Source organism: Panthera pardus, unplaced genomic scaffold, assembly GCF_024362965.1.
Source record: "Panthera pardus isolate Hobbes unplaced genomic scaffold, ASM2436296v1 HiC_scaffold_189, whole genome shotgun sequence".
In the NCBI taxonomy this organism is placed as follows: Eukaryota; Metazoa; Chordata; class Mammalia; order Carnivora; family Felidae; genus Panthera; species Panthera pardus.
This window is the reverse complement of record NW_026526753.1, coordinates 596-144,774: the sequence shown is the minus strand read 5'-3', so window position 1 is coordinate 144,774 and position 144,179 is coordinate 596. Positions and strand designations below refer to the sequence as shown.

Here is a 144,179-nt window from a genome sequence, read left to right as displayed (position 1 = left end):
GTCACAGCTCTACATTACCTTCCATCGCATTATTGATTTCGATTATAGCAGGAGGGAAGAACCGAAGATCAAAGGTTTTGTTTTACCTGGAGCTTTAAATGCATCGGAGAGTGTATCTATCTATAGGACCATTGTATTTGGATACCCATGGGATCCTTTGTGCTCTTGTCCTACCCAAGGGCCAGGTGAACCTGGAGAGTTGCGGGATGTGGTCCCTGGGGTTGTACTACCTTAGCCAATGTATTTACCTGGAGCTATGGAGAGCAGTACTAGAAGGAGATCCAGATGGGAAACTGGGGCTCTTAGGTGGAAATACAGCACTAGGTGTAGGCCTGAAGGCAAAGCAAATCCATAAAGAGGAAAGGAGTCTAAAGCAAGGAAGATGGGGGTACTTGGGTGGCTTAGTCAGTTGAGCATCTGACTTTGGCCCAGGTCATGATCTCATGGTTCCTAAGTTCAAGCCTGGAATCGGCTGGCTGATGGCAGCACAGAGCCTGTTTCGTATCCCCTGTCCCCCTCTCTTTCTGCCCTTCCCTGCTCATGTTCTCTCTCTTAAAAATAAATAAACATTAAAAAAAAATAACAAAGCAAGGAAGATGAGGGACAGAGTGGAAGACAGAATATGAGGTGGGTTAGGGAAGGAAACTGTGAGGCAGATGCCCATTTTTAAGTATTGCCCCAGTTAACTAGTCATGGGCCTTAAGTGGGACTGCCCACTCTTCCTTCTACTCCTGACTTGCCAACCTCTTAGCCTTAGAAGGGGAAGAAGAGATGCCCTTTCCTTTTGCTGGGCGATGGGGCACAGCTTTCTAGTTGTGCAACTTTTATAGAGTACAGTGGCTCAGCACACGGACGTGGCGAGATAGCCACTTCCTAACCACATCATCTGGGACAAGTTGCTTAATTCCTTTGAACTTCAGCTTCTTCCGCTGTAAGATAAGGATCATACATTTAATAAAAATCAAAGAGGGGAGGATAGTAACCTTCACTATGGGGTGGTGATGAGTATTAAATTAATGAATAGAAGGAAGGCACTTAGCACCTGGCACACAACAGTTAAATGTTAGAGCTGCTATAATTACCTCCTGCTCCTTGTAGCTCCGCCTACGTCCAGCTATCCTGAGTAGCTCCCAGGATACAAGCTCCAGGAGGGCGCAGATCATGCCTTTCAGGTTCACACCTGCATTGCCAGCCCAACAGCGTGCCTGGCACACAGGAGCCCTTTATGAATATTTGTTGAGTGGGTAAATGATCAAACAAATAAGAAGAACTTCTGATAAGCACTCCCGGGCAGCCTGGCTCAGTCTCTGTGAGGGAGGTTTGGGCAGCCACCAAGCACTAGGACACTCCAAGGTGAAGGGTCTTGACCCTGCCTGGTTTGGCCGGGGACACTGACACATGCTTGTACGTTCACTTTCTATGGCTCTCGTTAGGCAGGTACACATCTTTGCTATTTGTTACTGTCTCTAGCACCTCAGTTCAAGTCTTTTTTATATGTGTGTAGGAGTGTAGCATGTATCCAGTTTTGGTATTCTCACAGAAACATTTTTAAACTCATGGTGCTGGGTCAATAGAGTAGTAATGTTACTTTGTCCCACCTCCCATGTCATTCCCCAAAGAGAGCAATTACAGCTGGTATTTTACTTCATCCGCTTTTCTATAATAGATAGTATATGTACACAGACAACTCATTATCCCGACACACATTTTTCCATCCTGAGAGTCAGCCTCTCAAAATCTGTTTTAAAGCCCTTCCCATGGAATGACTGACACATTTTAATAGATCTCTTGTGGGGTATCACTTGGTATGCAAGGAAAAGAGGGAGTAAGTGGGTGGATAAAAGGAGGCCTGTCGGTGGTGATGCACACAGCAGGCTCAGGAGCTGGAGACTGTGTTGGGGGAGAATGATGTACAGGATCAGAGGAGTCACAGCAATGAAGGAGATGGGAAGCAAGGCGGCTAGTCGCCAGCCCGCTTTCACAACATGCTGTTTCTACTTCTTATTATAGCATACACCACATTTTATGCGATTTTCTTTTTTTAGAAGTTGTTCTCCACCACTATATTGTAGACTTGATGATGTAGACCCTGTCTTATTCCAAGAGTCTAGCAGTCTTTGGGGCATAGTAATTCTTAAAAATTTTGAATGGGCGATTGGCTAAGTGGATGGATGGTTGGATGGGTCTTAAGAAGAGATTATGAGAGGGAGAAGTTATGAAAGAGGGAGAAGAGCAAAGGAAGTTATTAAGCAGGAGTCCTCAAAGTATCGAGTACATCTAGCACTTCCTAGGGCTGAGTCTCCCTGTGATAGGACCGAGAGAACCTCTCCCCTGAGACGCAGAGGTTGGAGGGAGACATAACCTTCCATCGGAAGGCTGAAATCAGTAGGATAGAGAGAATAGGCCAAATATATCACTGCTTGGGAACCAGAATCAGCATCTAAACCTGGAATTGGAGGCTGTGGCCTAAAATAAAAGCGGGAAGCAGTTCAGGGTCCTTACTGGAAACAGATATTGTTGTCTCCTTAGATCTGATGTGTCTGTCTTAGAGCTTATCTTAGGGCTCTTTTTTATAGTCAGGTATGAGGGAGATGCTCTCATTCCCAGAAGCATCTTTCAGATTCATCCCAGGCATCGGGGATGGGAGGTACCAAATTTCAGAGCACATGTCCCATCCCATACATTCTCATGTCTAATTTCTGAGGCTGAACATGATTTTGGCAAGAGTCCAGAGGGTCTTTGACAACATATTCAGGTCACTCATATTAGATTCTGGGATCTAGGAGATGTACAAAACAGAGTCTTGACTAGGCAAATGGACCAGAAAGTGGTAAGAATGGGTGGACAAAAATAATAAGGGAGGGTGGCTAGAGTTGCAAACTGTAAAAACATACGGTTGACCTCGAAAGACTCAAGGTCACAGGCCTCCAAGATTTAACAGGTCCAAGGGCTTCTTGTGTACCATCTCCCATCCTAGATTCTTTCCTGACACATTCTTTGTTCTGTTGTGCAAAGGAGACTATCTTTTACATCCTCTTAAGACTCTCAGGCTACTCTAGGAAATAGCTACTGAAGAGGTGGTCGTCTGGGCATAGGGAGTTTGGGGGAAGAATCAGTACTTAGTTTCAAAACAGGTAGTCTGTCTAGAGGAGGCCAAGCATGCACGGTCTGGATTGATTGGCCCGTCCCATTATCTGCAATGTTCTAGGGCCCTATTGACCATTCCAAGTTGTTGTTAGCCTAGGAGAGGTATGCGATGGACAGGTTAGTATGAATGCACAAGTCTAAGCATGAAGGACACTTTCCAAACCAAGAATTTAAACTGAGGGACAGTGTCGGAGATCAGATAGCTAAGCAGTCTGTGAACATAGATCGTTTTGCTATGTCTTTTTGATATAGATGGGTAAGGATAGGGTTTAATACCTACAAAATATGCCACGTTGATGAGAGCATTTAACATTATTAGGAAGGTTTCTTGGCCATTAGGAAGCAGAGTATCTGAAATGTATCTTTTCGACAGGGTCCTAGGATGTTTGAGATGAGGAGAAATGCAGGTCTTCAGGCCTCCCATTCCATCTCTGATTCAAGAGAAACTATTTCAAATACTTGTGTGTTCCTGAAGCACGCTGATAACAAGCTACCAAAAGAACTCAAGATCATATTTATAGCCTTTAATGGATTTTGATGGCCTGACTGGTTAGTACAGTGTCACAGCTTCTAGGTGGGGATATCTCTTATTGCCAGTCTCTCCTGAACCCCATCCTCTGGAGTTGCCTTTAGCGGCTATGCATTTACATCAAATACTGCAATACATATGTACAGTGGTTGTCTACTTTGGATGGTCTTGCTTTTTAGAACTGTCATGGGCTAGATGACTACAGAGTATTCTAGAAAAAAATAATTTCTCTAGGTGTGGCAGTCTCAGTCATCTTCCAGTTTGAGAGTTTTTGTAATGGGGTTTCTGTATAACAGGTTTGCTTGGAACAAAGACAATGGAGAATTTGAATCAAAGAACATGGACTGCTTAGGATAGGTGATTTCCATGGTCAATGCCTTATAGTCAAAGACCACCAGAAGCCTAACTGTAGTTGAACAAGTTGGGTTTATCACTTGAAGTGAGGAGGGCTGCCTACCATAAGGAACTGTGGGATGTCTCAGTAAGAGGGTGTCAGAGGGAACTCATAGGATTTGGGCTTTGGTGAGGCAATTTTGGAAAGAGTTTAAGGAAATGTGGGTTTGCTCTGGATTGTGTGTTGTCAGAGGTGGGCACAATTCTGTTTTTCTCTTTCTCACCAGGCTTGTCACAATGTTGCCACAATGTTGCAGGTTATAAGGGTCTTGTTTGAGTCAGGGAGCATAATTCACTCTGATATTTCCAATGAAGAGACTTTAATGAAGGTTCTTCCAGACATATGGGCCAAGTTAAGGAAAAAATCAAGTGAGGCACCTGAAGACCAGCAACAATGGCAATCCATTACCACCACCACCACTGCCTTCCTCTCCAGAGTTGACAGATACAGGGAGTAATTACTTTCACTGAAACTCCATGAGAACTGGGACCCCAGGAGAGGGACTGACCTCTAGAAAGTAGAGTTTGGGAGACATAAAACAACAGTAAGTAATGCTTTAGTGAAGCAGGAGGGCTGAGGGAAGAAGTATCCAAACTTTTTTCTCTCCAGCAAGTGCCAACCAGTACACCAACGATGCCCATCTGTGGAGGAGCTTAGATTATGAAGCCAGAGCTTCTTAGAGCATGTAGTAGGGCATTAAAAAAGCAGACAATCGCTATGGGGGTGGAAATGGATAGTAGAAAACCAGAAGAGCTTCCATACCAAGAGATAGCAAGGTGGTGGATTGGGGTGGGCAAGGAATGATCAAGACATAAGTCAGTTTATAAACCATGGGTGTAGATACTGTGGAAGGACAACAGCAGGTATCCTCAGTTGTCGTAAAGGGATAAAGAGATACAAAGAATTGATGAAGGTCAATTATTCAGGTTCGAATGTATGACCAACACTGCCTTGCCAACCCAATGGAATTTTTAAAACATAAACTTTGGGGTGAGGATCAAGTCTGAATATCATCTCCACAAAGTTCTTTCTTATAGAAAAGCTAGGCCATCGGAAGAGCCAGTTGATTATATTTGAAAGGTGCAGGGGATCGAGGGTTCAATATGGCTTCAAGATCGAATAGGAGTATGGTTAGGCCTCAGAGGGTAACTCTTCTTAGAGAAAGAGAAGCACGAAGTGGATGGTTTTGCCCTCATATTTGGGGTATCACATACCACTGGATTGTTAGTTAAAAATATGAGTCTCAAGGGCAAGAACTAGCACATCAGGGAAAGGGGTAAAAGGTGTTAACCTGTGATAGAAATGACAAGGATTTTTGATTCCAGATCTGAAATGGTTTTCGAGGAACAAAACTTTCACTGTAGGAAAAATACCAGAGCATCTTATTTAGGGATATTTTAGGGACACTTGGGATTTGTTTTAATCAGATATGGTAAGAAACACATGGTACAGCTATCACAAAAGAGATTTATTGTATTCTTAGATCCCTAGCACAGAATGGTTAGGATGCCATGCAGGAGGACCACATGGAGAAGCATCAGGGTCAGTCAAGAGGCAGAGGGAGTGAAGGAAAAATGCAGACAAGAGATTTTAGTGTGATTTCTGTAAGAAGAAACAGGTGAATGAGGGTCAGCAGGCTTAGGCTTGGCTAGTTTGAATTTCAGTGAGCTCTGGGATTTAGGGGATGTTTAGTTACCTGGCTGTGATAGTTAATTTCATGTGTCAACTTGGCTGAGTCTTTGTGCCTAAATAGTTGATCAGACATTATTCTGGATGTTTCTTATGGAGGGTTTTTTTTCCCCTTTCCTTTCCTTCCTTCCTTCTTTCCTTTTTGGTGAGATTAACTTTTACATCACTGGGTCTTGAGTACAGCAAATTTTTCTCCATAATGTGGGTGGACCTCATCTATCCAGTTGAAGGCTTGAAAGATTGACCCCCCCTGAATAATAAGGAATTTGCCCACACACTGCTTTTGGACTCAAACTGCAGCTCATCCTTAAGGGTTCAGCTTCCCAGCCTGGCCTACAGATTTGGATTACCAAGCCTCCATAATCAAATGAGGCAATACCTTAAAATAAAACAAGTCTCTCCCCCTCCCCTCTCTAATACACACATACATCCTTTGGTTCTCTTTCTAGAGAAGTCTAATTCCCTGGACCTTGGGTAATTAGGGCAGATGGGCAGTGGCCAGGAGTGAGAGAGCTTGATAAAGGAGGAGGTGGGGGATATGAGCTCTGGGTTGGTTGGTTTGCATTTGAAGTTATGGGTGTGAGAGGAAATTGGCTAACCTTGGGAACAGCAGTCCCTTGAGGATCAGCAAGGTCCCAGATGTCACAAAATACCAAAATACGAAGAATAAAGACATACGGTTAATATAAGTGAGAAAGGGGGAAGTTATGGGAAACTGGTAGAATAGATTGGGGACTGTACATATCTCTAAACAAAAATGCCTCCATAGTGGGGACGGAGAAATCTCTACCATGGGCAAGACAGGCAAGGCTCCTGCTCTCAGTGTCCTTACATTAGAACGAAATGAATGCCTGGAGACCAGCAGTGGGCATTTTCAAACGTACGAAGTCTACTAAAAGGGTGGCAGAGAAATAAAATGCCTGATCATGGACTGAGGCTGATAATTAAAGTAGAAGGAGGCTTGGCCAGAGGGATCTAAGCACTCAAGAACTCTGAGCTTAGACCATTTATTTAGAACAGACCCTTTCGGGGCAGGTGGGACAGAGCACTCTTGAGTGACTCCCTCAGCACCATGCTTATCCAGACCAAGACGGACTTCCTCCAAATAAGCAGAGGAACAGAACACAAAAGAGTCCCTTGAGATAATGCTACCAGCACAGGGACCAGGTTGTGACCCTAGGAGGAGTGAGCCAAGTGGGTTGGGGGGTTGCACCACTGACTGGACACTTTAAAAATGCACTGCCTTTTAATGAATTTATCAACAGCTTCTATTATTTCATCGTGCTTTGTCTAATCTCTGGTACAGGTGGCTGTTTACCAAATTAATTTCCTCTAGCAATTAATATTCCTGGGCAGAGTGGGGCCACATTTTTCAGACTGTTGCAGGTACGTGTACCCATATGACTGAATCAATGGAACGTGAGCACAAGAAATTGGTCTTGTTTCTAGGCAAAGGCTTTTAAGAAACAGGAGTTTTCCTCCATGTTATTTTCCCATTTTATGGCTAACTGGGATGGCACCCGCCAGAGTCATCCTGTAAACCATAACTTGCAGATGGCGAATGCATTGTCAGCATGGGTCCTTGTATGATTGTGTGGAGGACAGCTGATCTGCAGAACAGGAGCACCTACTCTGGACTATTATGTGAACCAGAAACAAACGTCCACTGTTTTAGAGCTGCTGTTTACATTAGGTCCATTTATTATCATGACCCTAACTGATGTAAGGGTAAATGAAAATTATTTTCTCCATTTATAAAGGGCAGAGAAACCATTTCCCTCTTTCTCTCTTTTCTTAGTATTTCCTCGGAGACATGATAATCTGAGTTTTTGCTCTAACCTTTGGAATAAAGATAAATCTCAGTAGGGATTAAGCCCAGTCTCCAGATTTTATACTACAGAGATATTTCTAAGGTCAGGAGCCAAATAACCTCTACTTATGTAAAACCGTACCTTCAGAATTAGCTCAGAGGGGAGTTCCAGAAGATGACGGCATAGGAGGACGCTGGGCTCACCGCGCGTCCTGCTGATCACTTAGATTCCACCTACACTTGCCTAAAGAACCCAGAAAACCGCCAGAGGATTAGCAGAACGGAGTCTCCAGAGCCAAGCGCAGACAAGAGGCCCACGGAAGAGGGTAGGAAGGGCGGCGAGGCGGTGCGCGCTCCACGGACTGGCGGGAGGGAGCCGGGGCGGAGGGGCGGCTCGCCGGCCAAGCAGAGCCCCCGAGTCTGGCTGGCAAAAGCGGAGGGGCCGGACGGACTGTGTTCCGACAGCAAGCGCAACTTAGCGTCTGGGAGGTCATAAGTTAACAGCTCTGCTCAGAAAGCGGGAAGGCTGGAGGACAAAGGGAGGGAGAGCTGCTGAGCCCCCTGACGGCAGAGCTCAGCTTGGCGGGGAACAAAGGCGCTCGCCAGCGCCATCTCCCCCGCCCATCCCCCAGCCAAAATCCCAAATTGAACCAGTTCCTGCCAGGGAACGTGTTCGCTCCGCGCAAACACCCAACTCTGTGCTTCTGCGGAGCCAAACCTCCGGCAGCGGATCTGACTCCCTCCCGCTGCCACAGGGCCCCTCCTGAAGTGGATCACCTAAGGAGAAGCGAGCTAAGCCTGCCCCTCCTGCCCCCGTGCACCTTGCCTACCCACCCCAGCTAATATGCCAGATCCCCAGCACCACAAGCCTGGCAGTGTGCAAGTAGCCCAGACGGGCCACGCCACCCCACAGTGAATCCCGCCCCTAGGAGAGGGGAAGAGAAGGCACACACCAGTCTGACTGTGGCCCCAGCGGTGGGCTGGGGGCAGACAGGTCGGACTGCAGCCCCGCCCACCAACTCCAGTTATACACCACAGCACGGGGGAAGTGCCCTGCAGGTCCTCACCACTCCAGGGACTATCCAAAATGACCAAACAGAAGAATTCCCCTCAGAAGAATCTCCAGGAAATAACAACAGTTAATGAACTGATCTAAAAGGATTTAAATAATATAACAGAAAGTGAATTTAGAATAATAGTCATAAAATTAATCGCTGGGCTTGAAAACAGTATACAGGACAGCAGAGAATCTCTTGCCACAGAGATCAAGGGACTAAGGAACAGTCACGAGGAGCTGAAAAACGCTTTAAACGAATTGCAAAACAAAATGGAAACCACGACGGCTCGGATTGAAGAGGCAGAGGAGAGAATAGGTGAACTGAACTAGAAGATAAAGTTATGGACAAAGAGGAAGCTGAAAGAAAGAGAGATAAAAAAATCCAGGAGTATGAGGGGAAAATTAGAGAACTAAGTGATACACTAAAAAGAAGTAATATACGCATAACTGGTATCCCAGAGGAGGAAGAGAGAGGGAAAGGTGCCGAAGGGGTACTTGTAGAAATAATAGCTGAGAACTTCCCTGAACTGGGGAAGGAAAAAGGCATTGAAATCCAAGAGGCACAGAGAACTCCCTTCAGACGTAACTTGAATCGATCTTCTGCACGACATATCATAGCGAAACTGGCAAAATACAAGGATAAAGAGAAAATTCTGAAAGCAGCAAGGGATAAACGTGCCCTCACCTATAAAGGGAGACCTATAAGACTCGTGACTGATCTCTCTTTTGAAACTTGGCAGGCCAGAAAGGATTGGCACGAGATCTTCAGTGTGCTAAACAGAAAAAATATGCAGCCGAGAATCCTTTATCCAGCAAGTCTGTCATTTAGAATAGAAGGAGAGATAAAGGTCTTCCCAAACAAACAAAAACTGAAGGAATTTGTCACCACGAAACCAGCCCTACAAGAGATCCTAAGGGGGATCCTGTGAGACAAAGTACCAGAGACATCACTACAAGCATAAAACATACAGACATCACAAAGACTCTAAACCCGTATCTTTCTATAATAACACTGAATGTAAATGGATTAAATGCGCCAACCAAAAGACATAGGGTATCAGAATGGATAAAAAAACAAGACCCATCTATTTGCTGTCTACAAGAGACTCATTTTAGATCTGAGGACACCTTTAGATTGAGAGTGAGGGGATGGAGAACTATTTATCATGCTACTGGAAGCCAAAAGAAAGCTGGAGTAGCCATACTTATATCAGACAAACTAGACTTTAAATTAAAGGCTGTAACAAGAGATGAAGAAGGGCATTATATAATAATTACAGGGTCTATCCATCAGGAAGAGCTAACAATTATAAATGTCTAGGCGCCGAATACCGGAGCCCCCAAATATATAAAACAATTACTCATAAACATAAGCAACCTTATTGATAAGAATGTGGTCATTGCAGGGGACTTTAACACCCCACTTACAGAAATGGATAGATCATCTAGACACACGATCAATAAAGAAAGAAGGGCCCTGAATGATACATTGGATCAGATGGACTTGACAGATCTATTTAGAACTCTGCATCCCAAAGCAACAGAATATACTTTCTTCTCGAGTGCACATGGAACATTCTCCAAGATAGATCATATACTGGGTCACAAAACAGCCCTTCATAAGTTAACAAGAATTGAAATTATACCATGCATACTTTCAGACCACAATGCTATGAAGCTTGAAATCAACCACAGGAGAAAGTCTGGAAAACCTCCAAAAGCATGGAGGTTAAAGAACACCCTACTAACGAATGGGTGGGTCAACCAGGCAATTAGAGAAGAAATTAAAAAATATATGGAAACAAACGAAAATGAAAATACAACCATCCAAACGCTTTGGGACGCAGCGAAGGCAGTCCTGAGAGGAAAATACATTGCAATCCAGGCCTATCTCAAGAAACAAGAAAAATCCCAAATACAAAATCTAACAGCACACCTAAAGGAAATAGAAGCAGAACAGCAAAGGCAGCCTAAACCCAGCAGAAGAAGAGAAATAATAAAGATCAGAGCAGAAATAAACAATATAGAATCTAAAAAAACGGTAGAGCAGATCAACGAAACCAAGAGTTGGTTTTTTGAAAAAATAAACAAAATTGACAAACCTCTAGCCAGGCTTCTCAAAAAGAAAAGGGAGATGACCCAAATAGATAAAATCATGAATGAAAATGGAATGATTACAACCAATCCCTCAGAGATACAAACAATTATCAGGGAATACTATGAAAAATTACATGCCAACAAATTGGACAACCTGGAAGAAATGGACAAATTCCTAAACACCCACACTCTTCCAAAACTCAATCAGGAGGAAATAGAAAGCTTGAACAGACCCATAACCAGCGAAGAAATTGAATCATTTATCAAAAATCTCCCAACAAATAAGAGTCCAGGACCAGATGGCTTCCCAGGGGAGTTCTACCAGACGTTTAAAGCAGAGATAATACCTATCCTTCTCAAGGTATTCCAATAAATAGAAAGGGAAGGAAAACTTCCAGACTCATTCTATGAAGCCAGTATTACTTTGATTCCTAAACCAGACAGAGACCCAGTAAAAAAAGAGAACTACAGGCCAATATCCCTGATGAATATGGATGCAAAAATTCTCAATAAGATACTAGCAAATCGAATTCAACAGCATATAAAAAGAATTATTCACCATGATCAAGTGGGATTCATTCCTGGGATGCAGGGCTGGTTCAACATTCGCAAATCGATCAACGTGATACATCACATTAACAAAAAAAAAGAGAAGAACCATATGATCCTGTCAATCGATGCAGAAAAGGCTTTTGACAAAATCCAGCACCCTTTCTTAATAAAAACCCTTGAGAAAGTCGGGATAGAAGGAACATACTTAAAGATCATAAAGGCCATTTATGAAAAGCCCACAGCTAACATCATCCTCAACGGGGAAAAACTGAGAGCTTTTTCCCTGAGATCAGGAACACGACAGGGATGCCCACTCTCACCGCTGTTGTTTAACATAGTGCTGGAAGTTCTAGCATCAGCAATCAGACAACAAAAGGAAATCAAAGGCATCAAAATTGGCAAAGATGAAGTCAAGCTTTCGCTTTTTGCAGATGACATGATATTATACATGGAAAATCCGATAGACTCCACCAAAAGTCTGCTAGAACTGATACATGAATTCAGCAAAGTTGCAGGATACAAAATCAATGTACAGAAATCAGTTGCATTCTTATACACTAACAATGAAGCAACAGAAAGACAAGTAAAGAAACTGATCCCATTCACAATTGCACCAAGAAGCATAAAATACCTAGGAATAAATCTAACCAAAGATGTAAAAGATCTGTATGCTGAAAACTATAGAAAGCTTATGAAGGTAATTGAAGAAGATATAAAGAAATGGAAAGACATTCCCTGCTCATGGATTGGAAGAATAAATATTGTCAAAATGTCAATACTACCCAAAGCTATCTACACATTCAATGCAATCCCAATCAAAATTGCACCAGCATTCTTCTCGAAACTAGAACAAGCAATCCTAAAATTCATATGGAACCACAAAAGGCCCCGAATAGCCAAAGTAATTTTGAAGAAGAAGACCAAAGCAGGAGGCATCACAATCCCAGACTTTAGCCTCTACTACAAAGCTGTAATCATCAAGACAGCATGGTATTGGCATAAAAACAGACACATAGACCAATGGAATAGAATAGAAACCCCAGAACTAGACCCACAAACGTATGGCCAACTCATCTTTGACAAAGCAGGAAAGAACATCCAATGGAAAAAAGACAGTCTCTTTAACAAATGGTGCTGGGAGAACTGGACAGCAACATGCAGAAGGTTGAAACTAGACCACTTTCTCACACCATTCACAAAAATAAACTCAAAATGGATAAAGGACCTGAATGTGAGACAGGAAACCATCAAAACCTTAGAGGAGAAAGCAGGAAAAGACCTCTCTGACCTCAGCCGTAGAAATCTCTTACTCGACACATCCCCAAAGGCAAGGGAATTAAAAGCAAAAGTGAATTACTGGGACCTTATGAAGATAAAAAGCTTCTGCACAGCAAAGGAAACAACCAACAAAACTAAAAGGCAACCAACGGAATGGGAAAAGATATTTGCAAATGACACATCGGACAAAGGGCTAGTATCCAAAATCTATAAAGAGCTCATCAAACTCCACACCCGAAAAACAAATAACCCAGTGAAGAAATGGGCAGAAAACATGAATAGACACTTCTCTAAAGAAGACATCCGGATGGCCAATAGGCACATGGAAAGATGTTCAACGTCGCTCCTTATCAGGGAAATACAAATCAAAACCACACTCAGATATCACCTCACGCCAGTCAGAGTGGCCAAACTGAAGAAATCAGGAGACTATAGATGCTGGACAGGATGTGGAGAAATAGGAACCCTCTTGCACTGTTGGTGGGAATGCAAATTGGTGCAGCCGCTCTGGAAAACAGTGTGGAGGTTCCTCAGAAAATTAAAAATAGACCTACCCTATGACCCAGCAATAGCACTGCTAGGAATTTATCCAAGGGATACAGGAGTACTGATGCATAGGGGAACTTGTACCCCAATGTTTCTAGCAGCACTCTCAACAATAGCCAAATTATGGAAAGAGCCTAAATGTCCATCAACTGATGAATGGATAAAGAAATTGTGGTTTATATACACAATGGAATACTACGTGGCAATGAGAAAAAATGAAATATGGCCTTTTGTAGCAACGTGGATGGAACTGGAGAGTGTGATGCTAAGTGAAATAAGCCATACAGAGAAAGACAGATACCATATGGTTTCACTCTTATGTGGATCCTGAGAAACGTAACAGAAACCCATGGGGGAGGGGAAGAAAAAAAAAAAAAAAAAGGTTAGAGTGGGAGAGAGCCAAAGCATAAGAGACTGTTAAAAACTGAGAACAAACTGAGGGTTGATGGGGGGTGGGAGGGAGGGCAGGGTGGGTGATGGGTATTGAGGAGGGCACCTTTTGGGATGAGCACTGGGTGTTGTATGGAAACCAATTTGACAGTAAATTTCATATATTAAAAAATAAAAAATAAAAAAAAATATTTTATTAGGAAAAAAAAAAAAAAGAATTAGCTCAGAGGCCTCACACAAGATGAACAGAGACTGTCACAAGCTTCAGCCCCCTTGTCTCTCAAGGAGATAAAATAAGTCTTCAGTTCTCTTTCTACCACTTTACTGTATAATTTGAGTTAAGTGCTGTGCATATTTGGTGGTCACTTTTCTCTACCATGTGTGCATATAAATCTATTCATGGTTCCTAGGTAATAAATTATGTTTTCCCCCTCTATTCTATATTGGTATAAAAGGGTCTGTTGTTGGCAGGTTGAATTATTTCTCTATCACTAACTAGAAATTGATTCTAGAAGTGGGACTTTGCCATAACAAAGGCCTAAAATATTTAGATTTGATTTAGTGGTCAAACATCTGCAGGGGAGGAAACAGCAGAGGCTAGAAAGACAAAAACCCATGTTACACAACGATGAAACTTTGGTAATATTGTTGCCTTCAGTAACTTGGAAGCCAGAACAAGAGTCTTCTAAATCCGCAGGTTAGAAAAAGCCAGAATGTCTGCACATGCATTGTATGCGTTAGTGCATTTAGCAAGGTATTATAAAGAAGACATAAACATGCAAGGATTGGCTAGGTTGAAAGTACAAATAACAGTGATAGGAATCTAGAAATTTGGGTCTGAAAAGCCCACTGCTTCTGGACTTTAAACAGCAAGAAATATGGGGGCATTTGGGTGGCCCAGTTGGTTAAGCATCTGACTCTTGATTTCAGCTGAGGTTGTGATCTCATGGTTTGTGAGATCAAGCCCCGCATTGGTCTCTGCGTTGACAGTGCACAGAGTCTGTCTGGGATTCTCTCTCTCTCCATCTCTCTCTCTCTCTCTCTCTCACTATACCCCTCACCCCATTTGCACACTCTCTCTCTTAAAATAAATAAATAAACTTTAAAAAAACAGGAAGAAATAAAAAGGCTTTTAGCGAAAAAGCTCTATAAAAATTCTGGCTAATCAAATGAAGAATTTCAGTCCTGTAGCACAGATCATATTAAAGATGTTCCTTTCTTGCCAATGCCTATTGTTTTAGAATGCTATTCTAACTTGAACAAATTCAGCAACATTCTTAGGAAGTAAAGAAACACAGCCAACTGGAAGGAAGAATTTTGGGTTTGGTCCTTGGCATATAGAATTGACAGGCAACAAACAGATCAAAAAGAAACTTATTGTTTGTGAGGAAAATGCTTTGCTAAAAAGAAATAACCCCAGGGGCACCTGGCTGGCTCAGTCAGTTGAGCGTTTGACTCTTGATTTTGGCTCAGGTCATGATCTTATGGGTTCATGAGATCGAGCCCCACATCAGACTCCTTGCTGACAGCATGGAACCTGCTTGGGATTCTCTCTCTCCCTCTTTATCTGCCCCTCCCCTGTTCAGTTGCACACACACTCCCTCTCAAAATAAATAACTAAACATCACAAAAAAGAGAGAGAGAGAGAGAGAGAGAGAGAGAGAAATAAGCTTAGCTTTAAAAACTCTTTGGCTAGAACTTTTTGAGCCTCTAACTTCCCAGACAGCAAAGCCAGGGGCATGGAAAACAATATGTTAGGGAGTTCTTCCCAGAAAGCAGGTCCAAGGTTTATTAAGAATTTCCTCCACGAGAGAACAAGAGTTCTTTATAAGACCCATTCAATCAGTATCTCATCCCGGCCACAGACCACTGCCTCTGGAGTCGGCCATATTTCTTCATCCCAAAGGGGAACTTGTATTTGGATGTCCTGTCCAAGCCTATATGGTGGTAGGAATTCGTCACCCAACCACAAGGTGCCATATCCAGAATGGCTGGAGAGCACCATGTATCACTAAGGGATCCTGACCTTGGAGATGGTAAGATGGGACTTTGGATTGTCTCCCTTGGGAAGAAGGCAAGTGGAACTTTGAGGAACAGATGGGTCAAGAAAATTTTAGCAAGTTTTGCTCTATGTGTCCCATTCAATCCTATTTTTTTCCTTCTTCAAGTTTTCACCAAATACTTAGAATATTTTTCAAAACTTGCAGAGATGGCTTTGCTTTTATTTTTATTTTCTTCCCCAAACACAAGTACATTTTAAGGTGAGAACACAAGTTTGGGATAAACTGAGATCAACACATCACATTTGGGCAACTAAGCACAGCATAGGAAAGACACCACTAGTAAAGCACTCTTTTTAAGTGAGCATCATGCTTTAATTTCTTACAATTGGGATTTGACTCTGAGTCCTGATAGTAACTGATCTATTTTCCCCATTTTCTTCTTCCATGAAGGAATCCAGTTTACTCAGTATATACGTAGACTGTTATTTATTTTCAACTCCAGTGTATTTATGCAATGAGCTACAGAGCAAAAGAAAGCCACCGTGTCCTCGCGGAAAATGCATTCTGTTCTTCTTCCACTGTGGGGATGGGGCGATCCACAGTTGTGCTGGCTTAAGCATGCCTGCACCTGGCAATCAATCACTCTTCTGGAGACTGCATCCCATCAGGCATCGGCACAAAAAGGACTCTTGCCAGGTAGAATCAGGGGCAGAAAATGCAATTCCAGTCTCTGACAGTGATTGAACATAGATATGCCAGGGCTTTGCCTGGTATCCCTGAACCCGAAACATGCACAGAAAAGTTGCCAAATGCATGGCTCATACTTCCTTCCGAATAAGACTGCCATGCTATTTTAAAGTTCTTACTACACAATTTATCCACAGCTAATACATGGCAAACAAAACTAGAGTTATATGTTCTCTGGGGGAGGTATATTACGAGAAGTGGACTGCAAGTAGACAGTTCAGTGACAAAGAATTGGGCCCTGAATGCCCCACCCAGTGCAAGAGTTTTCTAAGAGGAGAAAAATTTTCACAAATTTAAGCCTCTCCTCCTGTATGTACATCATCCCTCAACTGCCCACCTCATTTTGTCCTCTCCCCAAAAGAATTCATGGAAACCTTGGTCCAATCTAAATAGATCCTTCCTGGCTCACAAAATCACAGGACTTTGGCATAGGAAAGCTCCATGAGCAATTTTACTTCATCCTCTTGTTGTAGGACTGGAAAACTAAGCACAAGAATGGTGAAACTATTTATCCAGGTTCAAACAGCTAGTAAGTATGGGATTCGGGATTAGAACCCCCACCTCCCATCTCCTGGTCCAGGGCCTTTCCCTTGTTTAAAAACACTTTTCCAGTCACATTCAGATTCCTGAATGTTGGTAGACATTTTATCAACTGAATCCATTAGGTATTAACTACAATTCTAAATTTTAACACTGCTGAAAAGACACGTAAGAGGCAACCTCAGTGCTCTGTTTGAAGAGAAGCAAAGAGTGCTCCTTAATTCTGTTATGAATTGCATCCTTTATACTTGCAGATCTTCCCCAAGCAAAGATTTGTTGGCTGATAATCTGGAATGAGAAGTATTGCCTTGTCAAAAGAAGGAATTTATCATGGAGAGAGGGATATAGTAATTACAGAGCTACACATAAATGACAGTTGTGTGAAGACTGTTAAGGTTGATAATTATTCACCCAGTTATTTCATTCTTCATTCATTTTTATGTATATACCTGTGATGTTTGCAAGATATTGTGCTAAGGTTTATAGGGAACACAAAAGCAAATAAGGCCATGTCTCCCCTCAATGAGCTAGCTTCTGGTCTGCTAAGAAGAATCAAGTAAAGGATATTAAAACATGGTTTTGATTCTGTAGGAGGAGAGAAAACTCCGATGTTTCTGTAGGAAAAGGTTAGCTGGCATGTTTTCCCTATGTATCCCTTTAAAAAATAGCTTTATATATTTTTACAGGAAACAATTTGATACATTTTCACGTGTGTAGGCATCCATGAAAACATCACCATATTCAAGAGGAAGAACATATTCATAACTTCGTAAACTCGCTAATGCCTTTTTTAATATCTCCCTCTTGTCACTCCCCATTCCCCAAACCCAGGAAAACCTTGACTGCTTCCTGTCACAGCTATAGTTTAAGGTGAATTTTCTATGATTTTATAGATAGATTCCATTTAAAATGGAATCATCAGATTATTTTTTTCTTTGGCTATTGTCACTCAGCATAATTTTTTTTGAGATCCACCTATATTGTGTGTATCAACTAAGTAATATCACTAAGTAATATTCTACTGAATATGTATATTTATATTATTATATGTAATATTATATAATTATTCAATGCAATGATTCTATATCTACATATCTGCATATCTATCTATATCTATATCTATATCTATATCTATATCTACCACAATTCGTTTATGCATTCATCTGTTGTTAGAAAATTGGGTAGTTTCCAGTTTGGGGCTATTAAAAATAAAACTGTGACCATTCATGTGTAAGTCTTTATTTATGTGGACATACGCTTTCATTTATATGAAGAAGTGAAATGACTGGGTCATAATGTAGGTGGATGTTTAATTGTTTAAGAAACTGCCAAACCATTTTCCAGAATGTCTCTGCCATTTTGCATTTTCACCAGCAATGTATGAGAGTTCCAGTTGCTCCACATCCTTGTCAATACTTGGTATGGTGAGTCTTTTTAATTTCAGCTTTTCTAAAAGTACCCATTTATATCCACTGATTTACAGAAAGGCTGATAGCTTCTTTGGGAAAAAAACTTGAACCCCATCTACCATTTGTGTTCAGAAATATATGCCTGACACTGCATAGTAGAGAAACAAGATGCACCATTGGGGGGAAAATAAACTTAACATAAAGGAAAAAAGATTGTATCACAGGAAAGCAGACTTAGCAACAGAGTCCAAAGAGACTGGCATTCCTGAGGACTATGCGTTGGTGTGAACAGAACTGATCTTATTCTAGTTTTGCATATGCACAGGGGAAAGAGTCACTGCTTCCCTGAAGTCTGCAGTACCTGAGGCATGCAAGCCACCTTGTTAAGTGTCTCTCCTGTGCCCAAAAATCACAGAAAAGTGTCCTTTTCCCTTCCTAAAAGTGATAACAGGGATCTCTATGGCTGAGCTCTTCCCATTCCACCATCTTGGATATGGTAGTTTCCCAACTCTGCCAGGTCCCATGTGATGGCAGTGGTGTGGGTAGGAGCAGCGTTCCAACTCCAAGTGACACCACTGAAGAACTATTGGGCTCAGGCTGGTTAAGGGGATGATTTCTAATCAAGACCTGATTATGGAAACATGACAACAGCCTTGAGGGCAATTGACTGTGATTTTCCTGTTGTGTTTCTAAACAAAGGAGAGGGTCAGAGTCATTGACATTTGGTAGAATAAATGAGACTACCTTGATACTTACTGGATGTTGAGCCTAAGACACTCAAGTAACACACACAAGTAGCCGTAAAGCCAGGGAAAATTAAAAAGATCCATAAGAGATAGATAATGATAGCAGACACTTTGTGAGAACTTAATGATGTGTCAGGTAACATTCAGAGTGCTTTAAGTAGATGAACTCATTTGGTTTCATAACACAGGGCCTTTATATTATGGGTGGCAAAAGCCAAAAAAAGAAGACAAAGTGTCTTCACAGAAAATCTGTGTTCTTCTTCCGAAACTTTGGGGATGTACTAACACAGAGATGTATTCACTTTATCATGACTGTAATTGTGAGTTGTTGTCAAGATTATCACCATTTTACTGGTGAAGAATCTGAGGCTGACCAGCTTAAGTGAATCGCCTAAGGTTATATAGCTAAGAAGTGGCAGAGCCAAGATTAGGATCAGGGCAGTCTGGCTCCAGAGCCCCTGCTCTTCAGCACTCTGCCATATTGATTCTAGAAAGAAATGCAAAATTCTCCTCTCACTTCAGAGAAACATAACGTTATTTTTTACAGAATAAAAATGGCTTCATGCAAGGTACAGTATTCTAAATTATCTCTTTGAAGAAGTATGAAAGTAGAGAATTGGAAGTTTGTAAGAATTAGAACAGGATGGAGAGCATTTCTGTCTGACATTTCAATTGTGCCAATGATTTTGTATACATCTTGTTCACTCTGAATTTGATCATAATCACAATGGAAGCAACCTGTACATACAAAGCTGGATTGACTTATTAAGGATACATATGTATTTTATGAACTCTCATATAACACATATTTGAGTTGTATCCTTCTCTCATTTGGGCCAGCCATTTCTTTACTACAGCATGGTGGGAGAAAGCACATACTAGGGAGTAGAACTCCCCGGGCGGGACCCCTTTCTGGCTCCCCTACTTTTTAGCTGAGAGGCCTTGGATACGCTGTTAATCTCTTATTAGAATTATGAGGAGCCTGAGAATTTACCTACTTGGAAGCTAACAAGTTAGCCTGGGACCATTTCTTGGATTCTAGTAGAACACATGAGACTCATGAGTCAGAGACAAAGGACTTCATTACTCTCAGCAATAGCAGTAGCCAGAGCCTCAGCTTTTGTGCCAGGTCCTGAGACCCAGTCCTTATGGGGTGATGCAGAGTATAAGAGATGCATGCATGTGCTATGGGTTGTTAGAGGAGAGCAAGCTTGAGTGTAGAAAACCCAAATGTTTTATAAGGGGCAATAAGCCTGCCTAGCCTTTGCCCTGAAAGGGGAGTTACCTATGTTATACTGGGCGAAAACAAACCTGCCTTTGCACTTGAGGGAGACACTATCCCTATTTTCCAAGCCTGTTTGCTATACAAACGTCCTTTAAAAGACATCTGGAAAAATGGCAGCCACTTCCTCTGTTCACAAGATGTACAGGAACACGAGAGACCCATGGAGAGTTGTCTCCCCATACATCTATGTGCACAATTTATTCCTCTGTAAAAGGGGATAATTACCAATCTTCACAGGGTTGCTGAATAATATAATCAGATTATATTTGAAAAGAATTTAGAAGGGTATCTGCCATATTTCAAGCACTCAGTCATTGTAGCTCTTGTTGCTATCCATTAGTATTATTCATTAGTATTCACTAGTATTATTAGTGTTATTCATTAGTATTCATTAGTGTTATTTTCTCCTCATCCCTTCAAAAAAAAAAAAAAAAAGTTGGCACAATCTCATGTGATTGCAAGAAGTCCTGCAAAGGATTCCTGGGGCTTGTCTGTTATCCACCACTCTAAACTCTTGCTCCTGTTCGATTTTCTATACCTTAAGTGTTTCCTTCCATATTCTCCAGCCCTCTGTGGCTTCCTTTGTTCCCAAAACATGACCTAGTCCCATCTCATTTGCTCCCCAAAGAACAACTAATGGAATATTCTCCCCATAACCAACTTCCATTGAAGGTTTGGCTAGAATAAATCCTGCCTAAATTTGACTATTGGTCATTGTCATTCTAAAATTCTTCAGCTGTGCCTTTCATCAGGGGATTACTTTCCTCCAGTACCAGCCCCACCCTATTCTACCACCACCAGTGGAAAACCCTTGCTTTTACTTTATTATGCAGGGTAATTTACTGCCTTTTTGTCCCAAGTCTAGCCTGGGGCCTCCTTTTGTAACTAAAGATCCATTAATGTGTTTCCATATGAAAAAATGATTTATTCCTCTCAGTTAAATTCTGCAATTTCCCTAGGACATAGAAGTGGTTAAGGTCAAATTAAAAAAAAACAACATTATTTTTCCTTCTAACTCAAAAAGAAGTCATTTAGAATTGCTGCAACATTTTAAAAACAATTCGGAGAGTTTGTTCAACATGTTTAGTCTCAGTCTTTCAAATAAAAATCCAGGGTTCCAAACATTTAATTGATTTGTTCAAGAAAAGTAGCAAATCATAATGAAACAACACCTGAATGATTCATAGTACATACAGCACTTTAACTTTTAAAGTTAAACAAAGGTACATAACTTCTAGTTCATATTTCTTTTTTCTCTTCCTTTCTTTAATTTTTTTTTTTTAACATTTATTTTTGAGAGAGAGAGAGAGAGACAGAGCACGAGTGGCAGAGGGTCAGAGAGAGAGGGAGACACAGAATCCGAAGCAGGCTCCAGGCTCTGAGCTGTCAGGACAGAGCCCTACATGGGATTCAAATTCACTAACCTCCTGATCATGACCTGAGCTGAAGTTAGCCACTCAACCCACTGAGCCACTCAGGTGCCCCTCTAGCTTCATATTTCTAAATATGACATATGAAATAGAATATGAAAATATTCTATTCTATTCATATGAAATATGAAAATACGTTCTATCCTAAATCTAGGATAGAACAAAGTCTTCTCTATTTCTTCTTACAATATAATTGAAAGTAAAAATATTACTATTTGGGAATCAAAGAAGTAAAAACTACTTTTTTTATGTAAGGTACTTCTTTGTTATTATTCTTCAGTTACAACTAACAGAATAATAGTGTCAATTATTACTCATTAGTACACTATTTTAGTTTAGTAAAATGCAACATCCATTACTCTTTAAAACGGAATGCTTTCCTTTTTAACCTTCCTATAAAAGATACTGATATTTATTAAGTAGAGGCATTTATTTTGGCGTATTAAGGTTGGTTGAGTTTCTTCATGAAAATGTTCATGCCACCTACTCTTTTGAGTATTTAATGAATAAATTTAATTTTTCCTACTGTTCAAAAGCAATAAAAAAAAAACATTTTTTACATCACCATTTTAATGAGCTTTGCTTTAATGATTAGTTCAATGTGAAATTAGTCATACTTAACTGAGTTATGAAAATAGAAAATATTCAGATACCTAAGTTAGGGGTTCACTGGTATTCAGGTACAGCAAGATCCTGTTTAAAAAACTAATCTAATGGTAACTTTCAATTATTTGGGAATCAAAGTATTCATTATATTTTTTTGTTTTGGAAAATAAGGGGAAGGAAGGAGGGACTATTATCAGGTGACTAGAATAAAACAGTTTTAACCTTTATCCTTTGTCCTAAGAAATTCTAGGCCTTCTTTAACTAGTGGCATATATATATATACACACATACACGGAATATATATATATGGAATATATATATATATGGAATATATATATATATGGAATATATATATATATGGAATATATATATATATGGAATATATATATGGAATATATATGTGGAGCATATATATGGAATATATATGTGGAGCATATATATGGAATATATATGTGGAGCATATATATGGAATATATATGGAGCATATATATATGGAGTATATATATGGAGCATATATATATGGAATATATATATGGAGCATATATATATGGAATATATATAGAGAATATATATAAGGAATATATATAATATATATATAAGGAATATATATTATATATATTTATATATTATATATAATATATAAATAATTATATATCTATATAATTTATAATATAATTTATATAATATAATATAATATATATTAATATAATATATTACATATATTAATATATATTATATATAACATATATATAAATTTATATATTTATTTATATAAATACTTATTATATACATTTATTTATATAAATAAATAAATATATATATATGTATATATAAAAGCTGCTAGGTAAGGAAGGCCCAGAATATACAGACACATACACATACACATACACATACACATACACATACACATACACCTGCATATGTACTTTGATAATTTACGTAGACCAGGACTGGTCTCTTTGGTGCCATATTCCAAAGTGGACAATCCTAACTCACCTAAATTTCACATATCTAATAAGGGGCAAATTAATTGTCTACTTTTCTCCTTTTTTATCTTATTTTTTTTTTAATTCCAGTTGGTTAACATACAGTTTTATATTAGTTTCATTTGAACAATATGGTGATTGAACACTTCCATGCATTACCTGGGCTCATCCCAGCAAGTGCACTCCTTAATCCCCATCACCTATTTTCATTCATTTTTCTACCCACCTCCCCTCTGGTTACCATCAGTTTGTTCTCTGTAGTTAGTCTGTTTCTTGATTTCTCTCTCTCTCTTTTTCTTTCTCTTCCCTTTGCTTGTTCTGTTTATTAAATTTCACATGAGTGAAATCATATAGTATTTTCCTCTCCCTGAATACTTGTTCACTTAGCATTATACTCTCAAGTTCCATCTATGTCGTTGAAAATGGCAAGTAATATTTTTTGTGGCTGAGTAATATTCCACTGTATATACACACCACATCTAATTTACCCATTCACCAGTCAATGGACACTTGGGCTCCTTCCATATCTTGGCTATTGTAAATAACACTGCTATAAACTTAGGGGTGCATGTATCCCTTTGAATTTGTGTTTTCGTATTATTTGTGTAAGTACCTAGTAGTGCGATTGCTAGAGCCTAGAGTAATTCTATTTTTAACTTTTTGAGTAAATTCCATACTGTTTTTCACAGTGGTTGTGTCAGTTTGCATTGCCATCAACAGTGCATGAGGGTTCCTTTTTCCTCCACATCTTTGCCAACACCTGTTGTTTTTTGTGTTGTTGATTAGCCATATTGATAGGTATGTGAGGTGGTATCTCATTGTAGTTTTGATTTGCATTTCCCTGATGATGAGTGATGAGCATCTTTACATGTGTCTGTTGGCCATCTTTATGTCTTCTGCATAGAAATGTCTATTCATGCCTTCTGTCCGTTTTTAATTGGATGATTTGTTTTTTTGGTGTGGAGTTGTATAAGTCTTTATATATTTTGGATACTAAGTCTTTATCAGATGTGTCATTGGCAAATATCTTCTCTCATTCTGCAGATTGTGTTTTAGCTTTGTTGATTGTTTCCTTCACTGTGCAGAAGTTTTTTATTTTGATGTAGTCCCAAATAGTTCATTTTTGCTTTTGTTTCCCTTGCCTCAGGAGATGTATCTAGAAAGAAGTTGCTATGGCCTATGTCAAAGAAATTACTTCTTGTGTTTTCTTTTGGATTTTTTATGGTTTTAGGTCTCACATTTAGGTCCTTGATCCATTTTGAAATTATTTTGGTGTAAGAAAGTGGTCCAGGTTCTTTCTTTTCCATGTAGCCATCAAATTTTCCCTACATCATTGGTTAAAGAGATTGCCTTTTTCCATTGGATACATTTCCCTGCTTTCTTGAAGATTAATTGACTGTATTGTTGTGGGTTTATTTCTGAGTTTTCTGTTCTGTTCCATTGATATATGTGTTTTTTGTTTTTTTGTTTTTTGTTTTTGTTTTTGTTTTTGTTTTTGCCAGTATCAACTTCTTTTGATTACTACAGCTTTGTAATATAACTTAAAGTCCGGAATTGTGATGCCTCCAACTTCGCTTTTCTTTTTCAAGATTGCTTTGGCTATTTGGGGTCTTTGTGATTCCATACAAACTTTAGAATTGTTTGTTCTAGTTCTGTGAAAAAATGATGTTGGCATTTTGATAGGGATTGCATTAAATGTGTAGATTGCTTTGGGTAGTATACACATTTTAACAATATCTGTTCTTCTAATCCATAAGCATTAAATGTCTTTCCATTTCTTTGTGCCATGTTCAATTTATTTCATCAGTGTTTTATAGTTTTTAGAGTATAGATCTTTTATCTCTTTGGTTAGGTTTATTCCCACGTATCTTATTTTGGGCACATTGTAAATGGGATTGTTTTCTTAATTTCTCTTTCTGCTGCTTCATTATCAGTGTATAAACATGCAACGTATTTCCATACATTGATTTTGCATCCCATGACTTTAGTGAATTTGTTGATCATCTCTAGCAGTTTTTTGGTGGAGTCTTTTGGGTTTTCCATATATAGTATCAAGTCATCTGTAAATAGTAAAGTTTTTCTTCTTCCTTACTGATTTTGATGCCTTTTATTTCTTTTTGTTGTCTGATTGCTGTGGCTAGAACTTCCAGTGCTATGTTGAATAAAAGTGGTGAGAGTGCACATCTTGTTGCACTTGTTGAGAGGAACATCTTGTTCCTTACCTTAGGGGAAAAGCTCTCAGTTTTTCCCCATTAATGATGATGTGAGCTGTGGGTTTTTCATATATGGCCTTTATTATATTCAGGTATGTTCCCTCGAAACCTACTTTGTTGAGGGTTTTTATCATGAATGGATGTTGTACTTTATCAAACGCTTTTTCTGCATGTATTGAAATGATCATATGGTTCTTATCCTTTCTCTTATTGATGTGATGTATCACATTGATTGTTTGCAAATATTGAACCACTCTTGCAGCCCAGGTATAAATCCCGTGAGATCGTGATAAATGATTTTTTTAATGTATCGTTGGATCCAGTTTGCTAGTATTTTGTTGAAGATTTTTGCATCTATGCTCATCAAGGATGTTGGCCTACAGATCTCTCTTTTGGTGGTCTTTATCTGGTCTTTATGCTGGCCTCATAGAATGAATTTGGAAGTTTACTTTTCTATTTTCTTTTTTTTTTTTTTTTTTTTTTGGAATAGCTGGAGAAGAATAGATATTAACTCTTCTTTAAATGTCTGGTAGAATTTGTATGTGAATCCATCTGGCCCTGGAATTTTGTTTGTTGGGAGTTTTTTTTTTTTAATGTTGTTTCAGTTCCTTTGCTGGTTATCAGTCTCTTCAAATTTTCTATTTCTTCCTGTTTCAGTTTTGGTAGTTTATATGTCTCTAGGAATTTATCCATTTCTTCTGGGTGTCCAATTTGTTGGCATATAGTTTTTCATAATATTCTCCTATACTTGTTTGTATTTCTGTAGTATTGGTTGTTTGTCCCCTCTCATTTGTGATTTATTTATTTGAGTGCTTTTTTTCTTGATAAGTTTGGCTAAAGGTTTATCAATTTTATAGATTTTTTTCAAAAAGCCAGTTCCTAGTTTCATTGATTTCTTCTATTGTTTATTTAGTTTCTGTATCATTTATTTCTGCTCCAATCTTTATTATTTCCTTCCTTCTGCTGGCTTTAGGCTTCATTTGTTCTTTTTCTAGCTCCTTTTAGTGTAAGATTAGGTTTTTGAGCCTTTTTCTTGCTTTTTTGAGGTAAGCCTGTATGGCTATAAACTTTCCTCTTATCTACTTTTCTCCTTTTAACAGGAAATTGGAAATCACTCCAAGGCCTAATAGATACACCTAACACAATCATCTGGGAATAAAAGGAACAGAAAGGGGGATATTTGCAGCTATTACACTTGACAGCTATAAGGGGTAAGAACACATGTGAGCTCCTTAGTAAAGTTATTATAACTTTTGGTAATTAATCACAGGCCTCTGTAGTATTCCACAGTGATGTTATTTAACCATATTTAACTACTTCTTTAAAGGATTTAGGAAGCTTTCAGTTTACACACACACACAGAAAGATAAACATAAGCACTCACATGGATGAATATGCACACACAAATACCATGGAGCAGCTAAAAATAAATTCAGATTAAAATACCAGAAAGTACTAGATATAAGAAGGAAAAGATGAGGCGTCAAGAACGTGAGTGGTGGTGGAGGTGACAATGATGATGTACTGATGGGGATGATGGTTGTTACTGTTTAGTTGCCTACCACAGTTGGTCATGATACTCAGAAGTTTACCTCAAAGGGGCTTACTACATTTGAACATTACATTTATTAAGCTCTAAGATTCTTGTATCCAAGTCAAAGGAAGGAAATGAAATAGGCCAAAGGTGAATAGGATTTAGAAATTTAAAAACAGAATTGGAATTTGTGGCAAGAAGCAATCTGCCTAAATGTGATTCAAATACCACAGACTCTCACCTTTGTTACTGAATTTTCATAGATATTCTTGAAAAGATAGTTCTTCATTTCTTGTTTTTCCTTACAATCACTTACAGAAGCTTTAGTTTTTTTGTTTTTTAATAATGTTTACAAATTTCACTGGGAAGTGTATCGCTATAGCTACTCATGCTGTCACACCAGAAGTCCACCTTCTCAGAGCACTTTTTAATGAATATACGGTTGATCCTTAAACAATTAGGGGGTAGGGCCACCAACCTCCCATGCATATAACTTTTGACGCCCTCAGAATTTAACTACTAATAGCCTACTGTTGACTAGAAGTTGACTGATAACATAAGCAGTCAATTAATGAATATTTTGTATGTTATATGTATTAGATACTATATTCTTACAATAAAGTAAACCAGAGAAAAGAAAATGTTGTAAGAAAATCATAAAGAAGACAAAATACATTTATAGTACTATATTTATAAAAAAAAACTCCATATATATGTGCACCCAAGCAGTTCAAAGGTCAACTATATTTTGCAATGTTCTATAACATACAAAAGTTGAAGGTGTTTAAGAAATATACTGGGGTTTTAGAAATGTATTGATTTATTCCAAGCCCAGACAAATTCCATTTGGACTTTTTGGTTTCAGTAATCAATCTACACAATCAGGCTCGGCAAGGGTGATTCAGGTAATTTATTACAATAACACAAATCTCCCACCATGTGCCTATCTTGGAGAGCAATAAAGATGAAAAAAAAGGTTGCTTCCCTTTCTTTTTGTTCAATTCAAATCCAAATGCTCTTGGCTAGTTTATTTTAATTAAAGCTAGAAAAAAACTCTGAAATCTCCAGATTTCATTTTAATCAATAAACTCAACACTTTTTCTACTTAAAATTTATTTTTCTGAGTTTTATTAAAAATAAAACAAAGTGAATGTAATTAATGACACAACTTTCTGTAGTTGGGACACTAATCTAGAGTGACATGTCTGTGAAACAGAGATGAAACCAAAAAAAAATTTCAAGTAATCTTCATGTCAGTTAGGATTAGTTTTGGCTGCTTATGAGAGGAAAACCAAAATAATATCTACTTAAACACTTGGGATTTGTTTTTTTTCTAATGCAAAAGAAGGTGGAGGAGGTTGTCCAGTGTTGACATGAATGCTCCAAAAATAATTAGGATCTCAGATACCTTCTCTCTCTGAGGATGAGGCTCTCATCCTCAAAGCCATTGGTGATCCAATCCAACTACTGGAGCTCCAACCTTGTCCAAAACACACATAAAAGAAAGAAAAAAAGCAAAATGAAAGAAAGGTGCACCTACCAGTGGTGTTAACTCCCTTTTCTGGAAATGCCACAAAATTATAATAGGGTAATGCTTCCATTATCATCATATTGCTCAAAACATAGTTACATAGCTACACATAGCATCAGGGGATGCTGGGAAATGTAAGTTTCAGATGGACATATTTCCAGTTCAAATAAGAGTGGGATTCTTTTACTGAGAAAGAAGTAAAGGTTTTTGGATAGGCAATTAACCATTGTACGACAATCTGAAAAATAGATAATCATCCATACAGAATAAATGTACAGCTGAGGTTTCTTTTACCCAAATAACTCTGTCAATAAACCTCTGGGAATTTTAGCTGCTGGTAGACCTCACACAGGCCAGGGCCCAACTGAGAGTTAAGCAAGCACTCAGGCTGTCGAGTCAGGCAGAGTTGGGTTCGCATTCTCTGTCTATGCTCGGTAGATGTGGGAGTTAATTTTCCTCAACTGTAAAATAGGGCTATCAAGGGAACTTGCCTCAAAGGACTGTTGTGGGTGAAGAGAATGTAGGACAATCCCTGAGGACTGTGCCTAGTACAGGGTGAGCCCTCTAGGTATGTTAGCCACTGTTATTCTCTACTACAGCTTTCTTTGTCATTTAACCCATGTGGCTTTTAATGACTTGAGTCAAAATAGATGTCTAGTCCTAATCTAAGCAGAATAAGACTATGTGTCCTATTCTATGTCTGACATAGAGCCATTGCATTGCTCAAGGGATAGAACCAGAAGTGTCCATGCAGGTTAGTTACTCACCTCTCTGAGAGGTGCACAGACATTTCTAGAACATGGTTTCTATTTGGCCTATAGTCAATGCTCAGTAATCCTCATGTGGATAAACAGAGTCCAGACATGTGGTCTCACTTATAAATGGTACCAATGGTAGCAACTGGTCAATACAATTTGGGGACTAGCTTCGAAATGTCCCCGGTTACTGGCGGTAGAGGTTGGTCTTTCATCTGGAAAACAGACTATGTCTGAAGCATTGCATTTAGTTTGATCTTCCTGAAGAGATTCCTCTACTTTAGACATTGTATTTAATTTTAATTTCCGGAAGAAAACACAGTTGTAGAAAACCTGAGACAGCCAGGATTAAGGAATAAATAATGCTGTATTACTACCCTCTATCCTCCCCAGTGAATTTTCTATTTTGGAAAGTGATTTCAAATTCTTTACAGCCTCTGAGCTTCATAAGAATCCAGCAAGTTCGGCAGGGCTGGGGAAAGGATCATTTTCCTTGTTTTGCACACGAGGAAACAGACTCAGCTCTAAGTGGCCTACATTAAGTCATATGGATTTCAAGGTGCAGAGCCAAGACCAGAATTCAGGCCTTCTGACTGCAAGCCAGTGCCTTTTCAGCTCTGCCAGAAAGCAAATCAGCGGGGAGGCTGCTGAACAGCTTCTGAGTTGTCAGAAAGCAGAGTTTGCAAGTGGCTTCTGAAGCAGTACAGGTGACAGCAGGTGAGATGGGGCAGCTGTTTTTATCAGATTATAATTTTGTGTTAGAAGCAGCCATAGAACATCCTTCATTTGCCCTCGAGGAGTTAGCGAGGTGCACCTTCCTTTCATTCCTATCTGAGGTCTTACAGGGACATGGTATCAGAGCAGTGTGAATTGGCACTTGTGATTAGCAAAATGACTCCCAGGTGCGAAGTGTCAAGTGATCGTAGGAAGACAGAGAATAAAGCAACGGCGAGCTTGTTCCCTTTTTCATTCCTGCAACAATGAATCCCATATGATTAAATATAACCACCCGATACCTGTAATCCTGAGTCAGCCATTAGGGACAGGAATGTGAATAATAGGCCACAGAAGTATCAACCGTTTCGATACTGAGGAGGCCACAGAAGAGAGAGAAGCACTATGACAAGCATTGTTCTAGAAATTTACCGATAAAGTGGAATGAAAGGAGAGAGAAATGCTGTTCGTTTTCAGAACGGTAATATTCGAACTGGGCCTTGAAATATGAGGAGCTTTTTCCATTGAAACAGGAGGCAAAAGGGCATAATGGACATGGAGACAAGATGACATCTGTCATGGTCAGGGAATTTTAAGTAGTTCAAAGGAGCCTAGAACATATGGTGTAGGACTGGAGGTGGCAGGGGAGGAGACGGGGGAAGAGAGCTGGAAATGGGAGGTGAAGTCTGAAAGCTGTAATGGGATCTAATAGCAAGGCCAAAGTGAAGGGCTGGGGAATTTACACTTTATCTCGCAGGTGGTAGAGAAGTGTTTAATCAGGGGAGGGACGTGATCATATCTGCGTTAGAAACAATTCTAAAAAATGGATGCTTCTTTGGTAGCAAAGCTCTTTTTGTATTTCCTTTCCCTTAAATTTGCTTCTACTTGTTTATGTATTTTTTTCAGTAGTTTCCAGGCATTCTGGAGATACCAGTGCTCTTTCAAACCAGTCAGTGAGTTATCTACAATGGTTAACCTGGATATTCATGACAGACCATTAAATATCAGTGCAAAGAGCACTGGGCCATGCACTAAGCAGTCACTCAAGTGCACATGGAGGGGACTGCTTTGCAGCTGCCATGCCACAAGCCAGAGCACTCTCAGTTATGTCCATGTCCCTGGGCCCTCATGGGCCAATTTACTGCAAATAACCTCGCTGTGCTTTATATGCAAAATCCTAGGCTCTGGCCTCCAAGCTGACAGTATTAGCTGGGTAAGACAGATATTGAGAATCAGTAGCAGAAGGATCCTTAAGACTTCTTATAGCAATAAGCTGCAGAGAATCCCTACTCGAAGTTTAACATTAAGAAGCTGTGCTTCAGATGGCCCTGGGAAGAGTAAAGGTTAGTTACTTGTTAGGAGGGCGAGGAGGTGGAGGAGAAAAGAAAAAAGGGCTGCTTTAAGCAGCCTAGAAGATAGAAGATACCTGTTCAACTGGTTCCATGGTCCAATTGAATCAATCAGTTTGGGCAGAGAAAGAAATAAGATCAGCTGAGTTAAAATCTTGGTTTCAATGATTTAGTGTCCTGGATTGAATGACTGATTTCTGGCTAAATTTTCCGGCCAGTTTAGTGATGAGTTGAGTTTTATGTACAGTCCAAACAAGACAGAAATGGGCATCTGTGATCTGTTTTATGCAAGGCAATGTCTGATTTTTTTTTATGTTTACTTAATTTTGAGAAACAGAGAGAGAGAGAAAGAGAGAGAGAGAGAGTGCTCATATGTGAGTGGGAGAGGGGCAGAGAGAGAGGGAGACACAGAATTGGAAGCAGGCTCCAGGCTCTGAGCTGTTAGCACAGAACCTGATGTGGTGCTTGAACTCATGAACTGTGAGATCATGACCTGAGCCAAAGTCGGACACTTAACTGACTGAGCCACCCAGGTGCCCCGTAAGGCAATGACTTTTATATATTTTGAGATAAATCGCATTCTACAATGTCTTACTGACGGGGTTTCCTATCCTCTTTTACTTAGAAAGAAAATATCTACATGTTTTCTATGTCCTCAAATCGACATTGTCAAAGTTTTGTTTCCACGGTGTTCATTCAAGTGTCCACTCACTGACCACTTAATCTACTTTGGGCAACAACAACAATAACTAAATCTATATAGCATTTGCCAAGCATTACTCTAAGTATTTATTATTTACTAATTTGTTTAATCCTCCCATTAACCTAAAGGATATGTTTTCATAGCAAATAGGAAAATTGGGGTACAGGGAGGTGAAGGAACCTGCCCCAGTCACAGTGCTATGCACGGCAGCACTGCAGTATGAAGCCAGGCATCTGGTCCTTCCAACTTCTCACAGCACATCCTGGTCAAAGGTCAGTACATGACAAGCACTAGAAATTGGTGGAGAATCAATTATCTCAAGGGCAACGTGTTCACCTTTATTGTCCAATCTCTTTTGATTTTCTTTTTTTGATAACTCAACTGAAAGCCCTTTTTTAACAGATTGGAGAAAGTGCCAATTTGATGTTAAGATGCACTATGTGTGAACAAAGGGCAACCAGCCTGTGTCCTTATCCCAGATGTCACACGTGACAAAAGATTTCACAGCCAGGGGTGATTTTCATTAATTCTATTTTACCTGTTTCTCATCCACGCTTTGTTGCAAAAGATATCTAAGTGGCTAAGCATTTAAATGTCATTTATTTTAAAATGTCTGCCTCACATGTCATCCTAAATGTCATGACAAAGAATGTGAAAAACTCTTCCTCCTTGAAAGGCTACAGAAGGAAACAGCAGGATCACACACTGTCTGAGTGATCACATCAGGCGGGGTTTACATGTGAGTCTGCTAGTGCTGGAATCTTCTATGCTTTCAGACATTCCGATTTTAGGGCTCTGGGACTCTGAGCCATTATTCTCTTCTGTGCCAGAGAACTGGAATCCCGTGGCACAGAATGATTGAGATTAAAAGGTAGGGAGGCTCTCCTGATCTCCTCTCTCCTGACCTGGAGTCCTGTACATGTGGCTTTCTCATCTACTGCCCCAGAATTCAAACCTACACTTCTTCACTCTGTGGTTGAGATATTAAGCCACTAATACCTCATGAAAGATGTGAAGAGGGGAGTTTATTCAAGTATGGCAATCTTAGTGTCTCTTCCACATTCCCTTCAAACTAGGAGTACACTGTCCCGGGCCACAGCATCAACTTCCCAGAACCAGGCTTTGGTAAGCTATTTGAGAAGAAAAATAAATTCCTATGGAACATTCTGAATGTACGATTTACAACGTTATGCAAAAAGCCAGTCTTGGTTCTTTTGCAAAGCATGGATCAAGGGAAGTGAAATCGAGTAGGAAATTATCCCCTCTGGCTCCTGTGCTCACCCCAGAAAATCCCGCCCTCCAGCCTCATTAGCAAACAGCTGTGTCAGTCCCTCAGCACAACGACTTTTTCTCAGCTTTTCTTCTTTCGTCCTGTTCTGAGGTATGCATGCCTTTGACCATTTTCCTTCATCTGTCTACCCAGTTCTCTCCTTGGTGTACTCACCCATCATTACATAAGTATTTTTCCCAGTAGAATTACATAAGTGTTTTTCCCCATAATGATTTATAAATGTTGTTGTTAATGAAACAGTGATTAAAATGGAAAGATAAGTCTTATAAATGGCTACACTTTCAAGATGTGAAAGGTGGGGAAAGCAGGAGCATGACATGGTGAAATTACTCTATTGATTGCCTCTGGATCTCATGGTTTATCAGTCAACCATGCGATATGACCAGGATGTACTAAGCATGCCATTTTATTGGCCTGGTGATTTTATTAATCACACTGTTCTCCCTTGCCTGTCTCTCTCTCTCTCTCTCTCTGAAGGCTAAAAATGCCAAATAGTTTCTCAGTATTTCTCAAGTACTGTAGATTGTGGTGCCCTTGACCCAATTCTAGTCAGTAAAAGGTGAAGGTAGTCTACTGGAAGATTCTAGAGGAGATACTTGTCTCCATGTTAAGAAAGAAGTACAGAAAGAAAAAGGTACTGTCCCTACTTCTACCTACTTCTCAAGGTGGTTGTGTGATGACATGATGGTTGGAGCAGCTGCAGCCATCTTGCAGCAAGGAGGAGAACACCAAGGGGATTTCAAGATCACTGACAGAGGGACTTAATATCATTCAGTTGCTGAAGTATTCCTTCAACCACCATTTATTGGATGCTTGTGTGTGTATGTGTGTGTGTGTGTGTGTGTGTGTGTGTGTGTGTCAGGCACTGTACTAGTGCTGGGATTCATTTGTTCACATATATGAAATAAACAAAATCCCTGTTTACAGGGAACTTACATTTTAGTAGGAGGAAAGGCAGCCAATATTAAACACATGTCAGCTGAAGTTAAGAGCTGTAAAATGTTAAGAAGAATAAGGGATCTGGAGAGTGATGGGGGTGAAATTTTAGACAGGTTGATAAAGGAAGGTCTGATAAAGTGACATTTGAGAGACCCAAAGGAAGCAAGGGAGGTAGTTATGCAGATATTTGGGGCATAGGAAGGAGTGCTTCAGGAAGAGGGAATAGCCTATGCAAAGGCCCTGAGCAGCAGGAAGACCAGAGAGGCCAGAACTGAGTGAGCAACAGAGAAAATGGAGGAATGAGGTAAGAGATGGCTGGCATCTAGATCATTTAGAGGCTAGGAAACTAAGGTAAGGATTTTAGATTTCATTCTGAAGGACATAAATCTTGGGAAGGTTTTGTGCAGGAAAGCAACATAGTACTTATATTTAAGCCACTTTTTAATATGGTGTTCTCTTACTCACAGCTGAAACTCTTTGAAAGTATTCCTGATGTAGCTGGAAGCAAAACTACTATTTCTTCATATGTTCTTTTCTTCCCAGTTTTACAAGTTCAAACCGAGTCATTACAGTCCTGAACCACTGTAAACTCTTAGACAAGGATTTATCTATAAAATTTGCCTAATTATTGAAGTCCATTACAAATAGAATAGACTGAAAGAAAACTGAAGCCCAGAGAGCTTAGATAATTTGACAAAAGTCACACAGCCAGTTGAGTATCGATATTGTAACTCAGGTTGTAATCTGAGTTCAGTTTACAGCAAAAGAAGAAGATAGTAATACAAAATGGCTTCAGCTATTTTTCCATTATAGTTGGAAGTGGCAAAGCCAATTCCTAGATACTTAACAGGCTTTGTCTCGAATCCAGTGTTCTTTCCCTGGCAAACTGTGTATCCTGCATGGTTTACCGGGTCTCACAGCACGGGTGCTCTGCCTCATTGCCTCTCTGGAAGCCAAGATAAAGAACGGGGTCAATTTACTTACTGGGATTTTGCCATGGATTTGGATTGGAGAAAAGGATAGAAATCTGGCCTGGAAAAAGAAGGATAATGTAAAGCATTTTTTTTTTTTTTAGGAAAGAATCAGTGCTGTTAATTTCTTTATTCTGGTGAAAAGTATGGCGGGCCAATTGTAAGACTGAGCCAATATGGTGTACAGGAAATGATGAGAAACAGATCCCTTGTGGAGACTGTGGATAGCTTCATTAGAGCAGGGCCATCCAGTAGTAATATAACGCTAGCCACATAAGTAATTTTAAATATTTTTGTAAGCATATTAAAAAAGTACAAAGAAACAGGTGAATTAAAGTCATATACTTAGTTTAACTGAATATATTCAAATATTATCATTTAAAAGTGAGACAAACCACATTATAAATGCCCAGCGGTTGCATGTGGCTGAAAGCTACCACACTGGACAGCACATTTTCAGAGAGCTAAACATGAAAATATTTTAAAGGAGAAAACTTCCGTGATGAAACACAAAGGATAAAACACAAAGTCTTTTTAAGAAATCAGTAATGCGGGGTACCTTGGTGGCTCAGTTGGTTGAGGGTCCGACTTTGGCTCAGGCCATGTTCTCGCGGGTTCATGAGTTTGAACCCCACATCAGGCTTGCTGCTGTTAGCCTGTCAGCAGAGAGCCAGCTTTGGATCTTCTGTTCCCCTCTCTCTGCTCCTCCCCTACTTGTGCTCTCTCAAAAATAAATAAACATTAAAAAAAACCCTCAATAATGTTACCTGTTTCAATGCATTTCAACAAAAACACAGACCATTTCTAAGTCATTAAAATCTAGAATACTATTCGAGAAAGAATCCAGGACTTGGCAGTAAAGAGGAAACAGGGGCTAATAATAAGCCATCAAGGTTGATGTAAGGACCAAATGAGATGATATGGATGTTTTCAAAAATAGAACACTGTAAATATGCCTCTATAAATAGCAAAACTTGCTTTTATTTTATTAGAATATTGGTCTTTGTTTATGTAAACACTTCAAATATCTTTAGATGATTCTTCCCTTCTGATATTTTTATGCTCTTTGCTTTTGAAGCACTTATACATTTGGAAGCATTGACCAGGAACACATTCAAATTCCCAGGAATAGTCAGTCTGATAAAAGCTTGTAACATTTTCTCCCACCAATCAAGAACTATCTGAATGTGCACACATGGAAAATCTAGAGACTTTCTGAATGTAGCCAAAAATGTGGAGTGGGGGAGGGAAATGCTAATGGTTTCTCAAGTCTTTTCTGGTCAAATATCTGATTTAAGGACACTGTATTCTGAGAGACAGAAATATAAATATATATGTTTATACATATATAAACATGTTTTTTGTCCATAATGTCTGAGATTCTGCATTTTACTGTAATTACGTTTAGCAAGAGAAAAACATCCACGCATGTTCTGAGCGGCTCCCAGCAATCTGTCAGCTTTTCACAGCGTAGTAACCTACTGATCGCTTCCTCAGCCCTTCAATAAATACGTAGGCTGCGTGCGTGTGTGCTTACAGAACTTCACAGGTTTCCATGGATACAGGAATTTTAGTGCTAAGGCGCATTTACTATCGCTTTTCTTGTCACCAAGAGTCCTGTAAACACTTGTGTTCTAAGATTTTGTGCAGAAATTTAGCATTTTATAGAGGACCAAGTCAGAATTACCTTTTCCCAAATGCATTGTCTGATTTCCCCTTAGGGCAAAGTCCCTGAAATCCTTTATATTTGTGGCCTCTTTTTAGTGATGTGCTTTCATTTATTAGACTAATAAAAGGCAGTAAAGGCTTAACTGCATTGTCAGTATCACTTTTAAGTGGCAGATATTTATACTATGTGAATGTTACAATTAATAAATAAGACAACTGGCTCTGAATTGAAAATGGAAGAGGAAAATAGGGAAAGCAGAAATAGGAATATTATGTATATATTAAGCCATTTCTCTGGCTGAATATGGTGAAATTTAAGTGTCATTTCCAAGGATACCCTGGTATATCTATTCACCAAGCATAGTTTGAATTTACTGTTATTTATATTGTTTTTGTATATTTTAAGACCTTTCCACAGATCTGATGATGGCAAGCTATGTGTTATTTTTCCTGTTTTGCACATGTATAGCTCAGGCTTAGAAGGTTTCAGGAACCTTCTGTGTGTACTATGTCACACAGCTAGCAAGTGGCAGAACTGAGATTAGAACCCAAGACTCTTGTCTTGACTCACCGTCCAGGGCTTTTCCATTGTCTCTTTTCTTGGGTGGAATGCAGGCAGCTTCTTCTAGAAGGCATGCCCATTTACTTCCTTCCTTGACACATGCTGATAGGTTTCTGTGCCTCTGACCTGGTCCCCGTTAAACCATTCTTTTCTCTACCCATCGTCTTGATGTCCCCAGCGACTCAGTTCAGCCTAATTTACCAAGCTTAGTCATTTCAAATGCACACTACCACTCAGAAGCAGTAATCACAGACAGATCACATAGCCTGGATGTGCACTACATGAGGAGTCTTTAGGGAAACAAATCTCTAGATCCATTCATACTGACCAAGAATGTACAAGGCCAACTGGATGAGAGGCTTGGGCAATTTGTGTAAAAATCTAGTCTGAGTAGACACGAGCCTGGATATTCCAGTCAAGAAAAAAGTTTTTACTTTAATAGCATGGGTTTCGGGGCACAGGGTCGAAACTATTTGAGTGACTGTCTCAGCTCTCACTTGCCATGCTCATGTAGCCAACAGCCTCCAATATCATCATCTTAGGAAGTATCTCAGGCAAGGCCACAAGATCTTTTTAAGACCATCTTTTTTGCACCAGGCCTCATTCACCTCATATTTGTACAGGCCTTTTGGTTTTGTGCGGTTTGGCATGTGGGTTTCTTTCTAATTTTATTTTATTTTTTTTATCTAAAAGGAAAACTCTGCTTTTGCTGTCTAATAAAGAGAAAGTCTGGGTAGAGGAAGACCTCTCCACAAACAGGCCTGATCTTGGTCCAATCCTCACAGACACTGAATAAGGAACTTCATGGCTTAGGTCTCAGGGCAACTGCCAGGACCTGAGTAGTCACGGATTTGTTATGAGGATCAAATGATACAAAGGATATGAAAGTACTTTGCTGATTGTGTGTGTGTGTGTGTGTGTGTGTGTGTGTGTGTAAAATATCCACACAGAAAAAAGTTGTCTCAAGCATTCTGTCTGACATCACACAATGCCAATCGGTTTTAGCCTTTATGTATTACAAACGCAAATAATGATTCGCTTTGTCACAGCGCTTTCCCTGGAATGTGAACTTTATTCAACAACCAACATGACTAAATCATCTTCTTTGTAGTTATTTCAACGTTTTTCAACTCTTCCAACCCAGTTAGGCAACAACTGGGGTGCCGTGCACGTGGTGCCTCACTTAATATAACAGCCAAAATAATGGCAAATGGTCCTTTGGTTGTAATCTGACATCTGTTCCCATCGTATGCCACGTGCAGCCCGTGAGATCCCAGGATTACAACCCTAGATTCAGGTAAACTTTGGCTATAACTGCCCACGGTTCATTCCTCATTCTTTCTGACTGGAAATTTGAATTCTGGGCTGCTCATCCATAGAGTACCATTGAGTGATTAACCATCACTCCAATCTGTAGAAATGAAGAGAGAACTCCGGGTTCTCCTGAGCTACAACGCTTTCTCTGTTTTTCCTACAAATCTCATTCAGACGTCAAATTGAATTTACCCTTAACCAAATGCATTTTCTCTATACCTGGCAGGGATCTGGAAGTAAAATCATAAGATTTATTTCATTTTAATTCTATTATGATGCATTTAATCACAAATACCCCCAAAATGAAATGATAATTTATCATTTTGCCCTGACTGGAGCAATCTTCTTTGGTTCACACTCATGAATCCATAATACAGAGAGGAGACTGGATGATTAAGTGTCCGATTAGAGAAAACAGATTAACCTGGCAAACATAATAAATTTAACTCATAAGCAGGATGGCTTTATAAATGCTCACAATAACTCTCCTGTAGAAAATCATGAACCACTTCCTTCAGTGATGACTCAATTGAAATAGTTGAGGAACATAAAGTAAATGCATGTTTATGGCTTTCTCTCCGAGACCTTAAACGAGGATTGAAAGGCATATCTGATTCAGTTTAGGACTCTAAAAATATATTAAATAGGGAACATGTAATAAAAATATAAGCTTGAAAAAAACCCACGAAGCCACAACCTCTCAAGTGTTCTAGTTTCCACTTTGCCAGTAATTGTACCCAGATCCCTGATGCTTTCGATGTCTTTTTTACCTTCTCTATGTCTCCAAAGTTGCCAAACCCAGACTCACTTTCAAACCATGCAGATTCACCCTTAATCTTGACAGAACCTGATTCCTTTATAAAGGCAGCTGCATCTTTACATAATTCTTATCCCACTGTGGCAACACACACAAAATTAGCAAGTTATTTCAGCCTCTGAATCCTGCCTTTCAGCTAAGATTCCATTTAATTCAGAGTAAAAATCTAGGTTCTGACTTGTTTGCAGTAAAGTCCTGTGCAGAGCTCGGAAAAGTTCATTTAGCAGTCCGCCTGGCTTTCCTTACTTAGCTGGCTAGTATTCCTGGCCTCCCTTTTCTTAGCAGTGAGAAAGAGGATACTCTTCATGCCCAGCTTTATTTTTAAACTCACACGGTTTTATTTCTGGAAGCCTCTGCTGGCCTTCCAGGCCTGAAAGAGAGTCAGTTAGGCCCTGCTCTGTCACGTGCACCTAAGTCACGCTGAATAAGGGACTTGCAGAACCAGACCTTTGGTAGGGGAAGGGCAGAAGAGGTGAGGGGGAATGAATGGGCTGCCTGAGAGAGAGAGACTTCTGTCTTTAAGGAAGGCCCCACCCCATCAGGATCCAGGTAAATTTGCCCCTGGGAGAAACTAATACCTGGCTGTAGCGGGAGGGCACACTCTTCTTTCTTTTCTCCTTTCTCTCCCCTTCCCACTCCGAAGTTGATCCTAGGCTAGAGGGTGGTAACAGAGAGGGGTCCAAAGGGAACGGGGTCCATGTGTGTCCTCACAGCCTTTGGTCTCTGGATCAGGCTCACAAGCGCTCACCGTGTGGGTAGGTGTGTGTGTGTGTGTGTGTGTGTGTGTGCGGCGCGAAGCCGGGAGGGAGGGTTTCTAAGGCCACTCCCTTTCCCCACCTTTGCTGAGTTCAAGACCCAGCTGCTTTCTTGGGGCGCAGGGACTATGGGTCCTTTCCTGGGTAAAGGAATTTGTGCCGCGCTAGAAGGGTGTGTACAGCTAGCGGTGAGTGTGCATTCATGACGAGTGTCTCCACAAGACAAGTTCGCAACTGCAGCCCCTAGCACAGCCCTTGGGACCATCAAAGTTTGATGTAAGAGTGTCCTAGGGGCTGGGAGCGGAGGGCTGCAGTCATTGGTCGGATTCCATGCTGGGGCTGCGCTTTGACCGCTGTGTGCCTGTGAGTTACCGCGCGCGCGCGCGCGCGCGCGTACGTACAGATCAGGTGTTCTGTCGGGCTCCTCCAGGTGAGGGTGGGGACCCAGGCGGTGGCGCGGGCGGGTGCGGAAGACTTGAGCGTGCGCAGCAGTGTCCGAGGCGCCAGGACAGCTCCTCGCGTTGGGGTTGGCGTTGGCGCTGGAGGGCTGGCGCTGAGTGGGGGGGGGGGGGGGGGGGGTGAGCTGCTGTGGCCTTGACCTTCCCAGGGAGCAGATGGAGTGGGCCCGTGGCCAGTAGCCGGAGAGGCAGCAGCTGCGAGGCCAGGGAGACCCCAGGACCCCAGCAGCTGCCGCCGGTGGGAAAGACGACCCGGACCCCAAGCAAGGTGTGCTGGGGGTGGTGGGGAGGACCTCTAGGCTTCCAGACAACCTTGTTTGCACCACCTGTCAAATACCCCTCTTTGTTACAAATTGGAGAACTGAGTCCACAGGGAGAGACTCAGTCTCCAAGTCACACAGTTATGAAGTGTCCGAATCATGACTAGAAAACTGGTCCTGCCCAAAAAGGCTTTTTAATTTATTTTTTATTTTTTTATATGAAATTTATTGTCAAATTGGTTTCCATCCAAAAGGCTTTTTTAAACCCACCGTCCTCACTGGATGAATGTGGATTATAATACAAGTAATTGGCATTATAAGATATTAGGTGATATTACTTTGGCTTTCAAGACTATTAATATGATTTATGTGCTGGAAAAACCCAGCCACTCTGTCCTCCCTGGGCTTGGGCTTCTCATTCCTTCATTCATTAGACATTTACTCAGCAGTTATTTGTGCCAGGCGCTCTGCTAGCAACTGAAGGTATAGAGACAAACGAGAACCAGCAGAAGAAATTATTCCCGGGACACCAGTAACTGACGCAGGTGTGGGAAACACAATGGGTGTCAGATAAAACGCACGGAGAAACTCCCAAGGTGATGTCATTTCTGGCCGACTGCAAGAAGATCTTGGAGAGGAGGTGGCATCTGACCTGGATCCCCAAGAGTGGGGCTTTGGGGGGCATTTTTGGAAATGGGCACTGCACTCCAGGTAGAAGGTGCAGTGTTAGCAACGAAATTCCAGGGAAGTGTGAGGAATAATGAATAGTTTGGTTTTCCTGGGATGCAGTGATGAAAATATGGAGGCAAGGTGGGGAGTCAGTAGTGGGGAGCCTTGGAAGGATTCCAGGCAGTGGCTGAGGCTAGTTCATCTGGTTGGGAGGATGGTTCACTTGGCAGTGAGGTGGAACCCTCAGCTGCAGAGTGAGGATGTCTGACCAAAGATCCTTAGAGCTCTGAGGGGCTGTGAAGTAGTCATTCTGAGACTGCAGAGCTTCATGGAGCCATTTCAGTGTAGGAGGACCAAGGATGGAAAAATGCAGCTGAAAGGGTTCAAATCACATTGGGAGACTGTTGGACTAGGGATGATCTGTGGTAGTATTTCAGACTTCCACAGCATTCTTGGGAGTAGTTTGTGAAAAAGTGCTCTTAGTATTCCTGTAACACAGGTGGCCTCATGGACACGAGCAGAAGTTAATCAGCCTGTCCCTATCTGTTCAGGGGGGCAGTTATATCTTTTGGGACCAACAGGGAGCTATGAACAGGGTAGCCTGTTTCTTGTACAAAGATTACAGACTTACCTTCATGCCCCTCTTGATGATAAACTAGATAAACAAATCTGGGCAGATGAACTGTTAAAGTATTTTTTTATCTTAAAGGTGACACACACAGATCATAGTAGAGGACTTCATAAATGTATCTTTAATGGGTTCTTGTTAACTCATGTTTATGAAGCACAATATTATCTCGTGCCCAAATGAAATGGGTAGACGTGGTCCCTGCCTATCGACTTACCCAACCAGACGGGTTACAGCCATTTCCCTAACGTCTGAGTCTAGGTACCTTCTAGATGCTTCTAGCCCCACCTTGACACCTCTCCTGCAGGACAAGAGCAGGGATTCCCCAAGGTCCTTTTCCCATCACTCACTAGTTCTGCATATAAATGTTTAAACACTTCCTGTATTGTTACATGAAATGTTTATTCTTTGTGCTTTTGCAACTTCTCTACACAATGGGTTTTTGAGAAGAGGGAAAAATGAAATGTCGTTTAGTAATAATTCCTTTGGTTAGTGATGTAAATCAGTGGTATAAAGCAGGAACATGCAGTCTAGAATAAGAAGACAGACCTGGGATTGAGCTCTATCTCTGTCACTTACTACCTTTGTGACTTTAGGCCTGATGATTAACTCATCGGAGTCTCAGTTTCCTTATCTATAAAATGGTGATCATAATAATTAGCTCACAGTTGTTACCTGGTCCAACAGTGTTCAAAAAAGGGCCACAGATGTGTCAGCAATGGAGGCAATGCAGTAAGAATGGGATTAGGAACCTCGTCTTGGAGGTAGGCTTATCTGAGTCCTGGCCCTTTTCCCCTGTGTGACTTTGGGTAAGTTCCTGAGCTGCTGTAAACATCATATGCCTCATCTGTAAAATGGGGGAAATAATTATCTCTACTTCATGGTGTTGATTTGAGGATCACACCTTGCACAGTTCCTGGGAAATAGAATGAGAGAACATTAGAGCTTATAAGGGACCTTACAAGGCCTTCTTACTCTAACTATTGTCCCTCCCACCACCACCATGGAAATGTTATTTTCATCAACCCTTACTGTATTTAAACATTCCCAGTGACAGCCTACTATCTGCACAAGGTACTCTATTCCATTGTTGGATCACTTTCAAAGAAGTTTTCCTTATGCACAGCTAAAATCTGCCTCAGTATAACTTCCACATATTTATCCTCTTCTATGTTCTATATTAAAAAAAGCATTGGTCTGTTTTTTTAACTAATGTGTATGTTTTTAGGCAATTGTAGATTTACATGCAATTGTAAGAAATACGATAGAGAGCCCTTGTATCTTTAGCCAGTTTCCCCCAATAGTAACAGCGTGCAAAACTATAGTATAATATCACAGGCAGGTTATTGAAATTGGCATGATCCAGATGAAAACATTTCCATGATCTCTAGAATCTCTCAGGTTGTCCTTTTATAGCCACACCTACTTCTGTCTCACCACTTTTTTTAACCCCTAGCAACAACTATTTGTTCTCTATTTCTATAATTTTGTCATCTCGAGAATGTTCTATAAAAAGAATCGTAGAGTATGAAACGTTTTGGCATTGGCGTTTTTCACTCAGCCTAATTATCTGGGATTCCTTCAGGTTGCTGAATGTATCAATAGTTTGTTGCTTTTTATTCCCTAGTAGTATTCCACGGTATGGCTATACCACAATTTATTTACACATTGAAGGTCACCTGGGCTATTTCCAGTTTTTGAATATTGTGAATAAGCTGCTCTAAATTCTCACGTACAGGTTTTTGTGTAAATATAAGTCTTTATTGTCTTCAGTCTCTGGGGTACGTGTCTGGGAGTACAATCGCTGGATTGTATGGTAGTTAACAAGTTTTTAAAGAAATCGCTGCATTGCTTCAAGAGTGGCTATACCATTTTATATTCTCACCAGCAAATGGGTGATACACTTAGTGTGCATCCTTGCCAGCATTTTCTGTTGTCACTATTTTTTATTTTAGCGCTTGTGATAAGTGTGGGGTTCTATCCCATTGTGGTTTTAATCTGTACTTCCCAAGTGGTTAATGGTGTTTAACATGGCTTACTTGACATCTGTGTCATTTCTTTGGTGAAACGTCTTTGTGTCTTTTGAACATGTTCTAATTGTATTCTTTGCTCTTTTAATCTTCAGTTTTGAGAGTTCTTTATGTGTTCTCAATACTAGTCCTTTCTCAGATATGTGTTTTGCAAATCTTTTCTCCCATTTTATAGCTTGTCTTTTTGAGCTTTTAACAGGATATTTTGCAGTGCAAAAGTTTTAAACTTTGAGGATGTCAATTTGTCAGTTTTTTTTTTCTTTTATGGGTAGTACTTTTTGTATCAAGACTAAGAACTCTTTGTCTCCTCTAGATCCTGGGGAGTTTTTCCTATGTGCTCCCCCCACCTCTGTGTTTTATAGATTTACATTTAATTCCATGATCTGTTTTGAAATATTTTTTGTATAAGATGTGAGACTTATGTGGAGGTTTTAGTTTAGTTTTTTTTTTTTTTTTGCAATGAATATTCAATTGCTCTGGCAATTATTATTTTTTAATTTTTTAAAATGTTTTATTTGTTTTTGAGACAGAGAGAGACAGAGCATGAGCAGGGGAGGGGCAGAGAGAGAGCAAGACACAGAATCCGAAGCAGCTCCAGGCTCTGAGCTGTCAGCACAGAGCCCGATGTGGGCTCACAAACCGTGAGATCATGACCTGAGCCGAAGTGAGACACTCAACTGACTGAGCCACGCAGGAACCCCTGCTCTGGCAACTATTGAAAATCTTTTGTAAAATAGTATATGACCTTTGACAAGTCAAATTACCTGCCTGTTTCTATTTCTTCTGTCTTGAAAATGAGGGGCTTCTGCTAGAACTAGATGGGTGTTATTCAAGCTCCATTCCTAGAATTTCTGGGGCCCCAGACAACCTCAGAAGCAGCCACAGTGAGGAGCAGATGGGGCTCTCATGCTCTTTCCTGACTTCATCAAGGGCAGAGCTACTTTTATGTTTTATATTTTTGTGGGCCCATCTGATATTTGGTTTAATTCAGGGCTCTGATGCTAAAAACAAATTTGGAGAGCAGTGGATTAGGTAATGTCTAAAGTACTTTTCTGCAGTAAATTGCTGCGATTCTAAGCACTTGGTGTGGGCACTCACTTTCCCCGTACATCTTAGCCTCCAGTCTCTTCCCTTAGTTTCTTGAGTGGTAACTACAAGAACTAGTTTCCTTGTTATCTTGTCATCCTTCATTATAAATAGGATAGGCTTCAGGAAATCAATTAGCTTACATTTATAAATCAGTTTGCAAACCATATGCCGGAATGGAAAATGTGTTAAATATATTAAAAGTGGGCAGTGGAATTACCCATTCCACAAAGGCTGAAAGGCTAAGGAACCAAAATCACACAAAAGCCATGAACCACTGTGGCAACATGTACAAAGAGCCACTGCTGTTTTACCGTCCACCTGTCTAGCTCTGGCCAGTTCACAAAGCACTTGTGACAGCTTTTAGCCCGTCCATTTGGGATTACTTGCCACAACCTTTTGAGATAAACTGATATTCTTATACGTGCCTGCAAGGTGGGGAAACTGATGCAAAATATGTCAGTCAGAGAAAGACAAATAGCGTATGATTTCACTCGTATGTGGAATTGAAGAAAGAAAACAAATGGTCATGGGGGGAGAAAGAGAGAGACAAACCAAGAAACAGACTCAACTATAGGGAAAAAGTTGACTGTTACCACAGGGGGATGAGTGAACTAGGTGATGGGGATTAAGGAGACACTTGTCGTGATGAGCAACGGGTGAGGTATGGAAGTGTTGAATCACTAAACTGTGCACCTGAAACTAATACTACTTTGGATGTTAACTAACTGGAATTTAAATTTTTTTAATGTTTATTTCCGAGACAGAGAGAGACAGAGCATGAGTGGGGGAGGGGCAGAGAGAGGGAGACACAGAATCCGAAGCAGCCTCCAGGCTCTGAGCTGTCAGCAGCTCCAGGCTCTGAGCTGTCAGCCCAACGCGGGACTCAAACTCACGGACCGTGAGATCATGACCTGAGCCGAAGTCGGATGCCCAACCGACTGAGCCACGCAGGCGCCCCTAACTGGAATTAAAAAAAAAAAAAAAAAAACAGGAAACTGTGACACAGACATTTTGCCCAACTATTGCTATTTTTTAATAGCAAATAGACGACCTTGAGACAAGAACTCACATCTTTAACACCCATTTCCATTATTCCCCCTCTGTAGTTATAATATAAATGGTCCCTGACTCAGCGATGGTTTGGTTTATGATTTTTTTTTTTTACTTAAAATGGTGCAAAACTAATATGCATTCAGTAGAAACCATACTTTGAATTTTGACTTTGGATCTTTTCCCGGGCTAGTGATACATCCAATCCTGTCTCTGGCTGCTGGGGCAGTGGTGCCGAGCTGTAGCAACTACAACTGATATGCTTAGAACCATTTTGTACCCTTATAGCCATACAACCACATTTTTCATTTTCAGTACAGTTCTCCATACATTACATGAGATGTTCAATACTTTATTATAAAACAGGCTTTGTGATGATTTTGCCAACTGTAGGCTAACATAAGTGCTCTGAGCATGTATAAGGTAGGTTAAGCTAAGCTAAGCTGTTTGGTAGGTTAGGTGAATTAAATGCATTTTGACCTATGATATTTTCAACTAACGATGGGTTTATTGTGATGTAACCCCAACATAAGTGATCTGTATGAAGCTTTCAATGGGTATTTTCCAAAAGTTGGCATTAGCTACTATATCCTTTTTTCTATACAATGGAACGATAACATAAGTAGTGGTAGGTTTTAAAGAAGTTAAATAGGGTTAATTGCAATAGTGCATTTGAAAAAAAAAGTTATACTACAAAGTGCTCTCTGTTCAAAGGGTGATTATTATTGTAAGCTTGGCTAGGTCGCTGAATTCTAGTAGGCAGCTGTGTGTGCTTGCTGAATCCCATTCATGGGAAATGTGTTTGTTTATTTCATAGTATATTATCTATTTTTCCTTTTGGTGCCCATGTGGCCAAATTCTGAACCCCATATTAATAAGACTCAAACATATTTGAGAGAGTGGTTAGACTTAATGGTTCCTATAAAGTTGTTTTAATAGTTATTTTTCAACAGATGGACAGCGTACATTTGGCCAGATTCCTGTGACAGTGTGGTGATTGAAGTTTTCAACAGATGGCATACAAATACTTGGGAAAACACCCTTCCAATATTAAGTGTTGTAAAAAAAAGACTTTTAGGGTGCCAGCAAAATGATAGTCAGTATTCCCAAGTCCTTAGTCTGTGCTATTATGAATATAATTTAGATGGTTTGGAAATTTCCCTTTCTGGCACTTGGATTTATTTTGTAATTGAGCGTACATATCTACATTAGAGTGAGAGATGATGAAAAACTCTGCTGTCAATTAGAGATTCAACATGGATATAGCACTAAATCTCCTTTTGAATACTGATGAATGTCTGTAACTTCTGCCTGCTGAGTCATTCTACTCCCATGCCATACATATGTAGAAAATGTAACCTTTCATAAAAATCGACCATCAGAGACTTATATGTTCTTTCTGAAAAATAGTGACTTAAAAGGAAAAAAAAACTCACCAAGCTTAGAATTTTCAGACATATTCATCAACATGACGAACTCCCCAACCTTCCAAGTTGTCTCACTTCTACGGTGGCCACCTTAACACTGTTTCTGGAATCAGTAAGTCAGGAATCAGGCAGTAAATGGGGCAGTAGGGGAGGGGTGGAAATCTGTGTGGATATTTGTGGTTGTCACATGACAAAGAGCATTTACTGATATTTAGTGGGTAGAGACTGAAGTACCTAGATTGCACAGCAGTTTGGCACAAGGAATAAATGTCCCGTGTATTACAGTATGACTGAATATGTGACTGGCCACTCCTCTGAGTCTGGAACTTCTTTCTGCTTAAGTTAAATGAGAGAGTAAGTTTTGCAATACAAGGTATTTTTTCCACATAATATCAGTGTCAGTCCTCCCATACCCTGTTCTTTGATTTTACTTATTTGAGAGGCTGAAAGGCTTCTCATCTTCTGCCACTGACTGTTGACTCTTTCATGCTAAGTAAGTGCACACTTATGGACACTTTATTGTATCTTTTTGTATAGTCATGGACCGACTATTTACATAAGTAAAATACGTACTATTGTATATTTACTTCCCCTTTCTGTTCCAATAGGGCACCATATTACTATTTTTGAAATTTTGTGTATGGGTAAATCATATTATCTATGAATATCTGGATTTAAAGAGAGAACTATAAGATGCTGATTATCGTAAAGGAGCCCTGGGGTTGATCAGGATGAGAAGCATTACTATAGAAAATTAAACAATTAGCAGAAAAATTCTTTCCCACTTGTTTTTTCACTTTTGCACACATAATTCAGTGTTGGAATCATACAAAGAATGATCATACAAAGGACAGTGGTGTGAGTTTAAGTCTTTAATAAGGAATGCAATCCCAATAAACTCTGTATCCTTATACTTCTGTGGAAGTCTTAAACTGATTTTCTTTTAGCAAGTCATGTCAGCTAGATCGTCTTTGTGTCTGTCATTGCAGATGGCGTTTAATGATTGCTTTAGTTTGAGCTATCCTGGTAACCCCCAGCCAGGGGACTTGATTGAAGTGTTTCGTTCTGGCTATCAGCACTGGGCACTGTACCTGGGTGATGGTTATGTTATCAACATAGCACCTCTAGGTAAGTTTTGTTTCCCACAACTCCTGGAGGTTTTGAATTCTCTTGTTATAAGAAGGAATCATGAATGAAATCATAAAAAAAAAGAAATAAAATGTAGAAAGTAGATAAATCTATCTGAAATAGGTTTAATGAAGGACATAGTAAGACCAAAGTGGCTTTGGCTAAATCACAAAGACCAATCAACATTAAAATGTTAACCAATTAACATTAGAATCCAGTAAAATCTCTGGATTAAAAAAAACATAATTAAAAAGGAAATAATCCACTGGGGAGAATATTGCTCACAAACATAAGCGTCAGTGTCTTTACCTATCACACAAATCATTTCAATTTGTTCAACATCTATTTATAGATTACCCAGTATGTGCCAAAGGCTATTCTAGATGCTGGGGATACATAAACAGCAAAATCCCAACAAACATATGGGTAAAGAACTATGAACAGTATGTAGAAGAAGAAAAGAAGTCAATACCCATCTTTAAAGGGACTGATCTAGGAATTGTACAACAGAATAACACATTTTATGCCTATCACATTAGCAAACATTTAAAAGTGATAAGTCAGTGTTGATAAGGGTATAATGAAACCAAAGCAAGGATATTGTTGAAGGAAATGAAAGTTGATAACATCATTCATGAAAACAATTTAATATGGCACAAAAACAGACACATAGACCAATGGAACAGAATAGAAACCCCAGAACTAGACCCACAAATGTATGGCCAACTAATCTTTGACAAAGCAGGAAAGAATATCCAATGGAAGAAGGACAGTCTCTTTAACAAATGGTGCTGGGAGAACTGGACAGCAACATGCAGAAGATTGAAACTGGACCACTTTCTCACACCATTCACAAAAATAAACTCAAAATGGATAAAGGACCTGAATGTGAGGCAGGAAACCATCAAAACCCTAGAGGAGAAAGCAGGAAAAGACCTCTCTGACCTCAGCCATAGCAATTTCTTACTTGACACATCCCCAAAGGCAAGGGAATTAAAAGCAAAAATGAACTACTGGGACCTTGTGGAGATAAAAAGCTTCTGCACAGCAAAGGAAACAACCAACAAAACTAAAAGGCAACCAACGGAATGGGAAAAGAAATTTGCAAATGACATATCGGACAAAGGGCTAGTATCCAAAATCTATAAAGAGCTCACCAAACTCCACACCCGAAAAACAAATAACCCAGTGAAGAAATGGGCAGAAAACATGAATAGACATTTCTCTAAAGAAGACATCCGGATGGCCAACAGGCACATGAAAAGATGCTCAACGTCGCTCCTCATCAGGGAAATACAAATCAAAACCACACTCAGATATCACCTCACGCCAGTCAGAGTGGCCAAAATGAACAAATCAGGACACTATAGATGCTGGAGAGGATGTGGAGAAACGGGAACCCTCTTGCACTGTTGGTGGGAATGCAAATTGGTGCAGCCGCTCTGGAAAACAGTGTGGAGGTTCCTCAGAAAATTAAAAATAGACCTACCCTATGACCCAGCAGTAGCACTGCTAGGAATTTACCCAAGGGATACAGGAGTACTGATGCATAGGGGCACTTGTACCCCAATGTTTCTAGCAGCACTCTCAACAATAGCCAAATTATGGAAAGAGCCTAAATGTCCATCAACTGATGAATGGATAAAGAAATTGTGGTTTATATACACAATGGAATACTACGTGGCAATGAGAAAGAATGAAATATGGCCCTTTGTAGCAACATGGATGGAACTGGAGAGTGTGATGCTAAGTGAAATAAGCCATACAGAGAAAGACAGATACCATATGGCTTCACTCTTCTGTGGATCCTGAGAAACTTAACAGAAACCCATGGGGGAGGGGAAGGAAAAAAAAAAAAGAGGTTAGAGTGGAAGAGAGCCAAAGCATGAGACTCTTAAAAACTGAGAACAAACTGAGGGTTGATAGGGGGTGAGAGGGAGGGGAGGGTGGGTGATGGGTATCGAGGAGGGCACCTTCGATGAGCACTGGGTGTTGTATGGAAACCAATTTGGCAATAAACTTCATATATTGAAAACAAAAGAAAGCAATTTAATAGTGTGTATGAAGAGTCTTAAAAGAGTTCCTATGCTCTGACCCTGTAATTTTACTTCTCTGAGTCTATTCTTCAGAAGTATTTATAAAGATGTAGAATAACATTCAGCATAAAGGTATTCACTTCTATCTCATAAAAGTTTAAAAAACAGGCAATGGCAGAATAACAAATGATGGTGAGGATGTGGAGAAAAGAGAATATTCCTGCACTGTCAGTGGGAATATAAATTGGTGTAGCCATTGTGGAAAACAGTATGATATTTCCACAGAAAATTAAAATTTCCTCAAAAATACCAATGATCCAATAATTCCACTATTGGATATTTACCCAAAGAAAGTGAAAACACTAATTCGAAAAGATGTATGTACCCCTATGTTTATTGCAGCATTATTTACAAGGGCCAAGATAAGGAAGCAACCTAGGTGTCCACTGAGAGATGAATGGATAAAGAAGATGTAATATATATACTCGCTCACACACACACATGCACACACACAAATATATATATATATACACAAGAAGTTATGTATATGTATATACACATACATATATACATAATATGTAATATATATATAATGGAATGTTAGCCATAAAAAAGAATGAGATCTTTGCATTTGCCTTAACATAGATGGATCTAAATGGTATTATGCTGTGTGAAATAAGATAAAGACAAATACCATGTGATTTCACTTCTATGTGGAATCTAAAAAAAAAACCACTCACCCACAAAAAAAACAAAACCCACAAAATCACAAATGAACAAACAAACCAGAAACAGACTCACAAATACAGAGAGCAAATGGGTGGTTGCCAAAGGGGAGGGATAGGGGGATAGGTGAAATATGTGAAATGGGGGCGCCTGGGTGGCGCAGTCGGTTAAGCGTCCGACTTCAGCCAGGTCACGATCTCGCGGTCTGTGAGTTCGAGCCCCGCGTCAGGCTCTGGGCTGATGGCTCGGAGCCTGGAGCCTGTTTCCGATTCTGTGTCTCCCTCTCTCTCTCTGCCCCTCCCCCGTTCATGCTCTGTCTCTCTCTGTCCCAAAAATAAATAAAAAACGTTGAAAAAAAAAAAAAAAAAAAAGAAATATGTGAAGGGGATGAAGAGGTTAAAAAAAAAAAAAGAAGCCAACAATGGCTTAGATTCAATAGTGGACTAGTTAAGTGAATTATGACTTTGTCACAGAATATTGACAGAATTCTTTAGTTGCAAGTAACGGAAACAAACAAAAGTTAGCATAAGCAAAAAGGCAAATTCATTGCTTCACTGAGGAAAACTACAAAAAAGGATAAAGATGGTTGGTGCTGGCTTCAAGGATGCCTGGATGTAGGGGCATAAACATGAGTATCAAGACTCACATCTGCATTTCCTTTCCAAGTATTGTCTTAATTCTCCCAGACTATGCCTCTCTAGGAGACTGAACTGATAGTCATCAACATCCTTAGGCTCTTATTCTTACAGTCTTGTGATCTAATAAGAGAGGGCCAATCCCTGCCTGTTGCAGTTAGAAATAGCATGGAGAACAATCTGATTTGGGCGAGTGTGGATCCCATGCCCATCACTGCACCATCGTTGTGCCCTGGAGAAGGAGATACTGTGATTAGCCCGCACAAAATCATTTCCAGAAAGAAAGAGGCAGAGGTGGGATGGGGTGCTAGATAAGCCAAAACAATAGCTATTTAACGGCCATTAAAAATCATATTTCTGGACATGCTTAATTGCTTGAGAAATAATCTTGCATGATATTTACTTGAAAAAAAATCTAGATTAAAAATGCAGTGTGTCATATTATACCTACTTTGCAAAGAAATAATATATACCCATGTGAATGCACACATAGGCATGCTTCAATATACATGTGTTAATAAAAGACATAATAGAAGGATATGATAATATTATTATCAAAATAATAACATGATTATGGTTGGGCAGATAATGGGTGATTTAAATTTACACATTTATGTTGTTTTTTTATATATTTCCTAAATATTTAGAAATAAGCACAAATTAATTCATTTTTTAAGAAAAAAACTGTATGCAAATAACAAGTAGCCTGGAGATTTTTTTTTCTTCAAGTTACATTTAGAAAGAAGTTTTAATAACCTTGGTCTTACTATCTTGGAGATGTCTGAGAATTTTTAATGTAGTGACTTTTGCAACATCTTGAGATATTTGCCTCTTGTTCTAGAATATTGGAAATGGAAATGGCAAATAAAGTGACATTTACGATACACACCCATTAGTTTCTGCAGAGTCTAGTGATTAACAGTAAGCAATGCTGCAATATCTCTGCAGTTTTCACGTCTGGAATACAATAAGAGATTTTTCTGCTCTTCCCTTATTTTCATGTGTTAAGCTCCATTTTAATATGGTTCTAGTACTGAGCTCTGATCCTGTAGACTGAAACGCAGTTTTCTGGTTCTATTGTTAACTACTCAGGTGGTATTTTGCAAGCCAGTTTACCTCTCTAAGCTTCAGTGTCCTCCTCTATAAATTGATAGCATCAGACTAGTGTAAATAAAACTTTAGTAATTCTAACTAGGAGATCTCTGCTCTAAGAACTTGTACAAGAACTTCCAATGTGTAAGATATTAACTGGAAATGCTGCTTGAAGGAAAAGGAACTTGGAAGGTAGGAAAAAAAAGGGAGTGGAAAAGAAAGTTAGCTTTTAGTTATTACAAAAAGGAAGACTCTCTTCACACCGGTTACATGGAGACTCTCTCATGATTGACTTGAACACATAGCCAAACATAGCAGTCTTGGGCAGATGGAGAGGGACCAGGGCCAGGTGTTAGAGCTGAACACTGAGCAATCATCTGTCCAACCTCAGATACTGGCAGTAGCAGGCCAGGAGACAAAGGTATCTAGACAAAGGTAACTGTTTGCCAACTGAGGCAGTTAAAAGGGAGTTGCAGGGGTGGGACATGTAACAGGTGGGTATGGCATTGCATGGGGCTGCATCTGGTGGACAGGGCCTACTAGGTTAGATTCAGTTTCAGGACTTAGTTTCTTGGCCTAAAGGAACTGGCAAGATAAAAGCAGGGCCCCAGCTTGACCCCAGCTGACCCCTTGGAGGGGTTTCAAATTGGAACCAAATTGAAGCCAAGTTGAAAGAACAAGTGTAAAAAGCAGAGAAAGGGGTAAGGAGCACACTTAGACAACTAGGACGAGCTTATCAATCACAATGCACACAGCTGAGGCCCAAAGAGAGTAGCTGGGAAGGGTTCAGATGCTGAATAAAAGCATATTTTATAGGGAAAAAAAAGGAGACAATGGTTTTATTTGTATTCTGTTAGGGACACATACCAAGATCTCTAATAATAATGCCAATTGATAGAGAACTTGTTTCTCAAGAATGGGTAGTTTTCTCACTCAATTTTCTCTATGGGCAGATACAGGTTTCTCTTCTATTTTCCCTCATTATAGATAAACTACCAAGTGAGTTATTAAGCCTGGTATGATTAAAGTGGCTTCTGGTTTGGTGCTAAGTTGGGAACCGAGCTGGGTTCAGTGACTCCATCACTTCCAAACATGTGGCATTGCAATACTCTGGCATTGGGGTTCTCTGAGCTGGGTCACCACATCTTGCTAACCAGAATTCTCCTTATAGAGGATGGCATTCCTGCAGCATTTACAAGCGCCAAGTCTATATTTAGCAGGAAGGCCCTGGTGAAGATGCAGCCCCTGAAGGATGTCGTGGGAAACGACACATACAGAATAAACAATAAATATGATGAAACTTATCCTCCTCTCCCCATGGAGGAAGTCATGCAGCGGTCAGAGATTGTTATTGGACAAGAGGTGGATTATGACATACTTGTCAACAACTGTGAGCATTTTGTGACTTTGCTTCGCTATGGAGAAGGAGTTTCAGAGCAGGTGAGTTTTCTTTAGAAGACATAGAAGTTGCTTACCTTGGGAAAATAAGCACTACTGACTATAAGATTCTCAGGCCTAAAACAAAATGAAAAGAATGGAGAAAAGGTGAGAATCCTGAAGGATAAGGACAGGAATTGAGGTGTCCAAGATCATGTAGCAGTTATGACCATATTAATGCGTGAACGTGGACATTTTGAATTTGGGGCTGGAAGGAGCTTGAAGCAGAATCAAGACCGTAGCTTTTCTGTCAGTCCTGTTGCGTTCTGTCCTTCAGGGTTCCTTCCTTCCGTTTTTCTGCCATACAGCAGCCTCACATGCTGAAAGGGACATTCTGAAAAGAATGTTGAAATATTTAAATGGAAGTTCCTTTGCCAGAAATAGAGATGGTAACTCTGAGATTCTTCTCCATTACCTGACTGAGAGAGGCCAGCTAATGACAGACATATTTTGGTGGCTTTGAAAATTGTTTCTGTCTCCTTGCAATGCTAGTTTCAGAGGAATCTTGTGCTTTTAAGCAGGTCCTTTGATTGGTTGAGATTTTGGATGATTTCTTAAAATGGATCAATTACTTTATTTTTAAAGTAGCATGCAATGTTGTCGTCTCTCACACTATTTTGTAGCGTGGCAGATTCCTAACTAAAAGCATGCTTGGTTCATTTGCCTTCTTTCTACCTATTGTGGCACCAATCCAATTCCAACGTTGATGTTCTAACCTAAAGATTTATTAAAGGGATATTAGAGAATGAATAAAGGCTCCCAGTATCCTGAAATGGTTGAATCAGTTACAGAAACATCTGTTCTAAGGAATTAGTTTCCAATTCCCCTCACGGAAGCTTGGGAAGATGGGACAGGGAACATAAAAGGATACATTTGTTTTCATTAGGAAATAATTTAATTGGAAATGCATTTCTTTAGGAAATATATTAACATAATGAATGTGCTATTCACATGTAACAATAAATCGCTTGTGAGCCAGAGCACAGAAAATATCCACACAAAAAATCCTGTTCACCTTCGCATTAAAAACTAAGGGTGTAACTAGGAAGTGAAGTCCATTCCTCTCCTTTGTAAAGGATAAAGTTGTCCACTGTGTTCAAGAAGCAATTTTTTTGAATGTGGCTAAAAAAAAAAAAAAAAAAAAAAAAATGGGATCAGAACCATCTTCTTGCTTTGGCTCTAATTTACCATCCCTCATCTTTTCCCCTTTCATACCCAGAATCAAGACCCATGAAAAATTAATCATTCCTCAACAACTAGAACTGTTCTCTAGCTGGTTCTGTTGCAGGAAGTACAGTGACAGCCCTAAGAACTCACCTAAGCTTTGAAATTGTGCTTACCTGAGCTACAACCACATCTTCCCCAGTTATTAGGTTGGTGGCTTGGAGAACATTGTTTATCAGTTTCCCAACCTATAAACTGAGGCTCTTTGGGGGATTATACTAGATATTTGAAGTCTCTTAGTGCACTGTATTATATATCATCCATCTCAATAAACAATGTGTCTTAGATGAATGTTATTTTTAATTATAGTAATTAAGAATTTTATAGCTCTGTATTGGTACTCCTCGATAAAATTTATGTTGATCTGATAGAAACTGTAGCACATTATTATTATTTTCATTATTATCAACAATTCATAATATTACTACCAACAATAGCTAGTGTTTGATTAGTTTTGGGGTCTCCTCAGGGATTAAGGGCCTTTTTTTTGAAAGTTTCAACAAATTTATTTATGTATTTATTTACTTATTTATTTATTTAAATCTAATTTATTGTCAAGTTAGCTAACATCAGCATATATAGTGTCCTCTTGACTTTGGGAGTAGATTCATTGCTTGCATACAATGCCCAGTGCTCATCCCAACAAGTGCCCTTCTCAATGCTCATCACCCATTTTCCCCTCTCCCCCACACCCCCCGCAAATCAACCCTCAGTTTCTTCTCTGTATTTAAGAGTCTTTTATGGTTTGCCTCCCTCTTTGTTAAAAGCTATTTTTCCCCCTTTGCTTCCCCCATGGTCTTCTCTTAAGTTACTCAAATTCCACATATGAGTGAAAGCATATGGTACAGTCTTTCTCTGACTGACTCATTTCACTTAGCATAATACCCTCCTGTTCCATCCGCATTGTTGCAAATGGCAAGAGGTTGTTGCCTGTTTTCTCCTCTAGGGTTTTGATGGTTTCCTGTCTCACATTTAGGTCTTTAATCCATTTCGACTTTATTTTTGTGTATGGTGTAACAAAGTGGTCCAGTTTCATTCTTCTACATGTTACTGTCCAGTTCTCCCAGCACCATTTGCTGAAGGGACTGTTTTCCATTGGATACCCTTTTCTTGCTTTCTCAAAGATTAGTTGGCTGTACATTTGTGGGTCCCATTCTGGGTTCTCTATTCTATTCCATTGGTCTATGTGTCTTGTTTTTGTGCCAATACCATACTGTCTTGATGATTACAGCTTTGTAGTAGAAGCTAAAGTCTGGGATTGTGATGCCTCTGGCTTTGGTTTTCTTTTTCAACATTAGCTTGGCTATTCAGGGTCTTTTGTGGTTCCATACAAATTTTAGGATTGTTTCTTCTAGCTCTGAGAAGAATGCTGGTGCAATTTTGGTATTTCACTGAATAGGTAGATTACTTTGGGTATTATTGACATCTTAACAATATTTGCTCTTCCAGTCCATGAGCATGGGAATGTTTTTCCATTTCTTTGTGTCTTCTTCAATTTCTTTCTTAAGTGTTCTACAGTTTTAAGCATACAGATCTTTTACATCCTTGCTTAGGTTTATTCCTAGGTATTTTATGGTTCTTGGTGCTATTGTAAATGGGATCAATTTATTGATTTCTATTTCTAGTGTTTCATTATTGGCGTATAGAAATGCAACTGATCTCTGTACATTGATTTTATATCCTGTGACTTTGCTGAGTTCATATATCAGTTCTAGCAGCTTTTTGGTGGAGTATTTTGGGTTTTCCATGTACAGTATCATGTCATCTGCAAAAAGTGAAAGTTTGACTTGTTCTTTGCCAATTCGGATGCCTTTTATTTCATTTTGTTGTCTGATTCCTGAGGCCAGGACTTTCAACACTATGTTAAACAACAGCGGTGAGAGTGGACATCCCTGTAGTGTTCCTGATCTCAGAGGGAAAGCTCTCAATTTTCCCCCATTGAGGATAATATTAGCTGTGGGCTTTTCATATATGGCTTTATGATGTTAAGCTATGTTCCTTCTATCCCGACTTTCTTGAGGGTTTTTATTAAGAAAGAATGCTGTATTTTGTCAAATGCTTTTTCTGCAACTATTGACAGGATCATATGGCCCTTATCCTTTCTTCTTTTAATGTGATGGATCACACTGATTGATTTGTGAATATTGAACCAGCCCTGCAGCCCAGGAATGAATTCCGCTTGGTCATGGTGAATAATTCTTTTAATATACTGTTGAATTCGATTTGCCAGTATCTTGTTGAGAATTTTTGCATCCATGTTCAAGAAGGATATTGGTTTGTAGTTCTCCCTTTTAGTGAAGTCTCTATCTGGTTTGGGAATCAAGGTAATGCTGGCTTCATAGAATGAGTCCGAAAGTTTTCTTTCCATTTCTATTTTTTGGAACAGCTTGAGAAGAATAGGTATTAACTCTGCTTTAAATGTCTGGTCGAATTTCTCTGGGAAGCCATCTGGCCTAGGCTCTTATTTGTTGGGAGATTTTTGATAACTGATTCAGTTTCCTCGCTGGTTATGGGTCTGTTCAAATATTTTATTTCTTCCCACTTGAGTTTTGGTAGTGTGTGGGTGTCCAGGAATTTGTCCATGTCTTCCAGGTTGCCCAGTTTGTTGGCATATATTTTTTCATGGTATTCTCTAATAATTGTTTGTATTTCTGTGGTATTGGTTGTGATCTCTTCTCTTTCATTCATGATTTTATAGGTCCTCTCTCTTTTCTTTTTGAAAAGTCTGGCTAGGGGTTTATCAATTGTGTTTATTCTTTCAGAAAACCAGTTCTTTGATGCGTTGATCTGTTCTACTGTTTTTTTCAGATTCTATATTGTTTATTTCTGCTCCCATCTGTATTATTTCTCTTCTTCTGCTGGATTTGGGGTTTCTTTTTTTTTTTTTTTAATTATTTTTTTTAACGTTTATTTATTTTTGAGACAGAGAGAGACATAGCATGAACGGGGGAGGGGCAGAGAGAGAGGGAGACACAGAATCGGAAGCAGGCTCCAGGCTCTGAGCCATCAGCCCAGAGCCCAACGCGGGGCTTGAACTCACGGACCACGAGATCGTGACCTGAGCTGAAGTCGGAAGTTTAACCGACTGAGCCGCCCAGGCGCCCCTGGATTTGGGGTTTCTTTGCTGCTCTGCTTCTAGTTCCTTTAGGTGTGAGGTTAGGTTGGGGATATTTCTTGTTTCTTGAGATAGGCCTGGATTGCAATGTATTTTCTTCTCAGGACTGCCTTTGCTGCAAGGGATTAGGGGTCTTGGACAAAGAACAGTTTTCTTGGGGAATGGCTATGTATTTCTCTGAAATTAAAAAACCTCAACAGCATTTAAAAAGATTAGAAAGGTGGAAGGATCATGGTCCATCTTTTTCTTCTTCGTGCTTTTTTGTGTTAAAAAAGTTATAGGCTTTATTTTTTTTTTAGAGTAATCTACAGTTCACAGCAAATGTGATCTGGAATTTTAGAGAGTTCCCACATACCCCCTCCCCATCACCCATATACACGGCCTCCCCAACCATCACCGTTCCATATCAGTGTGGTATATTTGTTACAAATAATGAACCAATACTGACACATTATCCACCAAAGTCCATAGTGAAGGAAACTAGAATATCACCTCAAAATCTGTGTCATAAGGATTATTATTTATTATCAAGAGCTGAAGGCACTTAAGAAGGAGGCCCTGCTCTCCACATATTTGCCTAAAAGTGGGAGATACATTTTGAAAGGTGTCCCTCTTCCCTTTGCTAGCAGGAAGGACAAAAATTAATCATCACAGACAACCAGTAGAGGAATCTAAATAACAACACTTACTGGGGCACCTGGGTGGCTCAGTCGGTTGAGCGTCCGACTTTGGCTCAGGTCATGATCTCGCGGTTAGTGAGTTCTAGCCCCGTGTCGGGCTCTGTGCTGACAGCTCAGAGCGGGAGCCTGCTTCGGATTCTGTGTCTCTCCATCTCTCGGCCCCTCCCCTGCTCACGCTCTGTGTCTCTCTGTCTCTCAATAATAAATAAATGTAAAAAAAAATTTTATATAACAACCCTTACTAACTAGCCTTTGCCATTAATTTCCCATGTTTACCTTACCGCAGTCTGCCATCCTTGGCAGCCTGAAACTGCTTTCTTTTGTCCTGCCATTACTCTACAAATGTATTGATCTTTGCTGAAGATGTGCTATGTAAGCCTGAATTCTAAGCCACCTCTTTGAATTACTCTTCCCTGAGTTTCTCCTGTGTATGTTTGAGATGTACATGTTAATAAACCTCTGTTTTTCTCTTGTCAATTTGCCTTTTATTAGTGAGCCTCAGCTGAAAACCTAAGATGCACAAAGGAAAAATTTTGCCTCTCCTAAAATAGTTTACATTAGGGTTTAGTCTTAGTGTTTTGCATTCTATAAATTATAACTGTATAGTGACATATATCCACTAGTACAGTATCATACGGAATAGTTTCCCTACCCTAAAACTTCTCCGTGCTCTCTTTGCCTGTTCGTCTTTCCTCCTCCCAAGTCTCTGGCAACTGCTGAGAAGAATGCATACTAAGCAACATGCATTTAAAATTCCTCCATGTCTTTTCATGATTTGGTAACTCATTTTTCTCTATCACCAAGTAACGCTCCGTTGTCTGGATGTACATTCAGCAACTAAAAACCATCTTGGTTGATTCCGAGTTTTGGTAATTATGAATAAAACTTCTAGAAACATTTGTGTGCAGGGTTTTGTGTAAATACCAAAGGGCATGATTACTCGATTGTATGGTAAGAATATGTTTATTTTTGTTAGAAACCATGGAAGGTCTTACAAAGTGGCTGTGCCCTTTTGCATTCCCACCAACAACGAATGAGAGTTCCTGTTTTTCCATGTCTTCTTCCACATTTAGTATTGTGAGCATTTTGGGTTTTAGCCATTCTAATAGGTACACAGTGGTGTCTCACTATCTTAATGTGCAATTCCCTAAACGTGTATGAAGTTAAGCATCTTTTCATATGCTCCTTTGTGATTTGCATATTTGACGATGTGTCTCTTGAGATCTTTTGCCCATTTTTAAACTGGGTGGCTTGCTTGTTTTCTTTTTGTTGAGTTTTAAGAACTTTTTACATATTTTGGATAACAGTTCCTTATCAGATTTGCCTGTTGGAAATGGTTTGTTTTGTTGTTTTCTAGTATGTGGCTTGTCTTTTCTTTTAAAAAAGATTTTAAGTAGACATGTTCCACTGGTATAGTCTTAACAAGGTATTGAAATGTGCCTAGCTTTGTGGAAGATGGCAGCACTCTTGCATAGGCCTGAACAAGCTGATCTACAATATACCCTGACTGTGCTTCAGTGCATAGCACTGTGAACTTAGAGTCTCAGAGGAAAAGGAATTTTGGTAGACCTTGTGGTCATCTGTGACCCAGCTGTGCTATGTCAGGATACAGCACTCCAGATTCAACTAATGTTTCCTTGGTCATGTTTAGATCCTCAGAATGAGGCTTTTATTATGGCCCACAGTCAGAAAGCCCTGTAAAGGATAAAAGTATGAAGAGTCAGCTTAGGTGACTTTATAATCCTAAATTGTGAAATAAAAGCTCGTGTTCATATAGGTTCTGAGAACATTCTGAGATGTTACAATCTTGCAAGTCAGATCCTGTTACTCAAAACGCCAAGGGATTGTCCCAATCACACAGGGTTTTGCCATCTAGAATGTAACTTGAAGTAAGTGTTTGGGATTTGGGAAACCGCGTGCACTATAGGAAATAGTTTCCTTGTAATTGTATCTGGCCTGTGTGCTGTCAGGGGATTTTGGCTTAGGATCACATTGCTTTCCCCAGGCCTCTTAGATCTGTGGGATTTCTTTCATCTCTTGTATTTCTACTGGCTGAAAGATACCCAGTGAGTTAGGTCTGCGTTTAGCAGATCCCAATACACAAAACGCCAAGGGATTGTCACAGGATTTTGCCGTCTAGAATATAATTTTAAATGTGTTTGGGATTTGGGAAGCCCACAGGATCTTCCCCAGGGCTGTACCCTACTGCCATTTGACTCCTCTCTCTAAAGATACCAATTGCATCTTCCTATTTGTTCATTGCCCCGCCACCACCACATTTCCCTGTATCAGATCTTGGGATCTCAGCATCTGCCTGGAATTATATGAGAGTTAGGCTTGATTATCCGATTGACTATCTGATTACTGATTTTGCCTCTCTTTGGAATTTTGTCCTCTGTCTTGTATCTGCCTGTCCCCCTGGCTCCCCATGGGTAGTTCTGGACTGCAGCAAATTCTGACTCTTTCCCCGGGAAATAACTTAGGTGGTGACTAATTAAAAATTATGAGTAAAATAATCAAGCAACCACATAAAGTTAGGATTGTAAAGTAAAATAGCATTTGTCATTTGTTCGCCAGCTGCCACTCTCCCTGGCAGCTGGGGATGGTGGCACAGCAGGGAGTTTTGGTGCCTGGCCTTGTCCCTGCAGACCGCAGGGTGATATAAATGGAGTAAATGCTCCTGTCATTGGCCAGGCCCTTGCGGTCTGGTTCCCACAGGGAAGCTGCAGGTAGGGAGGCAGCACTATGTGGCAGTCACGTAGGGGTGGCAGGCTCTGTGGTGGAGACCTGTGGGTTAGAGAGAAGGCATGCTCAAATGTGATCTGGGTCAGGCTTTCCAGCATTTGGGTTGGTCCCTGGAATCATTTGGGGAAAATATTTTGCTTTATTTGAAAGCCTGATTTCTTCAATCCCAGAGAACAATTGTTGTTTTCAGAATGTCTGATGACTCTGAAGCATCTGAATATGACCTTTGGGTCATAAAACTGCATGCAAACTCATGCAGATGGAAGGCAATATTAGCTGAGTGCCATGAAAATCATGAATATTTATTAGATCCCTCATCATGATGATTAATACCCTTAAAGCTACAAACGTCTGAACTCCTTTATGGACAACTGAGCTTGAGAGTAGTTTATTTTAGTTTGTCTACATGAGAAATTAATTTGTGACACAATAGTTAACATCAGTAGCGACCTCTTTTGAAGTTTGTTTATCAAAAGAGAAATTGTAGCTACCAAATAAGAGCATAGAGGTATTTAGTTTAGATTACATCTGTGAATTCTTTCTCTAGTAGACATTCTTGAGTCAGGAACACACATGCGCACACACACACACACACATGATATTCACTCTGGTATAGACCAAACTAGGGTGTATTAAGGAGGTAGGGATTGTTTGGAAGAGAAACACATGGTTCATGGCTCAACCCATATCTAAACATGTTGGTGGTATGACCTCAGGCAAATCACTTACCTTACCAAGTTTTCCCAAATAGGAGTAACACTACCTCCCAGATGTACTATGATGATTATTAGGAATTGTGCCATCATGAGTTATAAACTATTGGGGGCCATAAAAATATGAGAAACGTATACCTACATGTATTTAACTATCTCTTTGTCATAATTATAAAAATTATAAATTTATTCATCTTCACACAGAACTTAATTTGGCATGAAGCTTTAAATTTTTCTGGTGTCATTGAAAGGGTCTTCAGTTTGCTTGGATTTAGGACACTGAGGTGCCTTTAGAATAAGCTGTGGTGTTTTTTGTTTCTCATTTCTCTATAGGCCAACCAAGCAATAAGTACCATTGGGTTTGTGACAGCTGCTGCTGGTGTCTTCTCACTCCTGGGCTTGTTTCCAAAAAGACAAAGAGCAAAATACTATTAACAATTTACTGAAGAGATATTGGAATTGAAGGAATTTGTGAGGAGGGAAAAAAAAAACTGGGAATACTTATTTTCGATGCATCATTATTGTTCAAAATTCCAGTGATGGATGGCAGTCTCTTTAATAAATTGCTTACTGATGTTATCTCATTATTGAGCCGTGGAAATTTTTCTCCCTACCAGCAGAGATTTGCTGTGGCAGCTTAAACAAGAAGCAGTAGCCTTTTGAGCAAGCCAGCGGAAGATCTTAACACAATCACATCATATTTTATCTTTTACCATAAATATTGGTTTCCTTTCTCCTGAGGGTGGGCTATTTTGTACTTGCCAGAGGAATGAAGAGCCATTTGTATGTGGTTTTAAAAGAAATGTTAAGATTCCCAAATTGTTCAGATTGACATCTAACTGAACAGAAAAGAAACTGGGAAATTGATGGGCATTGAGGTGGGCACCTGTTGGGATGAGCACTGGGTGTTGTATGGAAACCAATTTGACAACAAATTTCATATTAAAAAAAAAAAAAAAGAAACTGGGAAATTGAGCATTTGGTTAGGCAGTTTGAGGAGCTTTGATTCACAATCCATTTGAGGGTGGACTCCTAGCTCCTAGTTCCTGTGCAGATGGGGGTGGGGCGGATGGGAGCTGGGGTCCTTTGCTCTGGTGTTTGGGATCCAGATTTCCCTGGAAGTCACTCATTTGTCAGGAGTATGTGTCAGGAGTGAACAGCAAGAGTGGGTTGTTCTGTTCTACGGAGCTACATTGTTTTCTTTGAAGTATTTCGGGGGTTTGACCCTTTTAACCCTAACAAGAGATCATTAAATGTAGGTTTGAAATGCCATTTTTAGAAAACAATATCTCCTGTTACTGTTTAAGGCTTTTACTGTAAGTCAAGGAGTGTCATGATTTTATCCTTGCATTTTGTTGATTATATGTTGAATGACACAAATTACTTTTTAATATGTTCCCAATGTAATTCCTGTTGGCAGCAGGTGGAAAAAAAGTGAATGCAGGTCTCAATACCCTAGGATTGTATCAGACATTGTAACATTACCCTACCAACCACACTGCTAAGCAATGATATCCTTCTTATGTCATAATTAAAAGCATGACATTAAATAAAGAAAAAGTTCAATTAAATGGGGGTGAGAGGGTATGATCAGGGAATAAGGAACGTGGTAGATAAAGTAACTAAACAGAAGACTCAATGAATAGATAGGGTCTATGACCCTATCAATGATAGGGACCCCATCTCTCTTCCTTGTTCCCTGTCTAATCCGTTCCCTTTCTTATGACACCAGTTCTGTCTCCAGATAACTCCCAAACTCCCTCTTCCTCCACTTGTCCTCTGGGAGAGGTGGGTGTCTTCTACCGGATACCATGATCCAAAGTCACCCCTTCATTTTTATTCTACATTAAGTTTCTTCTTCCTTTTATGCTCTCCTTTCAAGTAATAGTAAAAAAAAAAAAAAAAGAAAGAAAGGAATTTTTCTAATATTGTCAAACTAGGGTGAAATTGGCATCAGCTTAATGTGTTACCTTTCCCAGGGTGTGCTTACCTTTTAATAAAGTATGACTGCAGAGGGCAAATTTTACCCAAAGCAGGAGACTCGGGTGTGGTGGGATTACCACACCAGCCGATGGGAGAGGGAACGGAAGTGGAGACAGAAAGGACCTCCTGAGGATCTTCAGGTCAAACCTTACTAGTGAATTCTAGACCCCTCCACTCCACAAGGCAGTCCTAGCTGTGCTGGGTCACAAATGCACTTCTAAATTGAATTCGATGATATCTTTTCCACATAGGTTGTGTTCAGGCTCCAGTGGTGTTCACCCTGAGAGGAAAGCTCACAAAGGTAGTCATCAGTTTTCCCATAAAAATGTCCATTCTTCATGATGGGCAGCTTAAGACTGCCCAGGGTCATGCTCATTGTGCTTTTATCAAACATTTCTTCCAAGACTATTAAGCCCTTCTCTGAGAGTACTTTCAGCAAGGTCAAGCATAGGGTTCAACTTTATTATGTGCCCTCCCCACACACACACAAAAAAAGATCTATGAAATAAATATCATCATCTATCAGATAACTAATAGGGTGTTGGAAAAACTGGGCAAGGGAGGCTGTACATTTATTGAATAAAGATTTTTTTAATCTTTTTATGTTATCTAAATGTCATAGTGTGTCAATTGAATCTTCTGATTCTGAAGGTCAAATTACTAAATACAAATAACGCCAGTTCAAGAAATCTGAGCTGCCATATATTTTAGGTTGGCATACATTTCTTAATCTAGAATTCTGCTTTGTCTTTTCATCTTTCATTGGTAGTCACTAAATTAGACACATTTTAAAATAATCCCTCTCTAAAGCCATCCACCCAAGAAAAGGTTAAAAAGCAAATAAAGTGTAAATAAAAAGGGTTTGTTTTTATAGGAATTTGCATTTATGCTGCTGGTGTGTATAACAAAGTGTATAGTACTATATACAGCAATGCATTGCTGAAATGTTAAAAACATTTTTTCAGCTCTAAGGATTACAGAATTATAAAGGTATTATTGAATGCATCTATCACTGTTAGGCACATAACTGAAGCTCGTGGGATAGAACTGGTTAGCTAATTGCCTATGAGCCATTAAAGATATGTTAAATTAGCAAAACTCAATTTATGGTCACAAGGAAAGCCTACTAGCTAATTTAAAAGGTTCACTAGAGATGTATGTCCTCTCAAGGTCACCGAGAGGTAGATATATATTAAAGGTAATAGCGTACAGAATATATTTACAGAGGATATACCTTTTCTTGTGGCCATTAGTGCGCACATAATGATTGAGTAAAATAATGAAAAGATGAAATGGGACTTGAGGTCGTTCAGCAGCCTGATGCTTGTCATGCTGTAGACACAAACATTAGGAGTCCCTACTCCAGGATTGTGTTTTAAGATGAGCAATGCTGAGTTTGAACCAACTTTTTGACTTAGAACCTGAGGGTTTCATCTGTCCATAGCAAAAAATAAATAAAACTGTCATGCTTCTTTAAGTGAAAAGTATAGTTTAACATTTGTCCCATTATCTTTGTGATCTACCACGGACTTTCAGGCTCACTGCTCCCAAAACAATATACTTTGGGTGATGCCAACATCAGTGGAGTTGGCTTAGATATAAGCTGTGCCCAAGCCAAGATTACAGGCAGTTAACAGGCACCTCCATCATTTTCTACTTATTACAGAGTTAATTTTTCTGAAGGAAATCTCAGTTCTTCTTTCTTTATTAAAGCCATACAAAAGAAGCAAAAAGAGGAATTTTGTGACCTTGGGCAAAGATAAGTACATAAATGGTCTTCGCAAGTGAATATAAGGTTCAGTAAACTTGTGATAATTTATTGACAGAAAGACTTTTTCCCCCCACATTCTTTTATTTGTCTGTGAAAATAAAGATATATTGGTGAAACTTTCAAAGACCAAACTCTTCTTGAATTTTCCTTCTACTGATGTTCATATCACTAATTTCACTACCATAAAAGCTTGGGCATTTCAGCCAGGATAATGGTATGCAATATTAAGGAAAAAAAAAAAAAAAGACAATCGAGGAAGTTCATGTTTTTCCTCAGTAGTGGAGGATACAGTCAAAATAAGCATATTTAAGGTTCTTTTTTGCAAGGTTCAATACATCGAGAAATGCACCTTGAATTCTCTGATGGATAAAGAAAGGTAGAGGTAGACTGCCATCACCTCTCCACAATATGTTAGTTTCTGGGAGCAAGGAGATGCTGTTAACCCCATATGACAATAATTCTGATTACAGCCTGGTCCAAAAATGCTGTTCTGTGGTTTGGCCTTCCAATTCGAGTTTCGCTTTTGGAATCTGTTCAGGGCTTTCATAGCCACGGTTGATGTAGAATCCATTTTCACCATCGCCTGAATAATCCGTTCTGTTTGTGGGAGGCCAGGTGGAATCTTCTGCCAGTGTTTTTTGCCAGTGCCTATATTGACTTTTAGAATAGAATCCAAATTCTTTTTTGATCCACAGCCAGAGCTTTCGATTTTGAAGGATGAAATCCTGAGAAATCAGGTGGAGAAAACAATCAAACCATCCTTCCACATTCCCCTGCAGCCAGGGTGCTCACTGCCCTCCCGGGGCCTCTCAGATGTACTTATTTAAAGCTGCTTCTGCGGCAACTTTACTCCCTGCTGTCCCCACCAAGTCTAGCAGCTCCCTGGTTCTCTCCCTTGAGAAGGGAGTGTGCTTGTGTTCACACCAAAAGCTTACAGCCTTTCATTTCTACAGATTTCCTAGTTAAATCCTGGCTGGTGATTCACCTAGAATTATTTTACTGCCAGACTGAAATGATAACAAAATAACATACTCAAAATCGAGAAAAGGAAAAAAAAAATATCACTGCTACCTGCCACAGGCCACTTACAAGGTGCCCCCTGATGGTTTGTTGAATGAATGGAGGAACTCTAGAAATCAAATGGGTTTTGCTTTCCGTTTGGGGAGGGTTCTCTTTTTTTCTATGTTCACATGCACTCACAATGTTTACACATTTATAATAGGAATGGTCAAATTTTGCATTCCACTTCTGGTTATGCTAGACTTTCTGTCACATGTAGCCATAGTCTTCTCAATAATCACTTTTAATGATCCTATACCATTTTTTCAAATTGGTGTATAACGATTGATTTAAACAAACAGCATCTCTACTTTTGAACATATAGGTTGAATCTAAAATTTTACCACCATAGGGGTACCTGGGTGGCTCCGTTGGTTAAGCGTCCAACTTTGCCTCAGGTCACGATCTCATGGTTCATGAGTTCGAGCCCGCATCAGCCTCTGTACTGACAGCTCAGAGCCTGGAGCCTGTTTCCTATTCTGTGTCTCTTTCCCTCTCTGCCCCTCCCCTGCTCACACTCTGTCTCTCAAAAATAAATAAACATTAAAATGTTTTATAATTAAGATAAAATAAAATTTTACCACCATAGATAATACTACGATGAATACCTTCATACATGTAGGCTTTTTTTCTCCCCCTTTGGGTTATTTAAAAATCTCTATAGTCTCAGGCACCTGGGCTACTCAGTTGGTTAAGCATCTGACTCTTGATTTTTGGCTCAGGTAGTGATCTCACAGTTTGTGAGATCGAGCCCTACATTGGGCTCTGTGCTGTCAGCAGAGAGCTTTCTTGGGATTTTCTCTCTCTCCCCATCTCTCTCTGCCTTTCCTCCACTCGTGTTCTATCTATCAAAATAAATGAATAAAAACTTAAAAAAAATAAAATACGTAAAAATATATATAGTCTCAAATGGAATTCCTTAGAGTATGAGAAATTTTACACTCATTGTATACAATGATGTGTGTGTCACACACACACATATATTTATATAGATTTGTTTGAACCCTTTTCCCAAGGGATTTACAACACATGAATCTTTTTTTTTTAAACGGTCCCTTAAAAAAAATAATACCCAGGACTTTCACTGAGTAGGTAAAGTCATTTAATGACAGTGAATAGAAGAAAAATACTATAGGGGAAGACTTTCAAGAGTAAGAATTGACTAGATGAGCAATGGTTTCCTTCCACTCTTAATTAAGGAAGCCCTTCTGAAGACAGCTCTTCACGCTGAAAGGTCTCATTGAATTTTAGAGCTTGTAGGTCACCTGGTCTAGTCTCTACTAGCTTATTGATAATACTAGAAAAATACACTACGATGCCTTCATGGGAGACAAAAATTAGAGTTAATTTGATGTTTTGCCTTCCATGCTAAACATGGATCCTGAGAACATTTCTATGCATCCTTTAGAGAAGTTTAAATCACTCTCCAAGAGTTTCCCCCAAAGAGAACATGCACAGTTCTTATAAACCGTTAATAACTATCACTTTGGGAGACAAAAACGGTCCATCTAAAAAACAGGTATGTGTTGAGAATGAGACCCTTTATTTGTTTATTTTCCCAGAAAGAGTGTAAGAGATGTACAGAAATTTACCTCTATGAGGAAGGCCACACAGAATTGGGTGAGGGCTGCCACCAAAATCGAAACCCTCCATGATGTCAGTGTTGGGATAAACTGTTAAAAAAAGAATCTTACCTTTATACCATGCAGACCTTAAATTTTGAACACACACACACATAAACATTATCTTATTTAATTTATGTATTTGTAACAGCTCTCTGAGCTTGGAGGGTAGGCATTGCTTTCTCCACTTCACAGATGAGGTCAGTGCGTTGCCTAAGGATGCAAAGCCAATCAATAAATAGAGCCAGAATTCAAATCAGAACTGACTGCCTCTTGGCCTGTGTTTCCTCCACTGCCTGAGAGTAAACATTCGGTAAAATGTGCCATGGGTCACAGACATGAGACAAAACACTTTGGAACCTGTGTGTCTCTCTTCATTTTTATCTTTTCAAATGGAGGTAAGAGGATGCAGGATTAAGTCATTCATCTAATATTGCTATCACTTCTAATCCTCCCAAAGTTAAAATCTACTTGGAGTTCATTCATTCAGTGAAATTGACGTATGAGTAAAACATAAAGGGCACAGAGGTTACCAGTTACTTTTGATACTAGGTGGAAACTTTCCGAACCAAGGTTCCCAGCCCTAAGTCTAACGGCTTGATCAACGTTGAACGCACACAACCCACCTCCTTTTAAGGATTCAAGGGTACCTATTGGCCACCAATTATGATTAAATGATAGGTATTAACACTACAACTTCCCATGCTGGCATCAGTGGCAAAAGATTACTCCCACAACTCCCTTTCTGATCCCAAAGTCAAATATGGGGGCTGAGCTGTTGTTGGGACTAAAACCACAGATTCTCCACAGCATCTGATTGCCCCCTTGCAATTCTCATCCCCAGTCAGATACGGGTTATTGCGCTTTATTTTCTCCCGTCATGTAGAGACAGCCTTTCTCAGGGTTGTGAGACAGAGCACCTGGGTGCAGAGCTGTCTGGAGACTGTTGTGAGATCTGGCAGTGGGTCAGAGCGTAGTGGAGAACCTGGTCCTTCCCCTCCCTGCTGCTCCTGCCCTGATCTGAGAGGACTCCTCTCCATCCCTTGGCCTGGAAAACACTTGTCACACTGCTTTGGAATTATCTGCCCACGGGATGGTCTTCCCTCCTAGCCTCTGAACTACTTGAGAGCTGTGCCCACGCGCCTTACACATCTTGGGCTCGCTAGTGCCAAGCATGCTCTGGAGCTTCATAATGTCTTGTAAGTGACTAAATGGTCTAGGTTCTCATTTCCTAACTGCATCTCCCTCCATAGACTCTCTGCTCAAGCATATAGCATCACGTAATTAGGCTGCCATCACGTAATTAGGCTGTCCTAAAAGCCCTGCTGGAAAGCCTGCTCAGATATCTTCATTGACTCTCTGTTGCTCTCAGGAGAAAGCCCAAACTCCCCTGGCCACCTTTGTCCAGCCACACCACGCCTTCCTCACATTCCACAGCATGTTGCCTCAGGCTTTGCCAATCCTCCAAGCATTCTGTGAAACAAGTCTTGCTTTCGATTTTTATTTCGGCCACCTTACATTCTTTTGCATTTCCAAGACAAAAGAGATTCTTGCAGCCTTCTCTGCTTGTGCTCAGGCTGTTTTCCTGGTTTGAAATACCCTTACCTCCTACCTAGCAAAATCCAGCCTATCCTGTGGACCCAGATCAAGTTGAGCCTCCACCATGAGGCCCTCCATGATGGTACAGGGTACAGGCCCCGTGAGAGCTCCTCCTTCCTGTGTTCTTCCCACTTCTCCCTACACCCTCTACAAGCACAGGTGGTCCCAGGTGGCCATGTCATCATTTCACTCGCATAGGACACAATGTCCTCAACAAAACTATAGACTGCAAGAGTCAATCCCTCTCTTTCATTTCTCCCACAATGCTGGCTCTAAGAATGGGTTCAATGACCTCTTCTTAAATTTTATTTTAACCCACCACCCCTTGGGTTAAGTGATGCCCACTGAAATAAAACTCCCCATAGTCAATGTCTGACAGACAGAACCTGATTGGCCTACAGGTCTACTTTTTCTTACTCCTTACAACTACATTATAAAGGATTTCTACTATATGTTTAAAAAACGACACTTGAAGAATTACTGAATTAGCACATCAATTTATCATATTAGCATAACATGGATGAATAAAGTATCCAAACAGCATTTTTAGGTGTGAATAGGATAAATGTTCTAGATTGATAATACAGATGATATGGGAACAAGCAGAGGTTAGCATATGTGTGATGAGTTATTTGTTCCTCTAGGAAGTCAGAATAGCCTCACAACATGAAATGGTTGGAGAGAATACGGTAATACCTGACTTGCAAATTACAGTGCAAATATGGTCCCATTGCACATATGAGTCACTCCAGAGGTGGAAATGAATACCACTTACCTCCATTCCACGATATATATCTTGAAAGTCAGAAAACAGAATGAAAACTGTGAGGCCCAAGGCAGATATCAGCAGAAATGAGAATATATCTGAAGAAACACCAAACGTTATTTTTAGATGCTAAACGAATGTTTCATATAATTTGGCACACACTGCAGAATCAATTATCTCTGTTGGGCAAATATCGGCTCTATCTTCAGATGTTTTGATAGATCCTCATATGTTTTAAAATATGTTCTAATGCTTACCAGACAAAGGTGACAGCTTCACATCTTTCCTTTGAAAGGCGTGCTATGGAAAACTGCTGATCTAATACAGGACACTCCATAAAGGAGTCACGTCAGCTGAGAAGTCCGGGAGGGCCGGGACGCCCTGCAGTGACCAGCCTACGTGAAGGGTCACCAGAGAAGCCCCAGTGCTTTATCACTGCGTGTCTGGTGAATTGTGCATGAATGGATGAACGGTCAGTCCTCTTAGTATCATTGCATTCTTTGTTGCCTGGAGAATAAAGTCCAAGGGTCTTCAACTGATATTCAAGGTCTTCCTTGAATGGAATCCAATTTCCATCTGCCTTTCTGTTCTAGTCTCTTATTGCTCTTTCTTATGTGTTGGAGGGGGGTTAAATCACAAACCTGCTACCTCCATGGAGGACTTTGTTCACAAAGTACCCTGTATAGCGGATATTCTTTATGTCTTGGCAGTTTTTCTTAAATTTTTCTTAAAGAGCCCAATTCAGATACCACGTTCTTTTTAAGGACTACCCAGGCCTCTCTCACAAAGTTTTCTTTCATATGGTTATGTAACACTCTGCTTTGCAAGATCTTTATGCATCTACTAGACTGTAACCTCTTAAAAGTGACTTTGTATGCCCTTCTGTAGGACTCTGAATTGAAAGAATGAGGAGCTATCATGTACATCTGCTGGGTTCTTTCTCTCCAACCTGCCCGAATGGCTTTGCTTTAGGAAGCTTAAACTTCCCAGGATGCACTGTGCCAACACCACTGTTTTTATCCCTCCGGCCCTACCCACGTCTGCATCCACAGAGCTTTTACACACTTTGTAGATGGGCCTTACAAATGTTTTCTGATGAGATTAGCACCTTCAGGCCCGAACAATTGGATTTCATCAGTGTTGCCATGATATAAAGGATCCTAACACGCTCTAAAATTTATAAACAAACAAACTGGATGTTCTCTTATATTCTCTCTACCTCGTTTATTCCAAGGTTTATGGCCTGCCAGCCCCCACCTCTATACAGGTCTATACGAACCAAAAATCGGAGATGACCGTGCCGCTGCAGCTGGCCCTATTTTTGTGAAGACATCAAAGCTCTGTTTCACCCCTGTGCACCTACACACCCCCTCATATTCATCCAAGCTTCACTTGATATATACAGCTAGATGCCACACCTCCCAGAAGAAGAGCCAGGCTTGCTTGGGAGGGGTGTGAAGCAGAGAGAAGAAAAAGCAGGGGCACCAGGATCGCTTATTTCCCAAAATAATGTGTGCAGCTGGGTAAGAAGAGCCCAGGAGATGGCTGTGTGGATTTTTCATTTATGTCATTGTTTCCATGTCCCAGGGACCCAGATGTTGGGAAGAAGATGATGCCCCAAGTGTCCATCCTGACAAAGGCCTGGTAGTCACAGCAACTGAGTGGAGTGCTGGACACATCACACCGTCCTTAGACTAATGATCTGAAAAGCAGGCCAGGTGGGCACACGAATGACCAGTGTGGAAGGAAAATTATAAAGCCTTCATGTAATTCAGCTTTGATTGGAGAACATAATGATGAACGGAAGTGATTGTTGCCTCCCTAGATCAGTTGCTGTTGATGAGGAAGCTTGAAAGAATGGTACTCTTTTTGCACACGTCATTTGGGAAGACATGTCCTGGGCAAGACACTACAGATTGTTTGCAAGGAAGGGAAGGGTTTGCAAATAGTCACATCTGTTTCCATAAAGATTAAGTTTGTATTCTTTCTAGATCGTCTCATTATAAAGTTGATCTGCCAAAGGCTATCAAGAAAGATACAGAGTTGAAAATAAAATTGCTTGATATTGTAATAGAAAGTTCCAAGGACTTTTGAGACTAAGTGACTTATTAGGAGATTCTGTTGTTAGAATATTTGTTTATAAAACTTGTTTTTAACTTAAGATTTTCAGTTATTTTCGATGTAGGACTTGAGTTTACCCACAAGCTTTAAGTCACTATGATGTAACTAATTCGGTTCTCACTTAATTCAATGTATGTAAAAAGCTTTGTAGTTACTGTTCAAACTAAAGTACTTGCCAAAGTAATATATCATATCCTCCTTGTAAAATACATTCACAATCAAAAAAAGGACTATAAGTGATTTAGCTTAAAACATAAAACAGAATCTTGATTTGTTGTGACAAGAGCCAAGGGCATTATCAAACACTGAATCAAAACTAAAAAATATCATAAGAAAATCAGGAAGAAGTTTATAGAAAATATAAAATGAAAGGAAGGTCTTAGCATGCTCTCAAAACCTTTGAAAAAACAGCTGTACCAAAAAAAAATGGGGTGTGGTAGTGACAATAGATAGAATGGTAAATAATTACTAAAACTAGTTTAACATAGTCAAGGTATATTTCTAATTTAGGAATAGGAATGAGGCTTACTTTTCTAATATCTATGACTTATTTAGAAAATTACAGATTGCAGGTTATGCCATACGATGGCAAAACTATAGTAAATTCCCCAGAGCAGAAATTTTACAGGCCAGGTTCTCTGATCAGGACAATAAAACTAGAAATTATTAACTAAATTTAATGAAAAATCCCTTCTAACATACAGATTTAACACAAAATTCAAAACATCAGCTGGGACAAAAAAGCAAATCAAGTCCATTTGCAGACTGTTGAATAAAGAGGACTAGAGGAATGAAAACGAAATCCCTTTCCACTTGAAAAGGAAACCTCTCTATTCTGAAAACTAGGTGGGTCAGAGAAGAAATCAAGTCATAATTAGAGACATGTGAAAATGTAAAGAACGTGGCCCAAACTTTGTTGATCTTGAATGATTTTCTTGTTTCACAAGAATCAAAAGAAAATACTTACATTATAAAGTCAATTCAAACATTACAATTTTTTCAGAGAAAGTAAGAAGGAAGAAAAAGAATGAAAACAGCAAAATTAATAAGTTAGAAAAGAGAAAGCATACAGAATTTATTAAATCTGAGAACTGGTCTTTTAAAGAAAACCAGCAAAAATATCGTTCTTGTAAGAATATATGAAAAAGGTAACACATACAGGATGAGAATATTCAAAGAGTTATAAAAGGAAATAAAATTATAAGAACATACGACTCAAAATCTTATGCTGAGACTCAATAATCTCAATGAACTAGAAATATCTGGGGGAAAACTTGTTATGTGAAAACACAGTTTAAAAAGAGGATAATTTGGGGCACCTGGGTGGGTCAATCGGCTAAGTGTCCGACTTTAACTCAGGTCATGATCTGGCAGCCCCTGAGTTTGAGCTCCCTGTCAGGCTCTGTGCAGACAGCTCAGAGCCTGGAGCCTGCTTTGCATTCTGTGTCTCCCTCTCTGTTCCTGCCCCACTCACACTTTGTCTCTCTCTCTCTCAAAAGTAAATAAACATTAAAACAATAAAATAAAAGAAAAGAAAAGAAAAGAAAATAATAGAAAGAGGGTAACAAATCAGTCCTTTAAAAAAAACACAAATCTTTCAAAGGAAGGATTTAGAGCCAGATTATTTTACTGGGTTCTTGCAAATTGTCAAGAATAGACCCAGGAAAGAAAAAGTCAGAGTTTTCAAGCCTAATAATAAACCTAACAAAACACTACCCACACACACAAAATCAATCCAACAGGAAATGCAGATATCAAAAAGCTATAAAATTTGGGGGGCCTGGGTGGCTCAGTTGGTTGAGTGTCCTACTTCAGCTCAGGTCATGATCTCACAGTTCCTGAGTTCAAGCCCCATCTAGGGGTTTGTGCTGAGAGCACAGAGCCTGGAGCCTGCTTCAGCTTTCTCTTTGCCCTGCCCCCTTCTTTCTCAAAAACAAACATTAAAAAAATTTTTTTTAAATAAAGAATGAACAAATGGAGAAGCATAATATAGTATGTCTTTAAAACTGAGGACTTAATTGTGTAAACATTATAATTTCCCCAAAGTATCAAAATTCAAAAAAGGAATTTTAAAAAAGCCTTACAATTTATTCTAGAGTTTATCTGGAAAGATGAATAAGAAAGAGAAGTAAAAAATGTTTGAAAACTGAAGAGTAATGAAGATACATCAATCTAACTGCTTATTAAAACTTATTATAAAACTATAGCTAAATAAATGAAACTATAATTTTTAAAGTATAGTGATAGACCAAGAATAAGCTGGCATGTTAATGAGACAGAAAAGATAGTCTAGGAACTAATTAATTGTATATAAATTAATATGTAAGTATATAACAAATATAAAAACTCACATAATATAAATTATGTATATAATGAAGCCATAAATATACATGAATATGTAGGTATGATAAAGGTGGCATATAATCGGTTGAGAAATAAATGATGAAAAGAAATATTAAGTAAAATCTGCTGGGAAAACGAACCACTAGTTAGATAAAGTAGTTTGATCTCTACTTCAAACTGTATGATGAAATTAACATTAGATTTAAAAAGCAATAAAAGAAATTTAAAAAACAAGAGAAATTCTAATCTACCTGATTTTGCAATGGGAAAAACCTCTCTGTGCCTAAAGGCAATGGGAAGAAAATCGCAAAGGAATAAACTCATACAAATAAATAAGAAATAGAAGAGTGACCCTGTTGGAAAAGAATGGATAAAAATGTACGTAGGCAATTCAGAGAAGAGATGGCTAAAATCATGAAAATGTGTTCATCCTCACTGGTGATTCAAGAAATGCACAGAATAAAGTAACTTGCCCAATGTTGTGAAGCTACAAAGAGGTCAAGTTGTATCTGAATTGGTTAGAAAAGTCTTTTACAAAGTATCTGGATATATATACTCAAAATCATTCTTGATGACACAACAGGACAGGACTCGTAACTATTTAATAATGCATGTGTGTATCTGCACATAAGGAGTTTCCTGCCCAGGTTTCTACCACTCATGAAAATTATCTTTCAATACTCCATTAAAAAAAATTTTTTTTTAATGGAATTACATTTAAAAAAAATTTTTAACGTGTATTTATTTTGGGGAGAGAGAGACAGAGTGCAATTGGGGGAGGGGCAGAAAGAAAGGGAGACACAGAATCTGAAACAGACGCCAGCCAGGCTCTGAGCTGTCAGCACAGAGCCTGATGTGGGGCTCAAACTCAGGACCTGCAAGATGATGACCTGAGCCGAAGTCAGACGCTTAACCTACTGAGTCACCCAGGCACCCCTCTTTTTTAATTGCAAGATAAAGCTGAGAAAATACAGAAAGTGAAAGAAAATAACAAAAAAAAAATGGTGGATAACTAGAGGGAGAGCTTGTAAGAATGAGAGCAAGTCACAAAAGCATTATACAACCATTTGTAGATACTTCATTCCAGAGTTCAGCCATCACTTTACCACTGAACTGCAACCCTGGGGAGGGTGGGGAAATGGAAGGAAAATTAAACTTCATATACTCACAGTTTGTGTAGATGGGTTTTCGAAATGGCTTTCCCTTAGAGAAGATAAACGCTGCTGTGATACAGTTGATGGTGGTGAGGGGCCACAGTGTGGTACTCTCAAAACTTAAAACTGAACCAGGAATCAGCGTTGTATTTTCAGTCCCATTTCTCTCCAAACTCATATTCATTGAGAAATTACTTTGGTTGTCCAGAAAGCACTCACTACAAGAGAATCGCCAACATTTATAGGATTTTCTATTCTATTTTTATCCAGGTGGCGGGAAAACAAAAAAAGTTTATCACTGCCATGGGGTCTCAGCTTTCAGATTGTCCCAGCCAGTAACTACCAAGACATATTTTGTTCACCTCTTGCAATGACAAAGCAGAAATAACACTTAGAACAAGTCAAAATTATTCTTTGTCTCTCATTCCATTTAGAACAAGTGATTTGTGTTGAAAGGGCTTGGATGATAATTTTCTATGAAATTCCTTTCAGTTCAGAACAAATGAACCATGGCTGCCCATGTGTGTGCATTCGTGCATGTTGGGGGAGGGTTGTGGTGGGCACATGTGTGTGTGTGTGTGTGAGAGAGAGAGAGAGAGTATGTATGTGTTGTTTTCTCTTCTGAGGACTAATATAAGCCTACTACCTTAGGTCCTGAGTATGAATCTGCCTGCTCTATATCACTCTCTTCCTGAGGATCCAAAAATGACCCTCTCCTGTTTCTGAGTGTCAGTGGCTCTATTTTGCTAATAAATTAAATGCCAACTTCTCAGGCAAGCCCAGAAATCTTCGAATCTGGCTTCCTGCCCTTATCTTTTGCCAGCCCTTCTCTGCTCCTTATACTCCAAACACATAGGAAAATTTTCTGTTCCCCAAGTACTACAGTTTGCACACGCCTGGGTCGAATACTCTATTCCGTCTCCATCCCTCTGTTGTCTTTAGTTCACTGGAAAGTTTGCCTACTGCTCTCTGTTCTTGCTTCTAGTGCTGTATTTAGCTCATTGTTCTGCAATTATTCATTCACATGTTTTTATTTTCCACCCCTGGGATGAGAGTTCCTTGAATATGGAATTTCTCTTTTGGGTTTACTTTGTTGTGATTTTACCCAAATTTACAACACCTTAACACCTAGCACAGAAATGCCACAGAAGAGTTCCTCAGAAAAACATTTGTTTAAAAGATGAGCCTTCCCAGTCCAGATTGATCTATTTGCAATGTTTATTTTTTTTTAATCTCCAAACTCACAAATTAGTTTGTATCAGCTTTCTTGTTCAGCTTGAAACTTTTTACTCTTGTAACTGTTTATAGATGAAATTAGTTCCCAATAAATAGACTTAAGTCTTAATATCTTTGGTTCCCTAGGGTCCCACAATGTGTTTGGCATATGGTAGATGTTCAATTAATGTTTGCTGAGTACATTAATGAAACAAATAATCAGTAGTCACAAAATGTTTTTGCACAAGACAGATAGACCAGAAGGCCTGAATTATAGAGTTTAACACAAAAATATATTTATTCTGTTATACTTACATTGCAGATAAGAGAGTTAAGATCTAGTGTTGCAGGGTTAGTGATAAAGGCAGGACTACCTAGCCATCATCCATTTAGCTATCCCTGCTTGTCTCCCAGATTCAGAATTTTACTTATCTGAATATATGCCTTCCGATGAGGAGAAAAATCTGGTTTTGAGACAAAAATGAATTCTCTACTCCAAGCAATAATACTTGAATTGCTGAATTTAGGGTGTAAATGGCAATCTTAGACATCATTCAGTAGTTTTCAATCTTTCACTGGATGCTGGGGCTCCGGTGCTTCAGGAGCATCATGGAGTCTGTGAAGAGGAGTTTGTCCAAGGCTTACCTCAAGGCTTGAAAAACTCAAGCTAATTTAAGCCAATCTCTCTTGTAAATCAGAGGCCAGCTGACTAAGTCCATAGGCCAAATCCAACTCAACACCTCTTTTTGTAAATAAAGTTTTATTGGAACATAGTCACACCTACTTTTTATTGTCTATGTCTGCTTTTCACTACAACAGTAGTACTGAGTAATTGCAACAGACACTGTCTAGTCCAAAGAGCTTAAAGTATTTACTGTCTAGCCCTATGTAAGAAACGTTTGCTGACCTCTGGTCTATATGATAACCAAACCACCAGGGAATGAATGCATTCATTTACTAAACACATTTAGTCTACACATTAACAACCAATGTGAAGATCTTCCCCCCCCCCCCCCCACTGACATGGCTCACCCCAGGACTCCACCTATTAACTGTGTTTGGTGTTCTATCCTGACATTGGTAGCATAGAACCCTGGAGACCCAACTGTTGTTAATTAAAAATTTAGGGTGTATGTTCAACCAAGTTGTACAGTGACATTGGGCACTCGTTGTATCACCTTCAGAAAGGAAAACTAAAAAAACTGAACTTTACCTGTATCTGTAGACCTCACAATACCAGGGCTGCTTCTTCACATAGAGAAATGCACAGATTTGCACAATGCAGGTGAAACAGGTGTTCAAAAAGACTGAGAGCAGCAGAGGGGGAGAGAGGAGCTGTCCGGCCGGTCGGTAAGGAGCCAGTTTGGGGTAGGCATGAGTTGAACTCACTGAAAGACAAATGCATTTTCCCCTATTACAGTTTCATTATTGACAATAGAAGATTGAGATGCCTGTTATCTTGAGACTTCCGTTAGGATTCAGATTCAGCAAACATGAACTCAGGGTTTACATCTAGGGAAGCACATTGCTTAGGTGTATATCCAATGCTACCAGCCTTTGCCTCTTCCATGCTTTTGTTTCACCTTCAGAAACAAAAAGTAATAGGTTTAAAAGCTCTATAAATAATACATTTACCATATTTCATGGTGCATATATTTTCTTCACAACAAGATGACCAGGAAATGTATGTAAAATAGAAAGGTGGCCTTCCACATGGATAAGCAGTACTATGATCTCTCAGTGCTGGTAGGAAGGCAGAGAGTTTAAGATAAGGAGAGTAAGAGGCATCAGGCTAGATTAATCTTCATATGCTGGAGATTATGTTTTAAGTACCGATTTTATTATTCATTCATCCAACATTCTCTGAGCACTTTAGTGTACCAGGATAGATGCTAGAGGTGTGTTCTGTTCCCTGCTGGATAAGTGTGTAAATGGAGAACTGCTAGAGTGTATTAAGCTTGGTTAGGAAAAATAACTCAAAACAGTCTTGCTTCCAGATGAGAGTATTAAAATGTATTATAGCTTTGATCCTAGAGTTTATGTATTTTTTTTTAATTTAAAGGATAGGCGATAGGCAGAGATTAAACAGAACCACAAAAACAACAGACTGCATCCTTCTTAGGAGCCATATGTTCTAACAAGCTATTGAAAATGGAATGTACTTTACTTCTTAGGGCAGTGCAGGGAAGAAGCATGGAAAAGTCAGGAATTAGATACATTACATCAAAGGTTTACACAAGAGTCGTGTCTCACTTCTTGTCTTCATAGCTGATACCTTTTCCTTTTTCATAGCAAATCATTGGTTTCTTTGATGTAAGGAAGAAAGTAGACTGTGTATGCTGAGGTTTGTGTTCATGAATGAAGGGGTAGGGTGGTAGGAGCAGGTGTCCAGTCTGGGATGATAAAACTCTAAAGTAGGTCTTCAGTTTGCTCGGTGGGTTCTTGGGTAATCACCTGAACCCTCTGGTACTTCATTTTTCTCAAGTATAAAATGAATGTGTTGGAATATCTAAGTGGTCTCCAAAGTCTCTTCCAACTCTTTTACTCTAAAGCTCTATGACTATCTAAGGATTTACCTTTTTTTTGCTTAAGTTTATTTATTTATTTATTTATTCATTTGGAGACAGAGAGAGTGAGCAGGGAAGGGGCAGAGAGAGAGGGGGAGAGAGAATCCCCAGCAAGTTCTGCACTGTCAGCATGAAGACTTGATGCAGGTCTTGAACTCACAAACCGCGAGACCACGACCTGAGCTGAAACCAAGAGTCAGAGGTTTAACTGAATGAGCCACCCAGGTGCACCTAAGGCTTTACCTTTACCAATTTAATCAATAGTTGCCTGGGACAGTGCTAGGCTGCAAGCTGTGAAGTATGCACAGATGAGGAGGTCATCTCATCTGCCCCAAAGAACTTGAAGTCTAATGGAAGACAAAGACGGGTTGTAATAAAGAATTTGGTTGGCTTTTATTCCCAGTTCCTGGGATGTATCCTCTAAGTTGTTGGGATTTCCTAAGTTGATAGGAGTGTCTTTATTCATGATAGCAATGATGGTTTATGCAAATAAGATGACAGATGGCAGGCATAAAGAGAGTTGGTGATAAAATGATAATCCAGCATATAGATGCCATGACACCAAAGGTTGAGATCAACTTGGGGCATCTGGATGGCTCAGCTGGTTTAAGCATCCAACTCCTGACTTTAGCTCGGGTCATGACCTCGTGGTTCATGAGTTCAAGCCCCACATCAGGCTCTGTGCTGGCAGTGCAGAGCCTGCTTGGGATTCTCTCTCCCTCTCTCTCTGTCCTTCCCCTGCTTGCCCTCTCTCTCTCTCTCAAAAATAAATCTCAAAAAAGAGAAATTTGAAAAATAAAAAGATTGAGATCAACTTCATGGCAAATGATTCCACCAATCATGTCTAAATAATGAAACCCCAATAAAAACTCTAGACACCAAAGTTCAGGTGGATTTCCTTGTATGGCAATCCTCTGCATATTGTCACACATTGATATGCCAGGAAGATAAGGCAAACTGACACCCCACGAAGAGGACAATGGATGTGTGGGGATCCTCCCACCAGACCTCACTCTCCCTTTGGCTGGTTCTGATTTGTATCCCTTTGCTATTATAAAACTGGAATCATATGTATAGCACTTCCCTCAATGAGTTGTTGATATGAATCACTGAACCTATGGGGAGAAGAAGAACCCCCCAATTTTGCAGCCAGCTAATCAGACTTGTGGGTGTCATGGGGACCCCCAAACTTATGGCTGAGGTCTAAAGTAAGGGCAGTCTTGTGGAGGCTGTGCCCTTAAGTTGTAAAGTCTGGCCTCACTCTGGATGGTTGGTGTGAGAAGTCATTGCATGGCACGCAAGGAAGGGGCACCATGTGGACTGTGGTCAATGCAAGGAGACTGTGCCCTGGGGCCACAGAAGGCAGAGAGGCTACAGTGTTTCTAGTTCTTCCCATGTTCCTGCACTCAAGGAAGAAGACGGCCACCAAATGACTAAGTAGGCTGTGGATAATGGAGAGAAGTCTAATTGCATCTCTGTGTATTCTGCTCTCCGGTACTCTTTCTCAGATGCTCGCTGAGCTTCTGACTTTTCTTTTACACAGAGACTGTGCTAGATTGAATTATTGGCCTCATTGTGGTAGAGTGCACTTTACCACCCTTTAATTTTGGTTTTGCTTTGTGATTTTCTCTGGCCGAAGAGATGTTAGAGGTTTGAGGCCTGCTTGCATGGCAATGCTCACTCTCCGTGATCATGCTCAGGTCTGTTAGGCCAGCCTGGCTCCAGAATTAAAAATGTGGAGCTGACTTGAATGAAACCCCTAACCTGGGGCAAGACCAACTGATCTACCTCCTAAAACAGATCAGATTCAGCTGACCTAGACCAGCTGACTATCTACAGAGCAATGGTATTGTAAGCCACCGGGTTTTGGGGAGAAGTTTGTTATACAGTAGTAATGTGGTAATAGCTGATTGATAGAGTCCTAACATAAAGAATATTTTAACTTTTCCCATATTAGAAATCCTAATACTTTCTGATAGAGAATGTGTATATCTGACTATAAAATTAACGGCTAGCGTTTAAGGGCCCCTACTATGTTCCAGAGGCTATGCTAAGTGTCTTATACACATCATTTCTTTTTTTTTTTCTTAATGTTTATTTATTTTGAGAGAGGGGGACAGAGGGCCAATGGGGGGGGGGGCAGGCAGAGAGAGAGGGAGACTGAGAATCCCAAGCAGGCTCTGCACTGTCAGCGAGGAGCCCGCTGCTAGGCTCGAACCCACAAACTGTGACATCATGACCTGAACTGAAATTGAGAGTCAGATGCTCAACTGACTGAGCCACCCAGGGGCCTCTAAACGTTATTTCTTTAAAAATCAATGCAAAATAGTTATCTCTATTTTACAGGTGAAGAAACTGAGCTTCAGAGAAGTAGGGCCCCTTATGTAAAGACCCATAGTTTGTGAGCAACAGCGTGGTAAAATAAACTTAAGTCTGTAAAGCCCCCCATTCTCTGCTCTATAGCATATCACAGTAGTGTGGATTTCATGAATCAAAAAGGATAAAAAACTTTTCTGAATTGCCCAGGTTTCTTCAAAATGATGATGATATATGCAATCATGTTGCATGGAGAGAAATGTAAGCTTGTGAAGTGTTATATTTTATTCAGAATTAATCACTCTCTCCTCTGAGAGTCCACAGCACATTACTCATTTTGCTGCCCTGTAGTGAGGATGTCTCACATTAAATCTAGTCGTTGACACATGCACTCAGCAGACTGTGAGCTCGTTGAGGGAGGAAATCTAGGCTCATACCATTTCCTGTCCCTTACTGAAATTAGTACAGGGCCTGCTATGTGGGAGGACCTAGCAGTTTCAAATTTTTATTTTCAAAGGATACTCATAATTTTTCAGCATTATTTGAATATAATGTGGGTGTGATTCTCCTAAATAGTTGGCTTGCTTTATATTATGGACATTTCAAGTCATGTAACTCAAATTTCCAGAGCCTCCTGAACCCACCTGAACCACATGCAAGATTTTGAATGTGCCTCACGAGGCTTTTAAGGTGAAAAGATCTCTGTCCTCCATGATACTCTCCAAAGGGACCAAGAACCAAAAAAAAAAAAAAAAAAAAAAAAAATTTACGATTCTTTGAAGCAATGTTGGAATTTATGTAAGAGATGCATTTACATAATGGATGGAGTCCCTCCTACAGCCTTTTTCTCTGGACAGTACCTCCTTCCACACACTGAAATGGTTGGCCTGAATGGAGCCAAATTACATGACCTCATTTTCATTCACAGAAATGACTGGCTTAAGGTAGACATCTTACTCAAGTTAGGTCAATGAATTTTCTCTCCAAAATATTTGCAAATGAGACACCGAGAGGCTGAGCTAATTAGCTGTGCAAAGACAAACAGAAAGGTTATGGAGATTCAATAATAGAGACACCATTTAGGGTCATTTGCAAGGCGAATGAGTTTAAGTCAGATGAAAACAGAGTGGAAAGGAGAAGAAAGAGACAAGATGGTTTCTTGGAAATAAAAAAAGTGGCCTCTGTTTTTCACTCTTTGGTGTTCTAGCCCTTCTTTGGACTGGGTGCTTCTGAGTTTCTAGTCTCAGATTTTTTCTGAGAATTATATTCATAAACATCCCCCTATCTCTATTTTCTTGATCTAATTTGAGTGGGTTTTGTTGAAGAGGATAGAGATGCAGCTAGAACAAATTCCTTTCAAAATGGCTCCTATACCTACTAGGGTCAAATTGAGCTTTAAGGCATATATTTTCTTAATTGACTTCTCTGACTTCATTTTACTATTCTGCTTGATTTCCCCTTTAATATAGCTTGTCTTATTAGTTACCTTTGTGTTACCTTAAAATCTTGTAAGAACAAGACAGGGTATATATAGATATGCAGGTGCATAAAAAATTAAATATGCAATGGTATTGTCTTTGTGCCATACTAATTCAGGCTTGAGGTTAAACACCCTAACCTGGGAACCTGGAAAGAAAAGAGCCTTGGTGAGAGTGATTTTATATTAATCATCCAATTGTCAATGACTACTAACATCTGCAGATGAATGTCCACGGTTCTCAACCCGGTAGTCAAGTTCTATGATCTGACCCAACTCATCTTTTCAAATTGCATCTCCTGCTGTTCCTTTTCACATACGCTACAGTGTGGTCAAATTGAAAAACTCATGCCCCAGCTCTCTCTTGCTCATGCTGCCTCATTCTACTTGAAAAGCTCTTCTTTTGGGAAAAAGATTTTTGAAATCTGTCCATCCTTTCTATTTTGGTGCAAATGTTACTTCTTCCATGAAGCCATCCTTAGTATTTCTCTCTTTTCTCCATTGCCATCTCTGCCTATTATCAGAAATAACCTCTTGTTTCTCTGAACTCCCAAAGCACTTGCTGTGTTCTGGCACTCACTACTTTTGACTTTCATTTCCTTCATACATTTGTGTGAAGCCCCCTCCCCAACTAACTCTATACTTCAGTGATCAGTCTTTTCATGCCTCAGACACCTATGTGCCTAACATATAGTAAGAGGTGAACACATCTAAGAGGATGTTGAATGGGGCTTTTCCTCTGTCTGGGGAATTTTACTGAATCTCATATTTGATAATGATAAATCCCAACTGAATGTAAAGAGAGATCATGCCATATCTCTGTTGTACTCACTCAGAGGTATCCATACTGGTCCTTCAAGTGTAGCCATGCCCCTACCCCCAAGCAATTACCTATGTGCCAAATACATAAGAGAAAACCATGCTTTAAAGGAAATTGTTAAGAGCTGCAAGAATTATGGTTATCTTCCTAGCATCACTCCAATCCAAAATTAGGGGAGGTCATAAGAACTACTCTAGGAGAGACCTGAAGTGTCTTGAGGGGGAAGATTGCCTTGCCACCTTCGGTTGCAATATCAGAGGAGAAGGACGGGGGGCAGCAGCGAGAGAAAGCTATATATCTATCCATTAGGTGAAGTGGATGCTATGGAAATTAGCCAGGCTGGGGCTGTGTTGGAAGGAATCTGCCCAGTGGGGGCAGTCTGCGGGGGCTAGGGAGCCAAGCAGTAGAAAAAGTCTTCGTGGTGTTTACCACCAGCAGGCAATTGTTGAAAGGAATCCTGGGGAGTCAGAGGGAAAGAGTACCACCCATGTCAGGAAGGAGTCTAGTCCAGAGCAATTCAAAGGAATCTGAAAAACCCCCAAACTCACCAGTGATCCCATACCAATTGCCTGAAGTTTAGATGCCTGCCACATTAGAGGGTACTCGACAGGACAAAACTACAATACCCCCACGTGTATAAAGGGCCATTTGCTTTTGTTGTTCCAAGGCTCCCTGAGCAAGGGGCCCAAGGAAAGTAGAGAGTATGGCCTTCTCTCCCACTGCTTGCTTCAAGGTCAGGTTTGATCTAGAGGAAGAAAAAGTTTGAACTGGATGCAAACACAAAATGTGAATTTACGATACATAGACTTTTGATGTCTGAAGATGAAATCATTTTAATACCTGATATTGACCAGGAAGTGATGTGCCCGTGGGATGATTGGGCTTGCAGTGATGGAAAAACAATAGCGTTTGAAGGCAGAGGAGTAAAACACAAACACTACTACCCACGTTTTTGGATTTTGAACCAATCAGCCTAGCTGTACGCATTCTAACTCTGTTCAAGGGCTCACTGAGTTAGCCAGTTATTTCAAAAGAAGAAAAAGAGATTAGGTGCAGGGTGGTATAATTCATCTTGCTGTGAGTGCTTACAAGTGTGTGACACACTGTGTTGTACCCTTCACATGCATTGTTTTGTCTGATCCTCACAACCATATGAGAACATTTCATGTCAGAAAATTATTTCATAAATAATTTGCCAAAGTTCTCAGAGATAGGGAGTGGTGGAGAATAGCCATAGCCTTCACCTTTATGCTACTACTGCTAGCTTAGCTCCTGGAAGTTCCTGGTGGGTTTTTTTCTTCTTCTTCTTCTTTTCTTCTTCTTTTATTTAGCATCATCAACCATGTTCACAAGTAAATCATACAAAATGCTTAAAAATAGCCAACACTGCAAAGGCAATATCATTGACTCAAAATGTTCCAGTCATGTGACCATTAATAATGCACAGAAAAATAGGCTAATGGACTACAAATACACACTTTCACCTTAAGAATCGAAATTGATGTCACTTATGTTTCTGACACTGGTAAATTTTGCCACAGGGTTGATGTATCCGTTTCATGTTTTAAGATGCTACATGAAATTCTCAAGGTTATTAATATTCTGCATTGTCTGATTTTTTTAATCTGTTTTCATAACAGTCTCATTGTTGAACAAGGAAAAAGAGATGACTATGTCATTCTTTTTCTTTGCTCTCTGTTGAGGCAGTCTCCTTTCTCCCTTAAGAGTTAGTATGAAGCCCTGAGTCCTTGGATAAGAAATACTTTATCGCAGTGTCCTCGCAAAGGAAGGAAATGAGCAGTAGCTGCTGTGAGTCACACCTTGCTTTTGAGAGAATTTCTAGAGTTAAATGCTCGCATTTGTTCTCAACATGTCAAAGACCTGGCAAAAATCTGGTTTCATATCAGTGTGAAACATAGCTGAATAATGGAAAGTCACCTTTGGGTTTTAAACATTTCCCTTTCTAGGTTTCTTGTACAATTTTCTATGTACAAGACACAAACCCACAAGGAACTCAGAATACATTGACCATTTTATGAAGCTAAGATTTATTTGCTATCAGGATGTTTTAGTGCCAAATCTCAGGACTTCAAGCCTCCACTTACTGCCAACACCTCTTTCAAAAAATTCACAAGTACAGTGGTTTCAGTAGTAAAGGTGTATCTTTCTCAAAAGCTTTTATTTGTATGAGCATTTCTAGAATGTCATGGGTAAATAAATACAAATAATGCTGTTTACTTTGCTGAAGTACTTACTTGTTAAACAGACCATCAAGGTAATGGCTACGTCTTGCATGAGATACTGGTAATTCCCAAAGAGCTGTAGCTGCTGGAAAGGAAATAAAAGTAAATATAAATGTTGCTTCTGCCATTGTAGCATTTTTATTATTGCCAACTCTCTTTCTGAATGTAATCAGGAAGCAACTGTTATTTTTCTCTCCTCTTTAAAAAGAAAGTAACTTACCTATGATCTTTAGCATCTCATTGTAGATAATGAAGCCAGATCACTATTTTCCCAGTGTTTAACTTAATTCCATGTTAGCAACAAGAGTCAGTCCGTTGGGAAACACCCGGGCTTGGGCCACAGTAATCTGACAGCTGTAGTCTCAGCCTGGACATTTGAATTCTCGACATAAGATACCCGCTGGGAACTTCAAGCTTAAACATTTGAAATCCAAGCCTCAAATCATTCAACAGGTGTTCCTCTCCATCCTATCCATGGATTGAGTTCACAAATAGTTCTCTTGGGGTCCATTCATTTTTACAAACTGAACAACTGCCACTATTCCCAAGAAAGCCCATTACAGACTTCAGTCTGGTGTGCTTGACTTTCTAAGGTCTGTGTAGACATAGAAGTTGTTTGAAGTTTACATTTATGGAGTCATATATAAAAGTCAGCATATAACCTCCAGAAATTTGCCTTGCAATACCTTTTGCAGCCAGGTCTGTTTATGTGCTTCATAGCTGCTGACTGAGCACTAACTTATAACCTGGTCTGAGCCATTATAGACCAGATTTATGCAAATGAGAAATATTTCTGGATTTTTAGAGTGTGAACCCAAGGCCCTGAAGTTTCTAATTTAAGGTCTCTGGGGGACACTCTTTTCTGGGTCTAAACCATCAGAATGAATGGCTTCAGGCTAGACTATCATTCCAATTCTATGTGTGAAGACTTTGAACTGAGAAATATTTCAGATTTTTAAGAAGATACAAATGATTCCTCATCCTCCATAAAGGGTTCCCAATGGTTCTCATCCTCTAAGTCTCTGTCCTCTTTACATTTCTTTCTCACATCCTTCCTCTTCTTTCCCCCTCAGAATGGTGCAGTTATATATAGGCAGGGTGACACGAAACAGGGAGGAATTTTCACAGGCAGCTTCAGTATTTGTTCCGGAAGCAGTTTTCATAGAACTATGGGGATCTGCCAGCCTGACCTCCCAGAGGCATATAAAGGCTTGGTCAAGGGCAAGATCTAGTATGTTCTTAGTGATAAAGGCAGAATTTGAATCTAGGTTTTCTGACTCCCAGTCCAGTTTCTGTTTCTACCCACCTGGTTGCCCCTTAGCCCTCTGTGTGTGATTCTTGTGCTTAATAGCCCACCAGATGCTAGAGACCTGTGGTCCTCATTCATGTCTCAAATGTCCCAGGAAAGCAGTATAGTAATAAATGCTCTCTGAAGCACTCCCTGAGTCTGTTGGATCATTTTACTCTAGAGCAAGTTATGACTGAAATAATGAAGATTTTCAACTTATACATATCCCTTCCATATAGCTATTTAATTTGTAAGTAATTATTTTTATCATTTAATTGCAAAAGTCTTTTTTTTTTAAATTTTTAAATGCTAATCCTTTACTAATGACATGTCTATGTGTCTAACTTCTGGGCGAGTTCAGAAGTAAAGCTCCAGTATGTGAGTTTTCCTAGTTTTTGAGCCCTTCAAGGTCAAATTCCAGAACTTCTCTTTCTTTTTATCTCTTCTTAGTCTTTTGCCCATAGTTGGAGACCGACTTCTTGTTGAGTTGTATTTACGCTGTTCTGAAGTTCTCTTCATACTCCAAGTGGAGAACTAAATGCTTGAAGAGGTCAAGTATCTTAGGTTATCTAGAAGAAAACAGCACTGCTAGAAAACATCTCTAGCTACTTATTTCTAGCTCCATGCTGTATGTGCAGTTATGTCAAGTTCCAAAGTTTGCAGACATCTGTTTTGAGAAATGTCATTTATTTATAAAACATTAAATCCTGTGTAGGAGCCACACCCCCAAGAACAAACCAAGTATGTAAATGCAATTAAAACTGGGAAGAAATTATTTTGGTTCATACCCAATAGAGCAGTGATGTACCAATAAGTTGGATTATGCCGTACATGGTCAAGTATTTAAATACCCCAAAGGATGAAACCAGAGCAGCTCGGCCTTCTCTGTTTAAGAAAAGATAAAAATAACTGGTTATGCATAATATACATCTCCCAGTCTTTTATATTTCAAAGGGAGTTCAAATTTAATAGCTTGTTAATATACATTCACTTAATGATTCATCGTCTCAATTATTTGTTGAAACACTCATCTGTTCATTCATTTTCAGCTTCTATCATGACCTCACTCATTGACTCACTTTTATTTAGGGCTTATAAGGTACCAGCATTGTGCTAAGAGTCATGGAGGATATAAATGAATCAGGCACAGTCTTTATTTTCAGTGAATTAAAAAGATTAACACATATAGTAGAAACACATGACATTATGATGAGATACAAAATGTCAAGCATTGACTCAGCTGTGACTCTTTACATCCTAACAACAGGCTTCTGAGAACTGAAGTGTGTATGTTTTGGAGTCCTGTGGAGACATTAAGCTAAAGGACAGGTGCTTTTACATGTTAGGAAGTGTGGGTGTGCCTCCAATATGTGAGATGAATTGGGTTTTGTTGGTTTCCATACTCCAGGGAGAACCCATGGTAATAATCTGAGCTGGTGTGCCCTTCAAAAGACACAAAGACAACAGTAAAAACCGCAGGTTAAGAAGTAAATATCCACCCCGCCTTGAAAAATCCTGTTTGGCTGCTATTCCCTTAACTGAGGCTTGGTGTGGTGGTGGGTTATGACAGGCCAAAGAAGACAGCAACACGAGGCAGGAACATGTGATGGAGGGATGGTGAACTTGGCAAACAACCCCTCCTGCAGCCTGCTCTCATCAAAGCAGAAGCGAATTCACATGGGGGGCAGCCCATATCACCACCACCACCACCCCCCCCCCACATTGACATGGGCATTAGTGCTACTTGAAGACTTTGTCAATGAAATGGGGACTCAAGAAGGAAAACCTTAAAAGACAAATAACCACCTGGGCTCAGGCAGGATGAGAATGTTTGGGAGGGATGGGCCAGGATGCGTTGGGCAGATGTTCTCCACCAGGCTGTGAGGCACTAACATTTGTTTTCAGCACAGAGGGTGCAGCAGCAGACAAGCTGAGAGTGGGGCAGGCATGTGAAGCCTAGACCGTTTTCTGACATAAACTTGGTGGTTTCATCCTTTTTCTCCTTTTGTGAAGGGCTCAAGAAGCCATTCTAAATAAACTATGGGTCTCCAAAATTACTCCTATAATTATGAATTTTAAGAAGCCAATTCATTTATTTATGCAGCCTACAAACATTCATCCAGTGCTCTGTTGTGTCCAGCTTAGTGCTGGGCACAATAATACAGAAATGAATAAGGTGCAGTCCTTATCCTAAAAGGCTTCCACTCTAGCAACAAGTCAGTCATGTTTCAAAAGATACAAATGAAAACCTGTGGACCTATGCATTTAAAACAGTACCTCGCTGCCCCTCTGGAGGATGTTTTCTCAGAAATAAGCATACATCAAGGATAGCAAGGGTAAAATGAGCCTAACAGAGCTGAACCATATCTAATTTTTATGAATCTAGGAAATAAAAAAGCAAAGAGCTTCCACCTTGAGTCTTACTAAACCATCTGCCACTAGAGAAATTTTACACCATGACGTGTATCTTAAAACACTGCATTCCATTCACAAATGAATTGGGCCATGTGTGTGAGGCAGCATCTGAAATTCAAATTGCACTGCTTCTCAGATGGATCAAATAGGCACTTGTGCAACCATCCAAGAGTTTAAACTCCCTCCACACCTGTTGCTCCAGCTTACCCTCCATAACTCCCACCTGAGAAGCCTCCCAACAGGAGGCTTAAGGAGGCTTGAGAAGCCTGGGCTATTGGGCTCTACACTCTCCAGTTAAAATCCCATTTCTAAATGTGGCTCTCCACTTCTCCCACTTGGAATGTTCTCCCACCTCCTTCCTGTTTACGTACTTCCTATCCATCCTTCAAGTCCCAATTCCCCTCCTGAAACCTTCCCTCCTGGCTTGAGTTACCAATTGGAACTACTGGAACAATTACCATATTGTTTGAGCATTAATTTTTTTAAAACTAATTTGTTGAGCACTTCTCACTGATCAGGCAGATGATTCTCTGTTTTGTGATTATATTTCTATCTCTCTGTACCTTTACTGGAACATGAGTCTTCCAGGACAAAATCTGTCTCATCCTTTATCCGCCATATTTCCAAGCACAATATTTTAAAAAGCTCCATGAGTTGTATTGACATAGGGACAGGGTCCTGGGCACTCTCATTTCGTAGTCACTGGCTAGGAACCAAATTTAAGGCAGTAGAGAGTAAGGAGAGGACTTGGAGACAGTCTCCCAAAGACAATCCAGTAAAACATAATGCCTGCTTGGCTATGGATGAAGAAAGGAGAGAGTTCAGATTTCTCTGAAGTTCTGAGGGCTCTAAGGACCAGATAGTTCTCAGAAGCAGAGAACATGGGAGTTAGGAAGAGGAGTCTCCTGCTCTGGAGGCAGAAGAGCTGCTGATGTTTGAGGGTGTGGAAGGACACAGGGACAGGCACCCCGAGATCAGAGAGATGTGTCAAGCTATTTGCTATGCAACCAGACACGGGCATAGAATTTCAAGCCTAGCACCTTTAGGTGAGTAACTCCTGCTAGTAGGTGCCCATTCAGATGCACAGATGCACCAGGGGACATGCTGGAGAACTTCATGTTCATCCCTTTGGAATAAACTTCAAGTTTCAGGGATGTCTTTCAAACCACTGGCTGTGAAGATGGCCTAAAGTTACCCCACAGTGTTATAGGGAGCAACAGAAGAGTACGATTTGTGAACAAAATATAAAACCTAACATTTTATTCTTAACTACGTTTAAACTATGAGTAGAGACGAAAATCAGTAATGAGAGCAGAATGGAGGTGAGGGAGCTATCTTGACAAAATAAATGGTCTTTAATTCCTTCCCCTTCCCTCGATTATAAAAGTCTTGCGATCATTTTGGATATTTGCTGATTGGTATCTTGGAGAGATAACATTATCTGGGGAGGCTATGTGATGGAGTGTTTTCTTTGTGCTGCCTCACCCTTCCCAATCCCCAGGAGGAAGGTTCCAGTAAGCACCCAACATACAAGATAAGGGAGAGAAGTAAGAAATGCAATCAGTTTTTAAATATCAACTCTACCTTTCAACTGTCCATACAATATAGCCTTTCATCCTTTCAGCCTCGGCAAAGGTCACTTTTTGTGGTTTTTACCAGCATTCCCAAGCAGCACAAATGGCCCCTTAACTGGTGCTCGGATAGCACTGTACCCATACCTCTGTGTGACATTTATCACTTTAAATTGTGGTTGAATTCTGTACAGAGCCAGACAATGAGCCCGTCGGTCATGAGGGTGGAAGGGAACTAGTGGCTTACCTGATGAGATGAGGCACACACGCGATGTTGGCTATTTTCGAGGTGAAAGGGGAGGCCACAGATGCCTCCTGCTCTGACAGCGAAATGCCCGCATGAGCCATTTTCAAAGCCTAGAAGGATAAATCCACGTTACACCCATGACTCCTCGGGCCATGTTCTATTTGAACACCATGAGCTATTCTTCACATTATTGAGTTTATAACCCTGTAACCTTCCAGCCCTGGGTGTCTGTTTACGCTGTCCCTCCACATGGAGTACTATCCCCCTCCAGATCCAGAAAGTCACCAACCAAAGAGGCGCCAGCTAAACGATGCTCCTGGGGCAAAAGAGTGGTGCGTGCGTTCATATGCATGTGTGTGCATTGCTTGTGCGGATGTAGATGTGATAAGCAAAAGGAAGGAATAATTCAAGAAGTCAACTGAAAAGGTGATAGCATTTGGATGGGTATGTGTGGGGGTCTTCCTCATCAACAGTTCTTACACTCAGCAGACCATCTTCACGAACGATAGGAAAAGAGATCAAATCCCCACCTTTCCCTGGGCTGCCTGATATAGCCAACCAGTTAACTGTTGGGACAAAGTACGGGGCTCACAGCATCTTCACTGGAGACAGGGACCGAATCGTACTTATCACACATCCTTCTAGGACCTGTGTTGCCTCACTAAAATAAAGGCTAAATCATTGTCACAAGACTCGAAATGGCCCAGAGAGAGCGTAGAGCAGACAGTGGCCAATAAGCAGGCCAGAGTCAATTTTTTAATCCCATAAGAATTGTATGAGCATAAAATGAGATTTCGTAGTTCTGTAGTTCTGTAGAACCGCAAAGCATCTGTTTACCGTGGCTGGCACATACTAAATTCATGTTCAATACACATTAGAATAGTTCCTTCTCCCTCTATTCTCTCTTAGTATTTTGTATCTCTATTACATATTTTAAGATCATCTGTTTTATGCTTGGGTTAATATATAATTTTTAATGTTTATTTATTTTTGAGGGAGACAGAGCATGAGCGGAAGAAAGGCAGAGAGAGAGGGAGACATAGAATCCAAAGCAGGCTCCAGGCTCTGAGCTGTTAGTACAGAGCCTGACACAGGGCTCGAACTCACGAGCTGCAAGAGCATGACCTGAGCCGAAGTCGGATGCTTAACCAACCGAGCCACCCAGGGGCCCCTGTTTGGGTTAATATTATGCATGATTCTTTCCACCACTAGATAATGAATTTTAGGGGGGCAGAGACTATGTCCTTTTTTAGCATGATTTGTTTTGTTCTAATTTCTACATAATTATGGGAATGGGTAACTCATTTTAGGTTTTGAAGCGTAGACTAACAACGAGCGTCTTCTCGTGAAGCATAAGGTAGAAAAATTCATAATAGATCTCTAAGCGTGAACAAATTTTTCACAGAACTTAGACGAAAATATTTAAAAAGAGAGGAGCACAACTACCCAGATCCTAAGGATCTAGTAGGCTTTGGAAATACAAAGCAATCCCGTTCAGTTTTGTGCTGAAGATTTTGTACTGAAAATATTTGCTTACGCACATAAATCTTCAAGGTGGGCTATTATTTCAACCATATCTTCAACACTCAGAGTCTAAAACACGTACTGCTTTCTCTTGTGTATGGGAAGGCATCTGCTGAGAATTATTTAATTTAGGCCTCTCTATAGTTTGTAATAGCCACATAGTTTGGTCTGCGATTTCACTGATATGTTATGCATACATGATTTTATACATAATTCAACACTTTAAACCATCAGTTTCAAACGTTTCCTTCACTCGGCCTTTACCACTCATGTGTTCTACTCACCCCACAGTCATTAGCTCCATCTCCGCACATGCCCACGTAGTAACTGCAGGGGACGGATAAAAAACATTAATGCCTTAACGCCTCTCTTGGGTAATTTTCATCACAACCAACTCACACGTGATGTATGTGTGTGTGTTGAACACACGTGGCATCAGGCTCATGGCAAACGACTTGGACAGCAATATCCCCAGAGGAATAAGGGTGTTGTATTTAAGTTGTTTCCACCATGTGGAAATGACAGTGATTTTGCCAAGGACGGCCACCAAGAAGATTACACATTTCTAAACAAGTCCTGGGTGATTGTATCCATCAGGGCTAAGCTTAAGCGTGTGCAGCCATAATCACAGCACTTCCCACACCTGATGCACCGAATAACCTGATCCATCTGTGTTTTTTGGTGGCTGATGCCACTGGAAGTTTAGACACTAGGATGAGAAACCTTTGGGAAATGGTTGAACAGAAAGAACCAAAAGCATATACACATAATCTTGAGGCATTCTGGAGTGATATGAGAGCATATGCTCCTAATCTCTACCAGTTTGGTGTGCAAACACCACAGCATGAATAGAAGAGTAATAACAAAACCAATACAGGCAAAAAATAAAGTTCTTGGACAGTTTCCTTATGATTAACTGACACATAAGAGATGGTCATTTTTATAAGTCAAAAATGGTCAAAAACAAACAAACTCATAAGATTCAACCCAATATTTGGCAGGTATATACGAAAATATTCTTATAAACATTTCATGGGCTCACACGCATGTCATGACTGTGTACATTTGCTGAAGTGGGTCCTTTTCTTCAGGCTCAAATCACATATTTAGTCTCTATATCACACAAAGAATCTTACATCTTCAAGTGCTCCCTGAATTCAGAAGACAACTCAGACAACCTTATGTGCATTGTCAGTGATAAAGTCAGGAGGAATAAGATGGGGAAATCGAGAAGACAGTTCATTCCGAGACAGCATATTTTCCTGAACTGATTTTTCTTTAAGGGAATATAGCTTTTCAAAAGTAAGCATATAAATTGGCAAAATTTCTTAGGCATTTGAGATGGGTAAAATTACTTTCTTCGCCCATTATCATATAATGACCATGTAAGTAAAATAGTCACTTAAACACTGGCTACTAACCCAGCCTCAAGGCATTATGGGAGTTGACAGGCATTCTCTTTAAAACTTCCCAAAGAATGTTTTGGCAACACAAAATAATAGTGAAAGGCAGTCTCCTGATTTTAGCTACTACTTGTCAGTAATTATATGAAGTTTCACTACTCTCTTTCCATTTCACTTTCTGGAAATATGTAGCTCAGAAATTATAACATTCCCAGAAAATTATAGGTAGGTCTGGTCTCAAGAAGAACCATTTCACTCTGATGTACATGGTTATCTATATTTTGAAGGAGATAAAAAAAAAAGGACTTTTTTTTTTTTTTTTTTTTTTTTTTTTTTTTACTTTGGCCTCCATACCCAAACCATGGCCAGGGCCAGATATAGTGAGACTATCATTCCACCTCTTTCCTACTGGTCCTGGAATCATTCACATATCTTCTAATGGACCAACCTCAAATAATTCCAAGGGATGACTCACACACTTCCTCATTTTTCTCATTCTGAGATATATAAGCCCCTATTTTTTCTATTCCCCACATCCAAGCAGAGGATCTTCCTTTAAGTTATGCTGTATGGGCCACAGAAGGAATGCTGTATGGGGTAGGCAGCTTCCAAATGGCTCTATGATTGCCATCTCCTGGTGTTCAAGACGTTATATAAAGCCCTTCCCTGGGTGTGGGCTAGACTCAGTGAAGTGCCTCTTATTAGAGAATACTGTGCTGTATTAGAGTATTAGTGCTGTATTAGAGAATACAGCAAAAGTGATGCGATGTCTCTTCTGAGATGAAGATATAAAAAATGGTGATCTCTCTCCTTCTCTCTTTTGATCACTCTTGTGGATGCTAGCTACCACACTATGAGCTGCCTTATGAAATGATCCATGTAGCAAGAAGCAGAGGGTGGCTTCTGTCCAACAGCTACAGGGAACTAAATCCTGCCAACAGCACGTGAGGGAGGTCGGTGGCGGGTACCTCCTCCTCCAGCACTGAGGTAGCTGCAGTCCTGCCTAACACGCAGCTTCAGCCTTGTGAGAGGCCTGAGCCGGAAGACTCAGCTCAGCACACCTGGCTCTCTGACCCGTTGGAATGTAAAATAATAAGTGGTGTTATTCTAAGCCACTAAATGTGGGGCTAATTTGTTACGCAGCAATAGATAATGAATACACTCTCCTTTCGTGCAATAATACCTACTTTAATTTCTGAAATTCTTCAATAAGACTAGATTTCTGCCCAGGAGACATTCTTGCAAAAATGGTTCCATTCAGCAGGATCTAAAGAGAAAAACAACTACTGCAATAAGATTAGGATGAAGAACACTTTTTTTTTATTTTTAAAGTTTGTTTATTTATTTAGAGAGAAAGGGACAGAGAGAGAGCAGGGGAGGGGCAGAGAGGGAAGAGAGAGCGAGAGAGAGAGAGAGAGAAAGATAATCCCAAGCAGGCTCTCTGCTGTGAGCATGGACCCACCATGGGACTCGATCTTATGAACCACGAGATCATGACCTAAACCCAAATCAAGAGTTGGACACTTAACCACCTGAGCCACCCAGGAGCCCCCAAGGACACTTTTTTAAAAAAAGAACAGCCCTGAAAGTCATTCTCAGCCACTCTTTGAATATAGCAATAGGTGGTGTGTGGTTAGCCCAAATGTCAGGACAGGGAGAAAGGGGACTCAATGCTTTAATATTTAAGTTTCACTTTCATCTCCCATCACAACTTTATGACTTTTTTCCTGGCCATTTTTCTGAGATGGGATAAGCTCTAGTTAATAATAATAGCTGAAAAGCAGCAGAGTATATGGGACAAAAATGCTTAAGGAAATACAGTTCTTTCTACTAAACACTATCACCACAATTGCAGCATAGATAGAGGAAAAGTGATAGGTGAGGAGTGGAGACCAACGTTTCATTCTCAGCTCTGGTCCCACTAGCTGGGCAAAGCTTAGACAAGGGACCTCAACTCTCTGAGTCTCAGCTTCCCCATCTCCTCAATTAGGTACTGCACTAGAGCTTTCTAGAAGCCTCTGGGGTCTAGATTCAATGGTCTTGTCTGTTAAGGTGACAGAATTTTCAGGAAACTGCTAACAGATGGTTGCTTGCCCTCAGCTTGTGCTCCACTTATCTCCTTCACACTGACAGCACAACCCTGCACAGCACTATTTTTAAATAGACACACAGAGGACAAGATAACAAATGATTTTGAAAATAAACCACGGGGTCTTTGTTTCCTGCTGCTGTAATTTAAGAATCCAGACAGGAAGGGGAATAGAGCTCAACCTGACATGAGTTGGTGGCTTTCAGAGAGAGGCTGACCCACAAAACAGGCAGCACATTTGGAACTATTTGGAGGTCCTCCCTGCTGGGGAGGGAAAGGAGGAGGGAGACTGGGATTGGGCTGGCCATGGGGGGGTGAAGAGCTGTACCAGAGCTCAGACTCTGAAGAGGGGGTTATGTGCATGTGCAGGATCAGGTAGGGCTGGGGAACTTCTGAAGGAGCACTTTTGGGGGTGTTTATTCCCCAAATCTGAGACAACCTCACTGATCATCACCTTCACTATTCTCTTCTTTTTTTTTTTTTTTTTTTTTTTTTTTTTGCCTCAATAATTTGAGAGCAAAACAAAACACTTCATTTCACCAGTACTTACTTTTGGAAGCAAGCTGTTGAAATGCTGAAATATCACTTGGTAGGATTTCCCACTCATTGCAAAATGATAACAGCTCCCTCTTGCTCCATCAGGCACCGAACTGTTCCCAATGTTAACGCAGGTTTCCTAAATTCAAAAGGGCATTGTTTCCACATGGGCTCTTAAAGAATGTCTCTGCTTTCCTATGTTTTATGGAAGGAAGTGTATTCAAGTTATGCAATAGTGTAATGCCAGCAAATGCATAATGTGCAATTTGTCCATGGAACCTAGACTCCGATGAAGAAGACACTCAAAATGTCCTTCCCAAATTATATGAACATATGAGACATTGACAACACAATGCTCAGGATCATGTCCTAGGAGTTAATACATGTATGTCAGTCTGCTGAGGAAATCCTTCCGAGGTACCCGTTAGTGATTCCAAGGAAGAGTAGAAAACATTCTTCCCTCCTCTTTCCTCTCCTCTTCATGCTTTTATTTCCTAAGATCTTTTACCAGTCATTCACTCACCAATCATTCTCCAATTTCTTCCTTGTAAAATAGGCAGACTCTTTCTTCAGAGCCTAGCTCCTTATAGCACCTGCCTTCTCCCCACCTCAACAGGCAACATGTTCCTTCATGGTGTTCCACTCCTCTTCCATGCCCTATGTTCCATTGCACCGGCTCTTTCTCTCCTGCCCTCCACTTGTCAATGTGCTCCCATCACTGCAATCTAGCTCTACCTGGCTCAGCCCCAAGAGAGAGCACCCGATGAACGCACATGCACTCACAGTGTTGACAGCTGATCATGCTTTTTCATGCAACATTTCTCAGGGGTCCTTACATTAGTGTAGAACTCTGAGTTCAAATAGCATAGAAGGTGAGAACATTCTTTTCACTAGAGGGATTCATCTTGATATTCTGAATTGGGAGGCAAGGAGATACACCCCTCTCTTTCCACGCCCCTTCTCCCAACTGCAAAATAGCCAACAAAAATATGCTTAAAGCATTCCACATGAGGCAAGGAAAGAATTCCTTCTGCTTTCAATAGAAAGTTGGATAGGGAAAGTGTGGTGGGAGGGAACCAGACTACCCAGCGATGGCCAAAACTTCAGTAAAGGTATTAAATTAGTGAGTGGGTAGTGTGAGTGGACTGTTAAAAATTAGTGAAGACCTGATTTTTATCACACAGTGAAATGGAGGCAACATGCACTGACACAGAAGCAAGCGAGTTTGCAAGGATATAAAGCACCAGAAATCTGCTGAAAGTACAGATAGAACTGTCATCTTTTACAGCCAATATGATGGGGTTTGAGCCAAGTAGGGGTAGGGTCACTGTACAGTTGTGCAGTTTGTATACTGTACGAGGTCTACTCTACATTTAACAATCCAAAGGGCTGGTCAGCCTGAAGGAAGGGAGCATTTTTGTAATTTATCACCTGGAGGACCATCTGGAATTCAGACAGGCAGATGTGCCACATTTAATGATGGAATGTCAGGCTGCAGCCCATTTTTTTCACAAAAGCACAGGAAACTTGCTATCTCGAAAAGCTTGACACTTGCTAACTTAACGTCACGAACACAGCACAATCTAAATGGCCATGGATCTGGGGGCTCCTGGGTGGCTCAGTGGGTTAAGCGTCCAACTTCAGCTCAGGTCATGATCTCACAGTTAGTGAGTTTGAGCCCCGCGTCGGACTCTGTGCTGACAGCTCAGAGCCTGGAGCCTGCTTCAGATTCTGTCTTCCTCTCTCTCCGCCCTTCCTCAGCTTGCAATCTGTTTCTCTCTCATTCTCACAAAATAAACATTAAAATTTTTTTTTAACTTAAAGAAAAAGTACTTCTGAAAAGTCTTTAAAAAAATAAACAAGTAAATGCCCATGGATCTGGGTGCTATCAAACAGACCTAAATTTGATTTCCTGCTCTGCAACTTGCCAGCGGTGTGTCTTGGGCAAGTTTACCTTGTTGGACCTCAGTTTTCACATTTGTGAATTGAACAGTTTGTCAACTGTATAGGCCAACTATGAGATTCAAATGGGAAATATGGACATAAGTTCCCAGCCACATTGGAATCATGGGCTGATGCCAGCTCCCAACCCAGAGATTTGGATTTCACCAGTAAAACCTTGGCACTGGAAGCTTTAAAACTCTTCCAGGTGATTTCTTCATGCAGCCAGGGCGAGAAGTGCTAGTGGAAATGCTAAATGCTTTGCAAACTTCAGAACCTACAGCTGTGAAGGGTTTTGACTTTGGTGACTTCTAACGCCCAGAGAAGGCTGCCCAGGCCAGGGCTGTATGCCATCAGCCCAGGCCACCAAGGGGCCTTCTAACATTTGCTCACATTCTTCTCTGGTCCATTCTCCTGGTTCTCAACCAGCTGCCAAGTCACAGAGGCAGGAACAAAATCTTCTGGTTCATTGGCTTCAACAAGGATCACTTGGCTTCCTCCAGGAATCATTTCAGAATTCTTTGCCACAGTAATCGCTGTTTGAAGGTTGTCACCTAGATGACAAAGAGAGTCAGCTTGCTTTCTGTGTAAATCTCTCAGCAGCTCAAATTGAGCTCTGCCTCCTCTGAGTGGGCATACCCCAATATTGGTGCTCTTTGTGGGGCATTTCCCACTTTGGGCCTTATTTGATAACCATTTGTCTGTCCCTCTTGCCCAAGCCTGTCTGTCTCTAGTGGTCAAAAACAATGTCTGCATCTCCCTGCCACAATGGTATCATGTCTTCAACATTGAATATTTCCAAAACATGCAAGGATGAATAAGGAAATGGTTACATGCTTTTTGATGAACCCTCACAAGACTGAGAGCCCCAAGTGGTGAAGATAACACGGGCCCACTCTGATCGCATGCAACCATTTTGGGGATCTGGGTTGCAGTCAAACAGAGACTAGAACACTGAGGGCTGGGCCATGCGTGGACTGGATCAGCATATGCTATGCCTGCCCCACAGCCCTGAAGGACAGCTAAGTAGAGTTTTACACACTTTACACAGACGTCTCACGGGGGTTCTTGATGAGCACATATCCGTTCTTGTGTTTAAACATTTACTGTGAGCCTATTAACTCTGGACCAGGCCCAAGTAGGGAGAAGGGGCATTAGACAAAGAGAATGAAGTATGGTCTCTGCTACCAAATCTCACAGTCATCTTGGGGCTGCTGCACTTGTGCCGCAAGAAAAGGAGTCAAAGAACAGTAACACATGACAGCTAAGTATTTTTCCTTCTGCCTCAGCCACATGAACCCACTTAGCTCACATGGTCTTTTTCTGACGCCTGGGATACATTGAACGTGTCAGGCCTCCAGAAGTACACACCAGTAATCATCACGGTCCTGATGCAGGCTTCATGCAGTTCCTTCAAGACTGGCTTGCTTTCTTTTTTCAAGCGATTCTCCATTATGAGAAGTCCCAGAAATGTCAAGTCTGACTCCACCTTCTCTCTTGGGATTCAGGAGAAAATATTAAAGCTTATTTACGGAGTCTTGACGGTTGAATTTATTTCTTCCTTAAAAAACTTTTTCTAAATTTTATCAATGTAATGCATGCATATGTTTTAAAAATAAAAAAGAACCCAAAAGCTTATGATGAAAACCAATAGTCCCTGTCTCCACCCCTATTCACCCCCTCTCCTTCCCAGAGGCAACCACTTTTATATCTTTTAGCAACTTCTTCCATTTTTCAACTCCATTTTTTAAAAGAATGTGTTTATCTACCAACTCTTCTGTTGGTTTTTAAAATTTTTGTTAATCACACATATTTTGTTTTTAATTTCAAAGAGCTTTTTTGTGACCTGGTAATCAGTTTAGTTAGGCATTTAGTAAGTCTACGGGATACTACGGTCACAGTTGAATATGGAATCATTCCTTTCAACCTCCATCTGTAACTTCCAGAAAATATATGATATCAGCTAAGCCTTCAAAAAGTTATCAGAATTTGAAATTGGAAGCTTGGAGTCTAACTGGGTTACACTCATTTTATAGGAACTCACCTCAGGAATGGAATAAATCTCAGGTGACTGTTTAAAAAGTCAACGTGGGGGGCCAAGATCTCTTTCTGAATCTCGCATTGTTCCTTTTTCTGCCCAGGGAGGAGTTAAGATTGCAGGAGGAGCTGGAGACCTAGGGACCTAACCTTGTTGGGTACAATCTCCCATGTTCAGTCCTGTCCCACGTCTACCTTCCACAGTACGTGATAGAGCTGAGTCTCTGCCTGTCAGGCTCTACAGGGTGGAGCAACTTCCCTCTCGCCATCTCTCTCTCTGTCATGGCGTAGACCACACTTCTTCCATCCCTACTGATTCAGACTCCATTCACCGCCCCCCACCTATTTTTCATCTTACAGAAATGGTAGAAATCTCCTGTCTGCACTTAATCACCTTTCTAGTTTTCTTTGATGTTATTTCTTTTCTATCATGCTGGTAGGACTTGGGAGATAGAAGAAATAAACACGCAGTCAGTAAACCTTCTTCAAGAGAAAGAGCAGAGTTGGATTTCTTGATGAAAAATATTACTCAAACTTAGATGGGAACACAGTGAGGAAACTTCTCTCTGGAGTACAGAACAAGTTACTCCATCTTTCATTCAAAAGTCCACTCACCAAACAATCACTCTGTTTTAGACCTTGTATTGGGCACTTGCTGAGTACTCAGATTATCGGATATGAATCCTGCCTCAGTGATCTCAGAGAATATTATGAAAGACCTACCTAAATACAGAATGTGTTAAATTTCTATCATTTACCTTCATAGCTGTCTATTATACATTGGATTCATATTTTCCCATTAGCTAGAACTAAAACAAAGAATCGTCCCACCAGTTTCTTCCAGTTTTGGTCTCTATTTGAGGACTCTTCCCTTTTCCACCAATTCAGGCACTTGGGCCTCTTGCTCCCTTGCAACATTCCCGGCAAATCCCTGTGTCAGGGCCCTTGCACTCACTCTTCTGACTGCCTGCAATACTCTTCTTCTGGATATCCTCATGCCATATCTCTGTTCAAATGGCACCTCTTCAGAGGACTTTCCCTGATCACTCCATGTAAAATGGTATCATTATTTATCTTTCCCAATTAGGATATAAGCTTCTGAGGGCAAAGATTGTCTCACTTCAGAATCTTCAGTGCCTTAAAGAGTATCTCGTGCACCCTCAAACTCAATAGAAATTTGCTAAACCAATGAAAGGGAGAATTTTGACAAAGTATTTCTTCTGTTTGTTAGTGTGGGTGTTTTATTTTTTCCAAAAAAAAAAAAAAAAGAGAGAGAGAGAGAGAGAGACAGAAAGAAACTCTTCTACTTCCCTTTTATGACACACCAGTTTTTAAAGAAGTTTTTGATCTTTCTGATTCGAAAACTTTGCGAAATATAATTTGATTCTAAAAAAAAACTGAAAACACTTTTCCCTTACTCTGTTTGAAAATAGTAGCGAAATTTTAAGAAGCATAATAGGATCCTGATATTCTCTGGGAAAATCTGAGATGATTGGAAATCTAGCACATTCGATCATCACTTTCTTAATCTGTTATATTTATAATAATGTCTACTCATCAGTGACTTTTAAATGAGAACATCACAGCTACATTAGTGTGTGGCAGCTGGGTGGTGGCAATATTCCTTGTCAAACTACATGAATTTTTTCTTCACACATAACCTTAGATTTTGTTATTAAAATTTTTGCCTTGAGAAATTACAAAATCCTGTGTGTTATGGGTCTTCGTGCTTGCTCAAGAATAGCTAACACCTTTAATGTTAAATCTGAGAGTGCCATAATTTATTTCATTGATTTCAAAATGAGCTTTCTGATTCTATTTAGAAGATTAAAATGTCATGGCTGAAAGGCTCCTTAAAGATCATCCAATCCTACACTTGAGAGACGAGGGAAATAGACACAGTGCAAGGAAGGGACAAAGATTCTATTAGAACACATGGACATAGCTTGTAAACAGTAACATTGAACCAAGGATATCCACATCTTATGTGAAGGTGCTAATTGTATATAAGTGAGGGTTTCTCTATCAGCAACACTACATCGAAGATAATGCATAGTTTGTTATTCAATGTTCCGCAGTATTTCACTACTCCTTTGTCTTAGACAATTCAAAAATAACCTTTAAAAACTGAGAAACATTAAAAGAGAAAAGAATCTGCAGATTATACTCTCAAGAGGACATCTTATCCATTAATGTAATTAAGAATACTGAATCCTATTTCATATAACTCAACTTAGACTCACTACATCTCCAGGTCTGAAACCAGGTTTAAAGCATACTGGAGGTCAGTGTGTCACAGCGCCCACTCTCTCCTTCTCAACCCGTTTGTACGTGGGACCCCCAAGCCAGTCAGCCACATAATGTTCCAAGATTGAAGGAGTGTTGGTTATTTTTGATTGGATGATGGACTGCCGGGCAGAGATAGCTCACTGACAGCTGGGAGTCAAGAGATCTGGACTACCATCTTTGTTCTACCTCCAACCAGTCTTCCCCAGTGTGGCTTACGGTTGCCCGGCTCCAAGTTAGGAGATTGGATGAGACGACTTTCCATCTCCAGGAGGCTTCCTCGTGATTGGAGCTGTCCTTCTGTCCATCTCCAACATTCATTTACTTCACACACACAGAGCCTGCTCTAGTGTCGATATCTGACTTCCTTACCTGGCTAAATTCTCTACTTCTGAAAGCTTCTTCATCTTCAAGCCTTTATGGGCAAAAGCAATGACACGGAAGCCTTGTATTGTGTATTTCCTGAGTTCCTGTGGGAAATTCTTGGGTACTGTCAGGTGAGAGGAAAGAGGTAAAGGTAAGGTCACACTGAAGACTGCCCACCTCCTAAGCAAGACTCTGGGATCCACTGTACCTTGTTTTAAAATTCCAAAAAAAAAAAAAAATACTTTAATAGAAAAACTACAGCTCTGGCTAAAAGCCACAACTTCATTAGGGTGCTCTTATTATTCTGACAGAAATGAATGCCAAGGATGCGCCGGTCATCCCCTGGGTGTCAACTCCACTGGCTGGCTTTAATAAGGTTAGACCTCACGACTATGTCTACAAGGATAAAATGAAAACAGCTGATCCTCTGGATCAGGGGTCAGCAAACTAAAGGCCAAATCTGGTCCATTGCTTGTTTTTGTAAATAAAGTTTTATTGAAATGCAACCATGTCCATTTGTTTATCATCTATGTCGGGTTTGGGGTCACAATGGCAGGGTTGAGCAGTTGAGACAGACACCATGTGGCCTGCAAAACCAAAGTTATTTTCCACCTAGCTCTTTGCAAAAAAGTTCGCAATCCCTGCTATAGAGGACAGATGACACAATGCCGTTTGTGTATTTTGACATGGTAGTCATTACCAATATTACAATATTTGTGAAATCTTTATGGCTCGTAGGATGCCTAGAAGAGCATTAAAAAGAACAGTGTAATGGAAGTGTAGTGGCTTAGGTAGCAAAACACTTGATTTCTAGTATCCACTCTACTGCCAACTAGCTCTCTGACCTTGGGCTTGGTAGGTCTCTCTTCTGGCTCCTCAATTTTCCCATCCATAGAATGAGAGGGTGTGGACCTCAGTATCCCCATTCAGCTCAAGCTTCCTGTAATTCTAAAATGATCCAGAAGGTGGGGATCAAGGCATCTCCTAGCTCTCTATTTCCTAAATACAGGGGGAGAAATCACTGACGTTATTAGCATATGTCAAAGATCTGAGGTCAGGACAAATAAGAATTGGGCTACCAGAAGGATGAGAGGTGAGAAGTGACAGGCCCAAACCCTTACCAGGGAGCAAGGGCAATAATCACCAGTTAAAATTTCAAGAAGATACTCACTTGCATCTGTGAGACTGAAAAAAAAAATGTATAGCAAAATATAGGCCATCAGTCTGTGAGGGATAGAGTGATAGAGGGATAGAGTGTTAGAGGTCATGGGAGTTCTGAGGAAGATCAAAGTCAGAAAAAGGGGCCGCTTCTAAGGTAAAAAAGGCTCTAAGTAGAGGGAGAAGTTAAAGCAATCATTTGCCAAATCTAAAATTGTGTGCACAAGTTGATGGCTATCAGCAATCATAGGGAGAATGTAGATGAAAATCAGGAGAAAAAGGCCAATTTTATCCAAATGAACTCATTTGAATGCAACAATATCCTTACAAATCTGGGCTGCCACTTAGAGAGTGCATATGTTTGTAAGACAAAGAGACAATACAAATCAGCTCAAAATCTGGCCCAGAAAGATGAAATTGCTGTGAAAATGATCAATTGCATTGCTCTAATACCGTCTAATTTGCTCTAATTACTTTGTGTGTGTGTGAAAGATTTATCTTGTCTGTATTCTCCTTCCATTGACCTGCACGAGGCCCTTACATGGTGCCAGCCCCCAGAGGTGTCAGGCGGAGCACCCCAGCTGCAGGCTGAGTGCAGGGCCCAGACCTGTCCCATTATTCCCTTCCCACGTTCCTGGTTCGCTCACCCTTACGTAGCTTCCTGTTCTGGCTCCTGATGTTTGCTTCATATCTCCTTCCCTGATACCCCATTGTGGTTGGACTTTTCTGGATGGATCAAAGCCAGATATTTACTCTCTGCCTCACGGCCTTGAAATGATCACCTCTGTCTTATCAGATCTCCTGGGCCCACTTCTCACTCACTGAGAAAACAATCACTTCCACATTCATTTAGTCTTGTGTGCTCTGTGTGTTTGGGCTTCTAAAACATTTTTACCTCCTGAAAGAGAGAACAGGGTCAATTAGTACCTGTTTCAGACTTGCAGAACTTGGCCAGCATCTCCGGGGCACCCTTCATGTACACATGGAAGTGATCCTCCCCTGCCACCTGAGCGACCACAGACATCCTCTGCAGGCTTGAGGAAAATGGAAACTGGCGCAAGATGGCTATGGCTTCCACGGGACTCTGAGACAGCACCAACAAAGGGGAGCTTAAGATGCTTGTGAAATTTCACAGATGCACACCAACAAATAGGACTTGCTCTGCAATGAACCCAGGGACGTCACGAAGTGGTATGTTTGTCACAACATTGATACTTTTCTGTCTGCCTCGACGGCGATTCCCTCATCAAGTTGTCTGGTTCTGCAAGGCCTTTCCCTTTGACTGCCTGGAAAAATCCTAATCATCTTCCAGGCCAAGTTCACAGGTCCCTTCCTCTGTGGCACTTCTCTCTCATAAATAGTATTCACTCTCACCTCTGAACGCCTGCAGCTCTTTCTTCAGCCTTTATTATAGCAGTCGGCACAGGGTATTGCACTGATTTGCACCTATATGGATTTTTCTACCAGCCTCTGTACTCCTCCAACACAGAGCCCCACACATCTAGCTCTGAAATCACTCTATCCCTTAGCACCTAGCGCAGTGCTCTAGCATAAGACAGGTTCATGAATAAATTTAAAAATATTCAGGAATGAAGGGACGAGCAAACCAACTATGGACACTGTTCGTTTCAAGGAGAAAGAGCTGTCTGATTTGAAAAAGCAAGTCATACCCAACTGGCTTTCGGTCCTGGCTTTATTATTATGTGTGAACCTGGCATCCCAAATGTGCAGTAGTCTGCATCACAATCTTCCATTATCTGTTTCAAAATGAAAACATTCATAAGATTCCTTAGAGCAAAATAGTAAGAAAGAAATACCTCTCATTTGCATAGCACTTGAAACTTTTCAAAGCCCCTTCCACATATTTTCTCTTGTAGGCTAATTATCTGAATACCATCATTGTCAAATTTCTGTTGTGTTATTAAGGACCTTGGAGAATGTCAAAAAGCCAGAAATATTGTGACTACAGTTTAAGTGGTAATTGATGGAAGAAATGCCGGCTACAAGCCAATGGCTCTTCCTGAATGGTATGACTAGCAATTGGATGAGAATTTAATATAGCTGAGCACATTAGCCCTCAGTTGAGTTAGGATTGGGTCTTGAGATAAACCTGGGATTAATTCTTATTCTGTATCTACGTTACTAGCCTAATTGATTAGCTAGAGAGTTAACAAGTTAGCTGCTGGCAAATTAGAAAGCATATTTGAAAACAGTTTGCATTCTTTGGAGGTTGCAACAGTATAAGTTACACCATTTGAGAAACCAATATTAACCTAAAATATAGGAAAGGCAGTCAGATATACAAATCAGAAAATAGGAGACAACATTTGGCCTCTGCTCCATCACTTACCTGTTTAACGTTGGGGACAATGCCTCCATTTCTCCAGATCCCAAATTTCTTCTGAAAAATATTCTGACATCCCTTGTAGCACTAAAATTATTGGAGTCTACAAGGATATTTTCCCTCCTCCTTATGTTTCATGACAGTTTCCTATCCACCAAAGGATATTTAATTCTAGACTGAAAGTTTCTCACCTAGTTTTAAATTCTGCAAACCACTTTGCACTTCCATACTTTGCTTGGGGTGGATACCACTGCTCTTAAAGACAGTTCTTACAGAGCTAATCCTAGCGATTTATGTTCCTGCACAAGACCCCAACTTGTATGTCATGTGTACAAATAGACCAACACCCCTCGATGGAGAAGAGCCACCGTCAGAACCATGATCAAAGTCACATATAGTAAGAATGACCCTAAGCAGCTCATCATTGTGTCTACGCGAAGGATGCCGGTGAGGACAATGTGTAATAATTACACTGATTCCTCTCCGTTAAGATCCAGGAAAGTGATTATCCCTTTGTGTTTAAGTAGAAGATTTCTCCACAGCAAATGCTTAAATTTTAACTTGCTGCTATCAAAACTTTCCATGTTTACCAGGTTTCCTCTTTTATTATTTTGGCTTCTAGAAAGCTACATTTTTGCCAGTACACACTTTTTAAAATTTTTTTTTATAAGTTTACTTATTTTTAGATAGAAACAGTGTGGGGGGGGAGGTGCGGAGAGAGAGAGGGAGAGGGAATCCCAAGCAGGCTCCACACTGCCAGTGGAGAGCCCAAGTCGGGGCTTGAACTCATGAACCCGTGAGTTCATGACCTGAGTCAAAACCAAGAATCGGACACGTAACCCACTGAGCCACTCAGGTGCCCCTCCCCCCACTATAAATCTATACATCTATAAATTTGCCTTTTTGTGAGGTGTATTTCATGTCCCTGCAGTCATGTGTTTTCATTCCTTTAACATTCTGTTTAAATGCTGCCCTGTAGTTAAGATATCATTGTCAGTAGCTTGAAAACGTGTTTTGTTTTGGTTTGGGTTTTTGGAGAGCAGAGTAACGTAATTAACTAAATAGTGACTGCCTGAATGAATGAATGCTTTTCACTTGGTGGGCACTTTACAATGCAAGCAGACCCTGTAGGCTCATAGGATCAGTGCTTACCACAAGTCGGTGAGTGAGGCATTATTATCACCAATGCACACCTGAGGTAACAGACTCAGAATCTTGGTTCTGGATTTGGGGTCACACAGCTAGAAAGTGATGGGGTCGAGAGGTCTGCTCACCATGTCATGACAGCCACGAGAATGGGTTTATACCCTTCAACTGTTCACACTCAGCTCAAAAAATTGATCCAGTTGGACTGGGAAACCTTCAGGCTAGTATCTAGACCTATACTGTCTAATACAGTAGCTACCAGCCACCTGTGGCCATTTATATTTAAATTGATTAAAGTGAATAAAATTGAAAATTCAGTCCTTGGTTGCATAGCCAAATTTTAAGTACTCGATAACCACATGTCGCCGGCTAGTGGCTACTATACTGAATAGCACTGCTTTAGACCACTGTTTCTCTGTGAGTGTTACAGAGAATGTACCATGTTTTTGGCCTGTCAAGGTTTTGTGGTCAAGAAGGTTTGGTAAATGCTGCTTATCCTATTCCTTCTTGAATATTCACAATGCACCACAGTATACTAAAGAAATCTGGTAGTCAAGAAATCAATTTTACTTTCTTAAAACAGCAGGTTCCCAAACGATTTGCTCACAGAACCTTATTTCAAGCTGCACTCATTAACAGAGTTCTTGGGAGCAGATACTGGGAAATTCAGGTAGAGTCGAACCTTCCTTCAACGTTGTTACAAATCTTCTCTGAGCTTCAACCAAAGTTAGAAAACTTTTCCACTTTCAGTAAGGATTTCTTCAAGTTTTTCTCATTTAGCCAAAACAAGAAACTATCATCTTACCCAGGCAGTGCCCTCAAACATTTTGAGGTCCAGTGGGTCTCCTTGGATGGTCCCATTGAGAAGGATCAGAGAGTGGCAGCTGGCCATGGCAGCACACAGCGGGCCCCATGGCAAAGCCTTGCCTGAGGCAAAGCTATTCACTTCCTGAAAACTGGGAGAGAAGATGATTAAGAAATGAAAGTCTTCAACAAAATCATTTTACACACTCTGCCCCTTAAATCTTGCCAACACAGAGTTTCAATAATGCTTAACCTTTATGTTCAAATCCTTCCAGAGCTCCTCATGTCCCGTATGATAAAGTCTAAGTGCCTGGATATAATCACAGAGACTTCTGTCAGGTTACTTGAGGTCAGTGCCTAAGGTGACAGTAAGCTCAGAACCTGCAGCCTGCTTCAGAATCTGTCTCCCTCTCTCTCCACTCCTCCCCCACTCATGTTCTCTCTCTCTCTCAAAAATAAACATTAAAAAAATTTAAAATAAAAGAAAAGCACACCTGGACTCTGAAATATTTCTCACGACTCAGTCCTTTGCCCTATTTCTAGAAACTCCTGGCATAGATATCCAGCGTCTCATTTTCCTTTATGATGGTAGACTGGTACAGTTTACCATTCTCATTTCCCATCTAATAGCCAAATGAGAATTGTAGACTGTGGTTTCTACACCCCGAAAACCTGAGCATTTGGGGAAAGGAAAAGAGAGGAGGGGTGAAAACCCTAAGCATCCTATTCCCCTTTCACTGGTCTGGCCAATAGAAGACAAAGCAGTGCCTGCCCGGACAAAAGCTTGGCCCGGCCATCTGAGCAACCAGGAGCTGAACCACATGAGTAGGGTTGAACCCAAGTATTTTCTGCAACATCGCACTGCCTGTCTGCTGTTATCTCGTGCCAGAGCTGTGTTTGGCCCCATCACTGTGCTGGAGAGCCCCTGCATGACTCAATGACAGAGGCTCAACCACTGTTTAGAGCCAAGGGGGGATATCTAGAGCTGAAGAGTCAAGGCATCTTGTACTTAGACCGAGAGGGCAGATCTCAGCCCTGTGAGGAAGGGGAGCAAGGGCCCTCTCCTCACTATCCATTCTGGGGTAGCATCTCTGTGATTGTTCTCCCCTCTCCTGTGGCCAGCTTTTCACCTGTGTCTGTAAAAATGGTAGCCCTATACCCTTTAACATTCTATCTCAAGTGCTATCTTTGTCAGGCGTTTTTCCTCATTCTGTTCATTTCCAAAATTAATTTTGACCTTTTATTCACTATGTTATTCCAAAATCCAAGACTGTGTATTATATCAAACAATCATTATTATTTTTTCTTCTCTCTTCTGATATGCGTGCCTTAATCATAGCTCTTTCCATGGACTGTATTATGCGTAGAAGATGAATGCATTTGTGCCTTTCAATCCCATGAGATGTGAGCTACATGAGGGAAGGGAGGGAACTCTTCCTTTCTGGACTCCTCCCCCCACCCCGCCCAGTCCAATAACCACCAGCAAATCTTTGTGGTTTTTAATTAAGTACACTTATGATTTCACTCTTTGCTCCTCTTTTTTATTCATTCAGCTTCTTACTTATCCAGTTCGTTCTATTTTTTCATGTGGAGTTTGAAGGCCTATTTTCCCCATCTGACTCTGAACTTAGAACCCATTTAATTTAACAAGTTAGAATAATTGGGACACCAGAAGGACGGACTTGAATAGAACCAAGGTAGCTACACCAATCCCACATCCCATCTTCACTGAAGTGCTTACCAGTTGTCAGCAGTAGGGACAGTCCCCCAGAGGTCCAGCCCATCTTCCGTAAGAGTGCCAGTCTGGAAGAAGTTAGAATTGGTATTAGCATAAGATTTAGAACTTTTGGTTATATCATGATTTAAACAAAACCCAACCTCCCAAAACATTAAAGTAGATCTAGTTGTCCAAAGTCCTTGTTTGTAAGCATTAAATTTTGTTTTTTTATTATTTTTAAAATATGTTTTTAATGTTTATTTTTAACAGAGAGAGCGAGCATGTGTGCATGTCTTGAGTTGGGGGGGGGGGGCAGAGAGAGAGGGAAACAGAGGATCCAAAGCAGACTCCGTGCTGACAGCAGTGAGCTTGATGCTGGGCTCAAACTGTGAGATCATGACATGAGCCAGTCAGATGCTTAACCAACTGAGCCACTCAGGCACTCTTGCAAGCATTAAATTTTAAATCAGAGAAGGGTACCTGAAGGAAGAATTCAGCAGGTGACAAATGATTCCTGAGAAGACTGTGTCGATAATGAAATGATTCTAGATACTAATCATTACAATCAAATGTTAGTGTTTTGCTTTTGTGTGTTTATTTTTGCACTTGCTGTTGTTAAACGAGAAGCATTTAGTGAATGGAAATCCAATAAGGACCAGTACGAGTTTGACTTTATAGTTGGCACCTGCTATCTTTCTAAAGCAGAGTTCAGAATTTTTCTTTCTTTTTAAGACTGATTAGTTCATAGTCTGCCATCTGGCTCACAGCAATTTTCTAAAATATGGGTGACGTGATGACTGTCCGGATTGATAATGAAATGTTGATAAAGGGCTTTTTGAGAATTTAGAGAGAAATGAAGTGCTAATAATAAATACTCATTAATGCCCATGAATGAGTTTTATTGTTAGATTGTCAAGAGGAAAATGGTTGGGAGATTTGATTTGCTATATTATGGGAGAGTATTTATCACATAATGTAACAAAGAAAGCAACATGGAACTAAGTACTATGACAGCACTTTGAATTTGCTTATTGCTTCATAGCCCACCATTAATTACAGACCCCGGTGTCTTTATGCAAGAGGCCAACACCCAGTCAGAGTAACCATGTGGCTCCCGCTACTTCAGCGCTGTCAAGGCTGAGCAGAACATTCCCAAGTGCTGGGGTGTATCCCTTTTCAATACTGACACCCAGGTCTCTGTCATCATTCTTTTTACAGTCATTTCTGTATAAGACACTGAATTTTCTAGCTTCCTATCAAATGACATTTCTTTCATTACAGCACATTAAATTGGCATAACGCTTTATGATGAAGTGCTTACAATGCTTCTAATTCTTACAATCGACTAAATAGGGAAGGGACATTCTCAGGTTAGAAGTTAAAGGAGCAGCCTCAAGGTCCAGTGGCTTGCAGGTTGGAGAGAAAGAACCAGAATCTGGCCCATCTAGAATCTCCCTCTAGATGACAAATGTTAAATAAATTTTGCAAAGCATGCAGAAAGACAAAACCCATACTGGACTTCCAATTAAGGAATGAAGGATTCTTTGTTTCATTAATTTATTTGGGCTTCACAGAAAGCTAACACGCTTTGTGTGAGTTACTCCTTGAAGAACAATAGAAAAAAACTTATTTGCTTCATTTCCCTCCTGCATTTTATGAGGGTTCCAACCTGTGTGTTTAGATTCCAAATCCTCTTGAGTTATTCCATTTCAAAAAGAGTTAGCAGCTTAATTCAAACTGAAATGTTTCCCTGATGATCAGATTATATTTTTACACATCAATATTTTGAACATGAAAACAGAGATTAGATGGCAGCAAACAGAAATGGGACCGTGTCATTTCTCTATGTGAAAATGATTCTTATACTATAAAACTAGCCATGAACAGAAAGAAAACTAAATTATAGTTACAGTTGTAAAAGGAATAAGACAGAAAAAGCCAACTTCTTAGCATAAATACTAGCCCAGGCTTGGGCTGAGCTGAATAGAAAAGAGAGAACTGTTTTAGAGAACTAACAGACCAACATAAACTAGAAATATATGGGAATAAGAAGCACATGGTGAATGTCTTGTAAGTGGAAATAAAAGTAGACGGGGACCTCGATTAATTGTGGGGTGCTTCATTCCAACACCATATTGGTAGAGTTTTACAATGTACAAGCTGGAAAGGCACCGAGAGATCATTGGAGTTCAAATTTCTCTTGATTTCTCATTTTGCCGATTCCCAACCCAGTGTTTTTTGCACTATGACATGTTGTCATGCCACTGGGGTTTGGCCAAGCGTGCCGAGGAGCAGTTCCTCAGTTGGTCTAGCAAAGGAGCACATGAGGACGTGGAGGGGAAAAGCTTTGTATGAGACGTAAAATGAACAACTGGAAAAATTAGTTTTAGAAAAAGACAAATATGTAACGAACCTAACTTTATAAATCTCCCTCTTATATTACAGGCACCAGTGAGGCTGCTGGGTAAATAATGGGAATCCCTACCAGAAAACTTCCAAGGCCGTGGAACTAAAAGAAGCTACTGTTAACCCTAGTGGTTAACTTGAGGAGTGGTGATTGAGGGTTTTCTTTGCCAGAGGAAACTCAGCCAGAATAGAATGGAACTAATTTTAGGGCTGAGCTGCTTCCAGTGTGGAGCCAAGACTTGTCAAGTCTACTCATGGTGTCTCTCCAGTTTGTCCTATACTCTCCATTCTTGCCCTCCTTGCTTAGGACAATGACCCATCTCTTCAGTCTTCCCTAGATAGCTTCCTGTCTCAGTCCTACCTCCCTTTTGTTCCTTCTCACCAATTACCCTCGATGGAATAAACAAAACACACCTATAAAAATGTCTTTGATCGTCTTTAAAAAAAATGGTACGGCTCCCATTCTCCTTCACAAGGCCCCACTTCTTAGCTTGACACATCAGGCCCTGAGCAATTGGGCTCTTCCTCTCCAGCTACATTCCCTACCACACAGCCCCTGTTGTAGCCACACCTACATGCCACAGGCCATGACATCCCTGTGCTTCTGAACTGCTCATCTCTGAGCCCATTCTGTCTAACAACCAAAGCCACGGCTCAGCGGTGACCTCCCATCCATGGCAGGTAACTTAACTTGGACGCTTTTCCATGCCTCTTTGAGCATGCATTTCACTGCATTATCATGGTTTACACTTCCATTGTACCTGCTTCCTCAGCTAAGTCACGAGCTTCTCCAGAGCAAGGACCCTCTTATTAATGGGACTCTTGGCCAAGGTAGGTTAATTAAAAAGTGTCAAAGCCTTAATTTATTCTAATACAAACAAAGTGAAGACATGGAGGGATCGGCCAGGCCCACTGTGTTACAACAATTAAATTGGCCTGCCCAAGCAGAGGGCAGGATCTGAACAGCAGGTGGATGAGGCTGAGGTCCCTCCAGGGACACAGGACCCCCCACAGGAGAGTCACAGAAAGAGGTTTTAGACCTGTCCCAGAGCAGCAATCCTTCCCATTTGGACATACTTCTCCCCTGCTACCTCCAGAACCCTAAACAGTTACAGGACAACATTCTTCTAGTCCTGAGTCCTGATAACCTGGGGGTCAAAGGAGAAAGGAGGGACTGAGTGCATTAACACAGGCACTGTCCCCTCCCTCCCTTTCCTTAAAAGAAGCAGAGGAGAAAAATGGAATATTTTCAATTAAACACAGGACAAAGTATTTCAGGAAACAGAAATGTTCCTCACAAATTTTTTTGCCTGAAAAAGCCAGTCAGTCATAGAAGTTATTACAATAAGAGATTGTTTTGAAACCCAATACGGGCAAAAAATATTAAATTTCATAGGGAAGAAATTTATGATGTGATATAGCTAAACCACTTCCTTAGGACTCTGTACAGTGGGCTTGTAGAGCATGGTCTCACCACTAGCCCACTGTGTGACCTTCTCTGGCCTCAGTGTTCCTATATGTAAAATGAGAGCAGTGAACCAGGCATTCATTTGGAGGCCTTTCCCAGCTCTGCTCTGCCTTGAAATCAACCTCCAATCAGGAAAGTTTAGATCATACTTTGTCAAAGCACACGAGGTTTATTTGTCCACACATATTGATTCTCTGTGGGGAAATACAGAAGATTTTCTTTTTCTTCAGCCTCTTTTGTGCATACACGATTCCTGTGGTCAGGGCAGCTGGTAGCACAGGAGGGACAGTCACGGTGAGGAGAAGCAGGGCCATGGTTGCCGTGTCTCTTGGAGAAACCTAGGGAGGGAGGGACATGGAGGTTAGCCTAGCAGCACAGGGCGGCACCCTTTCTAGCACCATCTCCTGCAGCACTCCAAGAGTTCTAGAAGCTCAAAATATTTAAAGAGAGCTGCTCTCTCCGTGGGGCTGAGAGATCTCTTGGGTGTGCTTAAGGAACAGACAAGTTGTCTCCCATTGTGCACAAAAGAAACTCTGATCCCTTTTCTATGTCCACCCTGCCCTTTTTGACTGTTTCTCTTTGCTTGGTATTCCCTCCACCCAGAGTACCATCCTTCCTCTGCTCATCATAACACACCCTCTTAGACTCCCCAGGCACTGAGACCATTTTTGAGTTGTAACATTTCACACACGGGCTTGACAGTTGGGTTATAAATCTCCCCCAGTCGCTTCCAAACCGCTTGGGTGCAGCAGCTTGGCTTATACATCTTTGAAGTCCTTTGCAAGTTCATCTTATTCATCTCTAGATATAGAGCCTAGCACAGTTTCTGACACAGGAACTATTAAATGAATGGTAACCTGATAAAAATGATGACCAAGAGTCTGCTAAAGGAAAGTCCATAGTAAAAATAGCTTGTTCTCACTGCACACATTCTGGGGCGAGAGCTGGATTAGGCTACATAAATGATTTAGTTACTCCTCACAACAACCTTAGGATGTAAACACTGTTATTTTCTCCATTTAACAGATAAAGAAACCAAGGCTTAAAATATTAAAATAACTTCCCCAAGCCATCTGCTAGTTAAATGGTGAGGATCTGAACCCTAGGCTGTCCCACTTGGGGGGCACAAATATGTGACCAGTATCTTATAGTATCCAGTCAATTCTCATAGAGTCAAGATCCCAGGCGGGTCCACAGAAATTCACATGGCTGATAAGAATAGGGCCTAGATCAAATCACAGCATGGCTTGTTTTATTTTTCACCTTCTCTAGAAATTAATGGCCTTACCCTAGATTTTTATGAAATTAACCGTAATTTTAGCCACTAAAGTCCTCTTCTGAGTACTGGGAATACAGATTCAAGTTCAATATCAAAGGCTGCTAGATACATCATTGGTCCAATCTCAGATTGTCACAAAATCCAGCGTTCTCTGTTTTTCCCAACCACAGCCACAAAGTGTTGACACTGAGGACTCAGCTCTGTCTATTCCTGAGACAGTACAGATGAAGGAAGCCAGCAGGGTCACAGGTTATGACCCACAAGAAGGTGGGGTCTACAATTAGTATCGCTGCTTTGGTGTGTATTAGATGTTGAGTTCTACCCGGGAAATCTTCATTCCGAATCACTGTGGGTGCTTCCTGGTCCACAGAAGAGGGCCTTTTGCTTGTTTTCCTGCTCAATGCTCCTGCTCCCCAGATGAAACTGGCACAGTGCCTCAAGTTCCAGTCCCACTTGCTTTAACAGTCTGCCCAGCTCTTTCCAGGGTCCATTCTAGGGGTGCCAATATGTCCTGGCCTCCTTTGCCTTTGCCTGACCTAGAAATGCTGCCTGAAGGCTTATATCAGACTGAAATGACTACCCAGAGCTCAAGTACGAGAGTGAACATTGCCTGGAAATTCTCGTCACTCTGTCCATCAATATTTACCCCTCTCCCCGACAACACACACATAGAATGCACTAAATTTGGGCATTGTAATTAAGTCACCCATACCCAGTTTCATACCTATGTTTGGACCCTTTTATTTACATTTTTTTTTCTTCTTCCCAATGAGCCCACATTGCTAACATCCCAGTATGTCTTAAAGAAGAGATTACACAGTTCACAAAAGAATCACACTCTCAGGACCAGAAAGGACCTCAGAGGTCATTTGTGAGAACCCTTCCTTCAGCCATCACAACTATTAAGAGAAATGTTCAAACAAACCAAAACCAGACCACTATGAAGTTTAAAAGGAAGTGGGGATCCGTGCAGCATATAGTTCTGTAAAAGTGGACAGTCAGTTCTATTTTAGAACCTAACAAAACATAGAAAAACTCACTGGGTACATGGTATGTTGGGTATGCCTTAGACAATGTACACACTCAAATATCTCAGCATTCTCAAATAATCCAAATTTCTAAGCACGGCATTCAAGATCCCCTTCAATGTGACCCATTTTACCTTGCTAGACTTAATCTCTCAGTTGCTTGCTGGTTCCAGAAGACCCATCTGCATTTCTTCCTTTGTCCTTGTCTCACTCCAACTAGCATGCCCTTTCTCCTCCCTGATCTGATTGACTAAATCCTCTCCATTCTATCAGACTTGAGAAACACCTATTTCCTCTGAGGATGTTTGGGCTTCGGTATTACCAATGCCACACATGAAGTAACCTCTCATTCGCATCCAAGTGGTGAAAGAAGTCATGAACTTTGCAACTTTTCATAGCTGTGCCATCCAATACAATTTTCACTAGCTACATATGGCGACTTGAATTTAAATTAACTAAATAATCAAATCACTAAATTACTTAAATTAATTAAAACTAATTAAAATGAAGTAAAACTGAAAATTCATTTCCTTGGTCACACTAGCCACGGTTCAAGTGTTCAATAAGCACATGTGGTTAAGGGCTACCAAACTGGACCATGTAGGTATAGTTCCATCATCTAAGAAAGTTCTATTGGACAGAACTGATCCACAGAATGATGGGGCTAAGAGAGAACCTTATCCAACCCTTTTGAGTTAGGTGAGGATCCTTGAAAAAGCTATGTCATTAAAAAGCCTTACCCCCAGTACTTACTCCATGGTACATATATACACCAAGGGCATAGAAGAAACCCACAATGCCAAGGAAGGCCAGGAACACTATGAACTTGAAGGCATCATTGTATAGCTTGAAGTTCAGAGGTCGGGGATAGAGGATGGATCTCACCAAGTCCCCTTTGGCAGTATTGTAACCTGCATGAAGGTAATCACAGGTGGAGTAAGTTCCTTTAATACAGTTTACCACGACACCCAAAATGATTTGCATTGAATTAAGGATTGGTTAATAGTGTCATCTGAATATGGGATGAAGACATCACTGCAAACAGTATATTTACATTTATTATCCCTACAAGTCACTAGGAACAATAAGTGGTATTCACTTAACCTTGTTCAATTTCTCTTGCTCTGGAAGTCAGTGCTACAATGGCTCACACAGTGAAGCTCCTCACTCATGCATAAGATTGAGGAAAAGAAGACTGAGGACTGACAGACACAGTCACCAGAGAAGACGAGCTGCTAAGAGAAGACATTAAAGCTCAAGTATGTGTTGAAAATAATAGAAAATGAAGACAAAAGGAAAGCACAAAACAAGTAATTTCTTAAACACATATACCTCTGATCATGTCATTCTTATGCCCAAACACCTTCCAGAACCCCTGATTTTTTGCAATAAAGTTAAAATTTCTAGGCACGGCATTCCAGATCCTGTCAACCCTCAGTATACTCCTGTGTTGCTAGACTTATCTCTTTACTGCTCGCTGCTCTCAGAAAACCCCAAGGCAGTCCTTCTTTTGTGTTTTGCAGAAATAGATTAGCATGTTTTTTTAGCTTTCTGCTAGGACTGGCTAAATCTTTCCCATCCTATCAGGCTTGGCTCAAAATGCCGCCTCATCAAATAAATATTTTCAGAGTTCTACTCCCACACTTCCTATCAAAAATAATTTCTCCCCCTCTTTGGGGTCCCTGTAACACTTAATCATGTGACATCTATCATTGCTCTGTGTTTAGTTAGCTCTAACTCCACACTGTTTCCTGCACCAGACCACAATCCTCTTTAAGGGTAAGGAATGTCTCCTAATTTTTTTCTTTAGCCCTCAGGGCATGGCACTTAGTAGATCTTCATTAAAATCTAAGTTATTGGCAACAAAAGGGGGGGCTACTAGATATGAACCACTGTTGTATGAAACACGCCTTAATCCCACTGCTTGGTAAACATATAGTCTCCTCAAACATGGCTTTGTAGGCTTTGGAGAAAAAGAGCAGAGTTTTCTCTAACTTGTTGCCTCAGCATTTTACAAGCTCAGATAAGGTGGTTCCCATGATTTCCATTCATTAGCTCATGCCCACTGACCCCTTTGAAGCAAAACTTGATATTTTTAATTTAAAAAAATCAGGTAGAACAATTGAATCATAGGCTAACACATAGAGACAACAAAGTTCAAGGTGGGTTTTGGATCTGTGCATATGTGGCTGGCAGAAACACAGGTCAGGGGTAGTGTTGGCTGTGTGATGTCCTGTGAAAGACCGGGAGTAAGATTAGTAGTCTTGAAAACTTTTTGAGCATGGTGTGTGTAAACTGCTTCAAAATCTGCTTTAGAAATATGACTTGGTGGCAGATCCAAGGGGAGGTGGAACAAAAGACAAGGCAAAGTATTTGAGGCAAAAGCTGAAAGGGAACAGTCAAGAGAATATTTCTGTTGCAATGGTTAGACAAGAGATGATGAAAGGCCTGGACAAAACACCAACTGTGGGGATGAAGGAAAGGGAGACAAGACTCAGAAGGTATTTGTAGAATTGACAGGATGTGGTGTCCTACTTGGTACGGGAGAAAGTGGGAAGCTAAAGGTGATGTGGACAGACCGGCTAGATGGTGATGCTGTCGACAGAAAGAGGAGGATAAGTCCTTTCGATGCCTTGACTTTGAAGTGTCTGTAGGGAACCCAGAGGGAGGCATCCAGCAGGGACCTGGAAATAACAGCCCAGCAAGCAGCAGTTTGAAAGGAGACAGTCCTCAGGTGATAATGGTTGGAACTTTTTTCTTGGGAATCACTTAGAGTTGGTATAGAGGGAAAAGGAAAGAAGCCTGGGGACATAAAAAACAAACAAACAAGAACACAGTCTTGCCTTTGAGGCAATGTATTTCATCTCTGTATCATCAATGTATTTCATCTTAGACAAGGGTTTTAACAATGAACCAGTGAGGTTGGAAATGGTGGCAACTTAGAATAAATAAGGATCTGACTAGAAACAAGTATGACTGTTATTACCAGAAGGTGGCAAACTCCATAATCCTAAACCAAATTTCCCCAATCCAACTCCCCCACCTCTAAGCAGGGACTACATTTACAAAAGTGGAATCTACTAACCTGTTTGCAAAACAACTGCTCTCACTGGCCCCTGCCCAGACGGCTTGACCTGGATAACTTCTGTCCCGCAGAAAAGGACATGTTTCCGATAGTCCTCCAAGCTGTGGGATTTCCAGGCCACGGTGTTCTCCGTATGGGGCAGTGGCGTCTTTGTGACAGGTATGCTTTCTCCTAAAGAAGATTGTGTTTTGTTGATTCTGTGTGAACTCAGGTATTCAGAGTTGGTGCTTGACAGTTTTGAGACAGTATACAAACCATAGCTATTCAGGTCTTAATGCCCATTTCCTGGGTCAGATGATTTCTCAAGGATGCTGGCGATGCAAGCAGTGGTGTACTTGGTTATATTTTACATATTTATTTAAGGTCCACCTATATTTTCCATACCTGGTCTGCATGGTTTGCTATCGTAATTTAAAAAGCAGGCCATTTTAACAAAGATAGTTGTCACCTAATTGTCCCCTCAAGTGTTCTTTAAGCCCAAATTTATGCTAGGTAATTAAGGAGCTATAAAGCAAGTATATAGCTATTGTTATTTGCCTCTCATTTATTTATCAACCCATTCATCCATTCACTTGACAAATATTTTTAAGTGCTTATTTTGTGCCAGGCACTGTTCTAGGTGCTTAAAATAATGAAGACAGAAATCCCTCCCTCAGAAAGCCCAGGGAGTCAAGCCAGTAAATAGCAGTAAATAAATGATTAAAGTACAATAAAGTAAGGATTTTGGTAGTATTACTGGGTGATCTGAAGATCTAACCCAGAGGACCAAGAAACATTTCCAGAACAACTAATAAATGACAACTCAAAAGGAAATGAGGCCAACTAGATCAAGGTGGAAAGGAAATTGTTCTTGGAAGAAGTGAAAGATCATGCTGTGCCCTTGGCACTAAAAATGGTTGAGAATGTTTGGGACATTGAGTGTAAGGGTAGAGGTAAGCGGTCCTAGAAGTACAGAGATGAATGAGAAATTATGCCTTCATAAAACCTCTTAAATGTTCTTCATGATCTTTGTGGAGCTTGCAGTGAAAGATAAAAACCAATATAACAAGACAGGGCCTCTCTTTTTTCTTTCTGGATGATCTCAGCTCCATTCTCATTAATACATAATTAATTAACAATTAAAGTGTTAATTAACAATTAATTAAATAGCTAGATCGATAATGTCTAATCTTCATTTCCTCTCTCCTGTGCTTTTGTTCTATGTTTCCCAATGGTGGGCTGTTCATCCCAACCTGGATATCCCACTAGCATCCCTAAGTCCACATACCTAAAATCCATACTAATATTTTGTTTAATTTTTATTTTATTTATTTTTGAGAGACAGAGTGGGGGGGGGTCAGAGAGAGAAGGAGAGAGAGAATCCCAAACAGGCTCTGCGCTGAAAGCCCAATGCGGGCCTTGAACTCACAAACCGGGAGATCATGACCTGAGCCACAATCAATAGTCGGATGCTTAACTGACTGAGCCATCCAGGCACCTCCGTACTAATATTTTTACCACTAAACATCCTCCTTTTTCTTTGTGGTATCATCCTTTTGCTGAGTGACAGGTTTACAGTCTCGGAATCACCTTTGATTCCTCCTCTTCCCGTGCTCTGCCCTCTCATGGTCTGATTCCCCAATTCCTAACTGCTTTTCTCCATGAGTATGTCTCACCAAGTAACTCTTGGACTCTTGCGTTTGGGTCCCAAGGGCTTCACTAGCAATCACTATCTAGTGGTGGCTGCCTTACCAATGGATTACCTATAATTGGCTCCTTGACATGAAAACCATTTTAATAATAATAATTTGAGTCTATGGTAGAACTAATATTTCTGTTTTATGAAAAAGTATCTCACCCACAATATGCCTTGACCTCTTGAGTTGGAAAAGACCTCCAGTCCTTCCTCCTATGTGTCTCCTTTGCTATGAGGCTACTACTGCACTCACACACTCTTGATGCCGTATGGATGGGGATTTTCCCACAACGAGCAGTTCCGTGACACTAGCTGGTTGTCCTACAATTCAATTCAATTCAATTCAACTCAATTCAATTCAATTCAATTCTAGATATAGCATCAGATCCCACAGGTTAAGGACTCAGTCCCACAGGACTGCTCCCATGCCACCTCAGATGCTAATTGCAAACCCACATTGTCAACTGTGCTTCTGACTAATAAATCCGAGGTTCCCATAATCCCCTTCTTGGGTTCAATTCATTTGCTAGAGCAGCTTATAGAACTCAGGGAAATACTTACATTTACCAGTTTGTTAAAAGATCTGGTAAAGAATATAGGTAAATAGCCGGATGAAGAGATACATAGGGTAAGTTTTGGAGGGGTCTCAAGTGCAAACTCTTTTGGTAGATTTTCAAAGCCACCACAATCTGAGCATCACTGGCTCTTTTTCCTACACACTCCAGCTAATCTAAGCCACTTGCATATCCTGTTATACATATATATATATATGTATTCTTACATGATACCATTCCTCTACTTCCCCTGATGGTGGGAAGACAGGGTATTTAAGATACAAAGAAAATTAGCTCAGAGTTCAAAAGGATACATTTCAGAGATAAAAATAAAAGTGCTAATAACTTCCTCACTCCCAGATTTAAAAAGCATTAGAATGAATTTAAAATTCCATCAGTCTTTTGCTAAATGTTCAATTAGCAAAATAACATGTCATATTTCTAATTTGGAAATAGTATTCTATTGATTATAGTTACAAAATCTAGGTTCTATCTCTCCTAAGTAATAACTGGTGGCAAGGACTTTGACATATATAACTTTTTATATTCCTCATTTTCCTTGCTGGTATGTGATAGGTTGAAAAGACTTATTTTTGCTGAATGCCTGGATGAACTGAATAAAAACAACTGCCCAGGTTTTCCTATGATTGGTTTTTCAACAACCAGTTTTCTACATGGTGCATTTTTTATATCCTAAGGTGCAAGAAGCCATACAATTTTTATTAGTGATCTTGAAAAATCTCAGGAAATTCCTTTAGCCAGGCATTGTCCCTAACTCACTGTCTTTAAAAATTATGATATTTAGCCTTTGTTTGATATTTATCCTTTGTTTGGATTTACCACTTGTGGTCTAAGTGGCTTTGGAAAAGGGATAGGACATTTTGACAAATCTCCAAATCATCATAACACATTGTTTTGAAATCTACCTTTGTGAAAGCAGATACTTAGAGATGATTTCTAATGTTTTTATGCCTATGAATCACTGAATATTAATCCATTATATATTCATAGACTAATATTAGTGGATAGTTTCTGCACACACAACCAATGACATTCGTGGCAGGCAGACATTCAATCAACCAGGGATGGAAGCCATTTGGAGATAATGTTCCAAAGATAACATTCAAATCAGATATGATTTTACACAGAAATGACTTTCAAGTCTCTTTTACACTACTCACATATTAATAAGGAGCCTCATGCTTGGCCTTTCTTGGAATCTCAAGAAAGGACAATTTGCCTACAAATCTATGGAGTTCTAAGTAGCCCGGAGAGTGTTTCACAAGGAAAAACATTCATCATCCACTTCACCTGGCTTCTAGGACCTGGAAGTCCTGGTGCTGTGAAGCGGGATACTCTCCCTTGTCCCCAGTGAGCCAGTGTCTCTGCATGGAAGCAGTGTTTGAAACGCCATGCCCTTCTTTGTTTCTACTTCTGGGGCCATTAGACTGTGAGCTGTGTAAGGGCAGTGGCCATCTCTCATTTGTCTTGGTGACTCCAGCACACAACATAGTGCCTGGCGCAGAGGAGGCATTTCTGAACCTTTACTGAATAAGTGGATGGGCAAATGAATAACTGAAAGAAAAGGAGAAGTGAGAGACTGGAGGAAAGGAAAAAGGAAGAGGGAAAAGACTCATTAACTCATTATAAGCTTGTCGGACAGGATGTAAATGGGAAATCACCACTTAGGAAAATTTCTGTGTACCCAACTGGGATCTCTGCATACTTCCCCCCCACCACACACACACGTTTCAAATACATCGCTGATTCTGTGAGTAGAGGGAGAAGGAGGGGATTGTGGCAGAGTGAATGAATCCTGCCACTCTCTGCCATAATCACCTCTAAGAGAATGAGGGAGCAGTAGTTTCAAGCATAGGCTCCCAGGTCAAAAGGCCTGGGTTTGAGTGTTTTCGCTTCTTCATAGAATTTATAAGCATTGGAAATTTATGTCATTTACCTATTTTCATGTTTTCTTTGTCCCCACTAGAACATCACCTCTATGAAGACAGATTATTATCTGCCTTGTTCACTGTTGTATCCCTAGCACATAGTAGAGCATTCTGGAATAGGAGCTAATATACATTTGTGGAATGAATGAATGAATGAATGAATAAACAAATGAATCCAAATAGCAACTCTACCACTTTTAAGCTGTGTGACTTTAGGCCAATTACTTATCCTTTCTGGCCCTCAGATTCTCCCACCTTATAGATTCATAGGTTGAATGAAATAATACACGTAAAATATTAGCATAGTGCCTAATACATATAAGAAATAAGAAAAATTAGCTTTTGTGCCAAAAGAAAGTTTCCAGGCATTAACATAATTTCCCCCACATAATGTCCCCCTTTTGCCTCTTGACCACTTTATGAGGAGCTAGATCTTGAAGGAGCCCATTGCCTCCAGAGGCAGAAAGGATAGAGAAGTTGATAGCTGGCTTCTGGGTTTTACACATCATTCGTAAGTTTGACCATGAATTTTAGAGACTACATGAGAATAAGAACAAAGCTTTCCCGTTCACCTGCCTTCCCTCCACTACTTTTCTAGCTACATAAAAATCCCTAGATTGGGAGTTGGAAGAAAATCCAAAGGAAGCTTAGATGTTGTGTGTACTTGAGAGAAGGGGCCGGCACAAAAGTAAGGTAAGGAAAGACCCTAGAAGTTTGTGAAAACAGAGAAAGAGGCATCAGTAGGCCTCCTTTTACAGGGAGATAGGCTTGGGACATTTCTCAAGCCCAGAGCAGAGTGGAAGCAACCGAAAGGATGGCTGCCCTAGACAGACCCACCTCCCCAGTGCCTTGCACAACTTCAAGTAGCCAGACTTGAGTCAGGAGACCTGCCAACTGGTGGGGACAACTGTCTGACTTGGACCAGATACTTTGCAACACTGCTTACTTTCAAGGATGGCAAGATTTGGAGCAAAAATTAAAAAGTAAGTGTAGTTATACGATTACGTTTCTTGCATAGTTGAGCTTATGGCAGTAGGACGAGGCTAAGGAGAAGAGGATGAAGAAGACCCTACAATGGACGTGTGTTATGGGCAGGACTACCCAGTGGAGAGAAAAAGATGAGGAGGCACAAGGAATGTCAGCTCTACCCCTCTTAGAATCTGCTTCCTCCTCACTCCGGTGGCCCCTCACGTCTGGGAGCAAAAAATACCACCTCCAGCCCTGATACTGGCTAGCTGGGCAGTCTGGTCCCTTCTCACCTGCATTTCCTCATTTGTAAATTGGGCATTATAATAATTCCTAATTTGTTTATCCTATGATGAAGTGAGATATAAAAATTATTTATAAAACATTCATTGCTCTAAAGATGTTTGGAGTATTTGCTAATTCTCTTCTAAATAAAGACCTCTATATATACGAAAGACTGGTTTGCACATGGGACAAAAAAAAAAAAAAACAAAAAAACCCCAAAAAACAAACAAAAAAAAAACCTGAGTCACATTCTTGGACAAATGCTCGAGGAAGACATATGCAGTTTCAGGAATCTAAGCATAATCTTATTGTTCAATCAGGATCCTTTTTACAAATGTATACGTGAGTGGGCAGATCTATGTAGACTATGTAATAAAGTATTTAGAGTATGATGGTCTTAGATCTTTCCAAAGAAAACAATGAGAAAGAAGTATATTTCTATTTTATGTGTCTGTCTCTAAAACGGATTTTTACCAATACATAGTTTACACAGATATTAATGCTGGTGACCTTCTTTTTCTAGAAGTAGACCTAAGAAAAGCCACTCACTGCTTAAGATCATTTTAGGTCAGTTTTGCACATTGAAAGGCAGCTTTGTTTGCCAACTCTACCATTTCTTTCTCTGAGTTTTCCTCAGAAGTAAGGCAAGAACCAAGCACCCCAGTCAGTAGACCCAGCGGAGTAAACACTGCGATCTCTCCTTCCCTTTTTTCTCACAGCCATGCTCTGTCACCAATGAGAGAAGCCATTCTTCACTGGCAGGCTGCTGGGAAATGTGAGACAGTTGCTGTCTTTGGTTTAGGAGGCCAGTTTTTCTTGGGCATGAGGTTTGCACGTTGGGTGCTATGGCAACATTCCGGATGAAAGATATCATCAGTATGCAAATCCTCATCACTATCATTATAAGGCAGTTAGATTTCAACACACTAAAGGGGCATTTTGTAATTATACCGAGCATAGTTATGTTTACTACATTTCCTTGTCTCAATTTTAAATTAAGCAGACCCATTTTTAATGTGAAATCTGCTTGTGTTGAACAATTTAGGAATCGATGATTCTCTTTACATTTAGGTGATATTAAAAAGGTGTGTGTGTGTGTTTTCCTGTCTTTAGCAACTTGGGAGCAGAAAAATACAACAATTTGTAAGCACGAAAGACACATTCTTTCTATTTTTGTGTTGTTGTATAGTTTCTTCTCTCATCATGATGTCCCATGTGTTTTGGTTTTTGCCTAAAGAATATTTTCTAAATAGTGCCTTCCTAATTACACAAATTCAAGTGAACTTTACAAAGCGCAAATGAGAGCAAGGACGACAGTTCAAATCGTTGTTACAAGAAAACTGGCTTTCTGCTTGGTCGGATCAACTGGAAACACAATTCTAAAGAACAGAATGTTACACTGACTTTCCTGAAGGTTCAACTCAATACTCTTCCAGCAAAAACTGGGGCTCCGTTTTCCATCTACAGAGAGCAGGGCTGTATAAAATCTCTGCATCCTGCCAATTATAAGAGTTGTTGGTTTCCGGTTGTGTTCTGTTTGGATAGGTGTGTAAACCATGCTCATGTTTATGAAGACATCGTGCATCAAGTAGTCTATTCTCTCACCGTCCTCTGAACCAAACGATCTTATTCACCCCACGCATCAGGAAATTAACCAATCACATATATTAGACTTTTCTTCTAATTTTGTATTTATTATCATTTGATTCTTATATTACGGGTATACATTATATAAACGGGATACATTTTATCCCGTTTGCATTTATGGAGTCTTCACCTGCATGAATAGCCTAGCCGTGTCTACCTCACCTATCTTTCAATATCTTAATATCAGGCAGGTAAGGATATGTTGATCTGCTTTGCTCTTGGCCGAGATGTTGGACAGGAAAGAAGCAGCTCCATGGCAATGGCCTACCTGTGAGCATGCCTTCAGTCACCACACAGCTTCCATCAATCAGGATAGCATCACATGGCAATGAAGTTTTTCCTGGAAGAATAAGAGTATCCCCAGGAACCAAGAGATGGGATTCCAGCTTCTGCAAACCTACACAACAAAGTTCCCGTGACTGGCTGACCTTTTCCTGTTTTTACTTAAGAATGGGGGAAGGGGAAAAAAATTAAAAAAAGTTACAGAGAGGGAGGGAGGCAAACCACAAGAGACTCTTAAATACTGAGAACAAACTGAGGGTTGATGGGGGTTGCAGGGGAGGGGAAAGTGGGTGATGGGCATTGAGGAGGGCACTTGGGATGAGCACTGGGATGAGCACTGGGAGGAGGGCACTTGTTGGGATGAACCACCCAGCTAGTTTCTGCTACTCTGGGCTGCAGCTCCCTGCTCCTTACAGAGAGCCATGGCCACCCCAACCCAGGGTAAGTCAGAGCAAATACCATTTACAAGCATTCTTCGGGTCTGGATTCTGGATAACAGATTGAAGTGTTAGAATTCAAGGTCTGTTTGGGATCATTAGTTGGGGAAATCAAAACGCCTCAAGAAAGCTTACCCAGTAACATTCCAGTGAGTGAAATATGGGAAGGCAGAGGGAATTGGAAGTGACTCAGACACTGGGTCAAAATGGTTCAATCAGGAGGAGGCATGCAAGGTACTCAGGGTACAAAATTCAGTGAGGTGCTCACCGTCTGGGTCCTGGAAAAGCAGGTCAGCGTTTGCCTGACCTTTCCTCCTTAAGTTTGTCATCTTAAAAGTCTTATTTACCTTACTTTAGCCTCCGTCCTGGGTTTCATCAGAAGAGGTTTTCTCCTCAACTAATAATCGATAACAAATGGGACTGATTCCACTCTGAAATATCAGGATGCTGAAGATGGCAGAACATATCACGTACCTTTGTCCTTTACCATGACTGTAACCTGGACTTTGTTGTGATCCTCCACAAGGTTGTGCAGCTTCACTGATTGCTACCAATTCAAAGTCAACGTTTAAGTATCAGATAGTCCATAACCGGAAAACCACATGATCTCAATACTGTAAATACCAAGCCTGTCACACAGCAAAACTTCCTTGGGCAAAGGCTCACACTCTAGCGTTTCTGCTTCCCTGCCCCAATTCCTACTGCAGCCAACCCCCGACTTATAGCAACAAATATGGTAATTAGTTTAGTGCTATTTCAATTCCAGGAAACATAATGCACAACCACTGTCCCCAAGGACCAACGCTAAGTCCCCGAGGTTGTACTTCTTAAGGGCGCACGATGACACAAGGGAAGAACAAGACCATGAACAGATTAGGTTCCCTCTCGGTACCCGTTTCCCTGTCTATAAAACAACAAAAATGAATTTGATCTTTCCATTGTAAAAGCCTGGGAATATTTGAGTTATGTTTTGATTTTACGTGGAATTTTATCCCCTCCTTTACAAACTGGTGGATTTTCCTATTGGGTCAGTCTGGAGACTGAAGCCATGATGCTCCAGAACCCTAGTGCTTCCCCTTAGGCATTATTCAGCTTAGTTAACTCCCTTTTCCTCATCTGAAAGTGGAGATATTAACAGTACCTCTTCTAGAGGGTTTTCAAAATTTAAGTAATGCTTCTCTTAGTTATCCCTTTGGATATTACTCATTACGATGGTAAGAGCTCAGCAAGGGTTAATGATTAATAAGAAAGTTGCTGTTGCAAAAACAGCATTGTTTTGTCTAATGCATCCCCTTGGAAGATTTGCTTAGGGTGGAATTCACTGAGATACCACCCTGGGCTAAGTGGAGGAAATGGAAGCAGCCTGGAGAAGCGAAGGCAGCATCTACTGGGATAACTCAGGAGACAGGAAGGCAGAGGAGTGAGGGCAAATTGTCCACACAGTTCCATACACTGACTGTAGGCGACGCCATTGGCAGAGGCATCCCTGGAAGGCACTGCCTCCTTCTGTATGGACGTCACTTACTTGGATACTTCTAAGTAGAAGAGATCTGAATACCGTCAACAGTACTTTAAACATAGCTTAACCTAATTCAAGTATAAAACTTTCCCTTTTAGATGATAGGGTAAATTATTTTTATCTGCCCTCTTGATGATTTTTAAGGTAGCCAATGTCACCAGATAAACATTACACACAATTACACAATTTTCCTCTTGAGAGAAATTAATAAATTTGGTGTTTCTATTTATACAGAACAATTTCTTATTTACTCCATTTTTTTTAGGAAAGGCAACACTTCAATCATTTGGAACAACTGAATGGAAGAAATGCTACTGCTGTTTGTTAGGTACATAGTCATTGCCCTAACTTGACTTTCTGAGGCTTCCCTATTGGGGCATCCATTTTACTGATGGGTAGTAGCGAGAAAGTCAGCCGTGGTTCTGGGACAAGAACACTGGATTCATTCAGGACTCCTGAGTCGTGGGTCAAGTTTACCCACTAACCAGCCATGTACCTGTATATAAGAAATTTCACTTTATGTTACTTGTTCTTTCTGTAAACAAATGACATTGAATTGAATCATTTTCAAGCTCCTTCAAAACTCAACATGTCTGATACGGATATGTTTTGCATATCAGAGATTTAGTCAAAGCCCCTAAGACTTCATAGAAGAAATAACCTGGGGTTTATAAATGGCTCACAGTATTATTATTATTAGGCAGTTTAAAACAGTAAGCAACTCCTACGTGCCAGGCACTGTTGTAAGCACTTGAAATGTATTGCTTGATTTTTTTTTTCTCCTCAAAATAATCCTATGATGTTATTGTCTCCAATGTACATATAACAAAATAAAATGACCAAAAAGAAACAAAAAACAAAAAACAAAAACAAACCAGGGTCTTGGAAATGTTAAAGTAACTTGTCTTCAATCATTTACTTACTAAGTATTAAGATTGACAGTAAAACCTGGGTTTATCTGACTCTAAAGCCTTTTCTGTTGATGAATATGTTCCCCTAAAGTGTTTGAAAATAGCTTTTTTCCTTTAAGAAGATAAATAACCTTCCTTTGTTATAAATTTCTTTAAGTTACTTTCTTGCTTAGCAAACTCTTCTAGCCACTGCCATGAGAATTTCACCCTAGCTTAAGAGGATGATAATCAACACATTTGGAAGTGGTGAAGTATAAGTTCAAAATGCCCTCTCAAAAATCATTATGGCATCAAGCTGGATTTATTCATCAGGCTTAGCATTCTGCGAAACCTGCCATGCTTCCATGCCTTCGTTCAAGCTATTACCTGGAATGCTCACCCAGGTTTTCTACCAGCAAACTCCTAATCCTTCACATAGAGTCTGGCTCAAACGTCACCGCCACTCCATAAGTCTCTAACATCTCAGAAAGAATTCGTTGTTCTGCTCCCTGTGTTTCCGCCTGTATTAGTGTATGACCAATTCCATTACAGGCGTTTTCTTGTCAGGTCTCCTGTGTGAGGCAGGTGGTTCAAAGAGCCAAACACTCATCTATGTACCCCTGGAGTCTGTCACATAGTAGGCCCTCAGCAAACATTTACTTAATAGAACTGAATTGTTCCACGTCTCCCGACAACACTGGAGAAGGATAATATAAGCTTCCTCTCTGAGCTAATGTACCCAGAAACTCTACAAACACAGGTTTCTATGACAACCAACCAGCTAGGAGAAAGCAGGTGCTATGATGCTTGCCGTGATTTGGAAGCTCGTTGCCTGATTTTCATTAGGCCCCCTCTGGTTTCTCCAGTCCCGGTTTAGTGGGACCAGGATCAGTTTCCAAGGCTAATTTGCATATTGTTATTATTCCGGCATCTGTTGCTGTGTGTCCTTGTGTTTGCTGTGGCTGGATTTCCTCCAGAGATGAGTAATGAGGGCACTAACTCAGGTGTCTTTTGAGCCCAGCTCAGTCATGGCTAAAGGCAAAGCACCATGGGTCAGATACTCTCAGTGCTATCTCTAGTGGCCGCCTGTGGAGCCAGCAATAGAGTATGCAACACGGCTCAGTGTAAATACAGTTGAGTGCCAGCTCAATTTACACTCATACCTACACCAAACTTGTTAGAGAGGGGCTGCCGAGGGTGTTTCTTGGCGTAGGCAAGGTGCCTCTCTCTTTGCTGCATGATTTGGGGCCACAGTAGATGCAGAAAGATAGTTTATTCCACTCCTGCAAACACCTCCCCTCTTGCAATTTTCAAAAGCTGTTATATCTTTAGCATGATTTGTAAATGACAGTAGATGCTCCTTCCATTTCTAGCAGCCCCTTTCCCAAATATTTTCGTAATAAAATTATCAATCGTTTACTGCTGCAAGGAAACGCATAGGTCTCTTTGAGATTTTGCTCCGTGGGACAGTGTGAAGTACTTGATGTAGAATCAGGAAACCCGGGGCTGGGATCTATAGCCACGATTACCGAGCAAGTCACTTCACCTCCCTGATTGTCCCCATCCCTCCGTCTCAGGTGGTGGGAGGACACCACAACCACATGCGTATCATTTTAGAGGCTGCCATGCCCCACACAAGCACATCTGTCACAGACGGGGGGAGCCCGTTACAAATTGTGCTAAAGAAATATTGATTGGTGAGCATTTGTGATTTAAACTGCAAAAATAGTTTCAGGCAACTGGCCCATTTTGTATAATGTTACAAGATCCCTTAGAGTTTGGGTCTGATAAGCTTTTGTTAACAAATATTAACTGCAAGGGCACCTGGGTGGCTCAGTCAGTTAACAGTCCGACTCTTGGTTTCGGCTCAGGTTATGATGTCACGGTTTTGTGGGTTCAAGTGCCCCATCAAGCTCTGTGCTGACAGCTTAGACTCTGCTTGGGATTCTCTGTATTTCTCTCTCTCTGTCCCTCCCCCCTCGCACTGTCTCTCTCTCAAAATAAATCAATAAAACTTGGAAAAAAAACCCAAATATTAACTGCTAATGGAATTAATGTCTCCTTGTTAAAGCTTTTGCAGTTCTGCCATCAAGTGAAGTTCCCAGGTCAGTTACCATTTTAAACAAAGACATGTAGGGATTTTAAGATGTAGAACCTGAATATTTAAGATTCATTAAAGATTTTAAAATAAATATTGAGAAAATTACAAATAGAACAGAGCATGCCTACTTTTAGAAGAGCACTTGAGCAGCAAAACAAGAAAGGCAGAAACCCAGAAAAAAGAGAAACATATTTGACTGCACACATTTTAAAATATCTGACAAAAGTCAAGTCAGAGGAAAAATGATAGACTAAGAAAGAAAACTTTTCCACATGGATGATGGATATAAAGAGACAATAAATAGAAAACAAAAATGCATATATCTTTTGGAGGAAAATGTATCTAATCTCACTAATAATTAGTGGAATATAAATTAAAACATCATTGGGACACAATTTTTTTAAAATACATTAGACTAAAAAAATTTTAAACATCAGTATATAACACTGGTGAGGATCTGGAGAAATGGATACTCTCATATGTTGCCGTTATTTTATTTAAGAAAATAATAAATATCGCAGGATCTATTAACATCCAAAATATACATACCTTTTGATTCAGCAACCTGGCTTTTGATTATTTTACTAAAAACAAATGCAAACACTCATATGTAAGGACACATCTATATTGTAGTTGTGTGTAATTCAGCATACTTGTGGTGGCAAAAATTGGAAAGGAAGCCCCCTATTTTCTAGAAATAAACGAATGGCTGAACAAATTATGATATACCATGGAATTTCACACCGTTATTTTTAAACGTGATTTAGAATTATTTATTTACTTGGTAGATAGCCGTTATATTTATTGTAAAGTGACAAATGCAAGTTCCAGATTAATGTACAAAGTATGTTCCTGTTTTATTGAAACAAATTAACAAATACATAAGTAAATCTCCACATAAACTTGTATTTCTCTGCATCTTATAGAGGAGAAAAAATGAAATATATATTTAGCTAATGATGACATAAGTAAATAAATAAATAAATAAATAAATATATGTATTGGGGATCTTAGTGCTTGAATTTGTCTTTTGGTGGATTCCTCTGGAACAACAGCTCTTAAGCTTTCAGAATGCATGACAAGCACCTGTTATGAAACTGTGAAAAAGCACAGATTCCTCTTGTTACCTTGGATATTTTGACTTAATGGGTCAGGAGCTTAGGAATCTTGACTAATTCTCTCACTGAAACATTGCCCTCTAGAGTATTGAATCAAACCTCTTTTCTCTGTAACCCTTCCCAACTCCCACACAGGAATCTCTATATTTCTTTTCTGTTTCCTTAAAGACAGTTATACCTACGTTCCAAATGAAAAAAAATAGTGTAAAGGAACTTGAGGAGAGACTGAAATTTGTCATAAACATGTAGATGGGAAGTATGTATTTAAGTCAGGGGAAATATGTGGAAATATTGTAAGGGGTGTAACACATCAAGTGGTAACACCACATTTACTTAGGACCCATTGATTACAGGCAACAGAAATTGGTTAAACTGGTTTAAGCAGATGAGAAATTGTGAAGATGCAGGGACATCTCACTAACCTAAGGTGGGAAGTGAAGCCAGAGCTCCCAAAGGCTTCAAACAAGAGCAGGAAATGCTATGAAGAGTAGGTTATTCATTCGGTCTCTGTCTCTCTGCCCTCTCCCTTTCTGCTGGGCTCCATATGGCTCACCTCTGTGTCTCTGTGTATTTGGTTCGTTCTTTGTGCAAGTTTTTTTCTCTGCTGTCCACACACAAGGATCAAGGGTTGCCACCCTGGTCCTAGCATCACTTTTCAGATCACATTCCTGACAGAGCATGACAGATAGCTTCAAGTCTTAGGCTTGGATCCCAGGCTAAAAGATATATGGGCATCATTCCTGCTGATGGACTGGCTTCCGCTGGGTCAGATACCCCCGTTCCAACTATGTGTGCCAGTGGAAAGAGAGAGCCACCTAGAGCAAACTAGTTGCAGGCTGCCAGAGTTCTAAGAGGAGGGGGGTTGCAGTGCTTGCCCCAAAATATGTGTACTACTTTCATGCTTGTCAGGGAATACGAGGCTGGAGAGAGTAACCCAAGTTCATGGGTACAGGCTCCATTAAAGTCCACTGTACTTCATGTCTTTGGGTCCTATGAGCTACTGGTACATATTTATAGTACATATCCCTTTGATGATTAGGGTAATTTAGACAGGTTTCTATTCTTCATACACATCCTGACTTGAGTAGTTTAGGACTAAAGTCCAAGTGAACACTATTAGGGTCCAATAGGAATTAACTCCAGTTTGCAGCACATGCTCTCAGATTTCCAGTGGCCAGAAAATTTCTTACTAGCATTCTAAAGATTTCAAGGGCTTTTTTTCATTCCTTGTCAGTGGCCCTGGCAAAATGATAGAATCCTAAAATGGTGAGACCTAAAAAAGTAGGGTATAACCTCCACCATGTATATAGCTGAGGAAAGTGAGCCCAAGGAAAACAGAGTCCTCGGGCTCATATGAGTGAACCAGCAGTTGTTACCAGCCCTGTCCCGATGGTCCCATGCTGCCTCCTGTTCTCTTCAATCTCTGTACCCCCTCCCCCTCCCATCTGTCCCTTGCCAACTTTCCCTAACTTTTAATAATAAAAACAGCAACAGCAATATCAATGATAACAAGAACTAACATTTTACTAAGTGCCTACTATGTACCAGAAATATAAGTATTCAAAGTGATTGTTTCATTTAATTCGCTCAACTCTAACACCAACACACACCCACGTGCCCACACACATACACACCTTCTACAGATGAGGAAACTGATTATAACAGCACCAAGTAACACAAACAGGAGAGGTAAGGGGGAGGTTTTCAATCTGACTAGATAAGTTCTCCCTCCCAAAAGGCCTCAGAGAGTTCTGTGTTTTTCCTGCGAACACTTGGATGGTTTATGACGATATATCCGGGTGACTGTGCGTAGATGTCGCCCCAGTGGAAGGAACGACATGCGAGAAGGGCTGTATTCACTGATGTGTGACTTAAGCCAGAAAGTGTATGAATGGCTTGCACGTATCAAATCAGATATTCTATTAAGGAAAGATTTCTCAAAACCCAGAAACTAGAAATTCTATCTGCTGGCTTCACATTACATACCTTTATCAAATGACTAAGGTAAAAGCTTAGGACACTCTACTTTTCTATTGAGACTCAGCAGAATAGTCAGATCTTTATTGTCTTGGTGTCTATGGTCATGCTTTTGCTCAAAGGCCCAGAGTTCACCAGAAAGACAGTTACTCTCCCCCAGGCCTCGGCAGCCAGGCAAGTTGCTGGTCACTCTTCACATCTTTGGGATATAAATTAGTCTGTGAAAAAACACACCTAGGTACTCACTTTTTAAAAAGGCAGAAAACCAGAAACAAAACAAAGTCCTAGTAGCCTGGTCTCCAGCTCAAAGTATCTCCATTCATCTAACTTTTCATTTTTAGATCCTGTTTCCTAACTCTTTACATATCTATTGTCTTTCATTTCTCATCAAAGACTTCATAACTCAAAATTTGTAGGATCTAAAACCAGATAACGAGCCGATATTAGATTTAATATTGTTGAGCCACTGAAATGGAATAGGAATGAAAGCTCCCTTTCAGTTAGGCTTATGTAAAGCCCCCACGTCTGCTTTTCTGACTTGTGCCCAGTGCTCACTGTGTGGACATCGAGAACTCATCTCTCTTCTCAACACTTGTGTTTGACTTTCATTCCCAGCTGTGACACTACTTTGGAAAGTGCCTTATGCTAAGGAAATATCACACATGTGGCAGAATTTCATTTTATGAGGAGCCAGAAGCTCTGACTCTGTCACAAAACCAAACTCTGATTTAGAACAAGCTCCCTGGATCTTAGTTTTTTTCCCTGGAGATGAAGGATGAAACTTGAGACTAGGCAGTTTCAACAGTGCAGTAGAGTTGACAGGCTGACACAGTGTACCGTAACAATGCCCAGCCCCCAGCCCCATCTCTACAAAGCTAATTCCATAGTCAAGTTTTCAAAAACATACAGAAAATACAGTGAGACATCGTTTTTGGGGTTGCCTCCTGATTTTCAGGCTGATGATTCTTAAGCAAAGTAGCCAAACGTTTTCTAGAAAGATACTGTGGGGGCTGAGACTTGCAGGGACTGTGGAGTTATAAGTAATATTCAGCAAAATTCTATTTCAGAATGCACTGCTATCTCATTTAGAAGACTGATTATTTTGGGGCACCTGGACGGCTCAGTCAGCTGCGTCTGAATCTTGATTTCAACTCAGGTCATGATCTAGTATTTCATGAGCTCAAGACCCATGTTGCCTTATTGGAATTCTCTCTCTCCCCCTCTCTCTTCCCCTTCCCTGCTCATGCTCACTTGCTCTCTCTCAAAATAAATAAACTTAAAAAAGAAGACTATTTTTTAAAAAGGAAGACTTTAAATCGCTACAAGATGGGGCGCCTGGGTGGCTCAGTCGGTTAAGCATCTGACTTCAGCTCAGGTCATGATCTCACAGTCTGTGACTTCAAGCCCCATGTCGGGCTCTGTGCTGACAGCTCGGAGCCTGGAGTTTGCTTCAGATTCTGTGTCTCCCTCTCTTTCTGACCTTCCCCTGTTCATGCTCTGTCTCTGTCTCAAAAATAAGTTAAAACATTTAAAAAAATTTAAATAGCTATGAGATGAACAATGATGGAAAGGTATGCTGTCATCATTAATCCATCAAAGCATTCTTTCCCACCATACTCAGATACAGCCTCGGAGTCCTTCTGAACACTGTATGCGGGTCAGCCTTCAGTCGATAAATCCGGGTTTGCAAAGACATTTACATCTACCTGCTATTTCTGAAGATCTCCTCCTGAGTTCTCACATTTAGTAAGCCCTTGTTTTTTTTGCTTTATGACTTAAGTTTCACAAAGCTACTCCTTGCTGTCAGTGGAAAACCCATAGGCTTTGCTTCTTGTGCACCATAAGCTTAATAGAACCCAAATGTGATTTTAGCTCTTACCTGTCGCAAATCATACACACTTAAGACAATGGAGATAATAGACAAGATGATGATGGCCACAGAGTATTCTATGTAACCTTGAGACAGCCACAAAGTTAGGGTAAAGGCTTGGAACACGTAGAATGGATTTAAAACCTGCAAGTACAAAAACAGCATGTGTGTCACTTGCATGGATCACATCATTTCAAAGAAATTGAAGAAGAAACAAAGAAATGGAGAAAATTTCCATGCTTATGGATTAGAAGAGCAAATATTGTTAAAATGTCTAAACTACCCAAAGCAATCTGTACATCCAATGCAATCCCTATCAACATACCACCAGCATTTTGTCACAAAGAAAGAACAAACAATTCTAAAATTTGTGTGGAACCACCAAAACCCTCAGTATCAAAAAGTCATGTTGAAAAAGAAAAGTAAAACAATTCCAGACTTCAAGCTATATTACAAAGCTGTAATCATCAAGACAGTATGGTACTGGCACAAAAACAGACACATAGATCAATGGATCAGAATAGAGAACCCAGAAATGGACCCACAACTATAGGGTAGCTAATCTTCAACAAATCAGGAAAGACTATCCAATGGAAAGAAGACAATCTCTCCAACAAATGGTGTTGGGAAAATTGGATGGCAATAAGCAAAAGAATGAAACTGGACCACTTTCTTACACCATACACAAAAATAAATTCAAAATGGATGAAAAGCCTAACTGTGAGACAGGAAACCATCAAAATGCTAGAGGAGAACATAGGCAGCAACTTCTTTGATCTTGGCCACAGCAACTTCTTACCAGATACATCTCCAGAGGCAAGGGACATGAAAGCAAAAAAGAACTATTGGCACTTCATCAAGAAAAAAAGCTTCTGTACACCAAGGGAAATAATCAACAAAACTAAAAAGACAACCTACAGAATGGGAGAAGATATTTGCAAATGACATATAAGACAAAGGGCTAGTATCCAAAGTCTATAAATAACTTATCAAACTCAACCTCCCAAAAATAATCCAGTGAAGAAATGGGCAGAAGACATGAACAGACATTTCTCCAAAGAAGGCATTCAAATGGCTAACAGACACGTGAAAAAAATGCTCAACATCACTCATCATCAGGGAAATACAAATCAAAACCACTGCCAGATACCAGGTACCACCTCACACCTGTCAGAACAGCTAAAATTAACAACTCAGGAAACAATGGATGCTAGCAAGGATACAGAGAAGGGGGAACCCTCTTACACTGTTGATGGGAATGCAAACTGGTACAGACACTCTATAAAACAGCATAGAAGCTCCTCAAAAAGTTAAAAATGGAATTATCCTATGATCTAGCAATTGTACTACCAGGTATTCATTCAAAGGATACAAAAAAAATACTGATTTGAAGGGGCACATGCACCCCAATATTTATGCAGCACTATTAACAATAGCCAAATTATATAAATAACCCAAATGTCCATTGACTGATGAATGGATAAAGAACATGGGAGGTATATGTATATAATGGAACATTACTCAGCCACCAAAAAAGAATGAAATCTTGTCATTCGCAACAACGTGGATGGAACTAGAGTGTATTATACTAAGCAAATAAGTATATGCTTAGACAAATACCATATGATTTTACTCATATGTGGAATTTAAGAAAGAAAACGAACACAGGGGAAGTGAAGGAAAAATAAAATAAAAACAGAGAGGGAGGCAAACCATGAGAGACTTAACTATAGAGAACAAATGGAGGGTTGCTGAAGGGAGGTATATGGGGGGTTGGGTCGAATGGGTGAAGGGCATCAAGGAGGGCATTTGTGACGAGCGCTGGGTGTTGTATGTAAATGATAAATCACTACATTCTGCTTCTGAAACCAATAACGCAGGACATGTTAACTAACTTGAACTTAAATAAAATCTTGGAAGAAAAAACAGATGATGTCATTTTATCGACTTTTTAAATCATTTTTTACAACACACAATGATCTCTAATATTTATGAATTCACTTAGAACTCAGTTTCAGTGGAGTCAGTGTCAAGCACATAGCACGTGCTATGGTGGAAGCAAAATTATTTTAAGCACTCAGAGCCTGTCAAAAATTGATTATTCTTATTTATTTTGAATTTTGAAAAATGTTTTATCAATATCAAAATCTAACGATTTACCTTTCTAAACATTATTTACCTACAATGGAGAATTCAGTCTCTTAAAACACACTTCATCTCTGACCTTTTTTTTTTTTTTAACATTTATTTATTTTTGAGACAGAGAGAGACAGACAGAGCATGAACAAGGGAGGGGCAGAGAGAGAGGGAGACACAATCCAAAGCAGGCTCCAGGCTCCGAGCCATCAGCCCAGAGCCCAACGCGGGGCTCGAACTCACAGACTGCGAGATTGTGACCCGAGCCGAAGTCGGACGCTCAACTGACTGAGCCACCCAGGCGCCCCAGATCTCTGACTGTTTTTATTGCAGTTTCTTCTTCCCATACTCACATGCTGCAGATTGAGTCAAGTTGTGTGATGAAAATAGAAGACTGCATTTTTATCCAGATTGTTGAAAAATAACATATTCATCACATCACAGGTTTTTAGCAAGATGCTCTGAGCATCAGGCACATCAGCATGGGCCCCTCCTTTGAACGGGATGGGGGGGGTGGGAGTCATCTTACCCAAAACTGCAGTGAAATTCATGGGAAGAATGTATCACAAGCCCAAAGCTGGCCATCCATGCACATATATTTTGGTCTCTTTATTATACCTTTCACTTTTTTTATTCCCTCAATTGTCCCCATTTTGGTCCTGCTGGCCCCACTGTTAATAATGATAGCAGAGAGGGCAAACCTGAGAAGGTAGATGTAGTCATCTGATGTACAGACATAGTGTGAATGAAAAAACCCATCTGACCAAAACAAGGATTATTTTCTTGGTGAAGTGCTCTTTACAATGATTATGAATTAGATGAAATATTACCTAAAACTGGTGCCACTCTGTTACCTCTACTTTCTATATTCTCTAATATATTAAACTTCTACTTTAGTCCTCACAGTGAACTGACATCCAGTTAGTAAGTTAATAGGCTGCATTTTAAGAGTTTCTTAAACACTTGGATATATTTTGTGCATTAACAAAGCTTTTGTTCTTTAATGTTTCTTATTATTTCCATTGCAACATGCTTTTCTTACAAAATATAGCTCTTCTCTTTGCTTGGCATAAAATGCTCTAATTGTAGATGACACACTAATGATAATACGATTTTGAGTTTATATAAACTCAGTAGAAAATGTGGTTAAATACTTCTTGTATAAGAAACAACACCATCATAATTAATTTAACTCCCTTATTCAATATTCTTTTGAAACCAAAATACAAAGTAGTATTACTTGCTTTTTTCCTACTGAAGGCTTAGTAAGTAGATGGAGAAAATACTACCACTCCTTTCAAAATAACCAAATTGACACCTGGGAGAATCTTTGACAAACTGAAAATGTATTTGAACAGGAAGTTTAAACAGCAGCTGGCTTTTTGATAGTGGAGGAAACTGCATATGTGGGGGACATGGGGTATGTGGGAAATCTCAGTACCTGCCAATCAATTTTTCTGCGAACTGAAGACTGCTCTAAATAAAAGTCTAATTATCTTTTAACATGTGACCATGCTAAACAAAGTGACCACTGTTGTGGATTAGAAATAGACTAGAAATGTGCAGTATGGAGTGGAGGTTAGCACAATCAGCTCACTGGGCTCCACCTAAGGAATGGAGAGTGGTGGGCTAGGGACTCATGCTACAGGGAATATGATTGACAGTGTGCCACAGCGGCAGGGGACAAAACCAGCCTTGCTCTCTGACCCAGGAACAGAGGCCAAGGAAAGTCACAACCAGCAGCTGTTCACTGGCAGAGGGCAAAATGGAAAAGAACAAAGTTCATGGTGCCACTGTGAACTTGGCCAAACCCCAGCTGGCTCAAGGCCTGAAGATGCTTGATCCTGGGGAGTAGAGCCCCACCCTACAGGAGTTGGTTCTGAACTGAGGGCCATGGGGACTACCAAGAGGCAAACTCAGAGCCATCCTACAGGGACAGTGGACACAGAGAAAAAGAGAGAAATGTAGACAAGGGAAGTACCACTTAAGGGCAGCTCACCAGAGCTGCCTCCATCACTACCAGAGCTTCCATCACCATCACTAAGAATAATAACTTCAATATTTGCAAATGACATATCA

The 144,179-nt window shown here is 40.2% G+C and overlaps 2 protein-coding genes and 1 long non-coding RNA gene across 7 annotated transcripts; 2 read left to right on the top strand and 1 right to left on the bottom strand.

Moving 5' to 3' along the window:
• The first annotated feature begins 39,987 nt into the window (after nucleotides 1-39,987).
• Nucleotides 39,988-64,083, top strand: PLAAT1 (phospholipase A and acyltransferase 1). 5 transcript variants are annotated; one of them, XM_053906500.1, is made up of 5 exons: nucleotides 39,988-40,151; nucleotides 40,965-41,083; nucleotides 48,958-49,096; nucleotides 54,757-55,025; nucleotides 63,833-64,083. In XM_053906500.1, exons 1-5 carry the CDS (start codon nucleotides 40,085-40,087, stop codon nucleotides 63,932-63,934), a joined length of 696 nt encoding a protein of 231 aa, XP_053762475.1. In that variant the 5' UTR covers nucleotides 39,988-40,084; the 3' UTR covers nucleotides 63,935-64,083. The 5 variants fall into 5 exon arrangements, with proteins under 5 accessions (XP_053762475.1, XP_053762477.1, XP_053762476.1 ...); XM_053906499.1 differs by lacking the exon at nucleotides 39,988-40,151 and adding an exon at nucleotides 40,673-40,787; XM_053906502.1 differs by lacking the exon at nucleotides 40,965-41,083 and having other exon boundaries at nucleotides 40,019-40,151.
• A 3,402-nt stretch (nucleotides 64,084-67,485) lies between these two features.
• Nucleotides 67,486-140,220, bottom strand: LOC128778165 (probable cation-transporting ATPase 13A5). The gene is made up of 24 exons (XM_053906498.1): nucleotides 139,974-140,220; nucleotides 130,964-131,036; nucleotides 130,039-130,167; nucleotides 122,695-122,865; nucleotides 120,363-120,520; nucleotides 117,452-117,640; nucleotides 113,453-113,514; nucleotides 111,713-111,863; nucleotides 109,088-109,174; nucleotides 108,345-108,501; nucleotides 106,266-106,383; nucleotides 102,942-103,066; nucleotides 101,964-102,124; nucleotides 99,643-99,768; nucleotides 98,191-98,270; nucleotides 95,885-95,927; nucleotides 94,077-94,186; nucleotides 90,632-90,728; nucleotides 88,568-88,640; nucleotides 80,346-80,520; nucleotides 77,933-78,135; nucleotides 72,309-72,397; nucleotides 69,905-69,985; nucleotides 67,486-67,978 (listed from the first exon to the last, which is right to left on the bottom strand). Exons 1-24 carry the CDS (start codon nucleotides 140,142-140,144, stop codon nucleotides 67,718-67,720), a joined length of 3,090 nt encoding a protein of 1,029 aa, XP_053762473.1. The 5' UTR covers nucleotides 140,145-140,220; the 3' UTR covers nucleotides 67,486-67,717.
• Nucleotides 70,799-74,606, top strand: LOC128778166 (uncharacterized). The gene is made up of 3 exons (XR_008423522.1): nucleotides 70,799-71,133; nucleotides 72,595-72,771; nucleotides 73,887-74,606. It is a non-coding gene; the product is annotated as an uncharacterized LOC128778166 (long non-coding RNA).
• Nucleotides 140,221-144,179: the final 3,959 nt, after the last annotated feature.

What these genes read in the sequence shown, in the direction of transcription:
- PLAAT1 (XM_053906499.1), top strand. Translation starts at nt 40,688, where the DNA reads ATGCTGGGGCTGCGCTTTGACCGCTGTGTGCCTGTGAGTTACCGCGCG. An exon ending in GTTCTGTCGGGCTCCTCCAG is followed by an intron (nt 40,788 to 40,964) that starts GTGAGGGTGGGG and finishes TGACCTTCCCAG; the next exon opens with GGAGCAGATGGAGTGGGCCC. An exon ending in TATCAACATAGCACCTCTAG is followed by an intron (nt 49,097 to 54,756) that starts GTAAGTTTTGTT and finishes TTCTCCTTATAG; the next exon opens with AGGATGGCATTCCTGCAGCA.
- LOC128778165 (XM_053906498.1), bottom strand. Translation starts at nt 140,144, where the DNA reads ATGCAAGTGACACACATGCTGTTTTTGTACTTGCAGGTTTTAAATCCA. An exon ending in GTGTATATATGTACCATGGA is followed by an intron (nt 117,641 to 120,362) that starts GTAAGTACTGGG and finishes CTCCCTCCCTAG; the next exon opens with GTTTCTCCAAGAGACACGGC. An exon ending in TCAACAGCTTGCTTCCAAAA is followed by an intron (nt 98,271 to 99,642) that starts GTAAGTACTGGT and finishes TTTTCTCTTTAG; the next exon opens with ATCCTGCTGAATGGAACCAT.